The 144,179-nt window shown below is 45.0% G+C and overlaps 1 protein-coding gene, 1 long non-coding RNA gene and 1 other non-coding gene across 4 annotated transcripts; 2 read left to right on the plus strand and 1 right to left on the minus strand.

Moving 5' to 3' along the window:
- The first annotated feature begins 9,432 nt into the window (after nucleotides 1-9,432).
- Mreg (melanoregulin) lies at nucleotides 9,433-71,890 on the plus strand. Of its 2 annotated transcripts, none has more exons than XM_028870028.2 (5): nucleotides 9,433-9,698; nucleotides 31,840-31,999; nucleotides 67,844-67,934; nucleotides 69,265-69,428; nucleotides 71,535-71,890. In XM_028870028.2, the coding sequence occupies exons 1-5, from the start codon at nucleotides 9,604-9,606 to the stop codon at nucleotides 71,667-71,669; spliced, it is 645 nt and encodes a 214-aa protein (XP_028725861.1). In that variant the 5' UTR covers nucleotides 9,433-9,603; the 3' UTR covers nucleotides 71,670-71,890. The 2 variants fall into 2 exon arrangements, with proteins under 2 accessions (XP_028725861.1, XP_037066194.1); XM_037210299.1 differs by lacking the exon at nucleotides 9,433-9,698 and adding an exon at nucleotides 9,806-9,823.
- Nucleotides 45,578-46,763, minus strand: LOC119088904. The gene is made up of 2 exons (XR_005092660.1): nucleotides 46,553-46,763; nucleotides 45,578-46,249 (listed from the first exon to the last, which is right to left on the minus strand). It is a non-coding gene; the product is annotated as an uncharacterized LOC119088904 (long non-coding RNA).
- A 62,925-nt stretch (nucleotides 71,891-134,815) lies between the features above and the next one.
- On the plus strand, nucleotides 134,816-134,922 carry LOC114693639. Its single transcript, XR_003734581.1, has one exon. It is a non-coding gene; the product is annotated as a U6 spliceosomal RNA (small nuclear RNA).
- Nucleotides 134,923-144,179: the final 9,257 nt, after the last annotated feature.

Consider the following 144,179-nt stretch of genomic DNA (forward strand, 5'->3'; position numbering starts at 1 on the left):
TTACTCCTCTCGTGAGAAAGGGTAGTCCAGGTTGGCTTTGAACTCGTGACTTTTGTGCCTCAGTGTCCAGAGTGTCAGGATTACAGGCATGTCCCGCTATGCCTTGTCAGAAGATATCCTGATTAGACTGGAAATGAGCCCAGGGACAGGGCTCATGGTGGGAAAAGCCTATGGGGAGGCTCAGCATCAGAAAGAAGAGGGGAGCTTAGAGGTGCGATAATGACCTTCACACAATGAAAGCAGCACTCCGCTCTGACCCAGTCCGACATTTAGAGTGATTGACATCTTTCCCTGAGTCCCGGCACACAGCATACCCTGTCCTCATGGGCAACAGCCACCTTCCTGTGGCCCAGCTTCACTGGCTGTGCCCAGGGGAGCCCCCTCCCATCCTGCCTCCCTTCGCATCCCCTTCTGGCTCTTGGCCTGGTCCTGCCTGTGCTGCTCACACCGTCACTAGGGAGTCTCAGGCACCTTCTTAGACCTGCCCTCTGCAGAGTCCCATGCAGCTCGGTGACACTTCACGGTGGGATGTGTTTTGAGAAGAGCTCCCTGGGCAGTTTTTCTCGGTGACATCACAAAGTCTAATGGGTGCCGTACTGCTAGGGAATATTAGGTACCGTCAACAATGTCATTAGGTAGCACTCAGTGTAGTTCTCTTTCTTTCTTTCCTTCTTTTCTGAGACAGGGTTTCTCCGTGTAACAGCCCTGGCTGTCCTGGAACTCTTTTTGTAGACCAGGCTGGCCTTGAACTCACAGAGATCTGCCTGCCTTTGCCTCCCAAGTGCTGGAACTAAAGGTGTGCGCCACCACCACACCTGGCTCCAATCATGAATTTTATGTAGTTAAAATCCCTCACCAGCGCATTTAATGAAAAGATGGATCTTTTCTGTGTAATTGTGTCTACTATGCTGTCAAGAGAAATTTATTAAATAAAGTGGAATAAATGCATTTAGGAAATCTCAATTTTAATCATTTGTTGGAATTCTTTTATATAATTTAAGAAATAGCCGGTCGGTGGTGGCGCATGCCTTTAATCCCAGCACTTGGGAGGCAGAGGCAGGCGGATCTCTGTAAGTTCGAGGCCAGCCTGGGCTACAGAGCGAGATCCAGGAAAGGCGCAAAACTACACAGAGAAACCCTGTCTTGAAAAACGGAAAAAAATATATATAGAGAGAGAGCTCCTGGCTCAATATGTGTGTGTGTGTGTGTGTGTGTGTGTGTGTGTGTGTGTGTGTGTTGCCTCTTACTTTCTTTTTCTTTTTTTTTTTTTTTAAGATTTATTTATTATGTATACAGTGTTCTGTATGCATATGTCCTTGTAGGCCGGATGAGGGCACCAGATCTCATTACAGGTGGTTGTGAGCCACCATGTGGTTACTGGGAATTGAACTCAGGACCTCTGGAAGAGCAGTCAGTGCTCTTAACCACTGAGCCATCTTCTCTAGCCTCCCCCTTTTAAATATTTTTATTTATTTACTTGTGTGTACATTTGTCTGTGTGAGGGTGTCGGATCCCCTGGAACAGGAGTTACAGACAGCTGTGAGCTGCCATGTGGGTGCTGGGAATTGAACCCGGGTCCTCAGGAAGAGCAGCCAGTGCTCTTAACCACTGCACCATCTCTCCAGCCCACCTCTTACTTTCATAGCCAAGAGAAGGGAGGGCCTTCTGTTCCATTTAGCTGGGCACTCGCAGGCTGAGCGTTTGGGTGGAGTCCGTTGAAACCTCTCATTTAAATGTTGCCGTGACGTTTTGAAAGAGAGTCCGTGGGGGCGTTGACCGCTGCAGCTTGGCATGTGGTGTAAAAGCCGGTTTGCTCATCCATTTCAGGCCCATCTGTGCAGACTGCGGCTCATTTACAGTGAAAGCCACGAGGTGGCAGCATGGAGACTCATCCGGGATTTAGGCTGGTTGATCTGGTACCTTCTTCATCTGTGTAGAAATTACATGGGAGGGTTGCAGGACCATTTGTGTCTCGGTAGGTGATAAGATAAAGGAACAGGAAGGTAAAACACAATAGACATAAATAAATGTGTTTATCTGCGACCATGAAATTGGTGGAATCTGGGCTTAGGACCTGGTGCAAGGCTTTATGAGGCTCTAATAGCCAATATGAACCTGTCTTGTCCTTGCCTTGTTATAGTTTTATTTATTTTTTCTTTTTTAGCCAGGAACTTGCTATGTTGGCAAGGCTGGCCTTGAACTTACAGAGATCTGTCTATATCTACCTCCCAAATGCTGGGATTTGTTATAGTTCCTGTAGCTTTTATTTTTGTGATTTTGGTGACATCTTGCAACAAGAAGGTGGTAATGAATGTTTATTGGAGTTTAATTGGGAAAAGGCACAGCAGGATAGGTAGTTCTAGGCTTATCCTTAAACTTTAGTTGGGTTTAATATCACAAAACCTTGGAGAATATGGAATGCTTGGTATTGGGTCTGGGGAGGGGGGGTGTCATCGAAATCTGTTGATCATTTCCCCCGCTCAGGGAGCATTAGCAGTGCTTGTTGTGGTAGGGTGGCTTGATGGTAAGTGTAGACATATGGGTATAGTTAGAATGGGAATGTGTTGGACGTAGAGGTACGGACAGCTGGGGGAATAGACTTGCACATGGAAAAGATGGCTGAGGTAGGAAGACCATACCTAGGAATCAAAGGTTGAGCACAGACATCTGAGTTTCATAATTTTCCAATTTTTGTTCTGGGTTCATTTTTTTTTATGAGTATCAAAAGCCTACTTTTCATCTTTAGATATATTCCATAAGCTATTGGGTTCAGAACCAACCTTAAAATGTTGGCAATAGATACTTGCTCAGCTGAAAATTTTCAGGTGGTCATAGTTTGCTGCGTAAGGGGATGCGACGCATACTTGGTTTCCCTTTTGTGAAAAGCTTCGGCAGGCCAGGTTGTTGGCTTTGGGACCTGACAGAACCATGGCCTTGCCGTTCCTTGTGAGGTCAGCTTTTTCTCTCCACTGCTGATGGCAGCATCTGTGATCCCAGAGAGTCACAGTTCACCTAGTGTATCAGCATCTACGGGGGGGGGGGGGGTACAGGGGTCGATTTAACCGTGACTAAAGGAGAGTTCACATAGAGTACAGATGCCTAAGCAGTGCAGTTAGACATGGGAAAGACGGCAGAAGACCTGGGCTGCCTTTCGCCTTCCCGGGGCCAGGCCTCTGGTGCTTACAGCTGATTTTCCTTAGGAAACCATCCCTCTCCTGCTGAGTTCAAGGTCTCACTTTTCCTGTCTCCCAGTTCCTCTTCGCTTGAGCACTGTGCGGGTGTACATGAGATTGGCGCGTGCTCTGAAGCCTGGCTCCCTCCATCTGCACAGTCCATCAGGTCTGTTGCTGGCCAACAAGGGTCTGGCCCAGACCTGGTTGGTGGTTGAGTGGTGGAGAAGGAGTCGCTCTCTGTGTGCTGAGTTAACTAACAGGACACACAAGCAATCCAGGGCTACTGGAGGCATGAGAACGGCGCCAGCTCAGCCCAGGATAAAAGCAGACCAGCCTTTCATCCTCTAGGGCCCGGGTCCAGTTGTGACAGCTATAGACAGCGTTACTTCTGAACTTGTGGGTTCCTTAAGGGACGACATTGCCTTTTGCACTTGTACCAGCCTGAGTGTGGGTGCCACTGGTAATTAGCAGCTCATCTCTACCCAGTGATGGTCACTCAAATTTGGACAAGGCACTAGGTGGAGTTTGCTTTCATGGTAGGTCTGTAAGAATCAAGTTGGCGCGCGCCTTTAATCCCAGCACTCAAGAGGCAGAGGCAGGCTTATCTCTGTGAGTTCAAGGCCAGCCTGGTCTACAGAGTGAGTTACAGCCAGGGCTCCACAGAGGAACCCTGAATAAGACTCTCTTGGTACCATTTATATGTTTTCTCATATTTTATTTTTTTTTTTTTGGTTTTTTGAGACAGGGTTTCTCTGTGTAGCTTTGGAGCCTGTCCTGGAACTCATTCTGTAGCCCAGGCTGGCCTTGAACTCACAGAGATCCACCTGCCTCTGCCTCCTGAGTGCTGGGATTAAAGGCGTGTACCACTAACACCCGGTGGTGCACACCCTTAATCCCCACACTTGGAAGGGGAATCTGTGAGTTCAAGGCCAGCCTGGTCTGCAGAGTGAATTCCAGGACAGCCAGATTTATACAGGGTCTCACAGATATACAGTGAGATCATCTCCAAAACAAAAACAAGTGACTATGAGATTAACTTTTTTAAAAAAATATTCATATTTTTGTGTATGAGTGTTTTTCTGTATGTAAGTACACCATACGTGTACAGGTGCCTCTGGGTACCAGAAAGAGGGTTTGGATCCCCTGGAGTTAGTTATACATGGTTGTGAGCTACCACGTGGGTGCTGGGAATAGAACATAGGTCCTCTGCAAAAGAAGCAAGTTCTTAACTACAGATCCATCTCTCCAGCTCCTATTTATTATTATTATTACTACTATATCATTTTGTTGTTGAGACAGGTTCTCACTATGTAGTTCTGGGTGGTCTAGAACTCTCTACATAGATGGGGCTGGCCCCAAACTTACATAAATCTTCCTATTTCTGTCTTTAGAGTGCTGGGATTAAAGGCACACACCACCAAGCCAGGAGGCAGAGGCAAGTGGATCTCTGAGTTTGAGGCCAGTCTGGTCCACAGAGTGAATTCCAGGTCAGCAGGAACTACACAGAGAAACCCTGTCTCAAACAACAAAGTAATAAAAACAAAACCCCAAAGGCACACACCACCATGTCTGTTTTTAAAAAATTTTTAATTATGTGTATATGTATGCATAGCTGACTGTGGGTGATGTATACTCAAGTGCATTTACCTATAGAAGCCAGTGGCATCGGATTCCCCTGGATTGGAGCCCAGAGGTAGTTTTGAGCAGCCTGATGTGTGCTTGGAATTGAACCCAAATCATTTGCAAAACCAGTGTATGCTGAACCATCTGTCTAGCCCTGGACACTCACACACACACACACACACACACACACACACACACACACACACACACACACACACACACACTGATGTGCAAGTGGAGGTCAGAGGGCTTTTGTACGTCAGTTCACTTCTCCCATGAGTGTCCTGGAGATCAAACTCAGGTTGCCAGGTTTGGCAGCAAGCCCCTTTACCCACTGAGCCCTCTTGTTGGCCTTCACGGGACCACTTGATGTGATTTCTCAGAACCATGCTGGCTGGTCCTCCCCTGTAGATGTAATTCTGAACAGTGTGATTAAATAGGAAACACAGAGCCAAATGCAGAGTTAAAAGCCCAGAGATCTAGCTGCAGTCAAGAGCTAAGACCAAGACCGCCTCCTTAGCCCTCACTGTTGATGTCGTCCTTCCCCTCAGAGAGACCTACTTCCTGTGTGTTGGTATTTTTTATTGACTTTCTGTTCTGCCTTCTCATTGGTTCTAAACCCAACCACATGACCTCCTCGTCACTGCTTGTCTATACAGACCTCCAGGTCTCTATGGTTGGTATTGAGATTAAAGGTGTGCGTCTCCACGCCGGCTATGTCCTTGAACATACAGACTCTGCCTGCCCTGTGATTGGATTAAGGGCGTGTGCTACCACTGCCAGACTTCTGCTAAATGGCTTACTATTAGCTCTGACCCCCCAAGCAACTTTATTTATTAACATACAAATAAAATCACGTTTCAGCACAAATAAAACATCATCATACTCCCCTGTGCCTTAGCATATCTCTCCTGGAGGGGTACAACTCCTAAATAGAGCCATCAAAATTAAACAGAGCTTTCCACGCAAACACTAAAGATATTTGGTGGAATACACTGATGATGTGATGGAGCACTGGCGTTTAAATATTTGGATTTTCTTATTTTCCCTCACGCATGTTCCCTTTTCCCCCTTCTAACTCGCAGTTAGTAAATTTCTAAAGGCTGGGGGAGTGGAAGGGAAGACTCCAAACTATACTAATTGTTTTCAAAACAGACTCAGAGTTTTCCTTGCCACAGAGAAGTCTGAAAATAGAGGCTGGCTTCTTTCCTAGCTCTGCTTTGAAAACAAGCAGCTGACGACTCGGGTGAGTCACCAGTGGCCCCAGGGAACTGCCAACTCCCCCGGCATCAGGTGCCCGGGGGCTCTTGGTAAATGTCAGATGCTACTGTGTGTGTGGCTGGTGATGCTGTCGTCAACTCAGGCAGTGGAGTCGTGCGTGGAGCACCTCTCTGAAAAGGGAATCTCCGTGCTGCCCAGTGAAGGATGTCTGAAAGGGGAAATGGGCTGTTGGATGTGCTCACCGAGCTGAAGGTGGTGGAGAAGGTTCCTGTTGTAGCTCGGGAAATTAAGAGAAGCAGGAAGGGGGACAGCTCCCAGGAAGACCTCTGACAGACACTGAGGTGATGGGCCTTAAAGAGCCAATAACCAGGCAAGCTCTGTGAAGTGGGGAAAGGCGGCGTGGGTTCGAACCCTGGGCCCCACCTGGTGGAGAGAACCAATTCCTGCAAGTTGTCCTCTGAAGCCCACATGTGTTGTCAGGGCACTCATAGTCCCCCACCCCACACACACACCATAAATAGATGCAATAAGTGAACTTTAAAAAGAGAACTTCAAGCAGGGTGGTGGTGGCACACGCCTTTAATCCAGCACTTGGGAGGCAGAGGCAGGCAGATCTCTGTGAGTTCGAGGCCAGCCTGGTCTACAGAGCGAGATCCAGGACAGGCTCCAAAAGCTGCACAGAGAAACCCTGTCTCGAGAAAAAAAAAAAGGGGGGGGGGAGGAACCTCAACTGTTTTATGTATGTCTTAAAAAATTTAACTTAGAAAAAGTAGGCATAAACTGGACATGATTTTTACTAGGGCTGACTGTTAACCTCTTGATCCAATCCATTAAAAAGACGCTGTCCGGTTGTGGGGGGCCAGCCCGAATTCTCCCCCAGGGTACTCTTGAGGAGGGAGAAGTGAGAAATATGTAGACAGAGTAGAGAGGGAAGACACAGAAACACAGGATAGCTCAGGAGGGCCTGGGTCAAAACCCACCAGACCTTCTGTCTCTTCAAAAGGGCTTTTTTGTTTTTCGAGACAGGGTTTCTCTGTGTATCTTTTCGCCTTTCCTGGAACTCACTCTTGTAGCCCAGGCTGGCCTCAAATTGACAGAGATCCACCTGGCTCTGCCTCCTGAGTGCTGGGATTAAAGGCGTGCGCCACCACCGCCCACTAAAGGGCTTTTATAGGAAGGCCAAGGGGTGGAGCAAAGGACCCCCCAGCATAGCCAAGTGTAGCCCATCCCAACCATCTGGGGGTGACAATGCAGGTGGTCAAGCCATCCCCTAATGCAGCCCAGCTGTGGAAAGCAAGCTCAGATCTCTCTAGGAAGCTTTTTTTGTTTGTTTTTCGAGACAGGGTTTCTCTGTGTAGCTTTGCGCCTTTCCTGGAACTCGCTTTGGAGACCAGGCTGGCCTCGAACTCACAGAGATCCGTCTGGCTCTGCCTCCGGATTGCTGGGATTAAAGGCGTGCACCACCACTGCCCGGCACTAGGAAGCTTTTGTGGGCTCCCACAGTCTGTGGGCTGGGCTGGCGCTGGCCTAACATGAGCAAAGCCCTGAGTTTGATCCCTAGCACGGTATAAACCAGTGTGGCAGCAAATACATGTAATCACAGCTCTAAGGAGGCTGAGGTAGGAGGATCAGGAGTTCAAGGTCATCTTCAGCTATATAGGAAGTTTGAAGTCATTCTAGCTACATGAGACCTTTTCAAAACAAAATACTGGGGTCCTGGGGGTGTAAGCTCAAGGGTAGAGCCTGGTGTGACCCCCAAGCACACACACAGCCCTCTGTGGTACTTGTTCTCTCCCTTTCTGCCTTTTTTCCCTCTATAGTATATACTAACTTCATGTTAACCTACTTGGTAAATACTTACTTCCTTTCTCTAATTCTCCCTCTTAAATGTTCACAAGAGTGTGGACTTTTTGCTGGTTTTATTCACTGCTGTGTTCACATGTTCTATAACATGCCTAGCATATAGCTGATAATAAACATTTATCGGAGGCTGGAGAGAGATGGATCAGTGGTTGAAAGCACGGTGGCTGCTCTTCCAAAGGACTGGGGTTCAATTCCCAGCACCCACATGGCAGCTCACAACTGTCTGTAACTCCAATTCCAGGGGATCTGACACCCTCACACAGGCATACCTGCAGGCAAAACACCAATCACTGCTCATAAAATAATAAATTAAAAAAAACATTAATCAAATAAATCAGATTGGCGGAGACTAAAAAAAAAAAAAAAAGCTTGTGTCTTGTATTGGTGGGAATAGGACATTTGTAAGCCAGAGTCTAGATTGGAATTGTTCACTGGAGACCAATTTGTCAAGATTCATCAAAATTAAAGGGGCATCTATCTTATGCAACCACCAAAAATTTATTCACTTGATGTAGATGCACCCAGGTACATGTTCAAGGGTGTGCACTGTGGCCCTGCATCTTAGTAGAAAATGCTGGCATTGGTCTACATGTGCACCATCGGGAGTCTGTTTAAATGACACTCTGGCATGCATAGATTGCATCACATGTCCGGGTTAGGAAGACAGAAAGGTACACACGCCGATGCAGTAGTCTGCACGACGCTGAGTGAAACAAGCCAGCCACAAAAATGGGAAGGGTTGGAAGGAGGGAAGGGAGAGGATTGGTAATTATCATTTCAGAAAATAAAAAAATATTTTAAATGGGTGTGGTAAGTTTCTGTTTGGACCTGAAAAAAAAACGGGGTCAGCAGGGCGTAGTGGCCCACGCCTTTAATCCCATCGCTCTGAGGCAGAGGCAGGAGGATCTCTGTGAGTTCAAGGCCAGCCGGGTCTACAAAGCGAGTTCCAGGGCAGCTCAATAAAGAAACCCTGTCTGGAAAAACCAAAACCCAGAACAAACAACAAACAAAACAAAACAAAACACCCCACCCCCCCAAAAAAAGGAGGAGGGTTTTGGGGGCTGGAGAGTTAGATGGCTTAGCGGTTAAGTGCACTGAGGCTCTTGCAGACGACCTGGATTCTGTTCCCAGCACCTACTTGGTAGCTCACAATAAAACCAGCATCGACTTGGTAACTCACATCTCTATCATAAATATCAACAGTTCTAGAACTCACAAGCGATTGCTTTTTTTTTTTTTTTTTAAATCCTGTTTAAGGGTTGAAAGTTTGAACAAAAAATCTTTTCAAAGCTTGTACTGCGGGGAGACCTTTCACTTCCCCCGCCGTGAAGCCCATTAAAAGGACGGTTGGGTTCGGCCTCGTGCTGCAGACCCCGCGGGGGCCGGGCGGCGGTCACCCACCCCACCCCACCCCACCCCTCCACCCACCCCCCGGGGTTCCGCCGTGCGTCCGGTGCTGTGCGGCTGGAAACGCGCGCTCGCTCCTTAGAGGGCAGCCGCGGGGCGTCGCGGGGACGCATGCGCTCGGGCGACACCCGGGGAATTAAAACCGGAGGAGAGGGAAAGAGCTCCGGCAGAAACGCGCCGCTTCGCGTCCCCCCTCCGGCCGGCCGCGGCGTGATGCGCACGGCCCGGCCCGTGACGCCGCGGCCACCCACGTCCCCGCGCCCCAGCTGCCATCGCGTGCCGGGCTCTGGGACCCCGGCGCCGGGCCTCGCTCCCCATGGGGCTGCGCCGCTGGCTCCGGAGCGCCTGCTGCTGCTGCCCGTGCCGGTGCCTGGAGGAGCCCGCGCGGCCCGAGAAGGAGCCGCTGGTCAGGTGCGTACGGTACCCGGGGGTCCCCTGAACCGGGGACACAGGGGTGAGGTGGGGTGGGGGGGTCCTGTGAGGTCACACCGCGGCGTCATCCGAGCCCCTCCGGCCCCCATCCCAGCGTGTCTCCGGTAAAGACGTTTTTTTTTTTTTTTTTTAAGCTTCAGATCCTTGGGTCTGATTTTTGTGTGGCTCGGAGAACGCAGGTCCCCAGAGGCTGATGGTGCCCTCCGGGGAAACGCCACTGATGATGAGTGCAGGGACAGGGGCTGGGCAGAGAGGTTTCCCAGAGAGAGGTTTTGGGGGTCCCATCGGAGGAGACGGACGCGGGTGGGTTTCCTTGTCACTCAGCAAGAAAGTTTGGCTATCCATGTCAGGACCGAAAGAAGTCGAGCTCAGCGACTGGACATAAGGAGATGTTTGTCATGATAAACACAGCGCGAGTTGTACCGGGGGCTGTGTGTTGTAGTGGAAGCCGTGAAATGTGAGGAAATTTAATGCTCGTTAGCTATGTGCTAAAAGAGAGTTTGTGAAGGAACCCTAGGCACAGATATGCTTGATTTTTTTTTTTTTTTTTTATTTTAGCGACACTTTCATATAGGCAGAAGCATAAGGGGTTGAAGAAAGAGGCACCCAGGAGTAAGACATATCCACATGTGGGTACCGGCAGAGAGGACACGGATTTCTGTTTTTCCTTAAAATGATTTTTCTATCGCGAGTTTGCTGAAATCAAAGTTGCACCAAGTCGTGCCTCAGGGAGCAGAATATTTAGAATGAAATTAGGGCACAGGATGTAGGTTGGAATTCCAGGCTCGGTGAACAAGCTCTGAAAAGCCAGGGCAGCTTTAAGGAATACGCAACGAATACAATAATGCTTGTACAACTCTTTCTGAAGCATGACTTACCGTTCCTTATCCTGTCAAGTCCAGACACTTCCCTTGACTTTGGAGGGTTACATAACCCGTCTGCTCGTATTTTCCAGAGCATTAAGCGCCGCTGTAGGAACAATCCACTCTTAGTCCCTTCAGGCTGGAGGCCAATGGTGACCTTTTGCCTTCTCCCCCTTTCCAAAAGCTGGTTTTCAAGTAGTCTCGTTTGATCACGTGGCTCTTTTTCATCTTCCTCCTGCGATTCAGGAATTTATCATCTTGTTGTTTGGTGAGCACACGGGTATTCAGTGGAACATATCTAGACACACTAGCCACTATATACATATATACATACATACATACATACATACATACACACATATATATACACACACCACACACACACACACACACACACACACACACACACACACACGCACGCACACGCGCGCACACACACACAATATGTAGACCTGTAGACATGGCTGACCTGTAACCGGCAGAGATCCACTTGCCTCCTGAGTGCTGTGATTAAAGGCATGTTCCACCTCTCCGGGCTACCATACGTATGTTTGGTTGTTTTTGCTAATAGCCCTCTCACTTAGATTTTGAGATTACTCTGTGCCGGGAGAAACTGAATTACCTATCTTTAATTTAAAAGGCAATAGGTAACAGTGTAGGATTTTTATCTCAGGACTCCAGGCTCCCGGTTATTATGAAATAACAGCCTTCAGGTTAGTTTCATCCACAGCTTTGGGTATTTCTAGTGTTTTTTTTTTTTTTTCTTCAAGGATTGCTAGACTTCTGGTAACTTTTATTTTGAAATGGAGACCCTCTTCTGTCTTGCTTTATGTCCAGTGGATGAAAGTCCATGAATTTTGTGATGATGATGATGATTTTAGAAGATAAGATTAGCCAGGCATGGTAGAGCAGGCCTGCAGAGGCAGGAGAGTCAGGTAGGTGTTCAAAGCAGCCTCGGCTACAGAAGTTTATACACAAGGACCTACCTAAAAAGAAATGTTTAAAAATTAGGACGATCTAGTCACGTGGAGCAGCATAGCAATGTGTTGATGAATCAATCCAGCTACCTGGGCTGAGTCACATGAGTGGGTGACTGGCCGTGAGTTATGGAGCCGATTTGTGCCCACAGTTTCCCTGTGTCTTTGTTAAGGGCGATGATGATAGCACATACTTCAAAGGATTGCAGGGGAAAAGGGAAGGAGGTCATCCATGCCCAGTGCTTAATAGAGCACCCGACAACATAGTAACTACTCCATAAATTTTAATTATTGTTAATTTTCATTGTTATTCTTATGAGCATGTGAGTGTGAGTGGACTTGTCTCATCTGGTCACGGGTTATCCTGACGCCATTTTGATAGAACCATCTCAGAAGGGCAGCTTATTAATGGGCCGGTGAGGTGGTGGTGATACACATGTGTCTGCAGGTCCTTGAATGTTCTTCTCCACCCTAGTCACGTGAAGATCTGGTTCGGAGTTCATTGTTTTAGTTTATTATTATCATTGCATATTTGTCTGTGTGTGTGTGTGTGATATGCGTGCACATGTGTATGCATGGTGTGTGTGCAAGGGTGTGCATATGTGCAGGTGTATGTGCATGTAGAGGCCTGGGGTTGACGTCGGGTGTCTTCTTGGTTGCTTTGCACCCTGTATATTGAGGCCAAGTCTCTCACCTGAATTCAGACCTGGCTAGCCATTTGCCAGGGAGCCCTGGTCTCTGCCTCCTGAGCTGGAATTACAGGCAGATGGCCATGCCCACCTGGCATATATGTGGGTTCTGGGGATCCAAACTAGTCCTCACATGTTCTCACACTGGCATGACAAGTACTTCACCTGGTGAGTTGTCTCTCCAGCCCCTCGTTTATTTATTTATTTTTGTTTTTTTGAGACAGGCTTTCTCCACGTAGTTTTGGTGCCTGTCCTGGATCTCGCCCTGTAGACCAGGCTGGCCTCGAACTCACAGAGATCCACCTGCCTCTGCCTCCTGAGTGTTGGGATTAAAGGCGTGTGCCACCATGGCCCAGCCTCTATTATATTTTATTAATGTGTGTGTGTGTGTGTGTGTGTGTGTCTGCCTGCCTGTCTGTGTATGTGTATGTATGTTGGCATGCTTGAGCTATGGCTTGTGTGTGGAGGTCAGAGGACAACTTGTGGGAGCCAGTTTTATCTTCTATTTCCTGTGAGTCCTGGAGGTTGAACTCGGGTCAGCAGGCTTGGCAGGAAGCATAGTTACCTGCTGAGCCATCTCCTCAGCCAGCTATTGTACTGTTTAGTTCCAGTGTATTTTTAACTCCTCAAAAGACAAAAACAAACAAACAGAAAAACCCACTCCAGGACTGTTGCACAAAGAAAGCCCGTCTTGAAAAAGAAAAACAACAAGAACAAAACAAAAACACAAAGCTAGCATACTTTCTAGCAGTCACTCTTCCTATTTTTCTCACCACCATTCAGTGGTTACCAAACAACCAGTCATTTATCATTATACATTTGCCCGTTTTGGAGATTTTGTGTGAGTGGGATCATAATTGGCCTTTTGCGTGTAGCTTTCTTTCACTTAGCATGATTTTTTTTTCACGGTTTAATGTGTTGGAGTCTGTATTAACACTCCATTTTTTAAAAAGATTTATTTATTATGTATACAGTATTCTGTCTGCATGTATGCCTGCCCACCAGAAGATCTCATTACAGATGGTTGTGAGCCACCACGTGGACGCTGGGAATTGAACTCAGGACCTCTGGAAGAGCAGCCAGTGTTCTTAACCTCTGAGCTATCTCTCCAGTCCTCCATTCTTTTTTTTATGGCTGCATATTATTTCTTTGTGTGGACTGATCTTATATTATTATTATTATTATTATTTTATTTATTCACCCACTCTGGACATTTGGATGATTTCTACTTTTGCCTTTTGTGAATAATGTGAATAGTGTGTGAATGTTTGTGGGCAGGCTTCTGTGTAGACATGGTTTCAGCTCCCTTGGGTGAAGACGTCAGAGTGGAATTGCTGGGTCACGTGGCCAGTGTGTGTTCGACTTCTGAGGACCTGCTGTTGTTTCTGAAGAGCCCGGCTTGAAGCACTGATGAGGTGAAGTCATGTGGCCAGATGTCTCCCATTATTATCGAGGACTTCAGCTTTTCACGCCATCTTTTCATCTTTCCCCTTCTAACAAACTGGCTTTTCACAGCCGGCTTTGTCCCTTAAACCATCCTTTCCTAGCTCTGAGAACGCTCTCCGTGTTTTATTTTAGTCCCAGCGCCGTAGTGCCTGCCTGGGAAGAGGTACCCTCCGGGGAGGCTACACAGCCACCTGTGTGTGTGGCCTCCTCCAGTCCTTTCTCAAAGCTGCTCCAGGGACTCGGGTTATCGTCAGTCTCAGCTGCCTTGCCAGTTTGAGACCTTGATCCTTCGGCTTTTCTGGAGACTTATGTCTCTGAGGAGGAAGGCTTCTTCTTTCTGTGCCTCCGTGTCTTCTCTCCCCAACTTGTCCCCTTCCTTTCCCTCTAGAAACATCCCGAGATCCCCCTGACTAGGCATTCACCTTGATGACACCATGACCTTTAACTGCCGTTCCCTGACGTCCTCTGTATCCCACACAAACGTCTTTGAAGAGCAGGTGCCTGGACCCCCACTGCCTTCTTGACTACGGTTGCTGAGACTGATACCCAAGTCTGGGTCAGGCCTGGGGTTATGCATTGTAGGGGCTGTGCTAGGTGGTTTGGCTGTGGACAGAGTTTGGAACACACAGCTCTAAAAGCTATGCTCAGCAGGTTAACGTTTTCATGCCGGCGCGAGGGCTGGGATTTGGATCTCCAGAGTCCATGTAAAAAGCTGGGTTGGGTGGTTGTGTCAACCTGTACGTAATCCCAGTGCTTGGAGGGTGGGACAGGAGATTCCCAGAGCGAGCTGGCTAGCCAGACTACTTGAAACTGACTCCAGTGAACAAAAGACCTGCCTCAGCGCAAGAAGAATCTTGACATCAACCTTGGGCCTTCACGTGTGTGCATATGCACACATGCACACACCATGCATGCATACATACACACACACATGCAAAAGAACTAAAAGCTATGCTTTGATGCAGTGGAAGGGCGGTTACCACATGGGACATGCCCATATAGGTACCATCTAGTTGTGGGGCTCCTGGTCTTTTCTGATCCTGAAATCAGACTTCTAGTTAGATGCAGATCGTGTTTTTGAAAGTTGCAGGTGGAAATTGGCTGTTCCTCTCTCACTGTACTGGTTACCCACTGCCCTGCCCGGATGCTCCGATCTGTCCGTTCCCATTGCCTCCTCCCTGGAGTCTAACTCTGCATTCACTGTCTCTGTCTGTAACCAGCTGGTGAGCTGGCTTCCTACCTGCCGCCTTTGCTGACGTCATGGTTGTTAGCAGCAACGCGTTATTTTCTGTCCCCCTCCCCCCCAGCAAGTGTGTGTGTGTGTGTGTGTGTGTAGAATGTATGAGGAGTGTGTGAGCAGAAGCCAGAGGAGGATGTCTGGTACCCCGCTTTTACACAACACACTATTCTAACGAGATGGAGTCTTACAGAATCCAGAGCTAGGCTGGCAGCCAGCAAGCCTCCATGGTCCCTCCGTCTCTGCCCCCTGGATGCGCTGTGGCTACCAGAGTGTGAGCACGGTCATGCCCAGCCTTTTATGTGAATGCTTGGGATTTGAACTCAGGTCCCCATGATTGCGCAGCAGGTGCTTGTACCTGGTGAGCGATCTCTCCGGTTTCCTATTTTCTCTCCTGAGAAACTTTGCTGGGGTTGTAAGGTCCGCTTCAGTTACTCCCTTTTGGAGGAGATGTTGGGACATCTCCCTAAGAGGTTAAGGGTGCCTCTTTATTTTTACCCTTGGGCCTCTTCCTGCCTCCTGCCAGCTGTCACAGTTATAAGGCGTATAATGTAAGTCTGTCGAGACTGGGGGTCTCAGGCCAGCATCTGGAGGCTGAAGGCTTTTCACTTTTGTATCCCCTGTGGTACCCAGTACGGAGAGCCACAATGGAGTAAGAATTGAGTAAAAGTATTTTTGACTATTTATAATTATAGCTATCCATTTATTAATTGCTTGCTATGTGTAAATTTTTAAAATTATTTTAAAAAGATCATGATGACTAATAAAACAGACAGCAACGATTCTGACATGCGCCTTAAGAAAGGATGATAATGTCCCTGTGTCTGCCACTGTTGTGTGTACCCTCAGTTTCATCATCTTTCCTCCTCCAAAGGTGACCTCTAAATGAAATTAGCATCCTTAAACTTTATGTACAAGGTACATATTGCATTCAGGCTCTTGCATAAGTGAGATTTCTTTGCACATATTGTCATTTAATTTGACCAAAGGAGATAGACGTTAGGTATCTGTTCATAAATGAGGAGTCCTGAGCACAGAGAAACTAAATAATAAATTCAGGGTTATAACTAATAGGAGAGACTATTTGAAAAGCAGTTGTGGGGCTGGAAAGGTGGCTGAGCAGTTAAGAGCGTGGCTGCTCTTCTAAGCGGCCCTGGGTTTGAATTCCTAGCACCCACAAGGTGACTCACAGCTATCTGTAACTCCAGTTCTAAGGCTTTGTATGCCCTTTTCTGGCCTCGGAGGGAACCAGCCATGTACACGGTGCACAGACATGCATGTAAAACACCCATGCATATAAAAGAAAATAATTTTTTTTTTCTTCAAAACAGGGTTTCTTTGTGTAACAGTTCTGGATGTCCTGGAACTCACTTTGTAGACCAGGCTGGCCTTGAACTCAAAGAGATCTGCCTATCTGCCTCCCAAGCCCTGGGATTAAAGGCGTGCACCACCAACACCTGGTTTAAATAAAATAAATAAGTCTTAAGGGGAAAGAGAAAACAGCATTGTGATGATGCACGCCTGTAAATGTGTACTTGTACTTGGGAGATGTGGAAGCAGGAGGACCAGAAGTTCAAGGTCTTTGAGATGTGGTGACTATGCCTTTAATCCCAGCACTCCATGGCAGAGGTGTGGGTGGTTCTCTGTGGGTTTGAGGCCAACCTGGTCTACATAGAGTTCCATGTTTGTCAGGGTGACATAGTAAGACTCTCTTTTACACACACACACACACACACACACACACACACACACACACACACGTCAGCCTTGGTTATATAGTGAGTTCAGGACCAGCCTAGAATCTACCAGACCCTGTCCGGAAAAGAAAAAGGATGTGAGTGCATGTCCGTCTGGTTCAAAGCCTGTATTCAGGAGCTGGAATGACGGCTCAGTTGGTCCAGGGCTTGCCTTGCAGGCATGAGGACCTGAGTTTGATCTGCAGCGCCCATGGGGAAAAGTCAGGCATGACAGTGCTTGCAATCCCCAAACCAGGGGGTCCTACTCCCTGAGGAGGTGGAGACAGGCAAGATCCTTGTAGCCTACTAGACTAGCTCTAGGCCAGTGAGAGACTCTGTCTCAAAAAACAAAGTGGCGGCTGGGCGGTGGTGGCGCACGCCTTTAATCCCAGCACTCGGGAGGCAGAGCCAGGCAGATCTCTGTGAGTTCGAGGCCAGCCTGGGCTATCAAGTGAGTTCCAGGAAAGGCACAAAGCTACACAGGGAAACCCTGTCTCAACCCCCCCCCCCCCAAAAAAAAAAAAAAACCCAACCAACCAAACATAAAAAGTGGCATTCCCTGAGGAACAATGCCAGAGGTTGTTCTCTGGCCTCTGCATGCAAGAGGCCACACATCTGTACATGCCCATGCCTTGCATAGAAACTGACATACTTTCTAAAAATAACCTCATATTAATATGTTATAAACATTATTAGATATCATTGCTTTAGCTTCTGCCATTTTGGTCCCTTTCCCCTTCCTTTCCTTGCTAGATTTATGGATACATTCTACCATGCCTGATTCTTTATGTGGATGCTGGGCATCTGAACCCAGGTCCTCACACTTGCCTAGGACTTTAGGAAATGAGCCATCTCCCTAGCCACCCTTCCATTTTAAAAATGTCCTCCATTATTAAAATTTGTCGATTCAGATGTATGGGTACCTTGGCCCTGGTAGTCGAGCTAAGGTGGGAGGTTAGGGTCTCGGCTTTCTTTCGGTAAGCTGTGAGGTTTGGAAGTCATCTCTTTACCTCCTTAGGCAGGCACTGTTAGGCAGAGAGAAGCCCAAGTCTTCTGATACCGTACAGCCTCTTGACACATGACCAGAGGCCTCAGAAAGAGGCCAAGCGCTGGGCGGTGGTGGCACACGCCTTTAATCCCAGCACTTGGGAGGCAGAGGCAGGTGGATCTCTGAGTTCAAGGCCAGCCTGGTCTACAAAGAGAGATCCAGAATAGGCACCAAAACTACACAGAGAAGCCCTGTCTCGAAAAACAAAACAAACAAACAAAAAAGCCAGGATAGAACATGTAGTGTAATGATACATGTAACCTCTCATAAGCATTGCCTTGGTACCTTTTCAGTGAAAAGGGATTCTTCTTTTTTAAAAATAATTTATTTTATTTTATGTGCATTGGTGTTTTGGCTGCATGTATGTCTGTATGAGAGTGTCAGGTGCCCTGGGACTAGAGTTACAGGACAGTTGTGAGCTGCCACGTGGGTGCTGGGAATCGAACCTGGGTCCTCTGGAAGAGCAGCCAGTGCCCTTAACCGCTGAGCCATCTCAACAGCCCCCAGAAAAGGGATTCTTACCCCTCCATTTTTATTACCTGTTAGTAACGGGGAGCATCACCATTATTTTCTGGGTATTCAGAGGCAGAAGAAGCAGAGAGAACCACCAAGCATGCTTGAGTTTTTCTGTAACCCAGACAGGCCTTGAACCTGTGGTACTCCGGCCTCAAGCATCCCGAGTAGCTGGGACTCACAGTCCTGTACCACAGGCCTGACTTAAAATGTTAACTGTTGGTGATCTCAGTTTGCTCTAGACAATTATTTTGCATCCGCAGAAAGGTTGTTTTGGGAAGGGATGGGATTTCTCTGAATGTCCCTCAGGCCATGTAGACAGGAAATAGTTTGAGCCATCCTACTTCAGGATGCTGACAAGGAGGAGTCTCAAGGAAGCATCTCTGACATTTCATCCTCCCTGAACTCGCCCTAATCCTTCCCAGGTTGTCTTTCATGCCCATGGTAGAGTACGCACTGTTGAAAGGGCTTTGTATTTGTTAGTTGAATATTGCCCTAACCTATGCGACACAGCTGTTAGTCACCTTCTATGAAGTTACCGCGACACCAAATGAGTAGATACTGAACCCCTGATCCGGAAGGTTCCACAAGGAAAGTTATGTTCCCATGAGTGAATTCACCAGCTGGTCAACACCTCATCTTCTTTCATGTGTCTGTTGAATGACACCTCACTGTTCATTAACATTGAAACTCATCGGGAACAACTGCCATGTGTCACGTGTGCATGGAGTTTATTTAGCACATGTCTTTTATTATTTTGTTGTGTAGAACTCAAGCTGACTTCAGACTTGCTGTGTAGCTGAGGATGATCTTGAACTTTTGATCCTTTGACTCTTCCAAGCGCTAGGATTTTAGGTTCACACTACCGTACCTAGTTTACTCAGTGCCGGGGATTGAACCAGAGATTTGTGCGTGTAAGACAAGTACCTACCGCTGAGCTACCTCTCCATCCCACACACATGTATTTTCACATTTCAGCGTCGCACTTGGGGGCATCCTAAACAGCCAGATCACCAGTGAAAAGTACAAAAACGAAAAAATATGCCACAATAAAACTTTTTTTTTTTTCATTTTACAGGGTGGACTTAGGTGACCTTTGAGTTGATTTGAGTTATGTGTATTACAAAAAGGACACTTGTTGCCAGCATTTTATCTAAAACAAGAGAAGTAGGGTGCTGCCTACCCAGCCTCGATTGGGAATGTTCACCTGAGCTTTTCCTTGCTCTGCCTTCCCGAGTATGACCTTAAAACTATCCATTTTAGGGTTTAGGTAAATTTTAGTGAGTGGGAAAAACTTCAAATATAAGATAAAGGAGATCAACGAACTAACGTCTACACTTAACATTAGAAGAAACCGAGGCCTAGAGAGCTTCAGTAACTTGCTGAAAGGCGTGCATGGCCGAGGCAGGATTCGCACCCTGTTACATTTTGGTGTCACTGTGAGCACAGAACCCTTCCAGGACGCAGAGGGGTTACATCTCCAGCTGCTCATAAGCTGTGTGCTAGAGATTGTGTGTTGAGTGTGAGACTTCCTTGAATTGTGGTAGCCTGGGGTCCAGAGCCCTGAGCCCCTTTCCCTGTCCTGAGGCTAGAGATGAGGTGCCAGTGTGGAGGAAGGACAAGGGTTGAGTGGGGGGGCGCGTTCATGGCATTTGAAGGGGTCATCTCCTTCTTAGAAGTGCATCGCCTCTTATATGTGTAGAGTCTTTCATTTTACAGGCTGAACTCACATGACCTTTGAGCTGATGGAATCACCCTTCGAAGGGCTTACAGAAAGTTGGCAGGTGTGTTGATGTGGGTGAGAGCTCTCAGCCTGGCGTCCAGATGGCCGGGTTTTCTCCCTGCAGCACACTGTTGGATTTGCAGAGCCAGGCTTCAGCCGATTGTGAAGGGCGGACGCATCTCATCCCTGACTTCCTGTGCTGCAGGTTCTGGTCTGCTCCAGCAGAGAGTGCTTCACGGGAGTCAGTGGGAGACATTCGGGGTTCCACTGCAGGAGAGTGCCTTGATCCATGAATCCCATTTGAGGGCTGACACGTTTACCTTCTTGAGACAGAGCAAAGATGGAAAACATGGGTGTAGACTGAAGTTTCTGTCCTGCCTGGTCCTGCAACTGTTCAGTCCCAAATAAACACACAGAAGCTTCTTACATTAGTTACAAACTGTTTGTCTATGGTTCTGGCTTCTTGCTAGCTTTTTTGGTTGTTGTTCCCCTCCTCCCCCGAGAGAGGGTTTCACTGTGTAGCTTGAGCCTGTCCTGTAGACCAGGCTGGCCTCAAACGCAGAGAGATCCACCTGCCTCTGCCTCCCGAGCGCTGGGATTAAAGGCGTGCGCCACCACCGCCTGGCTGCTAGCTGCCTCTTAGAACTTAACTCAACCTATTCCTATTCATCTATGTTTTGCCACGTGGTCTCGTGGCATTACCTGTTCTCTCTCATCTCTTGCTTCTCCTGGCGGCGGCTTGGAGCATCTCCGTGACTCCATCCTGCTTCATCTCTGTCTTCAGTTTGAATGTACTGCCTGACCTTATTCTGCCTTGCCATTGGCTAAACTGCTTTATTTATCAACCAATGAGAGCAACACATTCACAGCCTGCAGAAAGATATCCCACCACACACACACGGGCTATTCCTGGAGCTCAGAGGTCAATGCGAGTTCTGAGTGTTTCAATAACAAAGGAAAAGGTCCCGTAAACAGTGAACAGCTCTGAGCCCCACTATTTATAGGATGTTTTCCTTTGTTATTGAAACACTCTTAACAATATTAATTCTGCATGGCCTGGTACTTACTATGTAGACTGGGCTTATCCAGAACTCACGGGGATCCTCCTGCCTCTGCCTCCCAAGTGCTGGGATTAGAGGCGTGGTACCATTCTAGTGCAGAGGTGTTTTTGTTTGCATGAATGTCTGTGTGCATCGTGTGCTTGCCTAATGCCCCGGAGGGCCAGAAGAAGACATCAGATCCTCTGGAGCTGGAGTTCCAGGTGGTTCTAAGCCACCACGTGGGCGCAGGGAACTGGACTTGGTCCTCTGAGCAGCAGCAGTCAGTGCTCTTAACTACTGAGCCATCTTTCCAGCTCTCACAAGGATGACTCCTAAAGGTTTTCTTCTCTGGAAACTCACAGCAGCAGCCCTGTTCTCCTTTTGTGACTCGTATCAAAATTAGTCACGTGACCCTGGAAGGTCCCTAGAGATGACATTTCTTTCAGTTAATCAGATGACAGGGGAAGGTCCCTAGAAGGTAGCATTTCTTTTAGTTGCACATCATATGATCTAGGTTTCCTGGAACTTTCTAAATGTCTTGAAGTGATTATATCACTATACCTTTGTGTAAAAAGTAAACTCTGCTGAAAATACTTTATTATAGGGATGTAAGAATATTTTGCTGGGCTAATAAATATCTGAACTGAGGCAGTTATATACTGTATATTCTATTCTTTTTTGCCTTTTGGGAAAAATAGTTTGGTGAGACACTGTACCTAGAGAGTATACCTCCTTCAATATTTGACAATATCCTGAATTATGTTTTATTTTTATTTTTTGAGACAAGGTATATAGCCCTGGCTGTCCCAGAACTCACTATGTAAATCAGGTTGGCCTCGAATTCACAGAGATCCATCTACCTCTCTGCCTCTCAAGTGGTGAACTTCACACATGTATGTGTAAATGCTGTCACAGACAAGACATTTGGTATGAGAGCTGTACAGGGCACGCTCCTGCAACCACCAATCAAGATAAGAGATGGATGTTGCTCCCCTCCTCCCATCCCCACCCCGATCTTATCTAGACTTTCATCAGAGTTATTTCGTTATAGCCTAACCACCTCTCTGTGCGCCTTAAAGACGCAGCCGAGCTTTGCCTTAACTTCACCGGAATGGGGTCAAACCTTGTGCGCTGCCACATGCCTCTCTTTGCTGCACTTTGGAGATTCATTCGTGCTGTTGTGGTGAGCTCGCTTCCTGCTGCATGGCGGCGTGTCCGTCACACTCACCCTCTCTATTAGTGGACTCGGGAGTGGTTTCTAGTTCAATGCTATGATAGCATGTTTCTAAGGTCAGCACAGACCGTAAAATTATTCATCCTCTCCCATGGCCCTCTCCTGGTTCTTTAGATATGCTAAACAATACCCCTAACTCAGTGCCTCTGTGTCTCTTACCCTCTCTGCCTGGAATATTCTTTCTCTGGCTGCCTGCACGGATTAGCTCTCCCTTTATTCAGTTCTCTACTCAGTCATTTTTTTTTTTTTTTAAATCAGACAGCGCTTCTCTGACTGCCATGTCCAGCCCTGCCCGGTCCCCTCTTCCTGAACCTCTCTGTGTATTTCTTCACAGCCCTGTCCTGTCACCTGACAGAAACACACGTGCTTATCATCTGTTCCTCCCACAAGACTCTTAAGCTCGAGCCTCCTCTGTTCAGTCAGCTGAAGAGTGTGAACAGTTTTCTGTGAGCCCATTGACGTAGATGGCAGCCTCGTCTCTCCTGTTTAGAGGCCTGTGAATTGGGGAAACAAATGTTCAACTCAGCAAATATTTATTGAGTATCTGTGGTGTGCCAGGTACCATGGTAGACACTGGCAATAAACCACTGAGCAAAACCATGGCCGGAACCAGGTCCTCATATGTCCTCTAATGGTGCTAAACAAAGGACACAATAGACGGTGAATATAACCAGTGAAGTAGGAATTAAGAGAGAGGGTAGAGCTGAAGCGGGAGGCATGACCACAGACGATTGGTCACAGCAGGCCTCGGGCAGGTCATGTGTAGAGGGAGAGAGGCAGCGAGCGTCCGGAGGAGACTGGGTAGGTAGAGAGAGCAGCCATTGCAGAGGCCTGACTGACATTTTGGGAGACTCAGTCACTCTGGCTGTCGGATTAAGAAGAAGAAGCGGGCTGGAGAGATGGCTCCGCTGTTGAGAAAACCTTGCTGCTTTTGCAGAGGACCTGGGTTTGGGTCCCCGCATCCACAAGGTGGCTCACAACTGTCTGTAACTCCAGTTTCAGGGGGTCGGATGCCCTTTTTCTGGATTCTCTGGGCACCAGATACGCATGTGGTGTAATATATACATACAGTCAAAATTAATACAGTCGTACATGACAAATTAAGAAAGAAAAAAGAATAGACTAGAAAAGCAAACTCCTACAGGAATTCTCCTGGAAGACATAAGAAGCCCTGGTTCAGCGTGTAGTGGGGGAGGTGGGTATTTTTTGAACACAGAACCAGTAGGATTTTCTGATGAGCCGGAGACAGGGGTCGAGGGACTCAGGATAGCTTTGTGTTCTCGGCCTGAGCAACGTGAAGATGGAGCAGCCATCATGGGAGTGGGGAGCCCACCAGCAGCAGGGTCCTTGTTTGGGTCACGTTGAGCTGGTGCTGACTGCCAGACGTCGATCTTTCTATCAGCCGCTGCTGACCCGCGGCCCAGGATCAGAGCAGTGAGGTCCCTGGAACTTCTGGCCAGCAGCCATCCAGTATGTGGGCTTTTGTGGGTCTTTTCAAAACCTTTCTTACACAGGGTCCTTGGTCCTTTACCACCGCGAGGAATCCCGGACTTTGCCTGGAAATGGCTTTCATGCTGACAAGCACTTTGCAAACTTGTCCCCAGGCAGATTTTTTTTTTTTTTTTTTTTTTACTTACACGTATTGAAAGTAGACTCCTGATGGTTTGGGTCTTATGCCCTGAGGTGAGATTAGGGTGAAATTCAAGACCTCCCCTTTGGGAGTGGGAGTTAGCTTCTGCATGGGTTGTAACATCAGAGCATCTTCTCAAATGCCTGAGGTTCATAAAATATTTATTATCAGCAGATGGTGGCCCGGGGCAAAGCGGCCGCACTCACTTTCTTTAGAACCTTTTAGATATGGTTATATGAGGCGGGAAGAGCGGGAAGCTGGGAACCCCCTTCCTTCGTGTGTTCTCCTGAGGCTCCCGGGGCTCCTGGGTCCACTCTGAACTGGGTTCACATACCTGCCCACTTCCTGGTCTGGGGTTCACAAAGGTTCCCAAGCAGCTTTTCCTCATGTTTTTTTTTGCTTTATGCTTTTTAGCCTGGTCTCTCCTGGCTGCTTTCAGAGGAAGGTGGTGGATTGATGTGGTTGCTGGAGTCAAGGGGCCTGCCGATGATCAAGACTGGGGAGTCGGGAACTGGCCAGACATTATAATTCCAGCGCTCCTCAAAGAGCTCACATCTATGGTTCTTTCTGAATAATGCTCATGTGCATGTGAGTGCATGCATGCATGCACATGGGTGGGTGGGTACATGCCGGTGCATTTGGAGATCAAAGGATGTCCTTGGGTGTCATTTTCAGGAGCTGTCCATCTTTCTTTTGAGACAGGGTTCTTTTGCTGACTCAGAACTCACCGGTAGGCCAGGCTGGGATCATACAGGTCCCCTACCGTACACATACCCATGCTGCAAACGGGGGCCTCTTTTCCCACTGAGCTCTCTCTCTCCAGCCCTTTGAGCATTCTTTTAGAAGTCATTGCTAGAATAATCACTTCCTTTAGCGACTTGGAGGCAGGACTCCACCTTCCCTCCGCTTGGAGGGGAGACTTATTAGGACTGAAGAGCATGGCCACAGGGGTCCTGGTGAGGAGACACTGGGGTGGGACAGTTGTGGATCTGCAGAGCTGAACAGGCTTAGAAGGGTGAGGGGGGTGGGTCCCCAACACCCCTGGAGAGGCCCTGTTCTCTCAGGGCAGCACCTGCTGGTTCTCTCCTGCTTTTCATTGTTCTGTTGTCTCCGGAGTAATCAGTGACTTGGCAGAGCTTGAGGCTCTTCAGGGGCTTACTTCAGAACCCCGCCCTGATTTAGGGCAAGCCTAGATGTGGGGAGAACTCAGGAGGGGAGCACCTGTCGGTGGATCATTTCTATGTATGTTAAATTTTAACCTTCCTATTATGTGTCTCTCCAGTTTACACATGAAGTGGCTAGCATTTAACATCGGATGAAGTTGTGTGTGCATGCGTGCATGCGTGTGTGTGTGTGTGTGTGTGTGTGTGTGTGTGTGTGCGCGCGCGCGCTGTGCAATTCAGTTCCTGTGAGATGATTGCTGTGCCTTGGGGCTAGGGGCGTTCAGTTACTGTCATGGGGTAATTGATCCCACTTAGGGGATGATCTCATCATGAAGTGGGTCTGTCTGAGCGAGGCTTCCGTGTTCCTGGAATCCATGTGACTACAAGTCTAGGGGATACTGGAAACTTCTAGGCCAGACTCCAGGGGATCCAGAGCAGGCAGGATGTTGTAAAAGCTGACAGCTGGACTCTCCACCAGTCTGGAAAATACCTTATTTATCTTATCTTCCCGCTTCTGCTCTTGAAGAGGGATGGAGATAGGTTAGGTAAATTCTGTGCTAATCAACTCCTGCATTACCAGTTTCTTCAACAGACACTCCTTCAATGATTAACACATCCCTGTGCAGACTGGGACAAGAGTCTGACCGGGAGTTTTAAGACGAAGGAGGCAAATGAAACCAGGAGGTAGACACACCAAGTTTTGTCCCCTCGCTCTTGGCTACCCATCGGCCAACAGGTCCAAGAGAAGGGTCAGTGCTGCAAGTGCTAGTGAGCAGAGGCAGTCTCTCTCAGGGCTTGCTATGACACAGTTGCTCAGTGAGACCCTGTCAGGGACCCCACTCAGGAAGGGTGGTCAGCCTTTCCTTGGAGAAGTTTAGTTCTTTTTGTTGTTTGTTTGTTTTGGTTTTTCAAGACAGGGTTTCTCTGTGTAGTTTTGGTGCCTATCCTGGATCTTGCTCTGTAGACCAGGCTGGCCTCGAACTCACAGAGATGTGCTTCGCTCTGCCTTCCGAGTGCTAGGACTAAAGACATGGCGTCGCCACTACCCGCAGAGTTAGTCTTATCATCATGGATACTGCCCTAGCCTTCCTGTCCCTAGGTGATGGAGACCTAATACAATGCGTCTGTGCTATCGTGGCTTACAGGTTGCAAGAGCTAGTTAGGTAAAGGGAACCTACTCATATCGCCATCATGCTCCCTGCCGTGATGCTGATGGACTGAGCCTGAAATGGGTAGTAGGCAAGTCCCCAATTAAATGATGTCTTTTGTAAGAGTTGCTGTGGTCATGGTGTCTCCTCACAGCAGTAAAACAGTGACTTAAGACACATACCCCTCCTCCTGTGACAGTGGGTTGTGACATCACTCCTAACCACGCAATTTTCTTATTACTTCTTCAGTCCTCGCTCTACGACCCTTTGATCTGGCCCGTCATAGCTCGTGGGACAAAAGCCTAGCACAGTCTTCAATCTGACGTCAAATCACGTGTCACCGTGTCCCTTGCAGTGTGCGCGCAGGAGAGCTTGAAATGCCCCAGCCTGTGGGCACGCCGTGAAGCCTCCTCCGTGTGCTGCACTTTCTTACTTTGCCCTTGCTCCGTCTTTAGGGGAAAAGGCTGATGATGTTGTCTCCATAGAAACTCCTAAACTTCCTTCTCCTCATGCAATCGGTCACGGCTTCCTTTCTGGTCTTACATCACCTTGTGCCGGGGATTGTACTTACCTTACTGAATTGTGAGGGCAGAGACAGCGTCCTGTTCCCACATACACCAAGTATTCAGGTATCAAAATCGGTGATTTCTGATCCGTAGCCATGAGTGAGGGTTTGAGTGAGTGAATGAGTTCAGTATGCTATTGACGCTTGTGTGCACAGAGCACCAAGGCATCCATTGCCCCTCCCCTCTCATTGGCTCATCATTCTTATTCTCTCTCTTCCCCCCTCCCTCCCTACCCCTCTCTCTTCCTCTTTCTCTCCCCCTCTTTCTTCCCCTCTCATTTTTTGAGGCAGAGTTTCCTCTGTGTAGCCCTGGCTGGCCTGGAACTGGCTCCATAGACCAGGCTGGACTCTCATTCACAGAGATCCGGCTGCCTCTGCCTCCCAAGTGCTGGGATCAAAGGTGTGCCCTGCCTGGCTGTATGGCCCTTCTTAAGAAGAGCTGGCCATGAGGCCCTGTGGGTTTTAGCTGGCCATCCTGGGTTAGAACAGGCGGTTCTGAGAAAGTGTGCCTGAGTGGCGTCTCACTCCTGGCACATTGCTGCATTCCCCATAGCAGCGATCACTCTGTCTAGTCCCAGGCCCTCAATTTCAGTATGCTAGCTAGGGATTTTACCAGCACTGTTCGGAACTCAGTGTCTAGGTCCTGTGCTGGGTCAGGTAGCTGACTGGCCTTTGACTGGCCTTGGCTCCAGTGCTGTCCTTACCTTTAAAAATGAATAGATTTATTTATTAAATGATTTTTAAAAAGATTTATTTTATGTATATGAGTGTACACCCACAGACCAGAAGAGGACATCAGACACCATTACAGATGGTTGTGAGCCACCATGTGGTTGCTGGGAATTGAACTCGTGACTTCTGAAAGAGCAGCCAGTGCTCATAACCGCTGAGCCATCTCTCCAGCCCTGTCTCCCCACCTGTTGCCCTGGTTTTCCTGCGTGGGTCCTGGCTGTCTTTCCCAGGTCTGAGGACTTGATTGACAGCCTGGTCTGCACCCACTCACTCTAGCCCTGGGGGTACCTCCCTTGTTGGACATGCTCTGCTGATTCCCAGTCTGGTGACGGGTTCTTGCTTTCCGTTGTGAGATTTCCTGGGTGCCAACTTCCAAGTGTGTCGTGTGTGTGTGTGTGTGTGTGTGTGTGTGTGTGTGTGTGTGTGTGTGTATGTCTTGGCAGTTCCTCTCAGCCTACCCATCATTTACTCTCATCCCCCGTCCCTTCCCAGGTCCTTCTGTTTTCTGGGTGTCTTATGTACATTTTCACTTGCCTTACCCTCATGTTACACACTCCACGTCTTTGCTATCTCACGGCCACTGGGCATTCTCATTCTGCCTCAAAATAGTATCACTCTTTATCCAGGTAATTAACGCGGAGCTCAGGGTGGCCTTGACGCCTCCCACGCCCTTGCAGCCCTCTCCCACCGCGTTCAGCTTGAGCACCCTACCTACTTCCGCTGTGTGCGGTCGTGGATAGCACACTTTTCACCAGCTCCACACTGACATTCAAACCCTGCTCTCCACCGTCTCTCACTTGAGTTATCTAACGTGTTTACGTATGGATCTGTGCAATTATTCTGGTGCTAGGGATCAAGCCAGGACCTTGCACACCTCAATCCCTTCTTTGTTTTCTCCTCCTCCTTACTCCTCATTTTACACACACACACACACACACACACACACACACAGTATCTCTGTGTGACCCAGGCTGGCCTCAAGCTTGCTCTGCAGCTCAGGCTGCCCTGAGTTTATGATCCTTTGCCTCAGCTTCCCGTGTACTAGGATTGCAGGCCTGTGCCCGTGCCCAGCTCCTGTTGAATCTCCTCCTGACGTCTCTCGAGCGTTCCCCACACTTAACCTGGGAGGATCTTTTTAAGATGTCGATGCTGCGCATGCCTCATTACAATCCTGCCTTTGCTCATGACGAGAAACTCTACCCTAGGAAAGTGTTAGGTGCGTGACCCACGGAGTCCTGTGTCTTTAGCCCTGAGCCGCCTCTCCAGCCTCTGTTGCTGGAGGGCTTCTCTCCAGGTTCCACCAAGCCCCGCAGTCCCACAATCCACGTATAAAATAATCATTCAGATGCTTATATCACTTAAACTGTATGGCCGTGGCAGGCTTCTTGCTAACTGTTCTTATATCTTAAATTACTGGCGTCTTCACATGTTGCTTGTCCTAGCGGTGGCTGCAATGTCTCCCTTCTTCAGGTTTCCCCAATTCTCCTCTCTCTTTGTCCCGCCTATACTTCCTGTCTGGTCACTGGCCATCAGTGTTTTATTTATATAGAGCAATATCCACAGCAAGCCTCCCTCATTTTTCTGACCAGTGTTCCCTTTCTTCCGGGGTAGCCACCGACCAGGTTTTCTCATAGGCCTCCCTTGCCGGTGCCTCTGTTGTTAGCTGCCTCCTTGGAGTTCCAGCGTGACTTCTTCCTTATGCCTGCCCGATGTCCACTGCTGCTAGGGTCTTCTGCTAACCATCATAGGTGTGCTCCTCACGATGCCCCCTTTACAGCACATACCACAGTTTTTAACTATATAGCCTTGTGATCATCCAGCAGAAATTTCCCGTTCTTGGTTCTTGTGAGGACCAGAAGCAGGATCATGCCCATATCCACAGTTTTACTGAGTCCCATGATTAAGGTGTAAATCATATTTCATACATGTTATTAGAGGAAGTGAGTAGCTCCCGTATGGGTGGCCCTGTTTGTAAAGAAAAAAAAATCATGAAACAAAAGTACAAAACAAGTTACCGAACTTTCTCTCTCTCTCTCTCTCTCTCTCTCTCTCTCTCTCTCTCTCTCTCTCTCTCTCTTCTCTCTCTGTGTGTGTGTGTGTGTGTGTGTGTGGTGTTGCATACGTACATGTATGTGGGCATGCAGGTTGTGGGTACGAATGTATATGGAGGCCCAGCATTTATGTCAGCTCATCCTCTGTTACGCTCCCACCTTTTTTGATGAGGCAGAGTCTCTCAGTCAGGCACAGATGTGCCAATATTATGGCTAGTCTTGCTAGCCAGCTTGCTCTAGGGATCTCCTGTCTGCGTCTTCTGAGGCTGGAATTACAGGTGGGCTGCCATTTCCACCCGGCTTTCACCTCGGTTCTGGGGATTCGAACTCTGGTCCTCAGCCTGGTGCAGCAAGTGGTTTTCGTTTTTTGTTTCACTATGTATGGTGACTGGCCTGGAACTTGCCAGGTAGATCAGGCTAGCCTCAAACTCATTGAGATAAACCTTCCTCTGCCTCGGGAGTGCTGGGATTAAAGGTATGCATACTTGTCCTTGGCCCCAGTTAAAAACAAACAAATGTGGATGGGTATTTTTGCCTGCTTGCATGTATTCGACTGGTATCCTTGGAAATCAAAAAGGTTGTTGGGTCTCCTGGAACTGGAGCTACAGATGGTTGTAAGTCACCATGTGGGTGCTTGGAATTGAACCTGGGTCCTCTGGAAGAGCAGCCAGTGCTCTTAACTGCTGAACCTTCTCTCCAAGCAGGAAATGTTTTAATCCACTCGGCCATCATCCAGCCTACAACTGAAATCCTTAGTACTTATCATGCATTGATCATTGAAAAGTATTTAGGTGTGTATATTTGTTGTTTAGTGTTTAAATTTTTTTCTTGAAGCTGGAGCGATGGATCAGTAGTTAGGAGCACTGGCTGCTCTTCCAGAGGACCCGGGTTCAACACCCAGCACCCTCATGGCAGCTCATAACTATCTATAACTCTCGTTCCAGGGGGATCTGTTGCTGTGACACAGACATACACACAGGCAAAACACCGATGCATATAAAATAAACATAAATAAATCATATTTTCTTCTTACTTTATGTTTATGAGTCTTTTGCCTGCATGTATGTCTGTGTACCACAAATGTGCCTAGTACCACAGAGGCCAGAAAAAGCATCAGGTACCCTGGAATGGGAGTTACACATGGTTGTGAGCTGCCATGTGACCTGAACCCTGGGTCCTCTGGAAGAGCAGCCAGTGCTCTTAACTACTGAGGGATTTCTCCAGCCCCAGTCTTGTGTGTGTGTGTGTGTGTGTGTGTGTGTGTGTGTGTGTGTGTGTGTGTGTGAGGAACTGCACCCATGGCCTAGCACATGCTAGGTAAGTGCTCTCCCATTGTGCTATAGTGTCAATCACACTTCAAGTTTATTCTGTGTCTGTGACCTCAAAGCCAGTAAAAGTTCATCTCTTCATGTTGATTTTTGGTTGGGATACCTAGTGTTGAATTTCATACTTAGCTGTAGTAATTGCTTCTTGTCTCTGTATGTGATTATATCCGTTTTCTAATGTTTTTATTATGTATTACTTACCTATTTTATTTTATGTAATCTTGGTTTGGGAGGACAGAGTCTCCTTGTGTAGTCCAGGCTGGCCGAGAATATGTGAGATTATCCTGCTTTGCCTCCCGAGTGCTGGTATCCCAGGCATGGGCCGCCCCACCTGGCTGGTTTATGTTATTTAAAACAGTGCACTTGAACAGGGTCAGAGTTCAACTTGTAGAGCTGATTCACTCCTATGTGTAAATTCTAGGGATTGAACTCTGGACATCACACTTGACACAAGACCTTTATCCGCTGATCCATCTTGTCATCCCATCTTGGCTTTTTTTTTTTTTTTTTTTTTTTTTTGGTTTTTCAAGACAGGGTTTCTCTGTGTAGCTTTGCGCCTTTCCTGGAACTCCCTTGGTCCCTTGGTAGCCCACGCTGGCCTCGAACTCACAGAGATCCACCTGCCTCTGCCTCCCTAGTGCTGGGATTAAAGGCGTGTGCCACCACCGCCCCGGCTCGTCTTGGCTATTTTTAAAGTGATTAACTTCTGGTCAGTGGTCCCAGGACAGCCAAGGCTACACAGAGAAACCCTGTCTGGAAAAACAACAAACAAAAATAAATAAATAAATAAGAAATTAATTAATTAATTTCGTTAATTATATTGTGTTTACGCTTAATTATTAAAAATAATAACTTAGATCCTTTTTGTTATAATTTACGTGTTTTCATTTATATTGTAAAATATACATATGTGATTTATAACATGTTGTACATATATAAGGTATAATATGTAATACATGCATATAACAAAATCTTCATGCTTGCTTTCTTTATTTCACAGTGGTAACAATCCATATTCCTCATTTGGAGCAACTCTAGACAGGGATGATGAGAAGAATTTATGGAGCATGCCTCATGATGTGTCCCACACAGAGGCAGATGACGACAGGATCTTGTACAATCTGATAGTCATTCGTAATCAGCAGACCAAAGACTCGGAGGTAAGCACCTTTTGACATCTCACTGTGGACGGCGGATACTAGGTAGTAAGTAATTGCTGTGAAGGGGCTGGGGCGGGGCTTGGCTTCGTCAGGGGAGTGCTGCTGTGTGGACACGAGGACCCTAGAACTGGTATAAAACAGCTGGGCATGGCAGCACATGCCTGTACTCTCAGTGCTGGGGAGGCCGAGACACAGGAGGATCCCTGGGTCAGCCCGTCTAGCTGAATCAGTGAGCTCCAGGTTCATTGAGAGGTCCTGTCTCTAAAGGTCAGGTGGAAGGCCGGAGAGATGCTCAGGGGTCAAAGTCTTGCTCTGTAAACCTGTTGACCCGAGTTGGGATCCACAGAACCCAGATAAAAGTCAGCTGCACTGTCACATGAGTCTGTAACCATCCTACTATGCCCCTCGTGGGAGATGGCAGGCAGAGGCAGGAGGATTGCCAGAAGCCCACTCGTGTGCCAGCCAGCCTGGAATACACAGCAACGGACAGCAAGAAAGACCTTGTTTCAAACAAGGTAGAAGCAAGGACCGATGCCAGAGGTTGTCCTCCGACCTACAGACACACACACACTTTGGCACATGTGTGAGTGTGTTCATCCATGCCCACACATACAGGGATAACGACCCTGTCTCAAAAACAACCAAAACAAACAAACAAACAAACAAACCAAAAGAAGACCATCTGGGTTGGAAGAATGAAGCATTGACTCCATGGTCAGATGGTCAGGCTGATCTTGAACTCTTGAGCTCAAGAAATCTTTCTGCCTCATCTTCCTTGGTAGTAGGGACTCAGCCTACAGATAAGTTGTGTGAAATGAAAGGCAAATATCTTATCAGTGTGCATTAGTATTTGTTAATTAAGGTTGGTGTTGATAGACTTGCTGGATACCGTGATGGGACTCATTTTTCATGTTTACCGTAACAGTATAAATTACATGTCAGACAATGCTGTGGAAGAACAGTGAGAAGGATGACTTGAAATCTTAAATCATTCATCTCTTCTTCTTATCTTTCCAGCTGTTTAACAAGCCACAGTTAGATAATTCAGATTGAATTGAAGGGTGGTTTGTGTTACTACTAGTTCTGAGTTAGTGGGACCTGAATCAATGGTTGTGTGTGTGTGTGTGTGTGTGTGTGTGTGTGTGTGTTGGTATGCACAGTGCATGCTTGTTTGCACCTTTAAAGATTTTAAACTGTTCGTGTGGATTAGACATCCGTGTGATTTAGAATGCTTTTTACAATAAGCCTTTGTTTTAAAAAATAATTTACTTTTATTTTATGTTCATAAATTTTACAAATTTACCTGCTTGTATGCCTGTGTGGGGTGTCAGAAGCTCTGGAACTGGAGTTACAGACAGGTGTGAGCTGCCATGTGGGTGCTGGGAATTGAACCCGGGTCCTCTGGAAGAGCAGCCAGTGCTCTCAGGTGCTGAGCGGTCTCTCCAGCCCCCCACCCCCGGAAGTCTTGAAACACTCCTAAGGACTAAAGAGTGGCATGGGGAATACTAGAATATAAAAAGGAGGATCTGTGAGTAAGGATAACAAAGAGGATCGTGGTTCCTCCGTTCTTTCAAAAGCAGTATTAGAGTATTGTGTAAAATAATTTCCTAATAATGGGACTGAGGCCGACTCCCGTGCTTGCCGGCTAGCTCGGAGCAGACACCCATAGCAGAAACACACAGCGTGTTTATTAGTGCTCTGCCGTTGTTCAGAGTAAGGAGGGTGACAAGCTCTGAAAGAAAGCACGTGAGTGTGCTGTGGCGCGTTAGTGATAACTGTTTGTTCCTTTTGATTTGTTTTCTGAGACAGGGTCTCCCAGTGTAGCCCAGGCTGACTTGGGATTCACTATGTAGACCAGGCTGGCCTGGGACTCACAGAGATCCACCTGCCTTTGCACCACCCTGCCCAGCTCTTAGGGGTGACTTTAGAAGTGCACGTGTTTGGGTGCGATTCAGTTGCCTTTGGTTAGAGTTGGGATGGAGAAAGGTGGTTCTCCCTGGTTCTGACCGGCTAGAGCTTCCTGCAGCGGCCCTTGGGGGTTGTTTGCAGCTGAGCCGGGCAGCTCTCCTGGGAGGAGCTCTTGTGTGTCTGTCTTCTGTGTGTGTCTCCGCATCTTTTGAAATGACCCCTGAAGAGGCAACAGGGGCCGCGGAACACTCCCCAAGGGCAGCTTCCGCAGCGAGCCAGGTATGGATGGCCGCTGGCCGCTGCCTGGAGGTTTCCATTGTTTCTTATTCTTGCTCAAGAGATGATATCAAGCTTGACTCTCAGAGAGCATTACTAAGAAAGATAACCGGATAAATGACATGAAGATTTGATGGCTATTACTCATGAAATGATTTGAAATACCTGTTCACAGGGCTTCCCTTTATTAGAAAAAAAGTATAAAAGTAATATGATTAGTTAAAAACTGGTTGTATGTTCTTTCAAAAATTGAAATGAAAGCATACAAGTTATTCATTTCTCATAGACTGGACTATATAGATCACATAGTCTTCTGCACCTTTTTTTTTCCCTGCTTAATGTGTTCTGGATACATTTCCATTTTTGTATGCTTACATTTTCTTTTCTTTTCTTTTCTTTTTTTTTTTTTTTTTGGTTTTTCAAGACAGGGTTTCTCTGTGTTGCTTTGCACCTTTCCTGGAACTTGCTTTGGAGACCAGGCTGGCCTCGAACTCATAGAGATCCGCCTGCCTCTGCCTCCCAAGTGCTGGGATTAAAGGCGTGCGCCACCACCGCCCGGCTACATTTTCTTTATTACTTTTGGAGACTTTCTGATATTCTCTTGCATGGATTTTTTTTTTTTTTTTTTTTGAGACAGGGTTTCTCTGTGTAGTTTTGGTGCCTGTCCTGGATCTCGCTCTGTAGACCAGGCTGGCCTCGAATTCACAGAGATCCGACTGGCTCTGCCTCCCGAGTGCTGTGATTAAAGGTGTGCGCCACCACTGCCCAGCTGTTGCTTGGATTTTTGTACTGTTTGTTCAGCCAGTACATGTTGCTGTTGAGGTCAATTCCTTTTTTGCTATTAGAAGCCATGCTGCAGTTGGACATCTAGATAGATGTGTAGGACCTTCCATGTCTTTTTCAGGAGTTGCATTCTTGTGTCACATTTAAAATGGAAACTAGGAGAGCTGGAGAGATGGCTCAGTGTTTAACAACCCTGGCTGCTCTTACAGAGGACTCAGGTTCAATTCCCAGCATCCACATGGCAGCTCACAACTATTTGTAACTATAGTTCCAGGGAACCCGATGCCATCTTCTGTCTTCCATGGGCACCAGGCACCAGCATGGTGCGTGTACATACATGCAGGCAAAACAATCAATACATGTAAAATAAAAAAAAAGCAAAATAAAGAATTTAAATGGAAATTAGGAAGAACACTTGAGGGTACAGAGTGGAGGTTGAAATCTGAGATCTCACCAGGGACTAGGTTGGAAGGAACATCAGTAACTGATGTGGTCCCCCTACCCCCACCCAGTACCCTGAATGGTATTAGTAATGCTGCCTTAATGGGCACAGTTGCTGAGCTCTGGACCACTGTTTGCCACGCAGAGGATGCGGGCCTAAAATGTTGGGACTTCTGCTTTTTAGAGCAAAACTAAAAAAATCTGCATTTTCATTATAAAATAGCCAGATTTTAAAAGAGCTCATACTAGAAAACTTGCCAGCTAAACAAAATGTTAATAGATTACTGATATGTAAGGACTGTAGAGTGGAGTCCACCACTACTGTATTATTACTTTGTCCAGACTGATTTCACCAGGACTTCCCATTGTTTTTTAAGAAGAGATAGAAAGTCCGGCGGTGGTGGTGCACGCCTTTAATCCCAGCACTCAGGAGGCAGAGCCAAGCAGATCTCTGTGAGTTCGAGGCCAGCCTGGGCTATGGAGTGAGTTCCAGGAAGGGTGCAAAGCTACACAGAGAAACCCTGTCTCGAAAAACAAACAAACAAAAAAAGTAAAAAGCTGGCAAACTGGTTATTCTATTCTCATCACTATGTTATTTCCTTTCTCAAAGAGAATAGCTTTGGTACAGATTTAATAAAACAGAGATTTTTTAAGAATAAATTCACTAATAAAATAATGCTAGTAATTTCAAGTGTATTGTTTGGAAGCTCAAACAGTATATTAAGGGAACCGAACAGTGTTTCTCCTCGAGTAACACCAGGACCAAAGACCCGAACATGCATATATAGATTCTGAATAAGAAGAATAATCGAAGAGCGTTCCTAGCCACAGTCCTGCATACCTGAGCGCTGTAGAACTGCTCACAGTTAAGACTGCTTTACTCCAGATGGAAAAGCATGAAGAGAAAAATGCACGATGAAAAAAGCTCGAATTTCACCAGTGTAAAAAAACATGAAAGTAACATCATTGACTGTCACAACAGAATTCACTGTTTTGTGCAAGCCTTCCCATGTGGAAACCAGACTCTGAGCAAAGAACCGACACGTTGAAGCTGCAGTCGTGAAAAATGATTCGTTAATGACGCTGAGAAGTGCTTTATGTTTGACTAAGAAATAGCAAACGTCTCATACTCATGCGTATCATTATCCTTATTTTTGTCATTAAGCTGCTTTTCACGGCATGTGTGCACACTTTAATCTAGATTGAGAGAGCAGCAATCTAGTCCAGCTTGCTACAAGTATTAAAAAAAAACAAAAAAAAGTAAAAAAAAAAAAAAAAAAAAAAAAAAAAAAAAACTGCTTTTTTTTTTTTTTTATTTTTTTTTTTAAAAATTTTTTTTCAATAGTAAGTTTTTTGTCCAAGATAATAATAATGACTATGGTGTCTAGCACTAGTTGTCTCAGCTTTTGTATATTAAGACGCCCATGTGACAACTCAATGAAGTAAGTACCGTTATTGCTCCCATTTTGAGCAGCTTACCCAGGGCCACATACCTGTTAATTTTAAAGTCAGGATTTGAGTCTGGGCTTTATGAGTCCCAAGACATAATAAATGACGTGGGAGGAACACACCTCACCAGTGATTAATTTCAGACTTAGATCAGGTTTCAGAGAGCGTGGACAAAGTCTGCCCACGGCCTGCATATGATTTGTTGAAACCAGTGAGTCTGAAAGATGTTTTCCAGAGTGTTGGTAGAGTACCATGCTTAGGGAGGGGCTGGTGACCACATTTCAGGAAGGTGTTTCTCAGCTTAGGATTTTCCACGGTGACCGACGCTGCTCACCATTTGCCAAGTTCCACCAACAGCTCTCTGAGGACTTAATTCTGCAGTGCTGGGACTAAGTCCAGGATCCTGAACTTGTGAGGCCCGTGTTCTGCCACTGAGCTGTGTCCCCAGTTCAGATTTGATACATTGGGTAAAGAAAATACATGTTAAATGTCAGATCATTCTCATAAACACTTAAGTATTTTTTAAGGCACAATGGATGATATAGTCTGTGCTTACTTTTAAGTAATTCATGATAAAAAATGTATGCAGTTGTTATGACAGGAACCTGCCAACTTGTCACTCAGGCAATATTTACGTATTAACAGGTGCCACACGGTCACCAGATGCTTGCGTGGATGGAGTAATTCTGTAGAAACCGCAACAGGCCAAACCTCAGGGGAACAGCTAACTATCATTAGTATTTTTTTTTTTTTTTAATTACAAAGGCAAAATCATAGTATCAGGACTAGGTTCTGGCACTGTGTTGCCAGATAAAGCACACCGCTCCTGTCGTGTTTAAAATAGTATCTGGCTTTCCTTGGAGCTATTTCTAGTGCTGGATATCATGTCCTTAATCCGAAGAGAAACAGCAGAGTGGACTCGGGTGGGATATTTGCAGGGAGAAAAGAGAGAGGAGGGGCCGAACCGATGTCACACCGGCCGCGTGCAGGATTGTTGAAGCACCTGGAGACTTGGATGCTTGAGCTGGGCTCTGAGTTACCGCCCCAGCGGGTCTCGGGGAGTTGGGCAAGCCTCCCCCTTTCAGGGCCACCTGATTGCCCCCAAATGGGTGCGCCTTGGCTGGTGTTGGACATAGGACTGCAAGTTCACACCAACCAAGAAGGAGTAAAATAACATGGGAAGTTGAAGCGGTTCTCCAGATAACTTCTTCCAAATGCCTTTTGTTTGGAGATCCAAAGAATTGAGTCATGGAATGTGTCTTTTTGTTTGTTTGTTTGTTTGTTTGAAGTACTGAGAATCAACGTAGGACCTTGTCGACCTTTCAGCCGACCTGAGCAGATCTTGTCTGCTGGCCCTGGGATCTGAGGACTTTGAAAGAATGGGGCGGACTACAGTCTAATGCTGTAGACAACCTTACTGCAGTTTCTGTGGACTTTTATACACGAATGCAACAAAGAAAGCAATGATCCAAGGCAGGTTGTTTAAGAGTTCAGAAAAAACATGTAAATAAATGCCGGTAAGCACATATTAAATATTGACAGAGTAGCCCTTTTCCAGAACGTTCTCAGGACAAATCAATGTAAACACAGTTGCCTGGCACATACTATAATAGACTCTGTCTGGGGAAGCAGGAAAGCAAGGCAGAAGGCCGTATCCAGATTCAGGGCACACTGAACAGATTGGATTCTATAGCTGTGTTTTGACATCTAACAAGAATAAACATGTCTTATAAATGGAATGTAAATGTTTAACACAGGAGGCAGGAAAACGCATCTAAGAACAGTCCAGTGAACAGAAATGCACCTGAGGTAAAAAGGCCCTCTGCCTTGTCTCCTGGAGTCTCTCTCACGGTTCCTCAAGGCATTGTTCACCATGCCTCAGTCTTTTGTCCATGTCCCGACAGGCCTTGTGCAAGTAAGTGCTCAAAGATAAGACTGAGCCGAGTCCTCAGTCCCCAATACTTTGCTAGTAAGCATTTGGACTTAGGTTGACTTAGAGGGGGATTCAAGAAGCATAGGATCTGAGGAGCCAGGGGTCGTGCCCTGTTTTCTGCTGTTAGTGTTCATGAAGTACTACTGTGCTGTGTGGTAAGCCGTGTGTGCGTGCGGCATGCTGTCCTGACAAGTACTGAGTTCTTGGAAGCCTAGGGAGGAGGAGTTTGAACAGGTTTGCCCGGGAAGCTTTGAGTCATCTCAGATGCTGGAGGAAATGGGTGGGGTAACTTGGGGTCCCAGCTCAGGTCTGTGTGACCCACAAACCTGTCTGACTAGAATCACTTTTCTGGGCTGGGTGCGGTGGCGCACACCTTCAATCCCAGCACTTGGGAGGCAGAGGCAGGTGGATCTCTGAGTGTGAGGCCAGGGTGGTCTACAGAGTGAGTCACAGGACAGTCAGGGCTACACAGAGAAACCTTGTCTTGAAACAAACAAACAAACAAACAAACAAACACAACAACAAAAATAAGAACCAAAAAACCAAAACCAAACCAAAATAGCAACAACAAAAAAAAACACTCTTCTGGTCTCTCCAATAAGTTTGGGAAAATCTTCTCAGCCACTTTTTGCTTAAAGCCTGAGTAAATGTTGACTTAGTGCCTTCAGAAGACAGTGGAGTCTCTGTGTGTGTGTGTGCTTGTTTCCAGGGACACACCCTATACAGGAGAATCACGGTGACAACTTTGGTGATTGTGGGCTAGGCCGGTGGCATGCCCTTGGGGTTGTGGCATATTTATTCTGGATAGTGCAGTCCACCGAACTGGACCAGATCACATTCTGCTTATCTGCCTTACTAGCCCTTTAAAAGGGGTAGCTGTTTCCAGGGGTCAACATCAACATACCCTACATTTTTTTACTTTGCACGTCTATGTAAGCCGTGCCAGCCCCAGACTTGAGGCCATAAATGCTGGCAAGTGGGATGTGAGCCGGGGGGAGGGGGGGGTGGGATGGGGGGCAGAAACTTCATTAGATGCATTGTAGCGTGCTAACTGTTGAAGATCATGGGCTTTGGAATCACACAGCTTGAGGGTAAGCGATGTATTGTCACCGTGTTCTAATTAGATGACACCTGATTCAACCTTAGGGTGACTACACTATTTGTTTTCCAGTTTGGGTCATAGTCACCAAGTATTAAACTAGAAGGAAAGAGGCTGTTGGATAATATCTAGTAGATGTGGCCAAAAATATAAATCGACACTTTCTTGGACAAGCTGAGACATAGACCACTTTTCTTTTTCTTTCTTTGCTTTATTTTTTTTTTTTAAATTGTGATAAAATATACATAACATAAAACACCTTTAATTATTGTTTTCTTTTTAAATATGTATGTATGTTTGAGTGTATGTAATTTGTTTGAGCGTACCTGTGGAGGCCAAATGACAACCGCAGGTGCTAGTCTTCATGTACTGTCTGTCCACCTTGGCTTTTGATACATGGTCCCCTGCTGGCCTGGAACTAAGTAGACGAGGATCTGCCTGTCCCCACGCACCCAGCACTGGGATTACAAGCATCTGCTGCTTAAAATTCTTTTCTTTCATTTGTTTATCTCTTTTGGGGTGTGGGGGGTGCTGCATGTGCATACTGCATGTGGGGAGGACAGCTTGTAAGAGTTGGTTCTCCTCTTCCTCCGCCTCCTGAGTGCTGATATTACAGGCATGTACAAAATACCCTGATATTTTGTGTTGTTTAAAACAGAACATGGGGGGTGGTGGTGGTGGTGGTGCAGAGATGGCTCAGAGGTTAAGAGCACTGGCAGCTCTTCCAGAGGTCCTGAGTTCAATTCCCAGCAACCACATGGTGGTTCACAACCATCTGTAATGACATTTGGTGTCCTCCTCTGGTGTGTGGCAGAACATTGTATATATAATAAATAAATAAAACATGCCCGGCGGTGGTGGCGCACACCTTTCATCCCAGTACTCGGGAGGCAGAGCCAGGCCTCTGTAAATTCGAGGCCAGCCTGGTCTACAGAGTGAGATCCAGGACAGGCACCAAAACTGCACAGAGAAACCCTGTCTCGAAAAACCAAAATAAATAACACACACACACACACACCAAAAAACAAACAAACAAACAAACAAACAAACAAAAAACCCAACCAAACAAAAAAACCCCCAAAACCCCAGAACACTAGCTGGCAGTAGCAGGTGGATCTCTGTGAGTTCGAGGCAGCCTGGTTTACAGAGCAAGATCCAGGACAGGCACCAGAACTACACAGAGAAACCCTTGTCTTGAAAAAATCAAAACAAAACAAAGCAAAAAACCAAAACCAAACAAACAAACCCACAAAACCCCCCAGAACACTTGTGGAAGTCACAGGACAACTTGTTGGGGCGGGTTTGGGGATTGAACTCAGGTCGTTAGGTTTGGCAGGAAGCAGACATCGACTGAGACATCTCAGCAGTCTGTGCCTGCTTTTGTTTGCGTTGGTTCTGGAGACTGAACTCAGGCCCTTAGGCTTGCCAGGCAGGCAGACATTTTACCACTGTGGTGGTTTGAATGAAAATGGTCCCTGTAGGCTCACAGGGGGTGGCACTATTAGGAGGTGTGGCCTTGTTGGAGGAAGTGTGTCACTAGGGCCTGGACTCTGAGGTCTCAGATGCTCAAGCCAAGTCAACTGAGGCAATCTCTTCCCACATTGCCTGTGGATCCGGATGTAGGACTCTCAGCTACCTCTCCAGCACCATGTCTGTCTGCACGCTGCCATGCTTCCCACCATGATGACAATGGACTAAACCTCTGAACTGTAAGCCAGCCCCGGATTAAATGTTTTCCTTTATAAGAGTTGCCATGGTCATGGTGTCTTAGTTAGCAATAGAAACCCTAACTAAGATACCAACTTATCTGGCTCCCAGCTCATCTTTAAACTTCCTTCAATGTTCTGTTGAGCAGCATTAAGGACATTCTTAGTCTTTGGCAGACATTCCACCGTCTCCAAAAGTTCTTCAACTCTGTCCCCATTCAACAGTGACTAGTAATTCCCTTCTTCCCTCAGCCCCTTTCTAGAAATGCTCCCTATAAATTTGTCTACTTTTAGCACCATAGGCAAGGGGCATCCAAATGATACCTGTTTCACCTGAAAAGATGAAAGAAATGAAAAAAAAATCAGACAATATATTCTGATTGAAAGAAAAATTTTAACGCTATCTTTTTATTTCATGTGCATTGGTGTTTTGCATATGTGTCTGTGTGAAGGAGTCGGATCCCCTGGAACTGGAATTACAGATAGCTGCTATGTGAGTGCTGGGAATTGAACCCAGGTCCCCTGGAAGAGCAGCCAGTGCTCTTAGGGGCTGAGTCACCTCTCCAGCCACAAAAGGAAAAAAAAAATTTAAAAATCAAAAGGTGGTGGCAGATGCTTGTAATCCCGAGTGGGGACAACAGGCTCTAGGCTGGAAGTCCAGCTAGTCTAGTCTAGTATTTCCAGGCCAGCGAGAGACTATGTATCAAAAACCAAGGTGGACAGTGTAAGCATTACAGCTCAGACGGAAAGGTATCCTGGCAGCCGGGAGCCAAGGAATACCGCAAAGTCACCGCATGACAAACCCCACACAAGAGATTTATTGGGAGGGAAAAAACCAGAAGGGTGGTTGCTTCTGCTCGGGAAAGAAACAGCAGCAAACTGAATGGGATTCAGGGCTTATATATAGTTTCTTAGGAGGGTGGTGGAACTTTTCAGGGTGGATATTGGTGGGATTTCATGTCCATAGATTGGACTCCATAGGGTGGGGGCTGGGTCCAGCAGTTAAGGGCAGTTAGAGTATTCTGTGGGTGGAGCCTGGCAGCTAGATGTCCTGGGAGAGGGGGTCGGCCACTTGAAGGGCTTACTGAAGAATAATGCACCTGGGGTTGTAATATTTCACTTAATCTAGTGTCTTCAATCAACATCATCATTCTGTAGCACGTGTAAGGTTTTCCTTCTTCCTGAAGTCTGAGTAAGACTACGTTCTCTGCCGGAGAGAGGAACTGCTGTATCATTTTCCATAACAGTTGTACCCTTTAATATCCCCACCTGGGACGTACAAGACTTCCAGCTTCTCTAAATCCCCGCCAACACTGGATACTTCCTTAATTGTAATGCATTGCACATCTCCCAAGTTGGTCCGTTTTCACGTACATGTAGTGTAGATGCAGTTGACGCTGTGAACTGACCAAACTCACTCAGTATTGGCTTTTGGGATGGAACCCGAGAGGTGGAATTTGTCAGGGCTTCCCTCCATCCACCTTCCCGGGAACGAAATGGAAAGGGCAGCAAACCTCGAGCTTTTTGTACCTGAATTCTGTGTCTTGGGCCATGCATGAGGAGGATGTAATGGCTTGATCCGATTTCCCTTACTGTTCTTTTGTTCTTTATTTTTGTTTTGATTTCTTTATTTCTTTTATTACCTTTATTATTTGGATGGTGTGTGTGTGTGTGTGTGTGTGTGTGTGTGTGTGTGTGTGTGTGTGTGTGTGTATAACAGCTTTCAGGAATTGGTTCTCACCTTCCAGTATGTGAATCCCAGGGATTGAATTCAGGTCACCAGGTTTGTGAGCAAGCCTTTTTACCTTCTGGGCCATTTCAATACCCTTTGTCGTTTTTTTTTTCTTTTGGAAACTGTGTCTTTTTATTAGAGCTCAAGCCGGCCCTGGACCTTTCTGCCTCAGCCTCCCAAGTGCTGGGATTAAAAGGCATGTGCCACCATGCCTGTTCTACTGTTCTGGAGGCCCTGTCCTCCTTGGCTCTGTCTCCTGAACCTGCAGGAAGGTTTGTGGAAGTGGTTAATGTACTCACAAGTACCGACAGCTCTGTGAAATAGGCCGGACTAGCTGGGCAGAGGCTGGCCAACTTCCTCCATACCCAGCGCTTCACATCCTGCAGCAGGTTGCTATGCCTCTGTGTGGTGTAGTATTTGTGATAAGGAAGGCCACTTCTTTATTGGCAGGTATCAAGCAATTTGGTAGTAAGATTTCTCTTTCTTCCCGCACTCCAATTTCCATAAACCAGGTGGGGTTGAGAAGAAACTAAAACTATAAACCTGTCTTTAAAGTCTTATTTTAAAAACAAACAGTCCAGCTTGGTGGTGCATGCCTTTAATCCTAGCAGTTGAGAGGCAGAGGCAGGCAGATCTCTGTGAGTTCCAGGACAGCTAGGACTGTTACACAGAGAAACCCTGTCTTGAAAACCAAACAGCAAAACCCAAAACAAAACAAAAAACTCAACAAACCAACCAACCAACACCAGTTGACCACTTACACATTTGAAACACTGAGGAGTACTATCAAGCTAAGTCTACAGTGACCTTAGCATCAGCTTTGGTTGTCCTGGGAACCACTGAGGGCATCAGGATGCCTGCCTGCCTGCCTGCCTGCCTGCAGTAGGCATGGATACCATGCAAGGCTTCTCACAGCTGTCTTAAGGGATAAACGAACTTTATTTCAAAAGAGCGAATGAGTAAGAGAAACAAAGAGCTTAATGAACGTTTCTTAATATTGTCCAGGGAGAGATGGGCTTCGATCAGTGTCGATTATAGACCAGGGAAGGGATGGAACGGGGCCGTCCGCCCGGGGCAGAGGACTTCAGAAAACCCCAGTGTGTGACTTCTACTTGAAAAGTACCTAAGATATGGTATGTAGGGGAGTTGTGACAATGTGACAGTTGTTTCCATGTCCCAAAGGAGCTGTTGTGTCTGTTTATCAGTTCATCTTGTTAAAAATGCTGGGGATGGTTTGATTTAAAATTAGTGCTCCCGAGTCTCTTCCTCAATTGTGTTTCTTCTTATTTGTATGTTTTTTTGAGATAGGGTCTTACTATATAGCCTTGACTGGTCTGAAACTTGTTATGTAGACCAGGCCTGCCTTTGCCTCCCAAGTTCTGGGATTAAAGGCATGTACCACCATGTCTGGCCATCTTATTTTATTTATTTATTTACTTTTGTTTGTTTGCTTGCTTGTTTTCGAGATGGTTTCTCTGTGTGGCCCTGGCTGTTCTGGAACTCGCTTTGTAGACCAGGGTGGCTTCGAACTCAGAGATCCACCTGCCACTGCCTCCTGAGTGCTGGGATTAAAGGCGTGGGCCACCACTGCCGGCTACCTTATTTTATTTTCACTTTCATTGTTTTGTTCTGCTTAACAGCAAAGTATTATGCTCTGTGTCAAAGCATCTGGGCTGCAATGTACAGGTGTTGGACCAGATGTCCTGGGGACTGGTAAAATAACTTTGTGTGCAAGCTTGAGGACCTGAGATCAGAGCCCCAGCTTCCATATTTAAAAGCTGGGTGTGGTGACGTGTGCCTGTGAACTCAGCAGTGAGGAGACAGAGATAGAGCATCCCTAGAGCTCAGTGGCCAGCCTCTACCTGTACGTGTTCACTGATCTCGGGGTTCGTGGACAGGCCATGCCAGCTTGTATGGCGGTGTCAGGGATCTAGACTCAGTACCTCCTGCAGGTGCAGCAAGCTCTTTACCCACTGAGCTATCTTCCCAGGCTGTAATCACATGGCTTTGCAAAGTAAAAATCTGTCCAATGAAAGTTCAGGTTAGTGTATCACATCACAGATAGCCGAACTGGTAGGTGGTATGCAGCTTGACACGCAACGAGGTTGGATTTATGGGTACTTCTGGGAAAGGTAGTTTTGCTTGATTGCTGGATGGATAGGTATGAATAGATGCCGCTACACAGTGGAGGAGACCTTTGTATTCCTTTGGCTTTATTGTTTTCTTACTGTTTGGACACATTGCAGGCATGTTACTTTGTATTCATAGACTTTAATATTTAAGTACAACTCTAAGCCATTTTGCTTTGTTTCACTGTAGGTGCTCTGGAGAAGGGCAGGAGAAGAGGGAGGGTGTGTGTTTAGGAGTGGCCAGAGCAGGCTTTGTGGAATCCCTCCAAAGTGGACGAGTTTGAGAGCGCGTGAAGCCGTCAGCCACCGTTGTCTTTGCAGTGTGACATCAGTCTCCAGAAGCCGGTCATTTACTCTTTCCCACACCATCCAGAGCTTCATTGTTGCCTTTTTCCCACTCTGCCCTTGTGAACATTCCTGCCCCGACTCCTGCCCTTTGTTGGTCTCAGTCCTATCAGAATCAATAAAATTGGCTCTTGGAACACTTGAGAGCCCTGGGTACTGACGCACCGGGACCTCCTGATGTCAGTTTGACTTAGGAGGGGATCACGGGATCACGGGAGGGTTCTGAAGAGCACTCCACAAGAGCTGCATGACTTGTTTGCCGGCTTCCATTCCACCTGTGTGGGGACTAGGGGTGTGGAGGGGGTGGAGACCTGCTCCTCAGCCTTCAGATCCCGGGGTGCTGGGGAAGAGAGCATCTGGGTGCCGGGTCGTTTTGTTTTCAGCCGGGTTGTGAGCTGTGTGCCTCTCTGTGGTTGTGCCGTTTAAGAAGCAGGCTGTGTAGGTGCAGTCTGGAGAAATAATTGTCAAGTTTAATTAGAGATCAGGTGAGGGAGGAAAAGTCACACCCTACCTCTTTTTTTCCCCCCACTAGTTTATTGTCATTATTGTTATCAAAGCACTTGGGGCAATTTTCTGTAGACCTGAGTTAAGATGACTTAGTTCCTTCCTCCCTAAACAGTGTGTTTTGTTGTCGTCGTTGGCTGCCAGCGTGCCGGAAGTGTGCATTGGGGCCACAGGGTGCTAGTACTGCCTGTGCAGGGTCTGAGAACCGGGAGATCTACCACTGTTGATGGTTACCTAGACCCACGTACCTGGCCAGCCATCCCGGAGGGCTGAGGTGGAGACATCCTTTTTTATAGCCGCTGCATTGCATCTTCCTTGTGGTTCAGCTTCATTTTTCACCCTGGTTTTTTTTTTTTTTTTTTTTTCTGGATAGCTTCCGTTGAGCATACCAATGGAGAAAATGGAAATAGGTGTAAAAGATATGGCTACAAGTCTGTTGCATTGTGGTTTGTGGCTGAATCTAGCCATCCCTTGGGGGGCGTGGCCCTCTTCGCTATTTGGTCTCTTCCCCAGTAATCACGTAAACTTTGGGGGCCCTGGGGAGCTCTAGGAATGTGGGGGTAGCAGCAGCTCCCAGAAAAGACGACTGGGGACTACCGGACTGGGTAGGGGGTCCAGTGTTTCAATCCAGGCCGAGCGGTCTGCAAAACTAAATAGAAAAATAAACGTCACGGCCCAGGGCTCTGCTTCCCCAGGCGGAAGTTTGGAAGGACTGGGTTATATGTAGGGATTGTAGCAGACTCTTTGAAGCAGGAATGTTCTACCCTGCTTTATGTGTGGATGAAAAAGGAGTGTCCTTCGTATGCACAACCGTTCCCGTTAAAGAATTCTCTAGTCAGACATCCTGCAGGGTGTTGATCACGTTATCCTCTGTGCTCTCTTTGGTTAGCTCATTACAAAGCGTGGTTCTCCCAGCAAGTACTACAACCCTGATTTTTTATTTTTTATTTTTTTCTTCTCAGCTTTCCACCCATTTGAATGTCCATTTTCTCTGTGTAGGCTCAGCTCAACTGGGAGTTTAAATAAAGCAGATATTAGGAATAATTCAACTGAGGTGTGTGTGTGTGTGAAATGTATTTAACCTGCTCAGCAATTTTTTTTTAACCTAAGCATTCATTTAAACATTTTTTTCCATTTATTTATTTACTGGGTGGTGGAGGGGCCTCATGTGTGAGCACCATGGCGCACGTGTGGAGGTCAGAGGACAATTGCCAGATCGGTTCTCTTTTCCTACCGTGTGGGTGCAGTGGATTAAACTCAGGTTGTGACCCTTGGCAGCAAGTAAGCGCGTTTAACCACTGGAGCATCTCACCAGCCCCAGAGCATTCATCTTTAAAAGTGTAGACATCTTTGTTAACTGATTTTGTTATTTGATAATCTCATACATGTAGACACGTCTATAATATGTTCTGTTTGCTTTTCCCCTGCACCCTCCCTTTTCCCAGTCCGTGACTTAATGGTTTTGTTTTGGGACCCACAGTTTAATCGGGGCCGTTTGTGTGACCATTGGGTCGGAGCTATCTATTGAGACCTGGTGGGATCCTCGGTGCTTACATAATCGGAGGCAATGAATCTGCCTGACTCTGATGCTACCAGATAGTTGAGCGGTGAGTGCCAAGGTCCTCCGGGTCTCCTCTATCCGTATCTGACTGTTGAGGAGCCCATCCTCATGTATACCCTGGGCAGGTCTCCAAAGCTGCGGAGTTTGTGGTTGTGATAGCTAGGCCTTGCCTGCCCTAGAGATGTTGTCTTACGGCCCCTCTTGTTACTTTTCAGCCCTTACGTTCTTTCTGCCCCTCGTTTCCGCAGTGTTCCCCCAGCCTGAGAGAGAGAGGGTGGTATGCATGACTCAGGTAGGGCTGGCTGAATTGTTTTATCTAATTATTCTTTGTCAATTAAAAACCCGGGAGTCAGATATTGGGGTAAGAACCTGGAAGATCAGAGAAGTGGCAGTGAAGCGATCTGTCTGTCTGTCTGTCTGTCTCTCAATCCCAAAGGGCCTAGACTCTCTCCAAGCCCTGCCCTGCTACTTCTTGTGTCTATCTGTCCTGAGTCCTCCCAAACCTCTATGGCTAATTTTGATCACCTAGCTCTGCCCTTTGATTCAAAGCAAACTTTATTATTGGCAGTCTTCGGAGTGTCAGAATTCGACCAAAATATCCCACAACATAGGGCTGCCTCTTTGCAGAGGGGAAACTGAACTCCTCCGTACTCATGTGCAATGTGAAGGGCCCGATCTGCTCAGTGCTTTCTTGCTAGGCTTCCAGACGCACCGTGGCTACAGTTGCCATGGCGTAGGGACTTCCTTGGATTAAAGTTCACCACCTTCTGAACCCTGCCAGAAACTTGGGGTCCAGGATTCCCTGGGATGGAGACAAAGTCCCGAGGCTGGAGGCCACGGCACCGAGCACAGACACTTCGCATCTGACAGGCTCCGAGGTGACCAGGGAAGACTGTGGACAGCTCCGGGATGCCCAGAATGCCTTTCCCATCTGATAGGCAATGCGGGGAATTTGAGAACCGGTGCCGTCCCTCCCTGGGCAGATCCCTGCTTGGTGCCGAAACACAGTCCTTTATCCCACTCACTCCACCTGCTTCTCTGCCCTAGTTTCTAAAGGGTAATTCGTGTATCTTCTGTTTCTGCTGCTTCCCCGCTCCTTTTGACTCCTGTAGCTGCGAGGCTACATAAAACCACCAGGAAAGGAGAGGGGCAGGACCCTCCCCCCCCTGCTCAGTTCATCCGTCCTTTCCTTTATTCCCCTTTGGTCCAGGATATTTTCACCTTTGTCTGTCCCCGTCTTTATGTGACCTTCTCATCTGTCACATGGTGAAAACCTGGCCACTCAGAGAGCATCGGATTCCCTGAGGTGGGGGCTGGGGGCTGGACTCAGGTCCCTGGAAAGAGCGGGAAGCACTCACTCTTTCTTACCTGCCCCGCTGTCTCGCCAGTCCCATATGCTGCTGCTCACTTCAACGGTCGGCATCTCTTACCTGTTCAAAGTGATGTTTTGGCTGTCTGGAAACTAGTAGGCGTGCCTACTGAAGCGTCTCAGAGCGACACTTTTCCCCGTGGACCCCTCCTTCCAGGCGTGGGTGTCCGTTCGCACTGTTGCTTTGGCAGCCAGTTGTAGACGCTGACGCTATGCTTGCGGCCCGATAGTCCACATCCCCTGCCTCATTCTGTTTTCTGTCGCCGAACAGAATATCTGAGGTTTGGTAATGAGATAATTTTGGCTCATGGCTTGGGGACGGAGGGGAGCCTGAGAGCGTGGCAGTGATGGGAGCCTTGAGCCGCTCCGACTCACAGCGCATAGCCGAATGGCCAGTGGGCTGTTTTAGGAGAAACAGCACACGAGGGACTCGCTCACTGTGTACGAACCCTCTCCGAGGTAACGGGCTGTAGTGGTTTTGGACGAAGTGTCCTCCACAGTCTCGGGTATCTGAACACTCGATTCCCCTTTGGTGCTGTTTGGGGAGGTTTAGGTGGTCCAGCCTTGCTGGAGGGAGGACATCACCGGGGGACGTTTTGAGAGTATATGGCTATAGCTTTTTCCTTACTTCCGTTTCACCCTCTTTCCGCTTTGAACTCGCTGCCAAGGGTATGACCTCTCAGCTTCATGCTCCTCCCACCGTACCTCCCCACCGTGATGGACTCTTGTCCCTCTGGAACCATAAGCTCTGCCTTATGTGCGCTGCCTTGGTCATGGCATCCTCTCCCAGTAACGGAAAGATAACGAATACACGGATGCAGCCCTTTGAGATCTCTGTTAATCCTTTCCCGAGAGTGGAGCTCATATGACATGACCACTTCTCGAAGGTCCCGGCACATCCAGAGCTATTACATTAGCGATTACATTTCAACGCAGCTTTCGGTGGAACAAACCCTTAGCATGGGCAACGAGCTTCTTACAGAGTGCTTTCGCTGATATCCGGAGCTTTACAACCTGAGTATTTTTTTGACTGTATAATGAATAAATAGAAGGCACAGAGGTTCTGTGGTAGTGAAGAATGGGAATCGGCTCAGATCCACAGCCCACGCCCTGTGCAGCGCTGTTCTGCATTGAAGGCTGTGAGGCTTTAGTAAGAAGCTTTTGCCCTGGAGGCCTGGTTTTAAAGGGGAAAGCTCACACTTCACAGATGGATTTGCGACACTTTGATTTCAGTGGACATGTTAGCTCACTGTGGCTGCTGTACAAAGTTCCAAGAACTGGGTGGTTGTTTTTTTTCTCTTTGTAGCCCTGGCTGTCCTGGAATGAGCTCTGTAGACCAGGCTGGCCTTGAACTCACAGAGATCCACCTGCCTCTGCCTCCTGAGTGCACCACCCACTCCCCCCAGCCGAACTGGGTGGTTTTAATGACAGAAATGTCTTCTTCCAGTGTTCTGTAGGCCCCAAGTCTGAGGTCAAAGGCTGTTTTCCTTCTGAGGGCTCCGAAAGAGCATCTGTTCCAGGATCCTCTCCTAGACAGACATGTTGCACGTCATCCCATCCCGTGTCTTCACATCACCTCTGTGTGCTGCTGATCTGTGTCTCTGCTTCCTTTTCTTACGTGGATATGGTTTCCTTGGAAGAGGACCCTCCCGTATGACCACGTTCCTGTTTAATTACTTCTGCAAAGACATTGTCTTCTAATAAGGCTACATTGTAGGATACTGGGAGTTGAAATGTCAACATGAATGTTGAGGGGACACAATTCAACCCATGATGGTAAGCATGCCAGTAAAACATGGCTCTGTCTCCTGGAAGGCAGACAGACACAGCAGTAAACGCAGGGTCTGTTTTTGGGGATCTTATATCCTGCTGAGCGGAGACCCATACATACATAGTGAATGGGTAAGTATGGTGTCAGATCGTGACAGTCACTTTGAAGGCAAGACATGTAAGGGGTAGAGAGTGACTCCGGGCTGGGGAGTGGACCTGAATGAGGGGAGGGAGCTTCATGCAGGGCCTTCCTGGCTGAGGGAACAGCCTGTCCAGCGGCTCCAAGGTCCTGGGATGAGAGTGCTAGGAAGAGAAGACAGGCTTTGTGTGGCTACAGCAGAGGAGCAAGGAAAATCAAGACAGCCAGGGGGAGGATTTTTGAACTTTGTCCTCTGCAAGTCTTTATCCTTTTCTCCCTCATTCTGGATGCACTGGGCCTGGGACCCTCACATTCCTTGGGAGTCATGAGAACGCTTAGGCTCATCCGTCCCTGCATGTGACTCAAGTCTCTTAGCCACCCCATGGGCAGAAGTACTGTCCGCCCTTTGTTTCCCTGGGTCCTGGACTGTGTTTTCTAGGATGTTTCTGCAATCCGCAGCTTTGGGAAACGGAGGTAGGGCCTGCCTCTGACTCCCAAGGAATGTGGTCACCCGCCAGTGCTTTGGCATATGTTTGTGTTTTTTTAGACTTTTTTTTTTTTTCTGGTATTATCTCTGCAGCTTTTTACCCCACAATGAAACCTACCATGGAATTGATAAAATGACAACGTTGGGCAGCTCCCTAGAGACCATTGTGGAAACTGTCCCACAGGGTTCCAAAAACACTGCTGTTGAGCCACTGAACGCCCCTTTAGAATTCCGATCTTATAGCTGCAAAGGATACTATCTTAAACTCCTAGGGAAGATAGATTGTGTTTTAGGGAAAAAAATAACTTACCAATTATAATATGCTAGTACAAATTTAGCATGTTACATGACTTGGTTTTGAAGTGCAATTTGGGGGCATATATATTTTTTTTTAATTAAAAATTATTTTTTTGTGCTGGGTGGTTGTGGCACATGCCTTTAATCCCAGCACTGGGAAGGCAGGTGGAGCTCTGTGAGTTCAAGGCCAGCCTGGTCTACAGAGCCAGGACAGGCTCTAAACCTACACAGAGAAACTCTGTCTAGGAAAACCAAACCATTTTTTTTGTCTTTTTTTAATTAAGAAATGTTCCATCAATTTTACAGATTCCCCCTCTCCTCCCTCCTCCTGCCCCCCAGCCTTCCCCCCAAACCCCCCACCCATTCCCACGTCCTCCAAGGCAAGGTCTCCCATGGGGAGTCAGCAGAGACTAGTACATTCAGTTGAGGCAGAAAAACCCTAATTTTTATTGTAAAAGCCAGAGGTGGTGGATGACTTCCAAGGAAACAACATCTTCCAGACAAAACAGGACTGACGCAGAGATGAACTCACAGAGATTATGACAGCCTGTACAAGACCTGCGCAGCTTCCAGCCGGACCCCAAATCCTAGTATCGAGAAGGGGAAGTAATGAAAGTAATGAAGCCGCCTCCCTAACCAGGGAGCTGTGGAAGGGAAAGTCTGTTTTCTCTAGTGGAGCGTCTCTGGGAATATCAACCACACTCAGGACAAGGCCCCATTCCTGGGAGTGGTTGGCCAACACAAAATGGCTTTTTTTTTTTTGAGACTTGGTTTATGTAGCTGTCCTGGATCTCACGCTGTAGACCAGGTTAACCTCGAACTCACAGAGATCCATCTTCCTCTGCTTCCTGAGTGCTGGGGTTAAAGATGTGTGACACCCCCCCCCCCCCCCCCGTCTCTGTGTGCGTGCGCACACATGTGCTTTATTGTTTTGCTTTGATAATTTTTTTCTCTTACTGATTTTCTTTTTCGTTTTTGTTTTTTGATTGTTAGTCTGTTTTCAATTTTGTTTGGTTGTTGTTGTTGCTTCCCAAGAAAGAGGGAGAGAAGAAGAGAGAAGATGAAGTTGGGTGGGGAGGGTGGTGTGGGGGTTGGGGGAAGGAAAAGAATATAATCAAAATACATTGTATGAAAACATTTAAAAGTCAATAATCTTTATAATCTTTAAATTCCAACTATATTAAAATGCACTTTATCTTAGAATACTGTGATACCACCCTTGTCCCTCACAAATTCTGGTATCTTCAACCCATAGGAATTGTCTTAAGGGCTTTGAGTTAATGAGAACCGGCCATGTTGATAAGGAGGAAAGAGGCAAAGGTCTCCTGAACAAGTCGAGGCTGTGTTTCTAGAATTAACAGGCCGCTTCCTAATTGGGCTTGATAAGGAGACCACGCCTGTCTGTGTGTGCGCCAGGAACCACTTGGTAATGATCAACAGATGTTTTAGTCGGAGAATTTCCAGGCGGAACCAGGACTGTTGCTGCTTACGTGGTTATTTTACCTCGGGGCTCCCAGTATTGCATCAGGCTTTGTAAGTGGAAGCCCTAAATACCCGTGGTCATATGCAAATACCACACTATTTTATCAAAGGGACTTGAGCATCTTCAGATTCTGACATCCGTCAACACACACACACACACACACACACACACACACACACACACACACACACAGATTTAAGTGTATCTCCCAGTATACGTTACATTCCCCTGCCTCATAGTATAATATAAGTGCTATGTAAGTAGTCTCCCACAGCCCACCCATACATTTAAACATGGCTGAGGTCTTTGAAGTGGCCTTTATCATGGTACATTCTTCTTTTTTCTTATGTACCCTTTTATTTTATTTTAAATTTATCTATCTATCTATCTATCTATCTATCTATCTATCTATCTATCTATCTATCTATCTCTATTTATTTATGTCTTTTTCCCCCCAGAGCTGAGGACCGAACCCAGGGCTTTGCGCTTGCTAGGCAAGCACTCTACCACTGAGCTAAATCCCCAACCCCTTATTTATTTTTAAAGATTTATTTTCTGTGCATTGGTGTCTTGCCTGCACGTGTGTCTGTGTGAGGGTGTCGGACCCCCTGGAAATGGAGTTACAGACAGCTGTGAGCTGCCATGTGAGAGCTGGGAATTGAACCTCCGGTCCTCAGGAAGAGCAGCAGCCAGTGCTCTTAACTGCTGAGCCGTCTCTCCAGCCCCCCAAGGTAACTGTGTGAAGTGGCCATTTCTACCTTGCTGGAAACAAGAAGTCTTCCTTGCCTGCCCGTGAGCAGGAACTTAGCCTTACTGTCCCTGGCCTTTGGTGACAGCAGCGGATTGCCATTTTTCTGTGCAGTAATTGGAATCCCAGAACTCTTGAGTTGGTTCCAAGTAGTTGCTTAGGAATACTCGTGACTCGTGGTAAACATTGCTTCCCCGAGCAGCATTGTGAGCTCTATCACATTGAGTTGTAACCCTGAAACCCCGTGAGGCCTGAGACCCCCACCTATTAGACAAAATGAGCTAGCTCTGTACTGCGTAGCCATCCCTTTCCAAGGCTTTGATAGCATGCCTGGGCAGTGGTAAAAGCTGTGAGCCAGCCTTGGCTTAATCTGATTAAAAACCAGATAAGGAATTAGGTCAGAGGCCTTGGACCACAATGCAGTCTGTTTCCAGAGGAGATACGGGCTAAAAATAAACAGGGGGAGTGGGCACAGCACCGCTCAGCATTCACCTTTGACCTTTCGTAGGCGGAAGCAGATGAGCACTGCAACAGGCCGTGGGACTGAGTGAGCGGCTAGGGCGGCATGTGTCGTTCCAAAGCAGTAACCCAAGGGTGATGTCTGTCACCTGAGCCTCTGAGTGGCATGGATACAATCTGCTCTAAAGTTTTTCTTTATTAATCTTCGTGACCTCATTTTGGGTGGACCTTGGGACCTGGTGGCATAGTGGCATGCTAGGTAGGCCTGACGGCCTTCAGGGCTGAGTTATGTGTGCTGTGTGACTTTTCCTGGGGAGGTGTAAATACGTGCGCCTTTATTCACCCTGGATAGAGAGGGCCCCGATGGACCAATGAAGGGAATCTGTCCAAGTCCGGGATGTTGGACTGATGGTTTGATTGGGGTTAATTACGGGAGATGGGTGACTCAGGCAGGCACACCACTAGGAAGTCACGCCCCAGTCCCCTGACATAGTCACAGAGTCTAGTGAGGCTCAGGAGCCTGTCCCCTCCCTTCAGGAGGAATGGTCACAGGCCTGATGTCACGGAGGTCATCATAGGTACTCAGCTGCAAGGTGGAGGTAGTGATCATACCCAGCCTGGGGGAAATAGCTGTGTTACCCCACGTTTTCCTTTTTGTTCGTAAATTATTTATTTATTTATTGGTTGATTGGTGTGTGTGTGTGTGTGTGTGTGTGTGTGTGTATGTGTGTGTATGTGTATACATGCCATGGCTTGTACCTGCATGGAAATCAGAGGACAGCTTCTACGAGTTGATTCTGTCCTACCAAGTACATTTTAGGGATTGAACTCATATCATCAGGCTCAGTGGCAAATACTCTTACCTGCTCAACTGTCTCTCTCAAGGAGATCTGGAAGATCAGTAGGGAGGACCCAAGTGTTACTGAACCAGGTTCATTTTGCCTGGCCCATAGCATGTCAGTCACTGGAATAATGAGAGTTTCATTTGTTTGACTTTTTTTTTTCTGATAGGTTCATACAGTTAGTCTCAGTGCCTGGAACTCACTGTGTAGACCAGGCTGACCCCATACATAGAAGCAATCATGCTGTCTCTTCCTTTTTAGTGTTGGGATTATAGGTATTCACCTATAATGTCTGGATTAAGATGATGAGTGAGTCTCTCTCTCTCTCTCTCTCTCTCTCTCTCTCTCTCTCTCTCTCTCTCTCTCCCTCTCTCCTTGTTTGTTTGTTTTTCTAGACAAGGTTTCTCTGTGTAGTTCTGGTTGTCCTGTAATACACTCTGTAGACCAGACTGGCCTCAAACTCAGAGATTGCAGTCTGCAAGCCTCTGCCTCCCAGGTGCTGGGATTAAAGGTGTACGCTGCCACTACCCATCGAAATGATGAGTTCTTCAAAATAGGAAGTTTATTCATGAGGAAGCCATGCGTGGGGTCAGGAGAGCAGGCCTCAACTATTCCTATTCAAGGTTTAGGAGTATTTACGGTTAACAAATCTGGGTGGTCTGGTGTGTGGGAAAGGGTGACTAGAGGTAAGGAAATTTGAAAAAAAAAAAAAAAAGGCATTCTGTATATGCATAATCAAATTTCATGGCTCTTCCCATTCAGACAATGTTGACATTAGCATGCTTTGGGTGTGGAATTTTGGTCCTCTGACTTTGACAGGTCACCTATCAGATACTCGTAAAAGGCCGAATGAAGGGTCAGTGATATCAACCATTTTGAGCCACTCACAAGTGCCTAAAAAACAAACGCAGGCCTCATGACCCTATGGATGGAGAGGTGTTAACTGTAGCGTAGCGCGTGAGAACGTATCTCTTAGCTGCACACCTTCCATAATGGTGGTGAAACCGAACATCTGGAAGCAAGCAAAGCCAGAGGGCGCGTCCCCTCAGCGCGGCAGGTGAAGTTCCAGCATCAGAAGCTGCTTCTGTCACCGAAGGAGAGGGTCTGGTGAGGACAGTGAAGCCTTCATCAGAATTTGACCTACTCAGCTGCAAAGGCTCTTTTCTCCGTCAGCTCTGGTTACCAGCAACTAGACCCTCCTTTCTTAGAGTGTCCCACAGTAATGGCACCCTCTGGTTGAGGCCCTAAAGCCAAATGTGAGAGCTGTTGGGGAGACAGGTCCTGGAGCCCCCCACAGGCCTAAGTGCCAGGCCTCTGGACACTGATCTCACATGGACTGAATGAATTCCTTGGCACTCTGTCCTCAGAGGTTCATCTGGGCTGATACGTATCCTTTGGTGTACTGGGTGTCTCTGTTCTGTCACTGGAGCCTGTCCCATCTGGGGCGAGGCAGAGGCAGATGGCTTTGAGTGGACCAGCTGTCTAGGAACAATGAAATAGAATCCGACCCTTCCCGTGTGCACACCGTGTCTGATGGACGGAGAAAGCAGGCTTTCAGAGCGCTGACAGACAGTGCCCCTTCTGCTCCGGTGGCCTTGACACTGTCTAGCCCGGGGATGTCTAGAGGAAACTCTGAGCTCCCTTTGCATAATTGACTGTCTGACACTCTCCTTCCGTGCCAAGTCTCTCCAGTCTGTCCCTCGGACCAGGTGGCGTGAGGTCTGGTCGCATTGGTCTTCTTTCTGCTGCTGGATAGTAATGGGCAGCTAGAGAATAGAGGAGGGCTGCCCCTCTTTTTTTATTTATTTACTTTCATCTATCTATCTATCTATCTATCTATCTATCTATCTATCTATCTGTGGTTTTTTGAGACAGGGTTTCTCTGTGTAACAGCTTTGAACTCACTTTGTAGACCAGGCTGGCTGGCCCCGAACTCACAGAGATCCACCTGCCATTGCCTCTCATGTGCTGGGATTAAAGGAGTGCCCACCATGCTTGGCATTCCATTCCTCCTCCTCCTCTTCCTCTTCTTCTTCATTTATTTAACTTTATGTGTATTGTTACAAAGTGTCAGACCCCCTGGAACTGGAACTACAGACAGTCGTGAGCTGCCATGTGGGCGCTAGGAATTGAACCCACGCTCTTTATGGAAGAGCAGCCAGTGCTCTTAACTGCAGAGCCATCTCTCCAGCCCCTATTATTATTATTATTATTATTATTATTATTATTATTATTATTAATTCTTCTCAAATATATTACATCCTGGCCAGTTTTCCTTCCCTCTCCTCCCTCTGTTTCCCCCCTCCTCCCCCAGGTTCCCACCCCCCAGAATAGAGGAAGGCCACACTTCTGCTTTCTATACTTAGGTGACCAGACCAGAGATCAGTTTTGGGAAGTTTCACGTTATATCTCTTTGAATTCTCATTCCCACACCTCGTGGGTGATGGAGGAACAATATTACAGGCTAAGCTTGGGTCTGGTTGAGTGAAAACTCTTTGAGAACTATGGGATCTGGGAAGCGGATAGTTTCGAACTCAATTAAGTTGAGGTTTCCTACTTCATCAACTGAGTGTTTGCCTCAGAGTCTCACCTGACAGGTTCCTGCTATACATCCTCTTGGGTTTCTTATGAACGTGATGAACGCAGAGGGGCGTCTCAGGGCCTGTCACCCAGTTGTTTTTGATAGTTTTAGTGCTGAAAGAGATAGAACTGCAAAGTAGCCTTCAAATCTCAAACGCCTCATCAGGCACAGAGTGGAAGGGATCATGGATTTTCTGGTTTTATTTCATCTTCATTGAATTCATTGCTTCTCAAATATATGTGAGACAAAATACTTTATTATATAAATCTGCTTTGTTCAAAATAGGAAAGGATTATACAGTATTATTATTATTGTTATTATTGTTTTTCAAGACAGAGTTTCTCTGTGTAGCTTTTGGAGCCTATCCTGGAACTCGCTCTGTAGACCAGGCTGGCCTCGAACTCACAGAGATTCTCCTGGCTCTGCCTCCTGAGGGCCGGGATTAAAGGCGTGCGCCACCGCCACCACCGCCCAGCCAAATTATTTTTCTTTACATTTATTTATTGCACACGTGTGTGCACACACCCTCGTGCTACCAGTGCCCGTGTGGAGGAAGTCAGAGGCCAGTTTGTGAGAGTCGACTCTCTCCCTCCACCATGTGAGCCCTGGGAATGAAACTCAGTTTGTTCGGTTTCACAGCATGAGCCCCCTACCCACCGAGTCATCCACCTGGCCCCTGAGTAGCTTTTTCTTATGGGATGTGGCACTGAGTTCTAGATTTGAAAGGCGCTCCATCACCTACAAAACCTGGCTTCCTCATGCGTCTTACGTGCCGCTGAAGTCAGCAAACCCATTATCGGATGCACCGTGTACGAAGGACTACGTAGGGTACCGATGAACCCGGGTTCTGGTGTCCAAGGAGCCTGTACTCTGGTAGTGAAGGACACCCCACACACACCAATGTGGCAGTGTAGAGACCTACATATGGCACTGTTCGTAAAGACTGAGGGAGTTCTAGAGAAGAAGCCATCACTTCCAGTGAAGTGGGAAGAGGTGGTGGCATTGATAAGTAGGATTTAGATGCAGAGTAGTGGTTCTCAACCTTCCTAATGCTGCGAGCCTTTCTGGTTTTGTCCGCCATGTGGTGGGGACCCCCCACCCCCAACCATAAGGTTATTTTTGTTGCTACTTCATAACCGTCATTTTGCTACTGTTACGGATTGTAAACATAACAGCTTACATAAACATATAAGCATCTTATGTTTTCTGATGGTCTTAGGCAGTCCCCGGGAAAGCGTCGTTTGACCCAGGCTGAGAAACACTGATGTAGAGGCGAGCGAACGATCATTCTTGGTCAAAGACACCGCAGCAGTAGAGGACAGTGTGTGTGTGTGTCTCAGCTCTGTAATCTCAACATGGAAGCAGGAGGATTGCTGCTAGTTTCAGGACCGCCTGGGCTACATAGTAAGAGCATGTCAAAAACAGAACAAAGAGTGTGTGTGGGGAATCCTGCAATCGTGTGGATGAACATAGAGGTCATTGTTTTATGATCTGAATGGGATAAGCCAGACACAAAAGGACAGATACTGCCTGAGTCACCTCTGTATGGATTTTAAAGTGGCATATTTGTACAAACAAATGGTATCAAAGGTTAGAGTAGTGAGTGACCAGGGGAATTGCTGGTTAGAGAATACAGTGTTAATTTTTTTTTAAATTTTATTTTTATGTGTAAGTGTTCTGTCAGCATGCATGTTTGCACACCATATCTATACCTGGTGCCCACAGAGGTCAGAAGAGATCGTCAGATCACTTGGAACTGGAGCCGTTCATATGCATGTTAGGATCCGAACCGGGGTCCTCTTTAAGAACCAAAAAAGCGTTTTTAACTGCTAAGTGAACTCTCCAGCCCTGGAGAACACAGTGCTTTGATTTTGCACTGGAGAAATGATCTGTCTTAGTTAGGTTTTCTATTGCTGGGAAGAGACACCATCCATGATCATGGCAACTCTTGTAAAAGAAAACATTTAATTGGGGCTGGCTTGCAGTTCAGAGGTTCAGTCCACTGTCATCAGTTCAGGTGGGGAAGCCTGGCAGTACACAGGCAGACATGGTGCTGGAGAGGTGGCTGAGAGTCCTACATCTTGGTCCACTGGCAGCAGGAAGAGAGAGTGCCATAGGTCCTGGCTTGAACATCTGAGACCTCAAAGCCCGCCCCACAGTGTCATACTTCTTTCAACAAGGCCACACCTACTCCAAGGCCACACCTCCAATAACACTCCCAGTGAGCCTGCGGGGGTCGTTTTCATCCAAACCACCACATGATCTAATGAACTTAAATCAGTGTTCATGTTCACAGCCAGCTTTTGGCCCTCAAAGCTGGAAGGTAGTGGCACAAGATTCTATTTTTTCCTTCTCTTACATGTTGCTGCTTGAGCCTTCATATTAATCAGTTCTAATCTGATTTGGCCAACAACTGAGGAGGAGAACAAAAAAAAAAAAAATTAGCTGTGAACATCTCCAGGTGTTCATTTCAGTCACAAATTTTCAATTTGGCGTGGTTCCCAGATGTTGCACAGAATTAATTCCACATTATTCTTTTTGTCAGATCTTTGCCAGTTCACCCATTCTTAATATTTAAGGCTACCCCAGCACACTGACCACAGCGTACTGTTTAGGAAATTATGGGAAAATCAACACAAGTTAAGAAAAATGTTTGGTGCTTAGTGGAACGAAATTCTCCTGTGAAGGTTATTTAGCTGATCTTGAATTCTTATTTTCAAGTTGCTTCAAGCTTAAAAAGTAAGTCATTACAATTTAACAGTTATGAAGTACATCAAGAACTTCTTCCTTTCTAACATGAAGGAGTAGGTCTTTTCAGTTATGAAAGGATGTAGTTGGAGAAGATTTTGTATGCTATCATTCCTCATTTCCCCCACTTGGCTCTGTTGTTTGGAGTCCTGTGTTAAGGGGTATTCAGTCTCCTCTTCTCGCTCATTTTATTAAATCCAAATTTCAGTTAAGTTCTGCTCAGGCTTCTACTGGTTTTAGAGTTTTTTTTTTTTTTTTTTTTTAAAACTTTTAGGTATTTTATGTTAAAAAAGATAATAATCTCCAGGCAGTGGTGGTGCACACCTTTAATGCCAGCCCTTGGGAAGCAGAGCCAGGCGGATCTCTGTGAGTTCGAGGCCAGCCTGGGCTACAGAGGGAGATCCAGGACACGCACCAAAACTACACAGAGAAACCCTATCTCGAACCCCCCCAAAAAAGATAATAATCATATGTGTGAATAAATGGATGTGTGAAAGTTTTATCCCATTAACCTTTTTTTTTAAACATTTATTTATTTGTTATGTATACAGTGTTCTATCTGCATGTATGCCTGCATGCCAGAAGAGGGCACCAGATCTCATTACAGGTGGTTGTGATCCATTATGTGGTTGCTGGGAATTGAACTGAGAACTCTGGAAGAGCAGCCAGCACTCTTAACCTCTGAGCCATCTCTCCAGCCCGATCCCATTAATCTTATGTGCAGGCTATTTACAGTAGGGGAGCCTGGGGTCCTAGTGTGTGTCACCATTCAGCTGCCGAGGGTCGTGAGTAGATCGTAGGTAGGTAAAAAGTTAGTCCCTAGTGGCCTTCGTCTTCGGTAGAGGGTGTACAGGTGACAGCCTCTAATGTTACTGTCCTGGTACAGGGACCCAGGTCTCTGATTCTTGATCCTTGGCGGTCGCCGGCTACAGCTCAGCCTGGGGTTTGAAACTCTTGGCTCTGAAAATATGGCAGCTCTCAGGAACCTTTGTGACCGGGGCCTACAGGTTGTCACCTCTGGCTCTTCTAGTCTTTCTTTATACCCTCCCTCTCTGTGCCAAGGTTTATTTATTTTTATGTATATGGGTGTTTTCCCTGCATAGATGTGTACCACACGTGTGCAGTGCCTTCAAAGGCCAGAAGAGGGCACCAGATCCCCTGGAATAGGAATTACCGATGTTAGCTGCCGTGTGGGATCCGAGAACCAAGAGAACCAAACCCAGGTCCTCTGCAAGAAGAGCAAGTGCTCTTTACCACTGAGCCCTCTCCTCAACCCTGATTGGCTCTCTCTTACTGACTCTCTTCTTCCTCTTGGCTTCGTTCTGTCTTGAGTACTCTGGACTTTTCTCTCAGATGCTCCTTCAGTAGTCAGTAGCCACTGCCGGGACTTGGGTACCCATGGCAACAAACAGGAGTGCGGACTGACCTTGGGTAGTCAGGGTCATTCAAGCACAGCATCCCTTGTCACTGAGGATGGAACCCTGGAGGGCCGGTGAGACCTCTGTTGGAATCAGCAGGGTTCAGGCCTGGACACACCGCTTCCTGCGCGCTTCACAGGTGGCTCCTCTAAGCTCCCTGTCCCCACTGCTGCTTCTGCAGGCCACTTGTGGCCTGAGAGATTCCTGGCGTTTGGGTCTAGTCCCTGCTTGGCACTGGGTGGTATGGGATCTTTACCTGTTAAGCTGGAATCAAGCCACCCCCAGCAGGTGCTGCTGCCTGAGATAGGGCACTAGTTTGGTTGTGAAGATGCCAGCCAGTGTTCACCACCAACCACAGATGTTCATCTTGGAGCAATCACAGTCATTTACATTTATTTTATATTAATTTTATATTTTAATTAACTTTATATTTAGGACCAATCCCAGTCTTGTGTGAATTGTAGTAGCCTCTCCACCAGGGGAACTGTAAAATAATGAATAATGGACAATAGGATAAGGAAAGTCTGGCACCTGGATGATCCAAGGACTTTCTCTTCCTGCTGTTCATTTATTAGTTATTTTTCTGTTGCTAAATATCAACACTGAATTTTATATGACTTCCTGTAATTTTAGCACCTCTAACACTGCAAAATAAAGAATGGAAAGAATCTTGTCCAGGCATCAGCACTGGACTGAGACAAATTAGTGGACCTTTAATCACAAGTTAATGAAGCCATCTAGTGGTTTGTGTGCAAAAGTTAAGGTTCTGGGTTCTCGTGAAGCAACTGCTTGGTTATGTGAACTCCTAATGAAGTGTGAGTAAAATTCTGATCACTTTGCATTGAGTCCAGAACACAGGATCAGTCTTGGTAGAGAGGAAACACTGTGCTAATACTTTACTCATAGCCTTTTATAAGTTTAGGGTTTTTTTTTGTTTTTTGTTTTTCTTTGAGACAGGGTTTCTCTGTGTAGCTTTGCGCCTTTCCTGGAACTCACTTGGTAGCCCAGGCTGGCCTCGAACTCACAGAGATCCGCCTGCCTCTGCCTCCCGAATGCTGGGATTAAAGGTGTGCACCACCACCGCCCGGCATAAGTTTAGTTTTTAATTATGTGTGTGCACATATGCATAAGTGCAGTACCTGTGGGGACCAGAAGAGGGCATTGTATCCCTGGAGCTGGAGTTAGGTGTGGTTGTGAGTTACCCAGCCAGTGTGTGCTTTCTTAATCATGGAGCCATCTCTGCAGCACCTGTGTATGGTCTTAGAACAAAACAAACAAACAAACAAACAAACAAGCAAAACCCAGAACTCAAGGCAGCTTACATGAAAGCACAGTGAGAGAGCAAAACTAATCCTGAGAACAGAAGAGGGAATGATAGTGAGGAGGTAATAAAAAGCAGTCCCAAATGATGGCCGTTCTAAGATCTTCCTAAAGCCTATGTGTTTTCCACAAGAAGACACAGAAACTTCAGAGGAATGTGGAAACTGATCAGTCATAAAATTCTGTGTCCAGAAAGAGGAAACAGTCTTTGGGAAAAATAAATTGCCTTTTGATGCTAAGAGCGTAGAAAACTTTCTTCTGGCTATTACCACAAGTGGGCTATTGTGCAATATAATGTATATATATAATGTTCTCCATCCACACAGTGCACAACAGAAATATTTCTGAATGTTTGGGGCTTATTTCTTTTCCAAAGATTTATTTTTCATTATTTTTAACTTTGAGTGTGTATCTGTTGGCATGTGTACATGCATGTAGGTACCCATCGAGGCAGAGGCATCGGGCCCCCCTGAAATGGGGGTTACAGGCCATTGTGAGCCAAACTCAGGTCCTGTGTAAGAGCAGTGGGCGCTCTCAGCTGCTGAGCCGTCTCTGCCGCCCCTCAGTGTTAGAGCTGCACTGACTTGAAGGAGGAAGTGTGCTCACCTCCATTTGAAGGCCCTGGAAACAACTGAGCCTCACAGTAAGCCGTTGTGGCGTAGGCAGTGAACAGCCATATTGTAGATGAGGCTCAGGCAGTGAGGCGGGCTGTCAGTGGGGCTGGATCCAAACCTGGACAGACAGTCTGGCTCAGCTGCGTATGCTGTACCGAGTGGACACTTGAGTACTGTAAGGTCTCTCCCACCAAAAAGGCCATTGCTCGAGTTTTTCCTTTACAATTTATCCAGTTGAGGGGCAGGGGTTGGCTAGGTATGCTTTTATGTGATGCTAAGATGAAGCCAGGATTGTGTATTAATTTTTTTTAAAATTAAAAAAATGAATCCGCCTTTAATCCCAGCACTCGGGAGGCAGAGGCAGGCGGATCTCTGTGAGTTCAAGGCCAGCCTGGGCTACAGAGTGAGTTCCAGGAAAGGCACAAAGCTACACAGAGAAACCCTGTCTCAAACAACCAAAAAAAAAAAAAAAGGTTGGGGATTTAGCTCAGTGGTAGATCACTTGCCTAGCAAGCGCAAGGTCCTTGGTCCTCAGCTCTGGGGGGGGGGGGGATTAAAAATTTAAAAAATGGGAAAAGACCTTCATCAACCCCACATCTGACAGAGGACTGATCTCCAAAGTATATAAAGAACTCAAGAAACTGGACATCAAAATACTGAACAATCCAATTAAAAAATGGGCTAAAGTGCTAAACAGAGAATTCTCAAAAGAAGAATCTCAAATGGCTAAAAGACATTTAAGGAAATGCTCAACATCCTTAGTCATCAGAGAAATGCAAATCAAAATGACTCCGAGATACCATCTTACACCTGTCAGAATGGCTATGATCAAAATCACTAATGACGGGCTGGAGAGATGGCTCAGAGGTTAAGAGCACTGCTTGCTCTTCCAAAGGTCCTGAGTTCAATTCCCAGCAACCACATGGTGGATCACAACCATTTGTAATGAGATCTGGTGCCCTCTTCTGGCCTGCAGGGATACGTGCAGACAGAACACTGTATACATAATAAATAAATAAATCTAAAAAAAAAACCACTAACGACAGTCAATGTTGGAGAGGATGTGGAGCAAAGGGGACACTTCTCCACTGTTGGTGGGAATGCAAACTTGTACAACCACTGTGGAAATCAGTATGGCGGTTTCTCAGAAAATTGGGAATTGAACTACCTCAAGACCCAGGCATACCACTCTTGGGCATATACCCAAGGAATGCTCAATCATACCACAAGGACACATGCTCAACTATGTTCATAGCAGCACTATTTGTAATAGCCAGAACCTGGAAACAACCTAGATACCCCTCAACTAAAGAACGAATAAAGAAAATGTGGTACATATACACAATGGAGTAATATTCAGCAGAGAAAAACAATGACAGCATGAAATTTGCAGGCAAATGGATGGAACTAGAAAAAATCATCCTGAGTGAGGTAACCCAAACCCAGAAGGACAAACATGGTATATACTCACTCACAAGTGGATTCTAGATATAAAGCAAAGGACAATCAGACTGCAACCCACAGAACCAGAGAGGCTATATGGCAGGGGGGACCTAGGATGACTGTGGCTATTAATAAGTTTTGGTTTTACTCAATCACTGGGCAAGTTTCAGTGGAACATTTCACTATTAGGATAAGAATTTATACTGTATCAAGCTGATAATAGAAAATAAAATAAAATAAAAGAATTTTTTTATCTCACTTACACAACTTAAGTAAAACATAGCTCTCTGAACAGATGAAGATAGGTCTCATATGTATCCCAGAATCTAATCAATATTTATATGTATAATTCGTCTATCATTTGGCTTAAAAGGGCTTATTGGGAAATGTTATCATTTATATTATTTTCTACAGAGAAAATATTTTACTGTCTAAAATAAAAAAATAAAGTCAAGTAACACACACAAAATTATTTTAGGTGTGTGGGTGTTTTGTGTGCAGTATGTTGTACATCATGTGCATGCAGTGCCCCCAGAGGCCAGAAGAGGGCGTCAGAGTCCCTTGGAACTGGAGTTGCCGATGGATGGTTGGGAGCCACAAACCTGGGTCCTCTGGAAGAGCGGTGGCCGTCTCCTAACTGCCGAGCCTTCCCTCCGGCTCTAAATGATTGAGTTAGCTTCGCTCCCTTCGAAGGCCGCAGACTTTGTCTTTGGCCCTGGGCATCACACACACGTGCACACGCCTTTTTAAAAAAGGAGCAGGAAACCCACAACTTCCCGACCTTAAAGAGGGGAGCGGGAACCCGTCTCGTGGCGCGGCAGGTCCTCAGCCGCAATCTGAAATGCAGTCATAACAAAGCCCACTGCCCCTCGTCAGCTTTCCTTTTTCAAAGGGGCGTCTTTTGAATCCTGCGAGTGGCAGCCACATTTATTTCTCTTAACAAGGCATGCCCGTTGAAAGGCCGGTTGCAAGGCAGGTGTGTTTTGAAAGCAATTTAGTAGGGAACGAGTGGTATCGTCGGAAGATTTTCAGTTACAGGAGTCAAAATATTAAATAGCTTGTGTCTTAAATTGGACATTTAAAACGATGCTCTCTAAAGCCGTGAGCGGGGACAGTTGTGCTTTTTCGAAGAGAGGAAAAGGTAAAGTGATCGTTCTTTACAGATACGTCTCCTTAAAAGCAAATTCCCCCGACACCTTCAGAGATGGCTTAGGGCAGTAAAGACCTAAGATTCAGCTTCTGTGTTAGGAGCTGCATGATGCCGGTACCACCCGAAGGCTGGTGCTTTAGAACTTTGCAGAACGGAAACCTTTTCGTGGCTCCCTGCGTACCTGAACAATTTACCCTCCCAAGAGAGCGATGCTAAGATGTGGTGTGGGAAGCAGGGCTAGGAATCAGGGTGCTTGGGGGTCCTAGATCTGTTATAATTTGTTATCATTCTAATAATAAGTTGAGATGTGGATTCCTAACAATTTTTTTTTCCGTGAACTTTAGAGTAAAACTTAGGTACAAACACTACATCTAATGTCTATTACCTGGCATATATTAGATTGATCACATAAACTACTTGAGCCTTAGTTTCTTCATCTGTAAATTGCCCCAAATACACGGATTTTATTAGGTCTTCATTTTAGGCAGCTGTTGACCTTTCTTTTATTTTGCATACGTCTGTAGTGCATGTGTATGTTTCTGCCAGTGTGAGTAGTATCCCTCAGACACTCTTTACCTTATTCATAGAGACAGGGCATCTCAGTTGAAGTCAGAGCTCACCAATTTGGCTAGTCTTGCTATCCAGCTGGCTTCAATGACAACCCCTCCCCCCATATTTCTGTCTCTGAGTACCCACTGGGCATTGGGTGCTGAGGATCTGAGCTCTAGTCCTCACACTTGTGTGTCAAACACTTTCCCCGCTGAGACAACCTTGTCCTGGTATTTTACACCTTAAGTCCTGACAGTAGTCTTGTGTGGAAACTTTACTATTGCATACTCCATTTTGCAGGCAAGGTCAGTGCAGTGGAGAAAATTGGTACATATTTAGAAACGCTGTCACCTAGAAGGGGACATATTCTTCAGCGGTGGTAGCTGATAACATTGTTTCTTGCCAGCTCCATCTCGTCTATACCTCCTTTTCTTTTCCGATTGTGTTTAAGATTAGTGAGGTGGAGAACAACACATTTAAGCAACATAGAGTTCAGAAATGAGATAGAGGTTTCAGGCCAGCGGGTGTCAGTAAAAGCGAGTTGTTTTTCTCTCTTTCCAGGAATGGCAGCGACTCAACTATGATATCTACAGCCTGCGGCAGATTCGCCGAGAAGTGAGAAACAGATGGAGGCGAATCTTAGAAGACTTGGGTGAGTCTTGGGAACTGGTAAAAATAACTAGTCACGGGCACCGCTTTTCCCTCTTTCCACCGAGGCTTTTGTAGAAAGATGGTCAGCACTGGCTATTAAACTGCCTTACACCGATTTGTTCTTCAGGCTTGCTTCTGTGTTCTCAAGACTAAACCTTGATATTTCTGTTGTCACCAGCTCGTGTTGCTCCATGTGTCCCCACGTATGAGGGAGCACAGAGTAGTGAAGTCACAGGGGTGTTCCTATTTACTGTTTTGTCATCATTTAGCGATTGAGTTGGATGAGGGGTGACCGAGCAAGTAGCAAGAGCTTTCTGGATGTGGCAAGTTGGAAGAAATATGGTTTGTAAGAGACATCGAGACACAGCAGATAATTCTAAAAGAAGCAAAAGGAAGAAAAGTTACAAGGTTGGGAAAGTACACTGGGCATTATGGTAGACGTTGAACGGTGGCCTTTCTTAATTCTACCAGGGTTGAGTAAATGTAGCCCACATCCTAAAATGAGCTTGCTTTAGTGTTCAGAAATAAATGATTACCTTTAAAGTTCTTGATGATTCTGCTTTGAAATAACATGACCCCTGGCACTCAGGATTTTCAAAGGTGGGGTACCAGGTTGCTAGCCCTTGCTGTCTCAGTTGGGGAATAGTGAGGTAAAGCGGGTGCTCTTTAACTTACTCAATATTGCTGTGGGTGAACAGTCTCCTTTTTGAAGTGTACATCAGCCTGAGCAGGTTTCCTTCTCTGAGTCTTTCCTATCTTTAAGGAAATAATTTTTACCAGTTAACCAGACTACGATGAGGAAATCAGGGCTTCGAGATGTAGCAACGTGCAGGTGACCACTGTTCAGGCTGGGGAGAGCTGTAGGGATTCTAGGACAGGGCAGCGGACAATTGTAGTGAGCAGTCGGGGGATCGGTATGACTTCCCTCAGTAGAGGGAAAAGGTAACAAAGAAAACAACCAGGAGAAACATGAAAATAGTTTTTTATTGTTGTTGTTGTTTGGTTTTGTTTTTTCCGAGATAGCCCTGGATGTCTTGGATCTCGCTCTGTAGACCAGCTGGCCTTAAACTCAGAGATCCGCCTGCCTCTGCCTCCTGAGTGCTGGGATTAAAGGCGTGCGCCATCATTGCCCTGAGAAAATAGTTTTAAGTAAAGAGCCTCCCACTCTCGCAGAGGTGGGAAGCAGCACTCGAGTAGTGCCTCTGACTTAGTTTTTATTGTACAGAATCCACATGTGGATCCCTTCGTAATAATCACAGCGATAGATAGTATCCCGGGATGAGCACTTCCTAGTGACGACTTCACAGAAGGACTCTGTGTTTCTACCTTAGGTTTTCAAAGGGAAGCAGACTCTTTGCTGTCAGTGACCAAACTCAGCACCATGAGTGACTCTAAAAACACGAGAAAAGCCCGAGAGATGCTGTTGAAACTGGCCGAAGAGACTTCCATCTTCCCAGCCAGCTGGGAGCTCTCCGAGAGGTATCTCTTGGTCGTGGTAAGTGGATGCTGTTCCTCACCTGCCCTGTTTTGCTTTCCTTCCCCCTTTTCTGTTATTTCCCCCTGCATCCCAACCTCGCCAGCTCCACCAGGACAGAGTGGCAAATGGTGCTGCCACTGTGTGCACCTGTGGCTGGTGGTTCCAAGGGAAACCCGGAGAGCTTTGAAGAGAAGGATCCTGCCTAAAGCTGTTTTTAGCTGAAGTTTTCTCCAGTCCTGCTCAGGCCCGCAGCCGCTCAGACCCAAGTAAACACACAGAGACTTATATTACTTATAAACTGAGTGGCCGTGGCAGGCTTCTTGCTATCTAGTTCTTTTTTTTTTTTTTTTGGTTTTTTGAGACAGGGTTTTTCTGTGTAGCTTTGCGCCTTTTCCTGGACTCACTTGGTAGCCCAGGCTGGCCTCGAACTCACAGAGATCCGCCTGCCTCTGCCTCCCGAGTGCTGGGATTAAAGGCGTGCGCCACCACCGCCCGGCGCTATCTAGTTCTTATATCTTAAATTAACCCATTTCTACTAATAAGTTGCCACGTGGCTTGTGCCTTATCGGTACTTTACATCTCGCTTCTCATGGCAGTGGCAGCCAGCAGCAGCCCCTGACTGACTCAGCCTTCTGCCTCTCAGCATTCTCCTCTCTTGTCCCACCTATACTGTACTTCCTGCCTGGCTACTGGCCAATCAGCATTTTATTTATCAATCAGAGCAACACATTCGCAGCATACGGAACGACATCCCACAGCAGCTGTTGAAGCTCAGGTTGTTTTTCAGATGATTTCTGCTGTGTGGTTAAAGTTTTCTACATCAGGTCAAAGAGTCAAAGTATCTCTACAGCCCAAGATCAGAGAGATTGGCAGAGGGCTGCTGGGGGAGAGTTTAGCCGGTGATAGGCTTGCTGTGTAAATACAAAGAGCTGAGTTTGATCCTGACATGGTGGCCCGCTTGTAACCCCAGGGCTGGGACACAGAGAAACAGGCCGATGCCTTAGGCTTGTGGACCTGCCAGCCTAGCTCAGGAAGGTGTGCCACAGCTCCCAGAGAGAGGCTCCCAGTGAGAGACGGTGTTTCAAAAAATAACAAAACAAAGGTGGGGTGGTTCTTGAGGAGCAACGCCAAAGGTTGACCTCTGACTTTTGCATGCCGAGTGCACACCAGCCCATCTGTAGACGGAATTCTAAACAGTCTTATTAAATAAGAAACACAGAGCCAAATACAGGGGTAATAGCCGAAGAGATCAGAGAAATAGTAAAGAGCCACGACTACCTTATCTTACCACCTCACCGCCCCAGAGAGAGCTTCTTCCTGTCTGACTTGTGTTTTTATTGCCTTTCTGTTCTGCCTTCTCATTGGCTCTAAGTCCAGCCACATGACATCCTCTTCACTACCTGTCTATACAGACCTCCACGTCTCTATGGTTGGTACTAGGATTAAAGGCGCGTGTCACCACGCTTGGCTGTTCCCTAGTGTGTCCTTGACCGCACAGACACTCTGCCTGTGATCCATGTGATCGGATTAGGGGCGTGTGCCACCATCGCCTGACTCTGTTTATGGCTATGTGACCTCTGATCTCCAGGCAAACTTTTTTTTATTAACATACAAATAAAATCACATTTCAGCACAATTAAAATATCACCACACCCACCTGAACACCTGCACACACCCACACCTCCCTGCACATACACATGTGCTCACACACACAAATTATTGGTGGAAACATCTCTTGGGTAATGTACATAAAGGGGTAAGGTAAGCCTCTGAGTCTTGAGATTTTTAATGAGTGTTTTACTTGTTTGGTATCATTTCAAAGGCAGTCTTTATTTTTATTAAATTTTCTCGTCCGTATAGCTCGCTTTCCAACTTGGTAAGTAAGCTTCTTTCTTTCTTTCTTTTTTTTTAAAGATTTATTTATTTATTATGTATACAGCATGTATGACTGCAGGCCAGAAGAGGGCGCCAGATCTCATTACAGATGGCTGTGAGCCACCATATGGTTGCTGGGAATTGAACTCAGGACCTCTGGAAGAACAGCCAGGGCTCTTAACCTCTGAGCCATTTCTCCAGCCAAGTAAGCTTCTTTCTTTTTCTTTTGTCTTTTTTTTCTGACTGCAGGACCGTCTCATTGCTCTTGATGCTGCCGAAGAGTTCTTTAAAATTGCTAGCCGAACTTACCCCAAGAAGCCTGGGGTCCCTTGCCTGGTCGATGGCCAGAAAAAACTGCACTACTTTCCATTTCCAAGTCCCTGAAGGATGGCCTGGAAGAGGAACAGAGTTCTTTCACCATGACATAGTAATTTTTACCAAAGTTGGACCACTGCCTGCGGTGGCAGATGAGCCAGGAGACGGCTTTCTACACTCAAACACGATTCTGAATCCTACAAAGCGTAATGTCTTCCTCAGGACCTTAGCCTAAGAAGACTTTGGTTACATTAAAACACCTGGCAACTGCACTGAGAAACGAAGTTAAAGAGTGGGCCGGTGGATAATGTTCTTTTCTTTTCCTTTTTCTGTTTTTTTCTTTTCTTTTTTTTTTTTTTTTTTTTTTTTTTTTTTGCTTTTGAGACAGGGTTTCTCTGTGTAGCTTTGTGCCTTTTGTGGATCTCGCTCTGTAGGCCAGGCTGGCCTCGAACTCACAGAGATCCGCCTGCCTCTGCCTCCCGAGTGCTGGGATTAGAGGTGGATAGTTTTTCAAGGATAGTCAGATTCCAAGAACTCATCGCCTCCTTTGTTATAGAAGCTACAGTCATTCATCCTGTGGGGGGCTGGTGCTAATCCACAAAATAGCAGGACTAATAGAGAAACATGTAACTGAGCCTTTTATTACTTCGCCAGTTTTGAAAGTAATCATTATTAAATGTAATACTAGACAGAATGCCCCAAATTTCATGAAATTCTAGGCCTTGTGTGGCCTCTCTTTGATTTGGAAACACCTGTACAGCTCAGACACTGTTTGGTGGCATCCTTTTGAGCAACAGGCATGGTTGCTTAGAAGCATAGGCCAACCAGACAATAGAAATGTGTATTGACACGTGACTGTCTTCATTTGTCACACAGGCATCCTAAACCCTCAGCATTAACCCCCAGCCTTGATGTTACCCAATGACCTCATTTTTTTACGTGTTGCCCATTTCTAGTCCAAAAGCCCTTGGCGTTTTATGAATAGCGTCTGTAGACTGGAATGTTTGGCCTCCACTTCCTGTCTTGAACCTGGTTCCTGCTTATCAGCTGAGGGTGGTACCTGCTGAGGGACCTTGGGGTGCACATTTGTAGATACACAGGCTGTGACATATTGACAGGTCACCTCTGGGTCTTCCATCAGTCTGAACGTGATTTTCAAAATGGAGCTTGCCAAGGGTTCGTGGTTTGTTTTGTTGAAAAGCCTTTAAAGACCTATAGGATTTATCAGTAGAGAACTGAGAACAATAGGAATATTTTTATTTTTTAATGATTTTGCACTTCTAACTTCAGGTTGAAAACTAAGTCTGTTCAGGAGGTTATGACTTGAAAAATTTCATATCCTGGGAAGGATTTCTGGTTTGTGTACTCTGTTTAAAATATTTACTAGGAAATACATGTCCTCTGTTCATTGATGCATTGTAGACCAATTTAACAGATTCGTTCCCAGAGAAATCTTCCTAGTTTATTAAGTAAGCTAAAAGTTTTATTTTTTTAATATTTAGTGCTTAATCTCTGCCTCATGTTGTTTGAGATTGGCCCCTTGGAAATTTTCACTCACTTCTGTGGGCTTTTAGAAAATAAGCAATAAAATAAACAAAAGAAATCTGGGAACATTGTATTGTTTTAATATCTGTACTCAGAATTTGTTTCGTCTTTTGTCTTTTTTTGATGTCAAAATAGATGAGTTTGACTGTGTCTGTGGATTGTAAACTATTACCATACTTCTTATTTTTGGTAATGAACACGTAAAGATAAAATTATCTCTGTGGTAATTAAAATACATAAAATTACTCAGGAATGTTTCTCCAGGGAATTAAAAGACTTCTACGTGTGCTTCTGAGTTGAACGTGTGTTATATTTCTGGCGAATGAGAAGGGCTTCTGGTGTTCCTTCTATGGTCCCATAAGTTAAAGGGCAAAGACGCTGAGAGACAGATGTGTTTAAGGACCTCTTTCCCCGCTGAATCAGGGAGTGGATCTGTGCTGAGTAGACACTGCAGTGTATGAGAGGCTCGGACTGACTCAAGTGGACACTTCAGAAATCAGTGTTCTCATCAGGACCAGGGTCCGCAGATGTGTTGGGAGGCCACAGGGCTCTCCTACTTCAATCATCATCCCCTTGTGGACCACTTTAGCACTTCTCAAAGATTCATCTGTGTGTGCTGGGTGGTTTTAAGTGGTAGATGGGAACACATTTTTATATTAAAATTATTTATTATACCGGGCATCAGGGAAAAATCCCTGTAACTAGTAAGTCAAATACTCAAGTTCATATTTCATTGGTGGTATTGGACAGGACAGTGAAGTATTGTATTTTCTGTTTTTGTTTGTTTTGTTTGTTTTTGGGGGACATGGTTCTCTGTGTAGCCTTGGCTGTCCTGGAACTCCCTGTGTAGACCAGGCTGGCTTTGAACTCACAGAGATCTGCCTGCCTCTGCCTCCCGAGCGCTGGGATCAAAGGTGTGCGCTACCACTGCCCGGCTGAATTTGGTTACTTTTCAAGCTCATAAACTATTGACCAAAAGACAGGGTGAACCTCCCACAAAGGATGTATGATGCTATTGCTGTTCATTCTGGTAGTAATTCCCTGTGATGGTTTATATGGAAGAAAGAGAATATCCACACACACTCAAAGGACCATGAGCTCCAAGGTCAGGGTTACCTTGATCTTGGGGATTAATGAGTAGCTGTCACCTCCTTTTTCAGATGGGAATATCTGAGAGGTGGCACATGGATTCTCCCCTGGGACTTACTAACACTGAATTCATAATCTACTTCCTTGGCATCTCCCCACACCCAGAATAAATAATTGGGCTGAACATACTTGTGTCTTCACTGGTAGATGAAGAATTATCTTAATGAGAAAGACACATAGAAAATCCTGAAAATTCCCCATCCACTGGCCAAGACTGGAAACTAAAATTACTATTCTACCCTAGGGAGATGGCAGACATTACTCTTTAAAGGTCTATTTATCTTATTAAAAAAATGTGTGTGGGTGTTTTGCCTGTATGCACGTAAGTGCACTCATCATATGTACGCCTGGTTCCCGAGGAAGGCTGAAGAGGGCACCAGATCCTCCAAACTTGGAGTTAGACTGTTGTGAGAGCCACGTGGCTGCTGGGAACTGAACCCTGGTCCTCTGCATAAGCACCGTTGCTCCTTAACCACTGAGCCATCTTTCCAGCCCCAGCAGACTTACTCATGAAAGTCCTCACCGAAGTCCATAGCTTAATCAGATGTTTTGAGTTTTTCACCTAACATGTTTTTCGTTCCAGGACCCCATCTAAGCCACCAGATAGCATTTAGTTTGGTTGTCGTGAATCAGGAGACTCCACTTGGTCATGACTGTAGCTGGAGGTTTTCCTGTGTCTCGCCTGCCCATATTCAGGATAAATCTTTCTCACCCGCCAGTCCCACAGCTGCTCGGACCCAAATAAACACACAGGCTTATATTTTTCTATAACTGTTTGGCCGTTAGCTCAGGCTTGTTACTGACTAGTTAGTATTTACACTTAAATTAACCCATAATTCTTGTCTATGTTTAGCTATGTGGCTTGGTACTTTTTTTCAGTTCTGCCTTGTTATCTTGCTTCCTCTGTGTCTGACTCTCGACTCAGCTCTTTCTCTTCCCAGAATTCTCCTTGTCTGCTTGCCCCACCTATACTTCCTGCCTGGCTACTGGTCAATAAGCATTTTATTTATCAACACACATTCACAGCATACAGAACGACATTCCCATCACATGACAGTTTCTTAGACTCTCCTTGCTTTCAATTTTCTACAACAATTTTGTAAAATACTGGTTAAGAATATGGATGACAGGGCTGGAGAGATGGCTCAGATTTTAAGGGCACTGGCTGTTCTTCCAGAGGTCCTGAGTTCAATTCCCAGCAACCACATGGTGGCTCATGACCATCTATAATAAGATCTAGTGCCCTCTTCTGGTGGCCAGGCACACTGCAGACAGCACTGTATACGTAATTAAAAAAAAAAAATGCTGGTTGCTATAGCAGAGGACCTGACTGCAATTCTTAGGACCCATGTTGGGTGGTTCACACACACCTATAACCTATAATTCCAGCTGCAAAGAACACACACACACACACACACACACACACACACACGTGCTCGCGCTGCGGGGTTCTGTGATTCTGTGGTCACCCGTGCTCACATATGTCCATATCTACACATGCACAATGAAAAGTTTTATTTTTTATTTTATTTTAAGTACACATGTACACAGTGTTCTACCTGCACACCATAAGAGGGCACCATATCTCATTATAGCTGGTTTGTGAGCCATCATGTCGTTGCTGGGAATTGAACTCAGGACCTCTGGAAGAGCAGCCAGTGCTCTTAACCTCTGAGCCATCTCTCCAGCCCTGAGTTCTGAGTTCTATAGTAAAGCAGGCTGAGCAAGTCCTGATGAGCAAGCCTGTAAGCAGCACATTGCCTCTGCATCAGCTCCTGCCTCCGGGATCCCGTCCTGCCTGAGTTCCTGTCCTAACTTCCTTTGATGATGAGCAGTACTGTGGAAGTGTAAGCTGGATAAACCCTTTCCTCTCCAACTTGCTTTTTGACCATGGTGTTTCACCACAGAAATCGATATCCTGCCTCCCAGGGGCCATCCTACATCTACCAACTACTTCACTAATGCGGGGGTAGTAAGGGTTAGCCAAACTCCAGAGCTTTCCATTCAATCAGCGGAGGCCTTTGCTGTGTCTAATCTCAATAAAGTGTCCCCCTCCCAGAACCCTGTTTTCCCTATCTCTCCACATATTTATTTGCTAATAAACATCTTCCATGTCAGTCAGTCTCCATTTCAGAATCTCTTCTCCAGGGAATCCAGTCAGTTATGACAATATTACCAACATGGTTGAATGAAAAAAAAAAAAAAAATAAAAAGGAAGGACATGGCTGCTTTTAAGTATGGTAGAGGAGAAAGTTTATTGTAGATAAAAGGGAGAGCATAGCCAGAGGCAGAGACGTCTGGGAGAGTTCAGAGTGGACATAATCCTGAGCCATGGGAGGGGGAGGGGAAGGGGGAGGAGAGAGGGAAGTCGGGTCAGCAGCCAAGAGGACAAAAGGTAAAAAAGGGGTGGGTAACCAAAACATCAGGATTATGTGGGGAAGAGACTACAGGAAGGGCACCCCAGCCCCTAGGCTGGAGAGTTCAGGTTAGCAGGAATGCTGGTCATACCTAGTAACAGGTAGGGACTGAGGGATGCTGGGAGCACCTGGTGGCCAGGTCTGCTTTGGTATGTTAAATAGACACCTTAGCCATTTGTCCCCAGGGTTCGAAACTTAACAATGGTACTTGTCTTATTCAGTGCTGGGTTGCTATGAAGACACACCATGGCCTCAGCAACTCTTACAAAGGAAAACATTTAATTGGGGCTGGTTTACAGTTTCAGAGGTTTAGTTCATTATCTTGGCAGGAAGTGTGGTGGCATACAGGCAGACATGGTGCTGGGGGGGAGGTGAGAGTTCTACATCCGGATCCTCAGGCAGCAGGAAGAGAGAGACACTGGGCCTGGCTTGAGCATCTGAAACCCCAAAGTCCACCCCCAGTGACACACTTCCTTCCACAAGGCCACACCCCTGATCCCCATCAAGTCTCACCAATTCCTAATGAGCAAGCATTCAAATCTGAGTCTATGGGGGCCACTCCTATTCAAGCCACACCTTCACTTGCAGATATCACATTCACGTGACTCTACATTTGCTTTAGTGTAAGGATCCCAGCTTTACTAAAATGCATCTATTGAAATACATAGTATTTCACTGAATCAGGTTTTGAAATTCTTGTATTAGGATATGTATTAGGGCTCTCTAGAGGAACAATTGAGCCTATCTATCTATCTGTCTGTCTGCCTGCCTGCCTGCCTGCCTGCCTGTCTAATGGGGATTTATTAGGTTGGCTTACATGATATGGTCTCAGTAATTTAAGAATGGCTGTCTTTACATTAGAGGGGCTGAGAACCCAGTAGCTGCTTGGTCCACAAGGCTTGACCTCAGCAGTCCCAATTTGGCCCTGAAGGCTGGGTGGATTTCGGGAGAGTAATTGGTCTTCAGTCCTTGTCAGAAGGCCGGAGAAGCTGGGTTCTTGTCCTAGTTAGGGTTACTGTTGTTGTGACAAAACACTGTGACCAAAAGCAACTTGAGGAGGACAGGGTTTATTGGGTTTACATTTTCACATCACTGTTCATCACCGAAGGAAGTCAGGACAGGAACTCCAACAGGGTAGGAGCCTGGAGGCAGGAGCTGATGCAGAGGCCATGGAGGAGTGCTGTGGGTTTTTTTTTTTCCCCCTTTCTTTTTTCCGAGACAGTTTTTCTTATAGAATGCAAGACCCACAGTGGGCTGGGCCTTTCACCAATCATTCATTAAGAAAATGTCCTACAGGCTTGCCTACAGCCTGATCTTACAGGGACATTTTCTTAGTTAAGGTTCCCTCCTTTCAGATGACTTTAGCTTGTGTCAAAATAAAAGTACTCTGGACAGTTCTGATGTCAGTGAAGACTGGCAGCAGCAGCAGCAGCAGCACAGTAGATGAACTTAGCAGCAAGATGTTAATAAGAAGAAGAACTTGCTGACACATGAAAGCAAACAGGCAAAACAACAAAACCCTTTCCCCTTGGATTCTGTTCTGTCTAGGCTGACACTGGAAGGCACTGCCCACATTCAAGGTGGGTCTTCCCACTTCATTTAATATAATTCAGAAAATCCTTCCCAGGTGTGCCCAGAGGCTTGTCTCTTAGTTGAGTCCAGATCTACGTAAGTTGATAACTAAGGTTCATGGTTATGAATACTATTTTAACCTTTTTCGTTGAGATTCTTCTTCTTCTTCTTCTTCTTCTCTTCTCTTCCTCTTCTTCTCCTCCTCCTCCTCCTCCTCCTCCTCTCCTTCTCCTTCTCCTCCCCCCTCTTCCTCCTTTTCTTCCCCCTCCTCCTTTTCCTCCTCCTCTTCCTCTGCTATAGTGAAACGGTCTTCACAATGAACATCCTTTCTTTAGTTGAGAAATAAACAGTTCTGGTTGTCCTGGAACTTGCTCTATAGACCAGGCTGGCCTCGAATATCCCAGAGATCCACCTGCCTCTGCCTCTCGAGTGCTGAGATTTAAGACATGCGCCACCACTTCCCGGCAAGACATTATCTTTTTAAAGGCAGTCATTTTGGGAAGTTCTGCATTGGCAGCAGCAGAAACTTATTGATCTGTTTAGTGATCACAAATGGATCACGACATAAACTTGGCTTACTTCCCACTGGATTAATGTGTTCATTTACTTCCTTAGATCACTTTCCATTAGTGATGTCATGAGGAAGTGACTGAATTTGAATACACTGCCTGGAAAGGAGTATAATATCGTACTCTGCAAATGACTTCCTTGTACAGAATGAAAGTGGCCAGATGTTGTTTTTTCTCTGTATAATGTTCCAATGGAAGTCACTAACTTCCAGGGTACCCCTTTATCTTCTGTTTGACACATTGCAAATGGATACTTGGATTCCCAGTTTTCAGATTACTTAATGTACGGTTTTGGATCACTGGCTTATGAAGAACTGAGTCTTGGCTCGTGTCTCATTCTTTGATTGCATTGTAGTTAAATGGGGTTGACTTGCTATCATTCCTATTCTGTATTCTAAGTATTTGTTAAGATTGAATTTAGAGGGAACATGATTGTAAATACAGAATAAAGTTATGACATTTAAAACAGATCAAGAAAGCACAGATCTATATAGTTCATCACTTTTCACAATAATTTTTTTGTTCTAAAAGTTACTCATTTTGTTTTATGTGTGTGCGCGTGCCTGAGTGTATTTATGTACACTCCATGCATGTGTAAGCCCAAGAACATCAGAAGAGGATAATGGATCATGTGGAACCGGAGTTACTGATGGTTGTGAGCCACCATGTGGGTGCCGGGAACCGGGTTCTCTGCAAGAGCAGTCAGTGCCCTTAACCACTGAGCCATCTCTCTCTAACCCAGTTTAACACTTAAACAAACAAACAAACAAACAAATTGCAGTCCTTAGGGAGCAGTTTACTTTAAAAAACCCTCCACAATTAGTTCAAAGGAATGTGTGTATATGTAACTGAACTTGATCCTGTATCTTGGTGATGCGTGGTTAGCATTTGAAGTAATCTAATCAAGAATCTACTTTCAAAAGATAGTTGTTGAACCATTTCAAGTTATCCTTATCAGGATGCTCAGTCCTGAGTGGACATCCTCATCAACGTTCCCCGCCATGGCTCAGGAGACAGAGCAGTAGGAGAGGCAGACAGATTGTAAGAGCTGGAGGTTGGGGGAGAGTGCTGTGATGTTCTGTCTTCTGGACTTGTCGTGGCTCTTGCTGTGGTTATTTGCATGAGATCATGCTAGCCGAAGCTCTGGCATAGGTTGGGGAGGTGCTCTCCAGGTCCCACCCCTTACTGAGGAGCTTTTGACATGCTGGGGGGCGGGGGAGAAGAATCTTTCTTTTGTGAGAATGTGGTTGCTGGTAGGTTTGTCATGCTCTGGTCAATGACCTCATAACCAAGCACTTATGGGGCGGCACTAATTGAACATGATGGGTTATAAAAAGAAAAAATTATGAAATTGGGAGAGGATTGTGTTGGGTACCCTGGCTAGTTTTATGTAATTTGTCACAAGCTAAAGTCATTTGGGAAGAGGGAAACTCAATTCAGAAAATGCCCCCCACCCCCACCCCACCCCCAGGTTGGCCTGTGTGATATTTTCTTGATTGATGATTGATGTGGGTGGTGCCACTCTTGGGCTGGTGGTCCTGGGTGCTTTAAGGAGGCATGCAGAACAAGCCAGGAAGCAGCATTCCACCATGGCCCCTGCATCAATCAATTCCTGCCTCCAGTTGCCAGCTTGAGTTCTTGCCCTGACATCCCTGGATGGTGGATTACAAGCTGTCAGATGAAATAAATCCCAAGTCACTTTTGGTCATGGTATTTGTTATAGCAGTAGAAACCCTAACTAAGGTTGGTGGAAGGGATACAGAGAGTTGGAGGGGAGAAATGAAATCATATTTCATTATATACATGTATAAATTATTATTATTTTTTTTTGTGGTGGTGGGGGGAAAGTCTATGTAGCCCTGGCTTTCCTGGAACTGGCTGTATAGATCAGGTGGCTCCCAAACTCAGAGATCTGCCTGCCTTTGCCTTTCAATATTGGGATTAAAGACATGTGCTGCCATGCCTTGTAGATGTAACGGTCTTATTAAATAAGAAACACAGAGCCAAATGCAGAGTTAAAAGCCCAAGAGGTCAGAGCAGTAGCTAAGAGCTGATACTAAAAACCCTTTCTTACCCTTCACTGCCGATGCCGTCCTTCCCCTCAGAAAGAGACCTACTTCCTGTGTATCTGTCTTTTTATTGACTTTCTGTTCTGCCTTCTCATTGCTTGTAAACCCAACCACATGACCTCCTCGTCACTGCCTGTCTATACAGACCTCCAGGTCTCTATGGTTGGTATTGAGATTAAAGGCATGTGTCTCTATGCTGGCTGCATCCTTGAACACAAAGCGATCTGTCTGTCATGTGATTGGGATTAAGAGCGCGTGCTACCACTGCCAGACTTCTGTTATGGCTTGCTATTAGCTCTGACTCCCAGGTAACTTTATTAACATACAAATAAATCACATTTCAGCACAAATAAAATATCACCATAACGCCTGGCTATGAAATTCTTAATATAGAAAAACTATTTATACCTCCAAATTCATTAGTTGTATCAAGTATGTTAGGGTTACTTTCAAGTTTTAGGATGAGTAGAGGTTAGTATAGTGGTTAGTTCAAGGGACTGGTCTCCATCCTTCCCTGGAGAAGTTGTTAAGAATGTGTGAGACCCTGCAGTGCTCAGTCTCAAGGCCTATTTGTTTCACCGCCAACCTCACAGACCTGTCGCTGTGTCCTCAGATCTTGTTATCAGAATATGGTCTGCCTAGGAATGAACAACTCAAGTTTAAACTTGTGATGTTGTGGGCCCAAGAGCAGAATGGAAAACTTCCCTCAGATTGCAGGCAGCAAATATGTCATATCTAACTAGTAAGTGCTTTATGTGTAGAAGAATTGGGGTTAAGGCTTTCTTCATTTCAACATACCATCTGGCTTTAAGAATATAGAGGAAATACACAGGACTCACTTCCCCACTAGATGCAGAGGATCATGGGTGTTTATTAAAGACCCAAGTGGCCGGGCGGTGATGGTGGTGCACGCCTTTGATCCCAGCACTCAGGAGGCAGAAGCAGGCAGTGAGTTTGAGGCCAGCCTGATCTACAGAGTGAGTTCCAGGACAGCCAGGACTATAGTTACAAAGAGAAACCCTCTCTTGAAAGATCAAACAACAAAAAACAAAAGAACAACAACAAAAAAAAAAAAAAAAAAAACAAAAAACAAAAAAACAAAAAAAAACCCCAACAATAAAAAAGAAAACCTAAGCTTTGCTGAAAGGTCACATTGGCTTACATTTAAAAAATTATGCAATATTCAGTTTTTAGCTGTGTGTGTGTGTGTGTGTGTGTGTGTGTGTGTGTGTGTGTGTGTGTGAATGCCAGAGGTTGTTGTTGGGTTGTCTTCTTAAATTCATCTCCATCTTATTTATTTATTTTTTTTGAGACAACCTTTCTCAGAACCCAGCGCTTGCAGATTTGACTAGACAGACTGGCCAGCAAGTCAGGCTCAGCCCTTAAGAATCCTGACTGCTCTTCCAGAGGACCCGACGGGGTTCTATTCCCAGCACCCACATGGCAGCTCACAGCTGCCTGTAACTCCAGGATCCAACACCCTTGCACAGACATACATACAGGCAAAACACTTATTAAATAAAAATAAATTTAAAAAAGTCTTCCCACGTCTCCTCTCCATCACTAGGTGTACCAGCACACCGCTGCACCTGTCTCTCATGGGGGTGCTGGGGATCCACTTGAAACTTGGAAATCACCTTGTCAAGTTGGTGCAGCAAGCCTTTTATCCAAGTAGACCATCTCTCCAGCCCCTTAGTATTTGGGACAGGTTCTCAGCATGTAGCTCCAGCTCACTTTAAGCTTGCTATGGAATTCAACATGTCTTTGCATTCTTCATCCTCCTGCCTCAGTCTCCTGAATGCTGGGTGCATGCTATAATGCCTGGTTCAAAAAATATTAGAAGACAAAACAAAACCAAACCAGCAACTCTAACACTAGAAACTGTATTGCAAGCATTTATAGCAATTTGGGAGGTTTCATTCTTTCTTTATGGGCGGATTTGAAATCTGTATATATTGTTTTATATCCTAACTGCAAAATTTTGGTTGGGGGCTATGAACTCAAATACTCTTAGGAGCTTATGAATAGGGATGGTAGATTCAAAGGAAATTAATTTTCCTTGTCCTGATGGGAACTGTAGACGAATTGCTAAATGGTCTTATTAATAAAAAACCTGGAGCCAGATATTGGGGTAAAAACCTGAGGGATCAGAGGAATAGGAAAAAACCACAGCCAACCTCACCTTACCAATGCCTCAGTCTCCAAAGAGACCTACTTCCTGTATACCCATCCTATATGCCTTTCTGTTCTGTCATCTGCGTTTCCTCTCTCCGTCCAGCTACGTCACTTGCTCTGCCTGCCCAGCTCTGTCACTTCCTGTTTGCCTGTCCAGACCTCCAGACCTTTATGGTTAACTAGTGTTGGAATTTAAGGTGTGGGCCACCATGCCTGGCTCTGTTCCCAGTGTGGCCTTGAACTCACAGAGAGCCAGACAGATCCCTGCCTCCTGAGTGATGGGATTAAAGGCATGTGCTATCATTGCCTGACCTATGTTACTATAGTGGCTGGCTTTTTCCTCTGATCCTCAGATAAACTTTATTGGGGGACACAGATAAAACATCACCCCAGAGAACAGTGTTGTCATGTAGCAAACGTTTTATTTGGTCAGCTCTTCTGGTCACCACGTCCCCGTTCCCCCGCGGTTACCCTCCCAAAACTCTTTCTATCGTAATACCTCCATCCCACCATCCCCGCTTGAGTAGGATCCAATGCAATCTCTGTGCCAGTTTTTCTGTTTTGAAATGTTCACCACTGGGGCTGAAGAGATGGCTCAGCCGTTAAAAGCACCTATTAACCTTGCGAAGGATTCGAGTCTGGTTCTTTGCATCCACACTGTGCGGTTCACAACTGCCTGTAATCCCAGCTCCAGGAGATCCAACATTCTCTTCTTGCCTTCGTGACCACCACCACTACCCACACCCACCCCTGCACGTACGCACGTAATTAAAAACAACAAAAGAAAGAATTTTAAAGTGTTGATCAATAAACTAAAAATGGAAAATAAAGACATCAGGATCTGGGGAGATGGCTCAGCAGTGAAGAGCACTGGCTGCTCTTCCAGAGGAGCTGAGTTCAATGCCCAGCAACCACATGGTAGCTCACAACCATGGGATCTGATGTCCTCTTCTGGCATGCAGGCATACATGTAGACAGAGCACTCACATTAAAAAAACAAACAAACAAACAAACAAAATACAGACCAAAGATCTATATATGAAACAATAGGTTAGTGCAATTTCACAGGCTCTAGAGATTTGTTCCTAAGTGGAATCTGAGAACATCATTTTTACAAAGTGGTATATTTAATTGGGTTGGCATAGAAAACTTGATTATCTCTCGTCTATTTCTGGACATTGAGAGGTTGTTTCTAATTTTCTCTTGTCGTAAGCATCTTCACACACATTGCTTTGTGCTGTTAATGGAGTTACAGAGTCAGAGGGCAGAGACATTTAAATCATTCTTCACATAGATGGTAATTAGTCTCGCAAAGACTTACATGTGCTATCACCTAGCAGTGATGTATAAGGATATCATTTCCCACCTTTTTATTACTGGAAACTTAGAAAATAGAGAACAGTTAAAAAAAAAAAAAGATAGTTTCTTGTTGATTTAATATGCGTTTCTGTTTATTAGTTGGGCTGAGCATTTCCCCATACGCTTATTACTACTTTTTTATTCTTCTGTCATTTTTCTTTGTTTCCTTTATTTCTTGTCCACGGGCAAAACCCTTAGCTTGAAATTCTAACAATGCCAATCTAGGCAGCAACCAGGTATAAATAAACATCAGCACCTGCTCCCTGTTTGCAACATCTGCTTTATGGGGCCTTTGTTTTCGCTCTTTCCCTCACTGTTTCACACAGCAGCATTTGTAACACAGGCAAAAGGAACCCGAGGACAGCTTTCACTAGCCTTGGATGGTGGTTGCGTCTCTCTAACTCAGGTTGTGACAACATTCTAAAGGACGAATGCTAGAGTACATAGAATAACAAATGCATTAGACTGTTCGAGTTTTACATTTACATTTTATGATTAGTTACTGAGTTTTCACTTAGGAATTACCTTCAGTTTAAAAATCTGTATCTGAATGGTGTGGAGTTTGAGATTCCACAGTCAGGATTCTAGAGCCCAGCTGGATCTTACACAACGTAAATTATTTCTCTCATGGCTGGGGCAAGTGTCCCGCAAGAGCAATTTAAAGAAGCGTGGCTTTGGTTTAGTCCCTCTGGTGGGGAAGCTTGGCGGCAGGAGTGTGGGGTGGCTGGCCGCTGGTCATGTCACCTCTGCAGCAGGAAGGTGTGTGTGTGTGTGTGTGTGTGTGTGTGTGAGAGAGAGAGAGAGAGAGAGAGAGAGGGGAGGGGAACGCTGGTGCTCGGCTCACTGTTTATTCTTTTTCCTTTATATTCAGTCTGAGATACAAGCCCATGGGACCCTGCAACTCACACTTACCTTACCTCTTCAGGCATGCCCACAGTAGTTCTTCTAGGTATTTCTTCCAGTCAGTTGACAACGGGGATTAATGACCACACATGTCGTGTATCCCCACCTACTTATTTTGCTAACATGGGCCCGGTCCAGAGGTTACTTCTCCAAACCCAAAGAGTTAATAAACAACTGTAGCATATTTTTATTACTTAGGACTTTCAGCTCTAGTTTCTTTTCTCTTCATCACGCTCTCTTCTGAGGCCAGAGCAAGTCTTTGCCACATTTTATAATTTGATCCCGATATGTCATACGTCAAATAATGAATAAGTATATTTCTGCTGCATTTGTGTCAGAAATACGTTACAGGAAAACAGCCGTGGCCTCTGAGCAAACCAGGATCCCCAGTGAGTTTAAAGGTGGAAGTGTGGAAATCCACAGTGAGTTGTGATGGAGCTGGAGAAATTCTGTTTGGTGGGTGCTCTTGAAACTTCGGACGTCCTCCAAGCTGCCTTGTCTGGATAAATTTAGTTTAACACATAAAGACAAGGTCGAAAGATGCCGAAATTGAGCGCCGACATATTGCCACAGACATGGCCAGCTCCTCTGAGCATTCTGTTGATCTCCATCAAAGGCCAGAGGCCAAGGATGCAGAGAAGGGTGCAGCAGACGGCTGAGAGCACAGTCTCTAACCTGCATCTGGGGCTCTCAGGGCAGTAGTGGTGAATAAACTTGGGGAATTTGCATAACCTTTCGTGACCAATTTCTTCAGCTGTAAGGAGGAGGAAGATAGTCTGAAGGGGGTATTGCAGGAAATATATAGTATGTGGGACATGTATATGTATCTATGTATATGACGCAGTGATTGTATTGTTTGACACACACACACACACACACACACACACACACACACACACACACACGAAGGATGTAATAGATTAAGAATGATAACACACCAATTTGCCAAGTGGAAGAGTTGGGATGATTCTTATTCATTTTTATGTTTTCTGATAAACCATAATATTTCAACTATGAAGGATAGCTTCTGGTTTTTTAGTTTGGATTTAGATGATAGACTACTTTCATAATCCAGGGAAGTGTGAATGTTTTTTTTAATTTTTTTTTTTTATTTTTTTAAGATTTAGTTATGTCCATTGGTGTTTTGCCCGTGTGGATATCTGTGTGAGGGTGTTGGATCCTCTGGAACTGGAGTTACAGACAGTTGTGAGCTGCCATGTGGGTACTGGGAATTGAACCCTGGTCCTCTGGAATAGCAGCCAGTGTTCTTAACTGCTGAGCCATCTCTCCAGCCCCTGGGGAAGTTAGTTTTAAATGTTGGGTATGGGATTCAGGTAGCTCTAGGTTGCTGGTGATACTCAGTGAATGAAAATGTGAATAAATTAATAATTATAGAGAAAATCTCAACACACAGTGCTTTAGGAACATGTCATAGGCAAGCCTGAAAGGATAGAGTGTTAGAGGGATGTACGTGGACACTCCTTGAGAATTTTACTGGTATTGTTACCAGGTGAGCCATCCTTAGGAGGTGCCAGAGAGGTCTACAGTCTCCCAGAAGAGTAGCAAAGATTATTTCTGTTTTTTTTTTTTAAAATAACTTTATTTAGCTGGGCATGATGGTACTTGCCTTTGATCCAGCATTCTGCAGGCAGAGGCAGGAGGATCTCTGTGAGTTTGAGGCCATCTTGGTTTACATAGTGAGCTCCAAGACAGCCAAAGTTATATATATATATATGCCTTGTCTCAAACAAACAAACAAACACCACCACCCCCCAAACTCGCCCCAGTCCTTAGTGTGTGTGTGTGTGTGTGTGTGGTGTCTACATGCTATGGCATACCTATGGGAGAGAATCTGTGGGAATCCTGTCTGGTCCTTCTGCCATGTGAATCCTGGGAATTGAATCAGGTCATCAGGCTTGGTGGTAGGCACTTTTACCGCTGAATTCTCTCCCTGGCCCAAAGGGCATTTCTTAAAGGATCTGAGAGAATACCCACTGAGAGATGGTTCTCTCGGCCAAAAATCGAGCATGGGAGTGCAGCGTCTTTGTGGGTGCACAAGACGCGGGAAGCTTGTCTTCTCATGGGAAGGCACTGCTGAGCGGTCTGGTGTGTGTGTGTAGCCTTTTGTGTTGGTTAAGCTGTGCCTCTTCCTACACCACAGTCTTGTGTATCCTTTGCCCAGTATCTCTCTGTCGATTGTCACCTAAAGAAGTCAGGTTCAGAAGTCGGACCCTGGGGGGTCCTAGGACTCTTCAGAAAAGGAGGAGGTGCCGGGTGTGGCCCGAGGAGAGCAAGGAGGTGGAAATGAGGCACAGAAGGGGATCAGATGAGCAGAACCCAGAAAGAGGTGGCTGTGGGGGTGGGGTGGGTTCTGGAAGGCCTAGTAACTGGGTGCCTAGTCTTCCATAGTATGAGTTCCTTTCAAAAGACAACTATGAAGCCGGGTGGTGGTGGCGCACGCCTTTAATCCCAGCACTCGGGAGGCAGAGGCAGGCGGATCTTTGTGAGTTCAAGGCCAGCCTGGTCTAAAGAGTGAGTTCCAGGAAAGGCGCAAAACTACACAGAGAAACCCTGTCTCGAAAAACCAAACCAAACCAAACCAAACCAAAAAAAACAATTACGCCTTATCAATATTATTTGAACATTATCATTGCAAATAATATTTCATTTCCCCCTTTCCCCAAGTCATTGGTAAGATCAGGGGTACATCTCAGTACATTGTACGAGGCCCTAGGTTCACTTCGAAGTACCACAAAAAGTTAAAAATTTTTTTTCTCTAAAAATCATTGGCATGCACTCCGTTTGTAGCTTTAGGGAGTAGTTAAATAGTTCTTAGTTTAAATAGCTCTCTTCAGGGTTCACTATTCACCAGAGAGTTAAGAGTATGGGGAAAGGTTGAAAGCAAATCCAGAATTATTATCTTAAAATGGACATCTTCTAAATTTTATTATGTTAAGAAATCATTAAAAAGCAAACAAACCCACAGAGCGCCTCCAGGGACGCTTAGCACACGGCATCATCCTTAGGCGAGGCTGGGGCTGCATGCATGCACCAAGGCTGTGTGGAGCAAGGTCTCTCCGGAGCAATCCGTGTCCTTATCTGCGAACATCTGTAGAAGCAGCGGCATGAGGGCCGAAGTGAACACGCATGGGAATCTCAGGCGGTTGACAAATGAAACTGATTTGCATTTTACAACAAGCAACAGATCCTCCTTGCGCACGGAAGAGCTGTGCAGAATTCCGGTTGACCACTAGGTGTCGCTGTTGACTCATTCTGGTGTCTGTCAAGGCCAACCTTCCTCGTTAAACCAACCGAAGGACGTATTTCTTTTCCCCCTTCCTTCCTTTCCTTCCCTTCTTTCCCCTTCCATTCATTCCCCTTCGTTTTCTTTATTCTTCTATTTATTCTTCTATTTATTTATTTATAATTTTCTTTTTAATTTATTTTTTAATATAGAATGAATTTTTATTTTTGGAATTATAATTACATCTTTCCCCTATTCCTTTTCTTCCACCCAATGCCCGCCCCCCATGAACTCTTCTAGCTTTCTCTCAAATTTGTGGCTTATTTTAAAAAATTATTGTTATGCATATGTAGATATTTGTTGCATATGTGTTTATTTCTGAATATGTAAATACAAACAGCTAAGTCTGTATAATGTTACTAGTACACATATAATAACATAAATATATATTACACAATTCATATATATACATATATTATATATATCTCATATATACATGTACTAGTAATGCATATATTTGTATGCATATGTAGATATTTATTGCATATGTGTTTATTTCTGAATATGTAAATACAAACAGCTAAGTCTGTATAATGTTACTAGTACACATATAATAGCATAAATATATATTACACATTTCATATATATACATATATTATATATATCTCATATATACATGTACTAGTAATGTTATACATTATATATGTATATATAACATATCATCCACACATACTATATATACATATATATGATAAATATTTAGAATGTAGGTAGAGAGATAAAGTTAGTTTAGTAAAGTAGTGATTGAAGGTTCCTCTCAAAGATCCATGACCTCACTCATCTGGGTAGTTGGCTAGCTTTCCAGTACCAGGCAAGACTTCCTACTTGCTGAACAGGCCTTAAGTCCAATTAAAGAGCTTCTGTTTACAGTCAAGATATGCTAACCACCGCTGGACCCTTAGGGTCATAGTGCTAGGCTGGTCACTGTTGTGGTTCACAGGCATGGTAGCTGGGTAGGACTGTTGGTGGATTTCCTCCTTTGGAACCTTGAGTACCATGAAAACCAGTCCTGTGGAGGAGGCATTCAGGTCAGCTCCAGTTCAGGGGCCTCTGGGCCCTGTGTCTGAAGCACATGGTATTGTTCCCAGCAATAGGGACTTACCTTCTACCTCTGGGGAGCAACCAAGGACAACAGCAATCGACTACCATGTTTTGGGAATCTCTTGAAAGGCCCTGACCAGCCTCAAAAGGGAGCGTCTCATGCCTGGTGTTGGGGTTTTTGTTATGTAGTCCATAGCTCTTGGGAGAGACATTGTTAGCCCAGATGGGAAACTTTCATTTAAACTATATATGTATATACAGACTGACATGTATGATATATAATTTCAAGTAGATAGATAATAATATAATTCCTTATGACTTTTTCCGATGGCCTTACTGTTGTTATTATAATTTACTTATTCTTGAGAATCTCATACATTTACACAATGAAATATGATAATATTCACTACTTACTTCCCTCCTTCAACTCCTTGCCCTCCATACCCCACCCCCTCCTGTGGTGACATTGTGTTCCCCAAAATGTTGTGCACCCTAATAAACTTATCTGGGGTCAGAGAACAGAACAGCCACTAGATATAGAGGCCAGAAAATGGTGGCACTCACACCTTTAATCCTATCAACTTGGGAGGCAGAGATCCATCCAGATGTCTGTGAGTTTAAAGCCACACCGGAAACAGCCAGGCATGGTAACTCATGCCTTTAATCCCAAGAAGTGAGCCTTTAATCCCAGGAAGTGAAGACAGAAAGCAGAAAGGTATATAAGGCGTGAGGACCAGGAACTAGAGCTGGTTAAGCTTTTAGGCTTTTGAGCAACAGTTCAGCTGAGATTCATTCTGGATGAGGACTCAAAGGCTTCCAGTCTGAGGAAACAGGATCAGCTGAGGAACTGGCAAGGTGAGGTTAGCTGTGGCTTGTTCTGCTTCTCTGATCTACCAGCATTCGCCCCAATACCCAGCTCCGGGTTTGTTTTTATTAATAAGACCTTTTAAGATTCGTGCTATACCCTCCCAAGGACAACTTTTCTAAAAGCTTGAGTTAATTAATATACATATTTCTATTTTTCTCGATTGACTTAGTTTAAAATTTTTGTGATAAATTTCTAAGGTTATCTCTTTCTGGGGAACATTTGTCAACTGACAGCAGGTAGAAATAAAATAGAAGGTTGGGGAGGTTTTCCTGAAGGTGAATGGGTCAGAAGTTTATTATTGTGAACACTTCTGGATCTCTTAATAAGTTTCTGCTCATGAAAAAAAATTCAAGCTACTCTGGGCTTGTTTGTCTAGTTCTTTTCTTTTTTTTTAAAGATTTATTTCATTTTACCTGTGTGTATGTGTATGTGCACATGTGTTCACAGAATTCAGAAGAGGGCATCAGATCTCCAGCAGCTGGAGTTACAGATGTTGTGAGATGCCAGATGAGGGTTCTGGGAACTGAACTCAGGTCCTCTGGAAGAGTAGCAAGTGCTCTCAGCTGCTGAGACATCTGTCAGACCTTGTTTGTTTGGTTCTGTGGCACACTCAGTTTCTGGTGGGATGTTTTTGTTGTCATTTTGCTTTTCAAGACAATGCTGGGCCCACCCAACCTGTCAAACAGTTGTGAATAGGGGTATGAGGATTGAGAAATAATAGATAGTAATAACAGAGATGTAGATATAAAAGAAAAAAAGACAGAGACAGAAGATAGCTTTGGGAGGGCTCTGAGTCAATATCACAGCAGCCCTGAATTTATTTCTCAGGGCCTTTTTAAATCCAAAGCAAGGCGAGGGGGGGGGGGAGAATTCCCCCTCTCAAGGACATCATGGTTCAAGATACAAACAAGTGTAAACACCTCTTTAATTCTCAAGACACCTGGTAACCACACCTTTGGCCAACGGTCCTGCTATGGGATAATGCTTTTGTGCCCTGGTTTAAGAAAACACTAATTGCCCAGTAGCCAGGCAGGAAGTATAAGCAGGTAAAACAGACAAGGAGAATTCTGGGAAGAGGAAGGCTGAGTCAGGAGATGCTAGCCTGCTGTCCAGGCTGCAACATGCAATGGCACACAGGTAAAGCCATGGAAAACATGTCAACATATAGATTAACAGAAATGGGCTGAGTTTAAGTGTAAGAGCTAGTCAGTAGTAAGCCTGAGCTAATGGCCATGCAGTCTTAATTAATATAAGCTTCTGTGTGTTTACTTGGGTCTGAGAGGCTGTAGACTGGGTAGGACACAGAAAAACTTCTGACTACAACATCCTGTTATCCAGCTATGATGAGTAAAAAACAAAGGACTCTCTGACCTTGAGTCAAGATGGAAGCCACAAGCTGGAGTCACTGTGGGCTCCCACAAGACAAGGTTTCTCTGTGTAGTCCTGGCTGTCCTGGAACTCAGAGACCCGCTTGATCTGTCTCCTGAGTGCTGGGATTAAAGAGGTTCTCCATCACCGCAAAGCTTAATCTCACATTTTTAATCATTCCCCCCCCCCCTGTTTTTAGAACCTCATTCTGTAGATCTGGAACTTGTTATGCAACCCAAATTGGTCTTGAACTTGAGGTAATCCTCCTGTCTCTGCCTCCCCATTGCTAGGGTTACAGAACCAGTCACCATACTTAGCTGTTTTTTTTTTCCTTTTTTTTTTTTGGTGTGTGTGTGTGTTTTGTTGCTGTTGTTGTTGTTTTGTGGTTTTTGTTCTGTTTTGTGTGTGTTCATGTGCTTGGGGTTAGCTCTTTGAGACAAGATCTCTCTATGTAGCCTTGGCTGTCCTTGAACTTGTTATATAGACCAGGCTGGCCTCGAACTCACAGAGATCCATTTGCTTTTGTCTCCTGAACACTGGGATTAAAGGTGTGCGCCACCACACCTGGCCTCTGCAAACTTTTAACATAGAAGTTAAGGAATAGTCAAGTGAACTGTATACTCACACTCATGGTTTCAGAAGTACCAGTTTTCCCGCAGTTATTTGTACTTGCTGCTTCTCTAAAGTTTCCCATCTCTGTTTCATAGGTAATAAACTTGAGGATCTGAGATTCGGCAGCTGCCTGGTTCACACAGTCAGTTACATGGTCTGATTTAAATGTTTCTTTCCAAATATGTTTTTATGGCCTCACCCTTTGTCAGCTCGATTTCTGCTAGATCTGTGCGTATAGCGGGAAAGCTGTATCCTTTTGAAGACTAGCCCTATCTTTACATTTCAAAAGCTTTTGAAAAATACCTGCAGGGATCTGCTAGAAAGTAAACAAGCTGTAAAATTTAGCGGTGGCCGGGTTTATGATAGCTGTGTGCACTGTACATGTATATACATCCAGACGGCTTATTCTGCGAAGGAGTTCAAAACTGCAGGAACCTATGTGAGATCACTTGGAAGCTATAAGCTGTCACACAGAGATGTTGTAAATGACAGAGGTGCTACAAGGTGCTGTCTCGAGTGTGCCTCCAACCTGGTAATCCTCCAGGAAGGATTTCCACAGAGGGGCTGACAGTGTATCTCAATGATAGAGTATTTGCTCGGCAGGTGTGAAGCCCTGGTTTTGAATTCCCCTGGACATTTTACTCTGTTTACAGAACCTAAAATATTTTTGATTCAAAACCACACCGATCTTCTTCTCTGTTGTTTGCTGCTGTCTATCTTTCAAACTGACTGCTACTCCTGGCTCATTAAATCCCTCCTGTCACAGCTGCTCACATCCCTACTACCTAGGCCATGGGAAGCCATCAGAGGTCAGTCCCCCTCCTTATAGGGGACAGCCTGAGATGGCATTTTAGAAAACTTGTCAGATGCCTTTAGCTCTTCATTATTGTTATTGTTATTATTTTAAATTAAAAAATGATTTACTTATTTGTATTTATTTATTTATTTTGTGGATTCTTGTTATGGTGGTGATATTTTATTTGTGCTTTAATAAATTAAGTTTGCCTGGATATCAGAGGAAATAGCAAGCTATTTTAAGTAAACAAAGAAGTCAGGTATCGGTAGCACATGCCCTTAATCCTATCACTTAGCAGGCAGGATCAAGGCCACACTAGGAAACAGAGCCAAGCGTGGTGACACACGCCTTTAATCCCAGTACCAACCATAGAGACCTGGAGGTCTGTACAGACAGACAGAGAGTGACAGAGCTGCATAGGAAGAGGAAGTGAGGTAGTTGCAATAAGAGAGCCAATGAGATGGCAGAACAGCAAGGTATATAAGCCTGGGTAGACAGGAAGTAACACGCATTTGGAAGCTGCACAGTTGGTGAGGTAAGGTTGGCTGGTGGCTTTCCCTATTTCCCTGATCTCTCTAAGGCTTTTACCCCTATATTTGGCTCCATGTTTTTTTTTATTTAATAAGACCATTTAGAAATTCGTCTACATGTAATGTCTATGTGAGGGTGTTAGATCCCTTGGAACTGGAGTTACAGACAGTTGTGAGCTACTATGTAGGTGCTGGGAATTGAACCCGGGTCCTCTGGAAGAGCAGCCAGTGCTCTTAACTACTTGAGCCATCTCTCCAGTCCCTCATTATTGCTATTATTTTAAACCAAGCACTGAAGGGTACAAGCCAGTTAGGATGGACTTGTTTCAGAGCCCCAGTGATCTGTTGATAGATGGCAGAGGGGATTTTTCTTTCTAGAGGTGCTATGGGTTGCTTGGAAACAAAAAACTGCAAAATAAAATAAAATAAAATAAATTGGAGATCCTCTGGTAGTTTGAATAAGAATGGCCCCCTTAGGCTCATGTATTTGAATAGTCATCAAGGAGTAGCACTCTTTGAGAAGGATGATGAGATGTGGCCTTGTTGGAGGAAGTGTATTGTTGGGCGTAAGTCTTGAGGTTTCAAAAGCCCATGCCAGGCCAATCTGTCCCTCCCTGCCTCCCTCTCTCCTTCCCTCCCTCCCTCCCTGCCTGCCTGCCTCTCCCTCCTCCTCTCCTCCTCCCTCCCTGCCCTCCCTCCCTCCCTCCCTCCTCCCTCCCTGTCCCTGCTTGAGGATCAGGATGTAGCTCTCAGCTACTTCCCCAGCACCACACCTGCCTGTCACTGGGCTGCCTTGGTCATGGTGCCTCTTCACAGCAATAGAACAGTGACTCAGACAGAGCTTTTGCTGTCTTTTAGTCTTTAGAATTCCCTGACCTTCCCCAAACAGCTGTGACTCAGAGACTGGTCTGTCTTGGCTCTGTGGCAGAGTGCTTAGAACATTCATCATATTGCATTGAAATATGTTATAATCCTGTGTTTCTATCCCCCCAACAAGAGGACCTCCTTGAGGGAAGTCCCAGATCCTTGTTACCCCGAGTCTCTATGTTCTGAGTTTTCCATAGTGCCTGAGTGGGGTTTTTCTTTCTTTCTCCTTACTCCCCTTTTTGAGACAGGGTTTCTTTGTGTAGCCCTAGCTGTCCTGGAACTCACTTCATAGACCAGGCTGGTCTTGAACTCAGAGATCCACCTGCTTCTGCCTCCTGAGATTGAAGGTGTGCACCACTATGCCCAGCTGTAGGGAGTTTTTCAACTCCAGCTTCACATCAAAATGTCCTTGGAGTCACGTAGTCTCCTGCTAGGCACTTGGAGTCAGACCCTTGGGACACGGTGACCCAGCATGATGCAGGGACGGCAGCTGTAGGTCCTCACTCCTTAGGACATCCTTGTGAAGACTCTACCCCCATACCCTAATCATCTATTGCCTGATGCTCACTTAGTGGACATGTGCATAACCTTTCCCAAGGATGGGCCAAAGTAATTCATTCTCCAGTGCTCTGTGTTCTGCTGTGGGATGTTTTTTCTGTATGCTGTGAATATGTGGTGCTCCCACTGGATAATAAATAAAGCTGCATCGGCCTGTGGCAAGGCAGGATGGAGCCAGTCAGGAAATCCAAGAGAGATAGAGATAGAAGAAGACGGAGTCGGGGGAGACGCTGTGAGCTGCCGCCAGGAGAAACAAGATGAGAGAGAACAGGTAATGCCAGGAAGCCACGTGGTAAGACATAGATTAATAGGAGTGGGTTGAGTTAAGTTGTAAGAGCCATAGGCCATACAGTTTGTAATTAATATAAGCCTCTGAGTGATTGTTTTATAAGTGGCTGCAGGACACAGGTGGGAGAGATTTGTCCGGAGAAACTTCTGGCTACAGTATTCTTCTATAAAAGTCAAAATGTTTGAAGAATATACAGCTGAATTGACAGCTTCTTTGAGTCATGACTTGGGAAAAGTGACTCAAGGACTCAGGCATTTGCCCTTGGAAAACCATCCAAGGTTTGGACAGAGAACCACGCCCAGAAGAATGTCTCATTCATGCATACTATTTGCAGACAAAGCTGAACAAATTTATAATCACCTCTTTGGAATTTTGTGCAAAGGGCACCCCAAAATGTTGAAATCAAAATAAGATCCAAGAGACTGAAGAGATGGCTCAGTGGCTAAGAGTGAATACCCCTCCTGCAGATGATCTGGATTTGGTTTCCAGAACCCATATCTGTCAGCTCATAACTTCCTGTAGCTCAAGCTCCAGGAAGTCAGACACCTTCTTCTGGACCCCATGGGCATCTGCACTCATGTGACAAACCCATGCACAGACACATATATACATATAATTAAAAAATTAATAAAAATAAATGTTTTTCTTAAAAAAGACACTGAATGGGAAATTACTTGCACTATATTCTATAATATATATTTAAGTGTTGTAATGTTACTGATAGTATGTTTGTTTTCTATGCTATTATTACTGTGTTCATTTAGTAAATAGGATATTTCTTGGGTCTACTGGCATGTCATAATCTTGTTTCTCACAGGATTATAATCAGAGAAGGTGTTCAGAACTTACAATGCCACTCTGGTCTCCTCTGTAGGCTACTTCTGTAACCAATCTGAAAAGACAGAAAGGTCTATGAACTTTCATTAAAAATAAATGCTCCCAGCACAGGTGGTTGAATAAAAGAATAAAGTATTAATTTCTAATGACAAGAATAGAAGAGGCATCAAAGTACCACAGAGAGAAACACAGGTGTGTGGTAAAGTGGGATGCGTGGGCTGCTTTGCACGGGGTGGGGGGGCATCTCAGAGAGGGTATGTGAGACCTGAAGGATGAGCTGCCTGTAAAGAGAACTTGTTACATCTGAGGGAACGGGAAGGACAGAGCACTTAGCAAACTGAGGTACAAAAGGGAGGAAAATACTGTCTTCTATGGTCGTAATGGGTCACAAGCTATGTGCCCAAGGCTGTTAGGGGTGGAAGGTTGGGGTAGAGACACCACAGAGGCCTGAGGAAGTTTTTTTACAGAGACCTCATCTCAGGTAAAGCTGGATTCTTGATCCAGCTGCCGAAAAGAATTTCAGAGTGAGCCAGTGTGAAGTGGAGTTGGAGATTATTAAAAGGGATTTTCAAGATCATGATGGGGAAACCTAAGGAGACAACCAAAACCGAACTAGTGGGAACTATGAAATTTAGATCAATGGCTGTGGAACCTGCGTGGGACTGGACTAGGCCCTCTGCATAGCGAGACAGTTGTGTAGCTTGATCTGCTTAAGGGACCCCCTGGATCAGAATCCAACCCTGGTGCACGAGCAGGCTTTTTGGAACCCACTACTGATGATGGGACACCTTGCACAGCCTTGAGGGCAGGAGGAGGGGCTTGGACTCTACTAAATGTGCCTCTACCTTCTTTTAGGAGGGAATGTGGGGTGGGCTGGAAGGGGGAGGCTGAAGGGATGGGAGGAGGGAAGAAGGGGATCTTTGATTGGTCTGTAAAATGAATAAAAAAGTTTCTTAATAAAAAAAGGAAAAAAAAAAAAGGGATTTTCAACATGGGTTTAAGTGGTGGAGCTAATAGAGAAAGAGGTACCCAGGGAGAGAACAAGATCTACCCAAACATGGGTATGGGCTCTTCAGAGAGAACTACATTTCATTGTCTTGTCTTTTCAATAGCCATTAGGGAGATGCTGATGAGTTCTGAAGTTACAATCCTCCAAGGGTGAAGAAATTTCAATGGGATCAGAAGGTAAGTCCTGATTTGTGCAGACAGGATTATAGTTAATAAGGTGAAACTCCACATCACAGAGATGGGAAGGCTTAGGCATCTTTACTGTACCTAGAAGTTAATCTGCTTTGGGAGAGTTTTACAAAGGGAAAAGAACAAGACCACTCTTGAAGGTCACGCAGGCTTAGGCTCTACGTGTGCTTCATTGACATCTTAATATTCTTATTCAGAAATATCTTTGTATGAAAGGAATAATGTCTTTATGTAGATAATCTTCAGAGCAAATGTTAATTGTGCTGGAATTCTTGACTCTTGACTTGACCGGTTAGAGATTTCAGCCAGAGTCTGGAGTGAGGTATACTGTTTCTCTCCCATATCCCTAGAAGTTTTCTGTCTTTCTATCCTGCTTCAAGGCCATGGTAAGTGTTGATGTGTTATCTCCTCTCAGTGGGCCTTTGATGGGTTCCAGGGACGACCAGAGCTGGTTTTCATGCTAAGGCAAAAACCTTCAATTTACAGATGGGACATGTAAGAAAGGAAATAAGTCAGGGGAGTGCTTTAGACCAGGGTGAGGCGAATGAAAATTAGAATTAGTAGGACAAAGTGTGATGGGGCCATGAGACTGGAGTAGGGTTTTATTTTTATTTTGTCAAGGTCTTACTATTCAGTCCAGGTTGGACTTGAATTTGTGATCCTCTTGCCTCAGTCTCTCCCTAGCGCCAAGATTTCACGCTTGTACCACTACACCAGCTGAAACCGCATACATTTTGATGGAACACTAGGAAGTCCCTTCCTAACAAAGAACTCATTTTGTCAAGAAGCAGATGGAGAACCTCAGGAGGATTTTTGATAATAGATTTATTTTGGTATAACTGAGCAATTACACATTCAACTTTTTAGTACGTCTATAGAGTTGTATACAACTGCCAATTTTATAATTAATTACTCTAAAAGAAGTTATTTCATTCTTCCAAAAGAAATCCTTTAGTAGGATCCTCCATCTTCATTCTTTGTATCTGTCCTCTTCCCTACTCCAAAGCCCAAGCAAACACTAATGTGGTTTCTATCTCTACTAGAGATGTCTGTTTCCTGGTCATTGTAACGTGTGGACTCACATCATAACTCAAATTTCATCCACATTGTAGCATGCTGTTTCATTTGTTTGTGTTGAAGAACTCCACAGCATTGTATGGCTACACATTCTAATTTGCCCATCCATCACCTGATAGCTGGATTTATCTTAGTCTAGTAAGGTTGCCATTACAAATATGCCTTAGCCGGCATGGCTTAACAAGGAACAAATATCTGCTTCTCATAGTTCTGGAGCTACAAGTTCGAGTCCAGGTTCAGTCCTGAATCAGTTTCCGGTGAGGGCTGTCTTGCAAAGAACCATCTTCATGACATGATATAGGTGAATTGAGAGTCAGTCTCTCTCTCTCTCTCTCTCTCTCTCTCTCTCTCTCTCTCTCTCTCTCTCTCTTCTCGTCTCTCTCCCTGTCTCTGTCTCTGTCTATGTGTATGTGTGTCTGTCTCTGTCTTTGTCTCTCATCTTCTTATAAGGACACTCATTCCATCCAAAAGAGCCCTGTCTGTCTTCATGAGTGTCAAAGGTTTCCCTCCAAATAGGGAATACATTAGTGACTTTTTGTTGCTGTAATAAAACACCATGCCCCAAAAGGAGTTATGGAAGAAATAAATTTAATTTGTTTTAGAGTTACAGAGAGAGAATCCACGATGTCGTGAGTGGAGGAGGCATGTCTTCAGGCAGCTGGATCAAGAACCTGAGAAATCACCTCTTCAACCACAAACCGGAAACTGAGATAGTAAACAGGAAGTGAGGCTGGGCCATAAACCAAGCCCCCTCCCTCTTAGTGATGTAATTCCTCTAGCGAGGTTCTGCCTTCAAAAGGTTCCACAACCTCATCAAACAGCACCAGCAACTGATGACCGAGAGTTCAGACACATGAGCCTAGAGGGAACATTTTCCATTCAAGCCTCTGCAGGGATTAGAGCTTTAACCTCTGAGTTTTTGCAAGTCACAAACATTTCGTTCTGTAGCCGTGTTCTTTCTGTGTTTGATAATTAACAACACCGCTATTATGAACATTTGTGTCATAGTGTTGTCAGCTTGACAAAATCTAGAATTAGTGGGCATTCTGAATGAGATCATATGCCCGCCAAGGGCTCATATATTTGCACGCTTGGTCCCCAGTTGATGAGCTGTCAGTTAGGATTGGGAGGTGTGTCCTTGTTGGAGGAAGTGTGCCACTGGGAGTGAGTGGGCTTCGAGGTTTCAAAAGCCTACACCAGGTCCAGCGTCTCTCTCAGCTTCCTGTGGATCAGGGTGTAAAGCTCTCAGCGACTGCTCTAGCACCCCGTACCTGTCTGCTCCCCACCCGCTGATCACCCTCTGAAACTGTAAGCAAGCTCCCAGTGAAATGCTTTCTTTGTAAGAGTTGCCTTGGTCATGGTGTCTCTTCACAGCCATAGAATAGTAACAAAGATTCTGGGAGATGGCCTCTGGGTGTGCTGTGGAGTGTTATCTTGATTTTGTTAATTGAAGTGGGAAGACCTGCTCACTGTGGCTGGTACCGTTCCTTGGCTGGGATTCTGGAGCATAAAAATGGAGACAGGGCAGAGCAGCAACATGTATCCATCACTCTCTGCCTCCTGGTTGTGGACGGGACATGATGAGTTACTCCAAGCTTTTGCTACTTCGACTTCCCTGATGATCTGATGATCCCAGATGCCTGGTCTGTGATCCAGAATTTTTTTTTTCTCAAGTTGCTTTTTTCAAGAGAGGAAACTAAGACAATTTGTGTATATGTTTTTGTGTGGATATTCAAGGGTTTTGTTTGAATATTTGGAATTTGCAGTGTTTAAAGGCTACATGGAGGATCCAAGTTGCTGCCCATGGATTCATATTTTTTTTTCTTCTAACAGCCAGCCATCTTCTGACCCTTGTCCCCGTGTTGAGATCCTGTGGAGGTTCGAATGAGATGTCCAATATATTCTCAGGCATCCGAATACTTGGTCCCGAGTTGGTGATACTGTTTGGGTATGTTCAGAAGGTGTGGCCCTGTTGGAGGAAGTATGCTAGTGAGGATAGGCTTTGGGCTTTCAAAAGCCATGTACCATTTCCAGGGAGCTTCTTCTGCTTCTTCTTGGTGGTTTGAGATGTGAGCCCTCAGATCTCAGTTTCCAGCTCCCGTCACCATGTCTACCTACTGCCACACTTCCCCACAGTGATGGTGATGGGCTCTCATCTCTCTGGAACCATGAGCCCCAATAAAATATTCCTTCTATAAATTGCCTTTGGTCACAGTGTTTTATCACAGCAGTAGAAAGGTAACTAATACGGGCCTGCTGGATATTTCCCTTGGAACCGTCGCGTGTGACTTGGCTCACACTGTTCTCAGGGGACTCATGGGAGATCTTCTGAAGGGAGGGACAAGCCCAACATGCATCATTAGCGATAACATCTGTGGAGAGAAAGTTGAGTCAGCTCTGGAGCCCTGGCCTGAATACCTGCTTTCCTCTTTATAACTCAGGCAAATTGCTTACGCTTTCTGGCCTTCCTCTGTTCAAAAACGGTGAATCCCAGTAATATTTATCTCCATAGGCTATTAGGAGTAATTAAAATCATGCTCATCCGTCTCCTGGAAGAGTCACTTCTCAGAGACTGGTATTTATATTAGAGATTGAATATATCTTATATGAAATGCTTAGGACCAGAGGTGTTACAGATTTCTTATTTTTCCTTTGAATTTTTAGAATATTTGCACATATCAAATATAAACATTAGATTTATTTGTTTTGTTACATATTATACAGAGTTTGAAGGTAGTTTATACTTTTTTCTTTTTCCCTTCCTTCCTTCCTTCCTTCCTTCCTTCCTTCCTTCCTTCCTTCCTTCCTTCCTTTCTTCTCCAGTCCCAGGGGATCCAACAGCCTCTTTTGGCATCCTTGGGTACCAGGCAAGCACATGGCACACAGATATTTATGCAGGTGAAACACCTATGCACATAAAATAAATTTAAAACTGATGTATCCTCATTTTATATGTATGAATGTTTTTCCTGCATGTATGTTAGTGTATTGTGTGTATGTGTGCCTGGGACCCAAGGAGGCCAGAAGAGGGTGCCAGGTCCTCCAGAACTGGAGCTACTAACAGTTGTAAGCCACCACGTGAGAGCTAGAAACTGAACCCACGCTCTCCGAAAAAACAGCAAATCTCTTACCCTCTGAGGCATCTTTCCAGCCCCCACATTTTTTTTTTTTTGAGAGAAGGTCTTGCTAGGTAATGCAAATTGGCCAAGAATTTTATAGTTAGCCGAGGCTAGCTTCAAACTTGAAGATCATTCTTCCTCTCATTCTTATGGGGTTTATTTTGGGTTATGAATGGTTAATCCCTATTTATAAGCATCCAGATCTGCTTTCTGTTTATTTCTTCTTCAATAACACATGAATACTCACATGTACCTCACAGGTTATAAAAATGAAATAAGACAAGTATAAAGGACTCAACAGTAAATATATTACCTGTAAGTGGTAGCATCCTTCATTTGTTAAAATATATCTCATTTTTGTTAAGGTATATTTCATTTTGTTTTGTCTTTGAGACCAAGTATTCTGCCTAGGTTGGACCGAACTTGTGAACTCAGGTGGTTCTCTCACCTTAGCCTCTGAAGCAGCTGGCACTGCCAGTGACCCACACCTGACTAAACACTTGTCTCTTGGAGCACCTACTGTTTGTTTCTGTTCTAGTCATGAAAATAAAATAGTCTCTGGCCTTACTGAATCTCTATCATTACTGTAGATCTAGTTTGTATTACTTTGGTTGTGAGCCTAGCCTTTAATGTCTGAGCCATCTCTCCAGCCCTGACTTGTGTTACCTTTAAGAAAGGAATCCGGTGTTGTTTAAGAATAGACATTGAGGGGCTGGAGAGGTGGCTCAGAGGTTAAGAGCACCAGCTGCTCTCCCAGAGGACCTGGGTTCAATTCCCAGCACCCACACGGCAGCTCACAACTGTAACTCCAGTTCCAGGGGATCTGACACCCTCACACAGACATACACGCAGGTGAAACACCAATGCACATAAAGTAGAAATAAATAAATTATATTAAAAAAAAGAATGGACACTGACATATTTTTGTTTTACCTGGAAAAGCAGGCTCACAATATTAGCTTCGTTTCTGTTTCTCCACAGGAGCAGACAGTCATCTCTAAGGACCGTTAGGATCGGAGCCTGCCGACATTCCCTCAGCCCCAGGCCTTCCCCCTTTCCACAGCCTTGCTATGTTGTTTTCCCACCGTCCTCAGCTCAGTCCAGGCTGCCTGCTCACAGACTTCAGTGATGGATTCTGCTCTGGGCAGCGTTTTTTGAGCAGAATTGCCTACATAATCAGAAATTATTATCGATGTTCTCAACTGTTTACTAATGTGGCAGTGAGGATGATTTGTGCTTTAATGCTTTTTTCAAAGCCCATTTACTTTGCAAAAGTAGTTCTAAACCGACTCCTGAGTAGAAGATGCTCATGGCAGCCCGGAGGATGACCCGTCAGAAGATGGCAGCAGAGACTCATGGATACACTTCTTTATTTGAGAGTCTGGAGCGGTTACAAAAGGCTTTTCAACTTGCACAGTGCTTCAAAACTGAAATTATCCACCCCCTCTTCATATAAACATTGCAGACAGGTATACAACCATCTCTGTACGTTGAGCAGACCAGGAATTCTCTGCCTTTCCACACAAGGCATGTTTTAAGGAATCAGTCTGTTACCGTGAACAAGATTGCTTGTGGATAGGGTCGTATATCCATCCCTTCACAAATGTCAACCCATTGTTGCTGATGGACCCATGATTAGATTGAGGCTGATTAACAGGAAGGTAAGATGGTTCCTCCCTTACTGGGGTGATTTTCAGCATACTTTTTGGTGTGTGTACAGTTTATAAAGTGAGTTTAATATCCTTGCCTTCGCTTCTCTTGCTAGCTCGGCAAGGGTTACTGGAATAGAGTCTTCTTGTACAGATAGAAATGAAGGCCCTCGCTACTGTCCCTGTGGTTTCTGTGCAGGGGCTTTTTGAAAATACTGTTTATGCTGTATGTCACTCTGCGCCCTGGGTGGATTTTCTGGACAGTTTGACAGGCAAGAAAATTTGCAGGTACTTAGAAATTCATGACATAGTGTATTTTCTGGCTTCAGCTCTCATATAATCCAAAGAGAGGTTTCAAAGAGAGCAGGAGTATGTGGGTCTGTTCCAGTAAATAGAGGCAGCGCCCAGGCTGGACTGGTTCTGTAAGTTTCAGGGCAGTGTGTGTGTGTGTGTGTGTGTGTGTGTGTGTGTGTGTGTGTGTGAGAGAGAGAGAGAGAGAGAGAGAGAGAGAGAGAGAGAGAGAGAGAGAGAGAAAGAGAGAGAGAGAGAGAGAACAGAGCACTTTCCCAAATTATTGGCCCTTCAAGATGGTGACAGCAGCGGATTATATCAAGTCTCATTTTCGGAGGAGAGAGCCACAAGCGACAGCATAGGTTTAATGCCGTGGACGTCAGCTTTTGCTCCCTCGACCCCCTTTCTCTGCTCATGCGTGTAGAGGGCAACAAGAGAGGGAGGGCGAGGGGAAGGTTTTCTCAAAATTCTGTTTTTGTTGTGTAAACTCGGGAGTGGCAGAGCTTCCTAACCTCAGAGTTATCGGCATCGCAGGCCTTGATCATGCGATGTGTTCAGCGGCATCATCCACGTTCGCTGCATTCTAGACGCCACCACGGTTGTGACCATCGAAAATATCTTTAGACACTGTCGAATGTGCTCGTGGGACAGGCTCTCTCTGCTCGATGGCCTCTGCTCTAAGGTTTAGCGCACTTCCAAGGGTAGCTTTAGTGGCTTAGTGTTCAAATACGAAGGCCTGCATCCAGTAAGGGCGGAATTTCAAAACACCCCAGGAGTCAGATCCGCGGGGTTTAAGGCGCAGCCTGGGTTCGTTCTGCACATGCTCAGTTTGTCCTGGTTGCCTCGCGCCGCTATACTTTCTACAGTGTTCTTTGAGCTCTGAAAATGTCTCCTTTAATGTCGGGCTTAGAAAACCCCTTGACTGCAGAAGGAGACACCAAAAGCCTTCCAGTGACAGGCGGGGAGAGGGCTGTTTGGATTACTAATTTGCTTTCACTTCTTAGCCTGTTTTTTTCCTTCACAGGGCTGTTCCTCTGTAGACCTTGAGTATGAATAATTCCGCGTAGCCTGAGGGGAGAAGCAGGAGGCCGCCTTGTACGGTTGTTTGTACTGTAATGAAATAGAAAGTTTAAAAGCTTAGCGAAGGCTGAGCGCTTGGAAAGGGAGGGAGGTCCAGCATGCACTTTAAAAATTACTCAGAAAGCATGACAGACTCTTGGAGGCGGGGAGAGAGGTTGCCCACTTCACTTCAGGAAGTCACCCCCAGGCTGAACAGCCCCCAGATACCGAGCCCGAGTGCAGAGAATCCCAACCAATTAAATGCTCATGGAGATACTTTCTTAACTCTATTTTTGTTTGAGTTATCAACTGGAAGGCCAGAGTAAGCACCAGGATTGTCTAGGAACTTGCTAGCCAGCCGTTTGAGGGGGTCTCAGGGCTCCCATTTTGTACTCGACTGAGGATAGTTATTCAAACTAGGTGACAAAGACGTTCGGGTTCCTAGAGTTGAGTTCACTTGTGGGTCTTTAGTTGTAACTAGTTGAAGGCCGGATATCACCTTCTTGACAATTGCCCTGAAAATGAACAGGTTTTTAAAGGGCTGCACAGTCACAGCGAATTACAACTACTCACTGATGTGGAGGTGATCCTTTCAAAGTTGTGCCAGCAAATGGAAAAATGTGTTTCAAGCCATGAAAGAGACGGGGAGAAAGCCTAGAGTTAGTCAATAGGAACCATCTGCATGAATGGAAATGTTGGTTGATAACACACAGATTTAGTCAAATAATAAAAGCAATCCAGAGTGGGAGAAACGTTTCTGCTCTCCAGTCTTTCCTCTTGCTAAAACAAACAAACAAACAAACAAACAAACAAACAAACAAACACTAGTGGCTGGAGAGATGGCTTAGTGGTTCAAAGCTTTTGTTTTCGCAGAGGACCTGGGTTTGAGACCCAGCACCCAACGGTGGTTCACAGTCATCTGTAACTCCAGTTCTAGGGGATCTGACCCCCTCTTCTGACCACAGAGGGCATCAGACATGCAAGTGGTACACAGGCATACACTCAGGCAAAACACCCACACACATGAAAATGAAAAGGATTTAAAAATTAGCTGGTTGGGGGTGGTGCATGTCTTCAACCCAGCACTCGGGAGGCAGAGACAGGCAGATCTGTGAGTTCAAGGCCAGCCTGGTCTACAGAGCGAGTTCCAGGACAGGCAGGACTACACACAGAAACACTGTCAAAAAAAAAAAAAAAAAAAAAAAAAAAAAAAAAAAAAAAAAAAAAAAAAAAAAAAAAAAGAAAAGAAAAGAATTGAAAATTATTTTATTTATTTATCATTTATTTATATGTACATGTATCTGTGCATATGTGTGGACACTAGAAAAGAACACCAATTGTCTTCCTTTATTACCATCGACCGTTCCTTGAGATAGGTAGGGTGTCTTCCTGAACCCAGCCAGGGCTTGCGTTTTCTCAGCCGGACTAGAAGCCCTCAAGTTCCAGTGATCCTTTCGTCTCTGCCTTCCCTTCAGTACTGGGGTTGTAAGTATTTTCAGGATTCCTGACTTGTGGCATGGGTGCTGGTATCCAAACTCTGGTCCTCAAGGTTTCATAGCAAATGTTCTGAGCCATCTCTCTAGATCACCCCTCCCTCCATTTCTTGAGGGGATTTTTTATTTTTATTTTTATTTTATTTATTTATCTATTTATTTATTTGCTTTTGGAATTAAAGCCCCCTTTCTCTCTTGACTGGTATCCACCCCGAGAAGTTGCTAAGAAATCAGAGTATTCTCCTCCCACCCCCTGCCCCTTCCCCCTGTTAGAAGGAGCTGGCTGCTGGGGAATTGCAGTAAGTGTAAATGAATAATGACAGGAATGAGAAAATGCAAGAATAGAGTCAGAAGGGAGGTGCTGAGATAGACTCTGTGGATTCCTCAGTGAAGAAAGGAGAAGACACTTTCTGCTGTCTTCAGGAGTTTTCAGTGCTAAAGAATAACTTTAAAGGGGCTGGAGAGATGGCTCAGTGGTTAAGAGCACTGGTTGCTCTTGGAAAGGACCTGGGTTTGGTCCCTAGCACCAGTGTGGCATCTCACATCCACCTCTCACTTCACTTCCAGGGGATCCACTGTCCTCTTCTGGTCTCCGAGGGCACTAGGCATGCACATACATACAAACAGGCAAAACACTCACAACATAAAATAAGTAAATATAAAAGATTTTTTTTTTTTTTTGGTTTTTCAAGACAGGGTTCCTCTGTGTAGTTTTGGTGCCTGTCCTGAATCTCGCTCTGTAGACCACCAGACTGGCCTCGAACTCACAGAGATCTGCCTGGCTCTGCCTCCCGAGTGCTGGGATTAAAGGCGTGCACCACCACTACCCAGCCTAAAAGAATTTTAAAAGGAATAACTTAAAAGATACAACATAATCACCACCAGTCTCAGGTGTAAAGGAAACATGTTAGTGGTTTTATTTGTCATCAGTTAATAAGGGAACCATGAGATATTACAATGGCCTCACAGGAGAATTCAAACAACCAGCCCATAATTTTGCAATATGTTTACAAATGGGTGTAAAATTGGCTTGCTCCGTAAGTGGGAGGGGCGGTTAGAAATCAATTGTATTTGCAGAGGACAAGATTAATTTTTGTGCCTGTAGACCAGTCATGCATTACTATTGGGGCAGGAGAGTATGGTAGTCAGTAAGGTCCTGAGGACCTTGTGTAAACATTGCAAAACCAGCATGAGGAAAAGACATAGGAGAAAGATCTTTACCAAAGAAGAAGGCTGGATAGTTCACAACCCCATCCTTCAAGAAGCTGGCTGGAACTGGCTGGAGCCACCGGTGGAAGCACATAGTATATGTCTGAAGATAACCCATGCCCCCTTATAACATTAAAACACACACTATACTGCTGGACAGAGGGCATGGGTGAAAAATCTACACTACCTGCAGGGCAGAGGACATGTGTGAAAATCTACATACACTGCAGGGCAGAGGGCATGTGTGAAAGTCTACATACACTGCAGGGGCAGTGTGTCTCCTCCATGTCAGAGGCATGTGTGAAAATCTACATACACTGCAGGGCAGAGGGCATGTGTGAAAGTCTACACTCCACTGCAGGGCAGAGGACATGTGTGAATCTACAACAAAAATCTACACTATACAAATGAGCAATTAAGTCCAGGAAATGTGGCATGTAGGCTCTATCCTTGGTACAGTGTTGCTGTTTGAGTTTCTTAACCTTGTCTTGCTTTGGCTCACTTCTCCTTTCCTATTACACAGTCCTTCCTTCTGCTACTATACATATACCTTTGGCCAATGTTTTGTTCCAGGACTCAAGAACCTGGAACCCCTCCAGAGGTGCCAACCAATCTCCCATATCTACTGAAATCATTAGCAGTTATCAGTTTGCAACCTAAGAGTTGCAAAATAGCTCAGCCAAGGAAAGACACAGAGGCCTCACAGGATCACCTGGAAGCCTGTACTTAGATGATGCCCTGCTTTCCATTGAAGAGGGCCTTCTAATCTTTTTGGCCCATTTGAGCATTTTACAGTTTCTTTTTTAAAAAAAAAAATGCTTCTATGTGTTTGATTGTCTAATGGTAACACTTTATTTTGGACAATAGTCAAAGCTTGTAGGAAAAGAAAATGATCTGCAATTTCCTTTCCAAGCAGATTCAATAAACAGTGATCCAAAAGCTGAAGGTAGCATTTAGATGTGGGGAGGGAAGAGAAGGAGGCAACTGCGAGGCACATCTCTGAGGCAATAGTTATGGCTAAATCGCACCTTATTTAATCTCTGCTTCACCTTCAGCTATAATGTGTGGGTCTACGGAAACCTTTAGAGGTTACAATTCAGCATTTGCTCAAGGGCAAAAGCACATCATTCCCCCCTCCCCAATTATTTTGAGTTCTCAGTGGAGCTACTTCCTTGCTAGGTATTAGGGCAGGAAGCAGGGCTGTCCGTAGTCGTCGGTGTAATCTGGAAAATGGGAAACACTTTAGGTAAATGGAAGAAGGAGAAGGCAGGAGAGGAAGGGCTCAGAAGCCCACAGACAGGGCACACTTTCTTTCCTTTTGTTAACATGGTGAGAGGCCGGGCGGTGGTGGCGCACGCCTTTGATCCCAGCACTCCAAAGGCAGAGCCAGGTGGATCTCTGTGAGTTCCAGGACAGCAGGGTTACACAGAGAGACCCTGTCTCAATAAAACCTAAAAATTATCATCATCATCATCAAAAACAACAGACAAAAATGGTTAATTTGGAAGGCTCTAATGTAGGCAGATCGAATTTGTTAGTAACTTGGTATAAACGGGTCATATTCTAGAGGGAAAAATTTGAGCTTAACTAATGAGAACCATTGACTAATTTCTTTTATTTTAATTAAAACATTTTAAAATTCATTTTACATAGCAATCACAGATCCCCCTCTCATCCCTCCCCCCGGCCCCCCCCCCCCCCCCCGCCCTGTTTCACCTCTCCCTACAGACCTGACCCATCCCCTCATTGACTAATTTCTAACTAGGCATTTTCCACTGAAATGATCTAATAAGGCCAATCTCGTCTTAGCCAATTGCATATTTTCTTTGCTCTGCTTCTGAGTTTACCCTATCAAAATGTTCCCCTAGTACCTTCTTGGTAGAGTACCAGACACCTGCTATCTGGAACTGTGACATATTGCTATTTGTTTAGATGAACCATTAAAAATGTTAATGTGGTTAAGTTTTTATTTTAATGTTTTCATTGGAGTGTTCTCATTCAGGTGGGAGAAAAATATCCAAAATTCAGTTTTGATTTTTTTTTTGGGGGGGGGGCGGGTAATGTGTTTGTTTATAACTAGGAGAGACACAGGGTTTTTGAAAGATGGAGATATACAGACCCTGCATGCTACAATACTGACGTGCCTGGTGAGATGTGCTCAACTGGTGTAATGGTGGCATGACAGTTATGGAGGTAACCAACCTCATTCTAATTGGATATGAGACCTATTCCACAGGAAAAATTGCATCCTTCGTACCACAAGGCCATGACTGGGAAGATCATAGGCACTAGGAGGAAACCAATTACAGCTAGATTAAATGGTTATATTGTCAAACTGTCTTCTAAGTATTTATGTTTATTCCCATAGGTTTGTGTTGTTTTTAATTTTGGTCTTTTTGCAGTGGGTAGCAGATAATACAGAAATTCATAACTGGCCAAAGAGTCAAGAGAGCGCTCAACTGTGGATGAATGATCTGTAGGCACCCCTCCCATTCAAGGCTCAGGGAACATTACGGAAGAGAAGGAGGAAAGAATGTAGGCACTGGCAGAGATGGAAGGCATGTCATAGATGTTGCACTGAACGTGACATAGCCATTGGACACGTCAACTCACACCAGCTGTGGTTACTTGTACAAGATCTGAAGAAGATCAAGTCAGTCAAAATTCCAGCATGAAGTCTCTCAGTGAAGCTGATGGTTTCTGAGGAAGGGACAGCCACTCTGCCCAGTCTCCAGTTGGTGCCTCTCCCTCCACCCCCAATGCACATGTGGTCAACACTAATTAGACTAGGGAGTTATTAATAATAACAACAAAGTAAGAAGACATAAAATTGGGAGGGAGACAGAGTAGGGGGCATTAGGAGGAGTTGGGAAGAAGTAATGGCAGATAGATATGATAAAAATACATTGGGCAAATGCATGAAATTTTCAACTAGGAAAAGCAAAGAGAGGGAGACATACATATTTAGCAAGAAAATTATGTACTTGAGGAGGCTTACTGTTTTATTTTTATTTGTGTGCATGTGTGTGTGTAAAGTATATGCACATGAGAGTGTGTAAAACTGTGTGTGTGTGTGTACGTACCTGTGTGTACTATACCTGTCTGCGGAGGCCAGAGGAGCATGTTGAGTGTCCCACTTGGTCAATCTCTTTGAGACAGGTTCTCTCACTGGATCTGGAGCTATGTTGGTAGCCAGCAAGTGCCAGGATCCTCCCATCTCTGCCTCAGTTCTGAGATTACAGGCATGTGAGCAATACCAATTTTTTACGCGGATTCTGGGGATGTGAATTCAGATTTTTCTGTAGTAAGTACTCTTCTTACGCACTAAGCCAACTCTCCAGCCTGGCATTTCTAAGTCATGATGCCATGGATACAAAATTAGCTTCTAGGTTTGAAGTTGAAAACTGATCTTTGAGAAGTTACTTTTTTTTTTTTTTTTTTAGTGTAGCACCAGCAATTGTTTTGAATTACACAACTCTAATTTCTCTCTCATCTCTTCCTCCCTTCAGTAGGCAAACAGAGGTTTCTGTTGTCTCTATGCACTTTAATTTTTGAAAATCCATTATAAATAATAGTAATAGGTTTTAACACCACAGAATGGAACAATTTGGCGTAAAGGAAAGTGAGAAAGAAGTCACAGACTTTAAAACTCTTAAGACTTAATGTGCTGCCAAATTACGTCTGTGCATTGGAGATAGCTTAGAAGCCAGGCGTGATGTGTGATTGCGACCAATTTTCATAATTTTACCTCTAATTCAAAATACCTAGTGTTTTTGATTGGTTTAGGATCTTCTTACTGTTAATTCAGTGTGTGTGTGTGTGGGGGGGAATGAAACCGGAGACTTGGTCTCTTTTCTAAGCAAACAGAGTGACAAAACTATGTCTGAAGCTTGAGAGCATTTGAGAATTTGGATTTTTGTTTTCTTGTGGGAGTAGTTAGCAAAATAATAAAGTTAAGTCAATGGAGAATTGCTTCTTCTTTCATTGTGTTTCTATCAAGCCCAATATCTCAGTTCAGAATGACTAATTTAAAAAAATGTTGTTGAATTAATGGAACATAACACTCCAAATTCTCAGAGGAATTAAATAAACGACTCAGCGAGAGCCCCTGGCAGATAGTGATGTCTAGTTTAGATCTCCCAAGCTACTAAGAGAGTGATTACTGAATCAGGGGAGAAGAGCAGAGTTTGACACATGGAGTGATTTATAAGTCCCTGGTCCGTGGGAAAAATCAGGTGAAAATCAATTCAAGTTTTCCTTGTTCTCTTTCAGACTGCACAAGGACTCCGAAATGTCACCATTTGGGGTATGTAAAGATAGGAATTCACACGGCATGCTCTGCAGCCTCTCTCCTCTGGTAGGTGAGTCCACAGTGCATGAGCAAGATTGAGTAGAGCAAATGAAGCTGTCTCTTTTTCTTGATGGATGCTGGAGTTAGGAGAGAGTGGATTACTCAGTGCCTCTCAACATTCTAACCCTGGCTCCCAGAGAACGTGTCAGTTAGGGTTTCTGAGGCGTATTGTTCAGCCTTACCACGCCGACAGAAAGGCTGGGAAGAAAAGCCAGAGAGGAAAACAGATCCAGAGAAGAATCCCAGTTCCTCAGTGGACAGCCGTTCACAGGCTACCTGGCAATGGCCTCAGCTGTCTTATGGTCTTCAAGTCCTCTGCTGCTTGTAAAAGTGATTAAAAGACAAAAGCGTTCTCCCGTGAGGTGGAAACATCAATGTCTGCTTGAACTGATACAACTGTAAGGCCGGAATATCCCTGGATGGCTGCTATTCTTATTATAAGAAATTTATCTCCTCTTGACAATAGTGTCTGATGTCAAATTGCCTTTCCAGGGACAGTAGTTAGTGACAAGGACCAGTGGTCCCTGCCTGCAGTCCCTGAATGCCTACCCTTGGCTGTGTTCTGTGTGCTTCCTTTGCGGCGAGGGGAGCCCAGTTTTTGGAGTTCCCTTCCTTGCCTGGGGCCTGAGGATGACTGTAATGAGGATTCCAGGTCAGAGGGCTCCCGAAGGAGAGGAGCTGGACATCCTCAGGGGAAGAAATGGAAGTGCTACAGTTGCTGAGCTGCCAGGAGCTTGCTGTCCAGGGTCAGGAAGAGTGAGGTTGATTAATCCTGATTTAATGTTACCCACCTCAAGATGCCTTTTCCTGCCGGTGCATAGGGACAAAGCAGGCATGGCTGATGAAGGTCCTTGTTTACATTCTAAGACCCAGGCCTGTAGGACAGGAAAACATTTCAGGGAGCAGTGAGAGTGTCCCTTAAGACATCACCTAAGTATAATTAATGACCATGGTGTGACCTAAGAGGTGTGGATGTAAGTTAATGAGGCTGGCTCTTGGGTGTGGATTAAGTAATTTGTGCCTTCTTTATTGTAACACCTCATTTAGAATTCTGAAAACAGTGAAAACGCAAACCAGTGCGAGGCCAGAGAAAACCTTTCTTCATCGGCAGCTGGAACATTCAGCTCAGAGCTGTGTTACCCTGACTCTCAAATCTTACAGCAGTTGCGTACAGCTGGGTGAAAGGCACTCAAAGTGTAGCCAAGGCTTAAAAAAAAATGAATCAAAATTATTTTTTAACTATGGTAATAGGACGAAAATCCTGAAATATGATCATAGCAGACAAATACAAGTCACTCTAAAATATGTCTCTTTAGCAGAAGGATTATTTTGAGCTATGTCTTGGGAAATTGAAGACACAAGAGATATTTGGAAAACAGACAGGAAGTTTTTATATAAGGGAAATTTATATCTATAATAAAATCTCCAGGTACATTTCACAGTGTATGGGTATGAATATGTCTATAGATCAGTTCTAAAGGAAAGAATTGGTCAAAGAGTATGCACATTTTAATTTTTTATGAATACCGACAAAGAAGTGTTTCTAAGTAACCCTGGGGGGCTCCTTTTTGTTTATTCTCTTAGACTTTATTATTGGGTTAATAAATCAAATTGATAAAAGAAATGAGTAAGAAATCCAAGGGGGCCTGGAGAGATGGCTCAGCTGTTTAAGGCTCCCAACCAAAACCACCAAGAAAACAACGTTTTTGTTATATACTATGCACAGGTTTCTTAAAGAGAAAACGTTGAAGGACATGGCTAGATGATTGAGTCTTGTGAACATTTTTTTTTTTTTTTTTTTTTTTTCGAGACAGGTTTCTCTGTGTAGCTTTGCGCCTTTCCTGGAACTCACTTGGTAGCCAGGCTGGCCTCGAACTCACAGAGATCCGCCTGCCTCTGCCTTCCAAGTGCTGGGATTAAAGGCGTGGGCCATCACCGCCCGGCTGAGTCTTGTGAATATTTTTAGTTAAAGAAAGAAGAAAAGTCTTGGGGCTTTTTGGGGAGGTGTTTCCTGTCCGTACAGCAGCAACCATCATGTCGGGCTTCTGTTTATTTTTCTCCTGTTAGCCTTTTACTCTGGGGAGTTTCAGCTAAGAGCTATGGCGAATGAATAGTAAGGAAGTTATTTTTCTTCTCATACACTTGCACAGGGGTGGGTGGGCTTCAACGTTAGCACATAAAAATGTAGAGGTCAGGGGATGTTTGGAGAACACAGATGTCTGCCACGCAGGTTAAGAGCTTGGTGATAAGAGCTGTCTGGTGGAAGAAGACATCTTTACAAGTGGAAATTTCCTTCATAAATCCGAATTTACTTTATGAAAGGAGAGATTTAGCATCTATTTTTAGGCAGATATGGAGAAGTAGAGAACCTTTTCTGTTCCTCAGATGTTTTTGGCTCAAAATAATCCACATGCCAAAATAGCATATTTGGAGGTTCCGTGTTCTTCACCCTTAACAGCAGCAACATCCCGACAGTGTTTTTCTCTCACATTTCTGCCAATACAGTTAGCCCAGGTTTTCAGATGGAGCTAAAGCTTCCTTCCATTCTCCTCCCATCCGTTGGAAGTGAAGCCTTTTGTAAGAACAACCACCAGCTTCAAAACTGAGCTGTTGTTACCTGGACCACAAAGCTCTAAATCCTCATGTTTCCCAAAGCAGGGGGATCTTCAGGCTGTCGAGAACGAGAGCCACTGAACCTACTTGGTATAAATGGTTCGAATTCAATTTTGTATCCAATTTTAATTTGATCGTGCGGGTGCCCATGGTGGCTAGTCTTGATTATCACCTTGATTGGGCTCAGCAGTGGCTAGGGGGTCAGTAAAGGACACATTTGGCGGTGTCTGCGAGAGACTTTCCAGGAAAGGTTGACACGTGGAAGGACAATTAAGCTGGAAAGACTCACCCTGTGTGTCTGTCAGCACCATTGTGTCTGCTGGGGAGCTAGGGCAGTGTTCCTGTTTGCGGCATGTACAACGCCCCCTACAGGCTCACAAGCTGATGCTTGCTCCCTAGCCGCTGATAGTATTTGAAGAGATCAGAGGTCGTGAAAACTTTGGGAGAAGGTGGTCACTGTGCCTTTTAAGTTTATCACTGACTCTAGGTCCCTATGTTACTCTCTGTCTCCTGTCTGCCCCGAGGATAGAAGCACCTCCATCACCCCTGGCCCCCCAAGCCCTGATGTTCCACACAAGCACACTGTACCACCTAACCATGGACTGAATCATCTGCAACTGTGAGCAGAAATAAGTCCTTCCTCCTTCAGCTCCAGAAGCTGCCAGGCATTTGGGTCACAGCTGCCTAAAAGCTAACTATAAAATAATGTCCTGGTCCCATTGCTAAGAATAAGAGGATTTTGTTTTCTTCTAGGCATCTCAAATTGTTTATTAATTAAGAGGAAACCAAGAGAACTACAAGTTAGTAAGGTGCTTTGAAATATTTGTAGATCAAAAGGCATCTGGATCCCCTCCCCTCCCCATCTCACAGACACCAGCATGCTTGCCTGAGGACCAGATATAGTCAGGACATCACAAAACCAGGAATAAACAGCATGATTGAAGCTGCCCTTTTTGCTGATCAGACTCAGGGGCGTGAAGAGCAGATTGCAACAGAACGATGGGAAAGATGTAGTTTGTTTTTCAGGAATTCGTGACAGGAGAGGAGAAGAGATTAACACAAAGGACAAACACATAGTGAATCCATGGTGAGAGGCTGGGCTCCCTCCCAGGCATGTCTGGCAAAGTGGGAGACATGCTAACAAAGACAGGAGCTGAGACCTTGCCATTCCCAGTGAGACAGCTCAGAGGGAGGAGGGAAGAGGAGTCAAAGAAACCCATACAATAGACAGAGAACAAACCACAGAGAAGATCCAGGCCTGACCCCAGATCAACCGCTAGGGTCATGATCTCTACATGTCTGGGGTCTCCCTGTTCATAAACTGGGAGTATATGGGCTACTTTAACAACTTTGTACGTCACCTGAGGGTTGTGTGTGTGAAAGTGCCCCACAAAGGGCCTAGAGCAGTTGCTTCTAGTAAATAAGAGGGACTTTGAATCCAGAGGCTGAGGCGTTGAGGTACAAGAATATGTTTGATCTCCGAAGCTGGGGGACATAGGATGCAGTAGTAAGAGAGAGTAGAGCCGGGAGATGTGGAGGGCTAGGCAACACTTGCAAATAGCCTTTAAAATAAGACACATCCATGGCATAAAGGGATGTTTGAGTAGCAACTCCTAAGCAGCTAACTTGTTGACTTGTAGTCAAGCAGGTCCATATATATATATGTACAGGAATGCGGTTGGTTCTTATTTGATAGACACTAGGGATGTCTTTGGAAATCTACTGGCAGGGCCCAACTGTAAACACCGAGGCATGTTGGACAGACAACATCCGATGGGTAAATCCTCTTTCAGGAAAGAATGCAAACCTGCACTCTTGGTTCACTTTCTATTTGTGCTAGCATCTTTGGAGACATTTCCAAGGCACAGAAGCCCGCATGGTATTACGCGTGGAAGCTGTGAAGGGCGGGATGTGGAATAGCAGAACACTTTGAGTAGCTGCAGGATGTTTGAAATTCTTTCCTGAAGGTCTGGACTCGACAATGCAATCTGTCTTATCTCAAAAGAGTTGCTTTCATTCCACGTCAGGAGGTGCAGAGAGAAGCCAGAGGCAGATATATAAGCATTAGGAGATGCTTTCTCAGGGAGAGGAGGTGGTTCTTCCCTTTATCCACCCCTCCTATCTCCTCAGAACATCAGTTCTCTCCTTTGGTTGTCTCTCACTAGATGCGTTTTCCAAGAGACTCAGTCATTTGATACTGAAGGATCGTTAAGAGTCTCATGAGAGAATCCCCAAAAGTATCAATGATGGGAGTTTTCCTAATTGTGGATTACTGTTCCTACAATGGATATCACAACAACTCACACGGCTTGTACTCTTTCTATTTTATATTGATAGGGAAGAGGAACAGAGGTGACATGTGATCGAACCTTTGCCATATTTACAGGTTTAGGCTGGAAAACACATTACTCTCACAGTGAGAATTTAATACATTTTCAACTTGTAGGAACTCTCCCCAAAAGAAAAATACCATCAGGGTTTACAGCCATCCTTTAGTATTTGTGAAGGATGGAGGGCCACTATTAGGATTCTGCCACTCCTCCAGCTGTATGCCCACACATGCGCTGTTCAGTAGCAAGGTGTCTTATGTCTTACGTCATCCATGCGCTGTGTGATTACGTAATGTGTGGCGTGGTCATGCAGTCTGCGCATGTGTGGCGTAGCTCCGTAAGCCCACATGTGCATGTGCAGGAGAATCCTTAAAAAGCCGGTCACAGACTCCCCCCATCTCTTCTGCTCTCCCCTCCCCTCCTCCCCCTCTTCTCCCCACGTGTTTCTTCCACGCTCTCTTCTCCCCCCACCAAATAAAGCTCTGATACTGGGTTCTGTCTTGCCTCTTGACCTTTCCTTACAGAGTAAAAGCGCCGTATTTAAAACCAATAACCGCCATGGACCCCACACATGTAAATGTTGGGTCCTTCATACAACGTTGAAGTATTTGTCTATATCCTATGTATATCCTTTACTCTAGTTTAGATTTAAAAATTATTTTTATTTATTTATGTGCATTTGTTTGTTCAGGTGCGCATGGGTACCTACCGAGGCCAGAAGAAGGCGTCAGTGTCCCTGAAGCCAGAGTAAGAGGTGGCTGTGAGCCACCTAACACGGGTGCTGGGAACTGAACTCAGGTCATCTGCAGGGGAACTCTGAACAGCTGAGACATCTCTCCAGCCTTTTCAGTGTAATTTAAAGCATCTCCACTTTATTTATAATTCCTGGTGCAATGTATACGCCATGGAAATAGTTATTATACTGAATTGTTTGGGGGGAGAAACGATCAGGAAGAAGCCTGCGTATGTTCAGTACAAGCACAGGGTTTTTCCCAAAATATTTTTGATTCACAGTTGGTTGAGTCATTGGATGTTTACAGGGGTCTGCCTGGTATTCATATCTGTCTTTCAGATGGCCACAGCTTTAAACCAGCTGAAAATTTGAGAAGGCAACCTTCGGCCCGTTACCTTAAAAAAATGTTATGGCCGTTGACTGAGTGTAATGAAGGCCAGCTGCAGTGGTTTCTCATCACTAGTTCTAGCAGGGGAAATGGAGCTATAAACCAAGGCCTCTCTGGAGGCACGGAGGGAAGAAACCGTCTGGGTCCTCACTTGACACCTGGACCTCACTGTGGTGCTAAGTGAAACTCAACCACTCAGGTGGCCAAAAGAAGCAGATGTTTCGCACAGCTAAGTGTAAAGCGTTGCGGAAATGACTTTATAGGCCTTTGGCCGAGATGCTCACATTTGAATGTCATACACAGGAAGTCATCAGGTAGTGGAATAATATAAACAGACCTTACCTCATGAAGTGATTTATTTGGCCATGGTGGCAGCAGCAACAGCCCTAGCACAAAGGAACATAAGGACTTCATTTTTTTATTTTTTATTTGAGAGATTTTCCACCTGGTAAGGGCTGCCTGTAATGAAAAAGCGGGGGCATTGCTTCCTTAATTATAGCAGGAATTCATCATCAGAGGGACGGTGTTGACTTGTGTCAGCAATAATTCCCAAGGCACTTGTCAGCACTGTGATTTCTTCGGCCTCTCTGCTAATCTGCGAAAGAAGAAGGGGTCATTGTTGGTGGCCAGTCACTATGTGGGGAGACTGAGGCACAGCAGACCAGTCAACAAGGATGCTCAGTCACAAAGCCAGTGGCTGAAAAGTGCGAAAGTAATGGCAGTTAAGTCTTCTAAGACGGAAGCTCTTTCTACTCAGCCTTTTAATACAGCCGACGGGGAATGAGGTGATTTTAGATGATCAATACAGGAAGACACAGCAGTTTTAGTATTCAGGTTTTGTTTCAGTCAAACTTTTCTTTTCTTTCTTTCTTTTTTTCTTTTTTCCCCTGAGACAGGGTTTCCCTTTGTAGTTTTGGTATCTGTCCTGAATCTTGCTCTGTAGACCAGGCTGGCCTCGAACTCACAGAGATCCGCCTGCCTCTGCCTCCCAGTGCTGGGATTAAAGGCGTGCGCCACCACCGCCCTGTTTTAGTCAAACTTAAAAGGGGCTAGGTCTAATAGCACAGTGACTAACTCAGCTTGATTCAGATTAAACTCAAGTCCTAGAGTCATCCTACCTAGCTTCCAGTTCTCACTGCACCCACCACTGCTGTGTGATTATGCCCTCGCTGATCTATGCCTCAGTTTCCTAATCTGTGATATGGGGATGATGGGAGTCTTACCTCATTGGGGCAGGTATGGAGATTCAGTGAGGCGGCATTTGGAAAGTACTCAGAGGAGAGCCTGCCTGGTGCATTGTAAGAGTAAGTTTGTGAGGGAGATAAAATAGCGTATTAATCCTGTTCTTTTGTGGGTATATTCAGGAAGGTATATATAAAATGAGCATTTATTTAAAAAAATGAATGAGAATGATTTTGTTGTGAAATTGGTAACTAATGACGTGGTAGAAGTCCAATATGGAGGGAACTGCTGATAGACTGCTCAATGCCGACTCTTCTGAAGAAAAAGGAGTGGGAGCCGTTAGTCAGTAAGATGTCTTGTATCCATCTCACCTCTTTTAAACAGAAAGTTGTCTTTTCAGTTCTTTAAGCCCAGAGCGTAGGTATGAACACTCCCTTTAACAAGAGGTACAGGCACAGTCAGCTTGCCCAACCCCAGGACCAGAAAGCCACCTTGGTTTCTCGCTCTGTTTACTTCAGCCAGGGTGTCGGAGCAGAATGATAGAAACCAGCTCTGACCAAGGGTGTTGGGGTTAAGGGATTTGGGGAAATCTGGGACAAGGTGGGGAATGATCAATTCAAAAACCAGACACCATGACCATAAAAAGGAGACAGGCAGAGAAATGCTTTAGAGTGATTCATCCTGTTCAGACACCAGACAGTTACCTCAGTGAGATGGAGAGGAACAAGGTTTGCTGATAGGGTCATCGCTATCCATCAAATGGCAGGGGGAAATGAATACGCCGTTTGAAGGACTTCTTCTTGGAGGGACATTTCATTATACTCTGCTCCTCACTGGATTGCAGTCTTTGTTCTGGTAAAAACAAAACAAAACAAAACAACAAAACAAAACAAAGCAACAACAAAAAAATGAAACAAAACATAAAATCATGTAGGGATAGAATCCTGGTGTCTATCTGAGTTCATGCTACCTGTTCCCTAATGAGCTGTTTCACTCACTCCATATAAACCTGTGTTCTGGCCACAGTCTGTCCTGAAGTCACTAATAAACACAGAGGCTGAGAATCATGGGACAGGGTTAGTGGAGTAATGTGGCCTCTTCCTTGACAACTTGGGGGGGCCATAGGCCCTGGGCTAGAGGCTGCATGAGCCCCAGGTCCCTTGTTATTCTGGGCCAGTAGGAAGCTTTAAGCTCTCGTGTGGCTGCTTTAGATAGCCTAGACTAAGGAGTGGTCTGAGAACTGGTTTGACTCACATTGCCTGTCTCCTATAATTCCTCTTTTAGCTACTCTGTGGTTACCAGAGTCTATAAGTCAGTAGAAAGGGATTCTGGTCAACCTAAGCAAAATTTCAATTTGGTGAAATATTTAGTAGTAGCTGAGACAACTGAAGAAATAACCAAGGCATCCTTGTCTTAGAAGGGCGAAAAAGTCTAGGCAATTTCAGAAGTCTACAGCAAGAACATCTGTCATTTAGACTATTTACTATCTCTACTTGCTCTAAACTCTGGACAGAAACTAATTCATCACCTTGGAATGATGGCGTGAGACAGTTGCCATTATTATCTTGTGGGTAGAAGAGTTAACCAAATCAAATTCCCCTGACATATGACAATGTGACCTCTGGAAACTGCTTAACTGTTACTATGGAAGCCAGTCATGATGATATTGTCAACCCTGGTGCTAGGCAACACTGCTTATGATGAGGTTGACCCCCGACTGCAAATTATTTCTAGGCTAGGAGCACAGGAATCTATGTTAGGAAGTTACATTTTGGGATTTTTTAACTCTTGCAACTGGCATACCTTTATTATGGGGACCTGAAAGCTATGCTTATGGACTTGTTGCAAGGATTACTACTAGCTAGCTCATTGGGAAGAGTAGAAGGCCTGAGATTATTACACCACAAGAATTCTCAGATGACGTAGATTTGAACTCTTTAAACTTGAATCCTACTGTGTTGACCATGGCAAGGACTCCTGAGTGGGAGAATACCCGATAAGCTTCTAAATAAACTGATGCCCAAGATAGAATCTGTTGCTGTCTTGTGGATTGGATAGGGATTTGAACCTGAGTGACCACTGATGAGTACTGGATATTGCTTTTAACCGAGACTGGGTGAAGAAACCTGCAGTAACTCATGGTCAAGTGGATGACAAATGATAGAGCTGTGTTCAATCTTGGCAAGGTGCCTCTTAAACGATTCACCACAGGGCATTAGCTTCCTGGAGGAATTTGCCCTAGTTATTTTAACTCATGGGTCTCTCAGCTCAAGCTAAAAATTTCTGGGGCCTAAAACAAAAACAAACAAAAAAACAATGAACGTCACTGTTGCTGAGGTCTGACAGGGCTTCAAGACAGATGACGAATGGACAAAACCTCTCGATGCATTTTCTGTTTTGACGGCTGTTGTTATTATCGGACGTATATCACTAACGGGAACCACCAGGTGGTCAGATCTCACAGATGCCCCTGCCAGATGTTAACACCTTCATTCATTCATTTAACCACCTCCCGCCACCACCCATGTAACAGCATTTTGAGGCCTTGGCAATGAAATGACTTGGCAGTACGTCACGTGATGTCGGTCAGTAAAGGTGGCCCTGGGTTCAACTAGGAATTGAAATCTTCAGTGGCTGAAGATGCAGGGGAACAATTAGAGACAGCTGGAGGAACCCCGGGCCTCTCAGAGGGCAAAAACTTGGGAGAAGCAAAACTTTGCTGGGCCATAGAAACAGATGCGTTCGTCACGAAGCAGGCGCTGGTCCCCACTAGGCAGGCATGGAGTAGGTGAAATTTGGCACAGGAGACAGAGCCGGGTAACGGAACAGGCTGGAGGTGGGGAGGATTGAGAATCGGATCTTGAGCCCCAGGTGGGATTGGTTGGAGAGAGACGAAGCTGAATTTGCTGGATCAGGGGTATTTGCTGAGGACTTCAGGAGAAAAACACATCGCTCTGAAAAATATCTCTGGGATCAACTGGATAGATAGTTACAGCTTTGGGACTTCCGGGATGGCCGTGCTGTTCAAGTTCCGCTAGTTCCGCTACTCGGGCTGGGGCCTGAGCAGAGCGTCTAACACTGAGTACATTTGAATCTGCCTCTTCCTCATACACTAGCTCTTCATTTTGTTAGATATTCTCGATGGGTTTTTCTTCCTGATCACCTTAGACTTGGAACTCTTTTTTCCTTTACTCTCAATTCCAAATATCCAGAAGTATCACTGGTTGCCTGGCTAGCTAATGAGAAATAACTTCACAGAACACCAACACCAGGTATTGATGGAGATGTTCACCTGTTTCAGATAATATATTTTGTTTTGTTTTGGTTTTTCCCAAGACAGGGTTTTTCTGTGTATCCCTGGCTGTCCTGGAACTTGCTCTATAGATCAAGCTCAAACTCACAAAGATCTGCCTGCCTCTGTCTTCCAAGTGCTGGGGTTAAAGGTGTGCACCACCACCATTGCCCAGCTAGTAGCCTCCTTCTGAAAATGAAGTTTTCTGTGGGATCTTTAGGCAGTAGGGACGAAATGGCCAGTACTTTAGAATCCACAGTTTTTGGCCTTTCCTGTCTGCTAAAGATTCCTATTTTGTTCATTAGAGTGTGGGCTCTCCTGCATCAGCAAAGAAACCGAGGCTGGGGATGAGCGGGAGAGGAACTTTCAACACAGGACTGGGTTGAGCTCCACCATGGGGAACCATGGCAGACCAGGCGCTGGGTGGGGGTGGATGAGCCACACAGACTGGACATCATGGAAAGTCTGTGGTTTGTCTGTGAGTGTAGGAGGGAGAGTGAGCGCTCAGGAAGCAGCTGTCATCTGTGTGAAGGATATTGAGTTTGGCAGAAATTGGCAGTAACTGATTTTTAAAAGATAACTTGGTGTGTATTAAACATGCACTCTACCCTTGGGCTTTTCCTTTAGAGACTGGGTATAGATTTGAATTACTTCTGATTATATGTATTTTTTTTTTTTTGATGGGCAGCTGTTTCTTTGAATGTGATTTCACATTGAGACTTGACCATAAGGTGTCTAGCCATCACAGAGAAGAAGTAAAATACAGAATAGGTAATGGGAAATTACTCGTGAAGCCAGAATGGGTATCCTGGAGTCCCACTGATATACCTGTGTCTCCTAAGATGCTGGCTCTGACCTTTGGGACACTGAAGTGGCATTTGAGATGACTTTCTGGATACACAGCATCTGGTGTCTTCCAATTCTGGAAGTCACGCACCTCTAGCTTTGCTTCATTTTTAGTCGCAGATACTGACTATGGAGAAAGTACACTCTTTCAGGTCTCACACTGAGTTGCTACATTTTGGAAAAGGTGCCAGTGGCCTAGAGCCCCGCCCTACTCTGGGCCATGGGGTGTGGTTTTTGTGAATGGGACCCAGTGTGGTTCTGGTGAGTCTGGGTAACATGACCCAGTCTCTGCCTTGCCTCGGAGTGAATGTCTACTTACACACTACAAGCAGCCTCTGGAAGAGTCTGCTCTAATTACCCAATATTTTCCCCTTGTCTCCAGACATGACTTCTCATAAATCCCTCTGCAGTAACCAGCTGGAACTGGGTTTGAGGGTTGAAACCAGCTTGTTCATTGGGGTTCTGGAAATCTTGCAAACAAGGAATCATTTGAAATGACTGGGGTAGCCTTGGGCTCGGCAGGCAGCCATGTAGAAGACGCTGTGCACGGAGCAGACACTTGTTCCGCAGAGGTGAGAGGAAGAAGAGAGTCCCAGGCTTGAAGCCCCCTTTGGGATACACACATCTGGTGTCTGGGATGTTGTGGCATCCCTTCCAACAGCTGGATGAAATTCATGTTTCCATGCTTCCTGGAGCAAAGTTGGAATGGCCTCTCGCTGGGTATTTCCATGGCTGGTCCGAGAAGCCTAGTTTTATCTTCTAATACAGAAATCTTAATAATAATAATAATAATAATAATAATAATAATAATAACAGCAAAAAGCCTCAGTATTGATTTTCTTTAAATCATAAAAGCTACACATGATATTTTGTCACATTTATAAAATTAAGAAGCACATGAATTTAACTGCATCTAGCTTTCGATGTAACCTACCGCCTACCTCCCCATGCCTGTTAAATTAGTGTGTGCCTTTCAGGATGTTTTCCATGAGATCCTAATCTTCTGTTTTATTGGAAAGATGCAAAGCACAGGTGCTACTGTTTTAGATATGGGGAGACAAGCAGGGCTTGAGTGATTGGGGCTGGTTAAGTCCTGGTGAGATACCTGAGCCAAAGTTTATCCCTTGCTTTGAGCTGATGATTTTTCCAGCAAAACTCCTGTCTCCTGGGCTAGGTCTATGCATATGTATTGTTTTGAATGCAGTTTTAATAGCTCAGGCCTATGATGATTTATATGCCTTTACAACAGGTAGTGATAGACTCATGGGTTATGTCTGGGGCCCACTGCAAAGCCCTAGCCAAAAGGCTCAACTCCCCAGCCATGTCCTCATTTAGAGTGCTTAGAGTTACTGAAAACTGGATGACCTGCATGCAGAGTGATAAGAAAAGGCAAATCTGGTAGAAGTCCTTGACAAGGCAACATCTCTTTTCTGCTATAGGAATTCCCAGGACTTCTGGAGGGAATGTCCCAGCTTTCCTGTTGGATGCTAAGGGAGGTAGGGCTATAACTGGCTGGGAGGTTGGGACTTGTCAGTTAAAGGCCCCTTTTCTGGAAACTTTGGGAGGCCAGGGCAATGCTGTGTTTATGACAAGCATGGTACCTGCGTAGTGTCCATCAGAGAAGAGGGTCTTTCTTCCCCTCTTTAGCTCTCCCTCATGAACAACCACCCTTTTACCACACACTCACTAATGACTGGCAACACACATTCAGCCGACAACCATTATGACCTGCCTTGTGCTAGTGTTAATAAAAACTCGAGAGTCAGAAATTGGGACAAAAACCTGATAAACCCAAGGGACAGCAGATGGGGAGATTGGCTGACCCTACTCTTCACGTTTTCCTGATCCAAAAGTACTGGAAGTCTGCCTCATCCCCTCCTTCTCTCTTCCTGTCCCTCTCTACCCGACTTCCTCAGTCCTCCAACAACTCTATGGCTAATGCTGGTCAGCTGAGAGCCGACTCCATCCTTGATTCAAGGTGGTTTTATTGGCACTGCCGAGGGGCAGTTCGAACAGTTCTTCCGTGACATCTTCCCTCATAAAACTTAAGAGTCTTCACAGAAGAAACACAGCCTTTAACTGGGGGAAAACAGGTAAGGAGATTTCATAGTATGTGTGTTTGTTTTTCAAGATAAGGTTTCTCTGTGTAGCCCTGGCTGTCTTGAAATGATCTCTGTAGACCAGACTGGCCTCGAACTCAGCGTCTGCCGGCCTCTGCCTCCCAAAAGGCATGTGCCACCACACACAACTGCTTTTATTCAATGGTGATAAATGTTATGACTTGGAGATAGGATAAAAAAAATGAGCATGGGCAAGAGTGAGGAGTGTCATTTCTAATAAAATTGTTCTGGTCATTTTTTGATTTCTGCTCTTAGATAGCACGTGATATTTAATATGAGAAAGAACATCGGATTGAAGTCAAAACCAATTTGGTGATGTCTTAGTTTGCTTCTCTGAACATGCATTGCAGGGGAGGGTAGGAGAGAGACAGAAAAGGGAGACACTCGTACTGCTGGCGTGAGACTCCCCTCCCTCATTATCTGATATTTTGGATGCAAGGCAAGAGCAAGTTCAGATCCCAATGCTGAACCAGTCCTGATTGCTATAAGTGCAGCCACCCAAGGACTAAAGGGAAGAGGGTGGTTGAATCCTCTCAGATCTGCTCCTCGGTTTCCTCTTCTGGCTGCTCCAGATTTCAGGCAGTTTCCCCACACAGTTTTACAAGGGAAGAACTCGACCAAGAATGTTGCAAATATTTGAGCGTCCCGAAGACAACGGATTCCAGGGCTTGATCACTTTTTTTTTTTACTGCCTCCCTTGCCCCTCGTTGGGGGTTGGTTTGTCTTTTGATTGCTTAATATTTGTCTCCCTTCTACTTCTCAAAGCTCTGTGTTAGTAGGACTAGGAAGAAGGTAGCTGTTGGTTAAGAGAGCCATAAAGATATTGAACCTTTTCTGCAAAGAGGGGGAGAAGGACTTGTGAAAGCTAGAGAGTTGAGGACCCTGGGAGAGCATGGCCCTGGAATCAACTAAGCAGGGCTCATGGGCAATCACTGAGCCTGCATGGGTCTCCTGCATTTATGTTATTGTTGTTAGCTTGGTGTTTCTGTGGGACTCCTAACAGTGGGAGTGTGTGTGGGGGGTGTCTCTGACTCCTTTGCCTGCTCTTCGGACTCTTTTCCCCCTACTGGGTTGCCTCACCCAGCCTTGATGTGGGAGTTTATGCCTGGTATTACGTTTCTTCTTGTGCCATGTTGGGTTGATGTCACTGGGGGGAGGGGCTGCTCTTTTCCAGGGGAGACATGGGGGGGCAGGAGTGGATCTGGGGAGAGGAGAGGTGTGGAGGGAGAACTGGGAGGAGTGGAGGGAAGGGGAGGGGCCATCAGGATGTAGTATAAGAGAATAATAATAATAATAATAATAATAATAATAATAATAATACAGAAAGACAGTGAACCAGTCTCACTGTTTAACCAGTTCAGGATCCTGATTGCCGGGATCCTTTTGTATTGTTTTACTGTGGTCATTTTTTGATTTCTGCTCTTAGACAGCACATGATACTGTAATGAGTGTGATACACACATTACAAACGTATGAGTTCTGGGGACTTGAACTCAGGTCCTCATACTTGTGTGATGAACATTTTTCCCACTTAGCCATCTTCCCAGCCCTCTTTTTAAAAACAAAAGGAGGTGAGAAGAGGAAACATGTGAGTGAGGAGAATTCCCATAACAAGGAAATATGATAGCTAACTGAATGTCTGATATTATTACAGAATTTCCTTCAACTTTTGGGGAGGGGGTCTGTTATTGTGTGTGTGGTGTGATTGTATCTTAACAACATAGTTTTTGTCGACCATAAATGCATCCTGAAATATTTATGTATGAAATTATATCGATGACATGTCATGTCTAGGATTTGCTTTATAATAATCATAAATAAATAAAAAATAAGTAAATTAAAATTATCAAAAATAAAACTTGTCATAATCCTATGATAATGAAATTTCATGATGGTTACCTTGCAGGTCAATATATTATTTGTATGTTTTTGAACATATTGGTATATTTTTCTTAAAAATTTAAAGGGTTAAATCTCCAATACACTGAGATCTGATGTATTTTATTTTCTGTGAATTCCTTTAAAATGTATGCATACTTTTATTGGTTTGGTTTCTGTAGGTATCTCTTTATTCTAATTATTTATTAAAAAACATTTACTTAGTATCCCCAAGTGTAGGCTTAAAATGAACAAAATTTACAAATCACCAAAGTGTAGATGAGAAACCATACTAAGTTAGTTAGGAAAAAATTAATTTAATAGAGTCATTTTATAAGCCTGAAGACATTGGCATTTTAAATGAAATGCCTAATTAGGAACCACAAACAGTCCCCAACAATAAGCAATCAGAACTTCTTTTAAAGTCCCAAGCCTTTGCAGGAGAAACTGCTGCTGTGTAGCATTATATAGGTCCACATGGAGAACGTCTTAAAAACATCTGGAGTCCAAGTACATCTGCCACAGGTGAGCAAACAAAGCCTCCATAAAGCCATGGAACAGATAAAACAAGCTGATTGACCAGAGGGGCACTTCTGTGAATAGCCCATTAGAAAGAATGATAGACAGTGCTTCTCCAGTAGAGGAAGCCACATAGAAGCACAATTCGGCATCAGCCGAAACCATTCCCTTGCTTTTGGTGTGGAATCCTCTTTCCTGATTCAGACAGACAGCAAATATTTAACAAGGCAGGAAGAGGGGCAGGTGCAGTATTTGAGCAAGTGGTAGGCAATGACTCCTTACACTCTTCTGAGTCACCAGTGGGACTTTGGATGAGTGACTTCAGAGACAGTCAGTGCCTTTGGTCTTTATAAAAAGGAAGAGGCACTCTAAGAGGGGATCTATTCCTGGCTACTGGGTCCCAGAGTTCTGACCAAACACACACATGCAGGCACGCACGCACGCTGGCACACACACACACACACACACACACACACAGCAGAGCTGATAGTGGGAAACCTTAGCCATTAGCCAAAGTGAAACAGGAGGACACTGAAAAGGGTCCTGCAGCCACATCCATGAGGTGTTGATTTGGGGCAGGGGGGCGAGGGGGGGGGCGTCTCCTAACTTCCAAGTGGCTTTCAACCAAGGCTATTGGAAATATGGCCTCATACTATCAGCACAAGAACTGCCCAGAACTGTGCCTAGATAGAGACCTCATAAGACAGAATGTTGTGTGTGGTTTTTGTTGTTATTTGATAGTTCTGGAGACTGAACCCAGAGCTTAGCACATGCTAGGCAAGCCCTCTACGACTGTTCCTCACGCCCAGTAGGAATCTGCATTGCCAAGAAGCTCCCTATTTGGTATTTGTTCACACTGAAACTTGATAACCATTGTATTAGGCCAAGACTGAACAGAGAATGTTATGACCCATCTTAAAATATCAAAGGGCAGAATCAAAGGCTTATTAATGTCGCTTATGTAATGCTGTGGTTTGAATGAAAATGGCCCCCCCATAGGCCACTGGGGAGTGGCACTATTAGGAGATGTGATCTTGTTGGAACAGGTGTGCCTTTGTTGGAGGAAATGTGTCGCTGGGGGTGGGCTTTGTGGTCTCAGATGCTCAAGCCAGGCCCAGTGTCTCACTCTCTTTCTGCTGCCTACCTATCTGGATGTAGAATTCTCAGATACCTCTTCAGCATCATGTCTGCCTGTGTGCTGCCATGCTTTCTGACATGACGATAATGTACTAAACCCCAATTAAATGTTTCCTTATAAGAGTTGCTGTGGTCATGGTGTCTCTTCACAGCAGTAGAAACCCTAAGACATGGAACATACGTGTGAAATCATTTCCTAATCCCATTGATACCTACAAAAGCTAGTGTGAGGGGACAGAATGGTTGAGAGATATTCAGGGTTAGGGATTCTACCCTTGGTCTCTGCTTAGCTTTCTACTTTTTGAGTCATCTAAATTAAGTCTTGATATATATATATCATATATATATATATATCATATATCATATATATACACATATATATCAAGATCTATCTATCGTCTGTCTATCTATCTATCTATCTATCTATCTATCTATCTATCTATCTATCATCTATCTGTCTGTCTGTCTATCATCTATCTATCTCTCTCTCTCTCTCTCTCTATCATTTATCTATCTACCATCTGTCTATCTAAGCTTTAGCTTCATGGAGTCAAAGACAAGGTGAGGATTTAAACAAATTTTTTGGGTGGAACATTAACATTTAGACATACTGTATATTAAAGACAGCTTTTGAACCAAAATTGAGGCTAAATTATTATTACCCATTTTCCTAACATTACTCTTTACATAGCCACGCTGTGTGTCTAAGCCATTTGGATGAGTGACCTCAGAGGCAGTCAGTGTCTGTGATCTTTATATGCACCTATGGCTGGTAGGCCCTGGTACTGTACTACTTGAATAGACCAAACACAATAGCGTTTATGTTTGTGGTTTGTTGTTGTTGAATGAATTGTGCTTTATATTTTGCAGATACCACCCATTCTCATGATTATGTTAGATTAAAGTGGATCCACCCCATGTTGGTTCTGATAATTCCAATTGGAAGCTAGCATTCAGATTAAAACATTTTTGCGTGTAGGTGTAATGTGTGATGTGTGTGGGCCTCTGTGCCAGGACATGCCTGTGAAGGTCAGAGGACAAGTTTGTCATGTGGGTTCTGGGTATGGAACTCAGGTTATCAGGCTTCTGTGCCAAATGCCTTTCCCCACCGCGTTCTTGTCACCAAGGTCTGAACCTCTTCTTTCTGTTTTCTTGTTGATTTCACTCTTTAAAATCCTACTTCTTTTTTTTTTCTTTCTTTTGAGACAGGGTCTCATGAATCAGCCCTGACTGGCTTGTAGAACAGGCTGCCTTAGAATTCCCAGAGATCCACCTAACCTCTGCCTCCTGAGTGCTGGGATTAAAGGCATCAGCACACTTAGAATCCTAGCTCGTGTTCTTTTTGTTTGTTTTGTTTATCGAGATAAGATTTCTCTGTGTAGCTTTGACTGTCCTAGAACTTTCTCTGTAGACCAGGCTGGCCTCGAACTCATAGAGGTCTGCCTGTCTCTGTCTCCTGAGTGTGGGGATTAAAGGTGTGCGCCACCACCGCCTGACTTAGAATCCTAGTTCTTACCAACAGCGGCAGAGTTGCTCACTTGTTTATCCCACACCACATGAAAAGTACAATCACAGAACAGCAAGTCTACAACTACCAGCACTCTGATGGATTTAAGCCATTTTGGGTAATTTTTTTTACTTTTATTGATTCTTTGTGGATTTCACATCATACATTCCGAGCCCACTTATCTCCCCGTCTCCTCACATCTGTCTTCTGCCCTTGCAACCTCCCTCCCAACCCAAACCAAATTTAAAAGAAAAAAACAAAAACCAAACAAAACAAGGAAACAAAACAAAAACAAAGAAGAGAAAGAAGAAGGAGAAGAGGAGGAGGAGGAGGAGGGAAGAGGAGGAGGAGGAGGAGGAGGAGGAAGAAGAAGAAGAAGAAGAAGAAGAAGAAGAAGAATCTTGCTACCATTGAGATATACAGTTTACCCTTTACTTTGTTATATCTTTGCTTCCAAGTGTTCATTGTCACAAATCATTGGTCTGGCTCAAGGCCTCTGGTTTCTGCTACACCACCAATAATTGGGTCTCACTGGGGCTCCTCTCGGATGTCCTGTTGTCCTGTGTCGTGGAGATCCTGCTGTTTTGGTTCTGTAGTTTGTCCCCTTCACATGCTCCAACAGTTCATAGATTTGGTGGATGTTGGAGTGGGCCAACTCATAGCCCTGGTTCTGGGTCTGGGTGGTAGCTGGATTGGTCAGCTTGCTAGTTTGTATAATTTTGGTTTGTAATTCTTTCTGCCCCTTAGGCCTGTATAGCTAATACAGGAATGTTTTGGTAAAGGTTTAATCATTATTACTCCAAATACAAACATAAATGACAACCACACCGAAGTAGACAAGAATTTGCTGGGTAGCGTTTTCAGAGTTCCGTGATGTATACTCCCTGCTGCGGCCCTTTTCAAGGCACCACTGGACCTCACGCCATGCAGCTAAGACAGAAGAGACACACGTGGGCTCATGAGGGCCAGGGCTGGGCAGCTCTGCACACTGGGGGTGGGCCTGTTTTGAAGCCACTTGAAAGGGTTTGGGACTGTTTGGCCGTGCCGCCCGCCATCTGGAAACACAGTTAGGTTCGTTTGTTTCCTTTCTCTTTAAAGTTTTAGGGGTTACTTTGTGAATTTATGTTTTTCATAATTATGCAAATCATGTACGTGGTTTCAAATCAAACCTGCGGTATTCAACAAAGCCCAATTTCCATCCCTATTATTGTCACCCTATACTGTCCCCTCCCCATAGGTTTTTAATTTATGGAAGAAGGTTTTAAAATTTTTTTTTTAAACATTATGGAAACTTTCATTGCCTTTCTTTTTCCTTTTCTCTTAAATTATTATTATTGTTATTGTTATTGTTATCGTTATTTGTGTGTGTGTGTGTGCACATGCTCTGACACTTTCTGATGGTCAGAGGACAGCTTGGTGGAGCTGGTTCTCTACTTCCCCCTTTACGTGGGTTCTGAGGCCTCAGCTCAGGCTGCCAATCTTCTACCATCTTTACCCACTGAGCCATCTTGCTTCTCCTTTGCTTTTTGAAACAGGGTCTCATGTAGCCCAGGCTGGCTTTAAACTTGCTGTATAGTTGGTGTTGGTTTGAAACTTCAGTCCGCCTGTCTCTACCTCCTCAAGTGCTAGGATAGACAGGTAAGGAAGTATCTTTTTTTTTTTTTTTTTTTTTTAAGATTTATTTATTTATTACGTATACAGAAGATGGCGCCAGATCTCATTATAGATGGTTGTGAGCCACCATGTGGTTGCTGGGAATTGAACTCAGGACCTCTGGAAGAGCAGTCAGTGCTCTTAACCTCTGAGCCATCTCTCCAGCCCGTAAGTAAGTATCTTAATGTCACTCTGCTTTGCTGTCTTCCTGCCTCCCTCCCTCCTTTTCTTCTTCTCCTGTTTAGATTTATCTATTTCTATGTACATTGGTGTTTTACCTGCATGTGAGGGTGTCAGGCCCCCTGGAACTGGAGTTACAGACAGTCTTGAGCTGCCATGTGGGTGCTGGGAATTGAACCCGGGTCCTCTGAAAGAGCAGCAGCGCTCTTAACCCCTGAGCCATCCCTTCAGTTCCCTTTCTCTGATTTCTTATAACGTGTGTATATGTGAGGGCTTGGGATGTAGCTCAGTGGTAGAGTCTACCCAGCATGCATGAGGCCCTGGGTTTAATCCCTAATGACCACCCCCCCCCACCATCTAAATGAACTAAGCACATTTTCTACAAATTGCTTTTCTTTTAATAATAAATCCTGGAGATCATTTCACAGTGGTATTTAGGATACACACATACACACACACACACACACACACACACACTATACACACACACACACACACACACACACACATATATATATATAAACTGAATATGACTCCAATTTTTAGACAAACCATAGATTACTTAATTGATTTACTTTGGTGGACATTTATTTGTACTAACAATCTTAACTCATTTTTTTTTTTTTGTTGTTGACAGAAAGGACATTCAGTAATTAAAAATCCAGATAATGTAAACAGTATACAGTGATAATAGCCTTCTCACCTCTTTCTCCCAGATGGCTAATTTCTACCTGCAGGAGCAGTCTGGCGTTTTTGTGTGTGTCTAGGATGCAGACACTCCAACCACTGTTTGCAAGGCTGGAACTGTGTGTGTGTGTGTGTGTGTGTGTGTGTGTGTGTACCTGTGTACTGGGGGGCACTTCTAAAGTAAATACGAAGTAGAGCTTGCAAATGTTTCAATCAAGTTCAGTCAAATCACATGAGATTTTTAACTTCTAGACTGCAGCTGGTTTTTCTATCCTGTGCATACGTATTTCCTTTTTAGCCTCCAAGTCAGAATTATTAGTTACTAAGGCCTTATTTGCTAAATTACATTTGTCTGGATTGAAATCAGTTAGTAGCAATTTAGAGGAGTAATGACTTCCAACATTACCCCCCTCACCATCAAATGATGAACTTCCTCTAATGTGTTTCCATGTGAACAAGATGGCGGCATGCTGAGAGTCGCGTTGACAATTGACATTAACCAACACGAATAGTTTCTTGTTTAATTGACTTCTCTGACTCATGTATTCATCTGTACACCCAACAGACAGCTATTGAACACCATGTATTAGTGCAAAGGGCCCTAGGAATTAGCCTTCCTTGGGAAAATACTATGTTGGGACTGGGGGATGGCAGCCTAGAGTGAACATGGCATGTCCCAAAGGAACTAGACCCTGGCAATGGAAGACTATTTCCCAGTCCTGGTAATGTGGGCCCCTGGATAAATCTACATATGCCCTTTCCTGACTTTTGTTTAGTGTTTTTTATAAGTTACAAGGAGACAGGTTGAGAATTTCTCTCTGCCCAATTTTGACTAAACCTGAGGATAAATTGGTTTTCCTATAAATTTCTATAGATTCATATATATCACATTATCATTTTCTCTTAATGCAGGCAAGTGTTATACCTAGGGGCCAGGCCTATGGTTAGGGGCTCTGGTGACAGGTGACGTATAGCAGACTTGCTAGGTGCTCAGAAAACAGTTGAGACAAAAAGACACTTTTGGTGTTTGTCAGATATTATGGTGCAGTGAAGGATACTGACATTGTCAAAAAGATAAAGACACATGAATGCCGTATATTTAAATAGGTATAATTGCCTAGCAGAAGTACAACACACTGAGAAATAATGCTCTAGAGCAGTGGTTCTCAACCTTCCTAAAGCTGTGACCCTTTAATATAGTTTCTCATATTGTGGTGACCCTGCACCCTCCCCCCGCCCCCCAGCTACAAAACTGTTTTCATTTCTACTTCATAATTGTGATTTTGCTACTGTTATGAATCATAATGTAAATACCTGTGTTTTCTGATGGACTTAGTTAACCTCTGTGAAAGGGTCATTCGATCCCAAGGGGCGTGACTCACAGGTTGAGAACCACCTAGATTATACTGATGGGCCAAAAGAGGGTGGATCTTTTTGTTGTCACCGTCTATGTGATGTAGGACCTGGTGAAGTCCAGGGACCAGCATAGTCCAGGCAGAGGGCTCAGCATGTGCTAAGATCCTGAGGTGAGAGAATCATTGGCATATCAGGCACTCAAAGGAAGTGTCTCTGTAGATCAATATACCTCCGGGGAGGAAAACTGGACTCGGTGCGGGGTCAGCCAGAGAAGGGGCTGGGGTCAGATGTAAGACTTAAGATAGGACACATTGGGCCTGGAGAGATGGCTCAGTGGCTAAGAGCACTAGCTGTACTTCCAGAGGTCCTGAGTTCAATTCCCAGTACCCACATGGTGGCTCACAACCATCTGTAATGAGATCTGGCGCCCTCTTCTGGCTTGTAGATATATATACAAGCAGAACAGGTGTATATATAACAAATAAATAAACCTTGAAATAAAAAAAAAGATAGGACACATTGTGCTCGCTTCAGCAGCACGTATACTAAAATTGGAATGATACAGAGAAGATGAGCATGGCCCCTGCGCAAGGATGACATGCAAATTTGTGAAGCATTCTGGGCCTTTGCTGTTAATAAATAGTTTATGTACCTGTGGGGTGAGGGGTAAGATAGGATGCATTGTGTGGGTTTCATTTTCAGAGCACAGGGATACCTCTGAGAGATTTTCATTTTCTGATTTGCATTTCAAGACGATTCGACTGCTGTGTGGGGGAAAGTAGAGAGAGTAAGACTGGAGGAGAGGCACAAGGAGGTCCCTTGTATGTCCCCAGCTGATGTGGTGGTGCGGTGCTGTGAACTAGGGTGGGAGGAAAGGTTTAAGATGGCTAGAGAGATTTGGGTCTTGATAATCGATTGAAAATGAAGTCAAAGAGATGCGTGGAGAAGTGAGGGGCTGGGGAGACGGCTCAGGTGGTAAGAAAGCATGTTGTGCAAGCGTGCAGACCTGAGCGCACATCCTTAGCAGTCACGGGAAAGCCAGGCACTGCACATGCCTGTAACCCCAGCGTGGGGGAAGGGGAGACAAGTGGACCCCAGGAGCCTGATGGACAGTCAGCCGATCCAAAATTGTGGGCTTTAGGTTCAGCGAGAAACTCTTGTCTTAAAGAAGCAAATAGATGTTACGAAAAGGCACCCGAAGATACCCCTCACACACACGGGCATTCACTACACACACATGCAGATACATAAACACATACACACCACCACACACACACACACACACACAACAACAACAACAACAACAACAACAAAACCAACCAAAACCCCAAAATACTCAATACCAACAAATGATGTCTATAGAGAAATGAGTACCAGTGTGAGTCAAAAATGACATCTACGAAGATGGGAAAGGCTAGAGGAACTGATCTGGCTGGCATATCAGTAATTCACTTTTATATTGCATGAGTCAAGCTAAGAGAGTATGGCCATTCTTGGGAAAGAATTTTTCTTGTACCCGGGTTCTAGTTCCCATGTAACTAGCTGCTTACAGATGTCGTCAACCAACTGTTATCTACCAGTTAGTTTTTCTGTCAACTTGATACAAGCTTGGGTCATTTGGGAAGAGGGAACCTCAACTGAGAAAATGGCCTCTATCAAATTGGACTGTAGGCAAGTTGGTGGAGCATTTCCTGGATTAATGATTAATGTGGGAGGCCCAGCCCAATGTAGGCAATATTATCTCTGGGAAGGTGGTCTTGGGTTGTATAAAAAAGCAAGCTGAGTGAGCCAAGGATAGCCAGTAAGCAACATTCTTCTGGGATCAGCACTTTGTTCCTGTCTTCAGATTCCTGCCTTGAGTTCCTGTCCTGACTTCCCTCAGTGATGGACTATTACCTGGAAGTATGAGATAAAAACTCTTTCCTCCCTAAGTAGATTCTGGTTAGTGTTTTATCACAGCAACAGAGAAGCAACCTAAGAAAATTACCTCTCATTCTTGCCTTTCACAAGTGATCTTACATTGTGGGGATCTCAGAGTGTATATGAAAAACAAAACCAAACAAAAAACATGTTACTAGTTAAAACAGCTCTGGATAGATAAACCATTGGTTTAATTAGTTGTTGCTAATTACATTAGAGCAGTCATCTGGAGGTCTCCTTTGAAGAAAATGCCCCCATACCTTTTTTTCTCCATTATTGCCAAGGGGTAGGGTATTTTCTTCTTCAAAGATCATCTATTTGCTCTAAAAATCTTCAGCGCTTACTCTTCCTTGGCATGTTGTCTCAGGATGTTTATAGTGTAAAACACACTTAATTGGATGAGGACAATTACTATATGTAAATTATAGGTAGATAGATCACTTACTAGTATGTTTAATTATCTTAATGTTGTTGATCCAAAGAGATGGATCTTCAGGATACAAGGTCTTCAGAATATAAGGTATTGATTTATGTGATCTTTGTCTGCCAGTTGCTTTAAGGGGTATAAGGATATAAATATAATTCTCTAAGTCATACAGATGGGTAAAAATAGTTGTTTTAAGAGACATAAAAAGAATATGTAAAATATTAAAATTCAAAACAAAGACTGAACTCCTGGTGGTATTTTGGTTATTTAATTGTTCTCCACATGGCCCTCAGAATGGTATTTTCTGACCAGCAGAAAATTATTTTCTCAGGAATTTTTCTTCATTGACTTCATCTTGCCAGCAGGATTCTTTCATCATTTATATGTTCTTGTCTGTATGGCTATCAGCTACGAAGAAGCGTGAGCTCCTTAGTCTAAGGCCTCAGGAGCAGTGGTCGGAGCCCTGGCCTCAGCATGCAGAGTCAACTGCCTGGAGGCCAACTCTTTGATAATAAATCGCCTTTGGATTCCCTTCCTAGGTGGCTTGGGCAGTCTAAAGAAAAATGCCACCATCTTCTACTCAGGGGCCAATATGAAGGACTCCTCTTGTGTTGAAAGTTGTGGGAACTTTCAGGCCCAGCTTCCCTTGAAGCTAGGTCGTAGGTAGGCACATGTGAGTCCCTGTCCCTTCTGCTGTAGTGACCAGCAAGGTAGCTAGTGGGTAGCCAATCCCATTTTTCTTTGAAGCTTCATTTAGAATTATTTGGAGGTGGCCACATCATGCCCTGCAGAGATCAGAAGAGGCACCAGGTCCCTTGGCGTTACAGATGATGATGTACTGCAGTGTGTGTGCTGGGAATTGAATCTGGTTCCTCTTGAAGAACAGCCAGTGCTCTTGACCACTAAGCCATCTATCCAGACTCCAACCTCCTGCAACTTTTTGAATGAGAAGTGTGTTCTTGGAAGGTTCACTGGGACCAGGAGCCATGGGGTGTTACAAAGGTGAGGATGACTGAGCTCTCAGTCTATTCCATGCTCTGTTTGGTTTTATAAACTCACAGGACCCCAGATCTGAACAGAGGTATATCCCATTGCAAAGCGACAGCAATGGTGTCTGTGAAAGATATGATGTGAAATGGTTAATAAGGATATAGGAGTCTTGGCTTATCTAAAATATGTATCACAATGGTAGGGGCTGGGAAAGGAAGCATGGAACCTATTGAGGTTTTACATTCATGTTGCTGCTTTTAAATCCCATAGACAGTTATCTCTGGCATCCTGGAATGTCCAGGACTCAGTCTAGACTGGCGATGAGAGGGTCTGTTCTCTCCTAGACAGTCTTCCTCCCTTTTATTCTCACCAAAGAAGGGACTTGTTTTACAGCTCTGAGACCTCTGTGGAGTATTCAGCTTCATGAATTAGATGAGAGAGAGAGAGAGAGAGAGAGAGAGAGAGAGAGAGAGAGAGAGAGAGAGAGAGAGAGAGAACAACTGACCATTTCAGGTGAAGAACTGGGGACGTGTCTGAGTGTTTCTGGCACAGATGGGGAGGAAGTCCTGCTGCGTCACAACCCAGGACATTGATTACACATCCCCAGAATTACACAAATGTGGCAGCTCAACCAGGGAAAGGCAACCCTAGAGCATCTTAAGATTCCTGGGTTATGTGATTACGGATCTAGAAGGTACCATAGCCCACAGAATGATAGATCAAAAATTATAAGCAGTGTTCTTAAGCATCTAAGTAGCATATTAGACTATCATGAACTGTCATGAACACTGACAATTCAGCCCTTAAAATTAAGCATATAGCTTAATTTAAGAGAGAGTTCGGGGCCGGGCGGTGGTGGCGCACGCCTTTAATCCCAGCACTTAGGAGGCAGAGGCAGGCAGATCTCTGTGAGTTCGAGGCCAGCCTGGTCTACAGAGTGAGATCCAGGAAAGGCGCAAAGCTACACAGAGAAACCCTGTCTCAAAAAAAAACAAAAACAAAAACAAAAAAACAAAAAAAACCCCAAAAAACAAAAAACCCAAAAAAGAGAGAGTTTGGGTTTTCAGCGGGTTTTCAGCGGGTTTTCAGCGTTTACCTGGGAACCCTACTCCTCAGTGAAAGAAGACATTAAAACTAATCATGCAAAGTTTCTCTCTCACATCTCTTTCAACAAGAAGCTCAAACTGCCCTTTCTAATGTGACTCCATGGGTCCCCCTCAGGTCTGGGTAGGGAAGGAGAGAGGATAATTTGGTTGTTCTGTTGCAAAGGTGAACTGAGCATGTTCACCACAGCAGTCCCTTGCTGCATCTGAAAGAATCTTCCAGGCATCAAGGTTAATTTTTAATATCCTTATGCTTTCTTATAGCGCTGACGCCAGAGATCTTTTGTTTCTTTTTTTTTAATACCATCATCTATTTAGAAGTAATTTTGCCTTATAGCCAAGGGTAATCTCATCTCTGAGCAATGCTTCTATTTATATATGTCGTCTTTGAGCCTATCTATATCTTGAATAAATCCCCAATGTAGGAAGCAGGATATAAAATTGAATACCATCATGTAATATATCCACAGGGACTTGTTTAGCGTTTTCTTATCCAGTTACCCGTAGCTACAGGGAAAGATTTTTTTCAAAATTCAATACAAATTGTGTTAGCTTGTTTTTCTTCTTGACGCCCTTAAGTCTTCTTTGATCACAGTAGATTTTAGAGGAAAGAAAAAAAAATTCCTTTAGATCTCTCAGTGTCAAGGGGCACCCTAATACTTATTCCACATCCCTTCCACAGAGCTGTTAATTGTATGGAAGGATGGAGACTCTTCAGAGTAAGCCTCCTGAGACCTCAGTAAAGCCCTTGGCTCTGCTCAGCGTTGCAAGATCTTGGGCATTAGCCAAAAGGATTTAATTATTGAAGGATTTTATTATGAGGTTGTTTTTATCTGAAAAACAATTCTGTTTGTCATGTCACCTATCAAGTAACAATGAATCACCAGGTATTTAATTATTGAGAGACTGTTATGTTCTGTACACTTCAACCTCTTCTGAACAGCAACATCTGTCAGAAGCCTGGCCTTTACTGGGTTCGATGAAGTGCAGTCATTCTATAAGGAGCCAGGGACTCTCGAATCTGAAGGCAGGGCTGAAAATAGCACCCTCATGGTTCATCGGTCTGTGGAATTCCCAAATCTCACCGTGGGCATTAAAATGCAGTTAATATGAAAGAATATGAGCTCTAACTTATTTTAATTTCCCTAAAGAAATCTTGGAACAGAAGGAGTTATAGTCTTTATGCCATTTAGCATGAGAAGGCTGAAAGCATGGGAAGTGTTAGTATTGAATCGGCTGAGGAGTGAGACTCCTTGTATGGAGCACACCTAGAAAGGTGAGCCCCTTTGTGACGTCGTCCCTGGTGTCACAGTCTGACGGGAGCCATTCGGTTCACTTGGCTAAGACTCTGTTGACCACACAGATGTGCAAATGCAGTTTGTCTTCACAAGGACAGAGGAGCCACAGTATGTCAGGATCTGCCAAAATCTGCAGAAATTTAGTACCTATTCTAGAGTACCCTTTGATTTTTAAAGAATTATCATAAGGAGAGAATTTCAATACATAAGACAGAAATAGACGGAAGGATGTCCTACGCTTTCATACTCCCTGTCAAATGCACTGCTCAGCTATGAAATACCCATAGTTCATCCCCCTCCCCCCACCTCAGTTTGTAGGTTTCCTACTGATCTAAGTGTTCAAAGCTTTGCCCTGAGCCTGCTTGTGTTTAAGGTGTGTAACAGAAAGGATGTCTCCAGCTAACAGCTATGTCTTTGCAGGGAATTTCTGAGCTGGAGTACCAGGGTAGAAGAGGAACATTGTTTCTCTCTTGGGCCTTTCTCTGATTGTAGTTCATTCATTCTCTACTTCCCTTTGGCTTCACCCATTGCAAGTCTACAGTGCTTCTCATCCAGTGGTCAGCACAGCTGGGACCAAATGGTCAGTCTTCTCTAAAACAGCTTAGCCAAATGAGGACGTGTAAACAAAGGGAATTCAAGCAGGAATTTGCTGTTCATCGTCATTCTGATCAAGCATGGAGACCATGGTATAGGAAAGTATATGAAACTGCAAACTTACATTATCTAAGATCAAGAGTTGTATTAACAATCTTTGTTCTGGGAAGATAAAACAATCTTCAAGGGCTTCGTAAAGGACAATTTTTGTGTCTTCACTTGGGAAACTGCCCAACTCTTTAGAGAGAAGACACAAGATACTTAGACAACAGGGGGATGCATTTGTCCTTGTCACTGAGTACATCGTTTTAAAGTGTGTGTTTGTGGCTTCTGCTCCTTGAAGAGAATACTGAAGCCTTAACTGCCAAAGTGATGATGTTTGAAGATGAGCTATTTAGGATAAATTCGTGGTAGAGATTAGTTAAGGACTGGGGGGGGGGGGGCGGCATCATGATGAGGTGGAGAGTGGGGAGGGCAAGTTCATGTACATGAGAAAGGTCCTGTGAGAACACAGTGAGACAGCCATCAGCAAGCCAGGAAGAGGGCCTTCTATGGCTGATGCGGTGGATCAGAACTTGTGTAAGCATGGATGACTTGCATTTGATCTCCAGAACCCATGGTGGGAGGAGAGAGCTGACTTTCAAAAGTTGTTCTCCCATCTACACACACACACACACACACACACACACACACACACACACACACACACACACACACTATACACATACAACAATCGGTAAAATAAATTTTAAAACGTATTTAATTTTTTATACAATATATTTTGATTATATTCTTTCCCTTGCCCCAACTTCTCCCAGATCCTCCCTATCTTCCCTTCTCAAGCAACTTTTATGTTTTTCTCTTTCTCAAAAAAAAAAAAACCCAAGAAAAATAAAGAAACAACCCCCTAGTTCCCAAAAACAAAAATCAAAACAAACAAAAAAAAAGGAAAAAAATTAAAAAAAAAATAAAGGAAAATCAATAAGATAACATTAATACCAAACCAAAACAAAGTGTTTAAAAAGTGCAGAGTCTATTGGTGTTGGCCAGCTTCTCCTAGACATGGGGCTTGCCCTGGAGTGTGGTTGATAGACCCCAGTGACACTCTGGAGAAAACTGATTCTTCCTTTCTCAGGAAGTATCAGCTACAAATAGCTTCTTGGTCATGGGTGGGACCTGTGTCCGCTTTGCCTTCACAGTTTAAACCTGTGTAGGTCATATGTATGTTGTTACAGTCTCTGTGAGTTCAGACGTGTATCAGTCCTATTGTGTCTGGAAGACAAAGTCTTGGTGTCACTTACCACCTCTAGTTCTTATAATCCCTTCACTTCCTCTTCCGCATAGATTTCTGGACCTTGAGGGGAGGGATTTGATCTCATTTATGACCGAGTCCTCTAAACTTTCACTCTCTGTATTTTGTCCAGTTGTGGGTCTTTATGTTACTTACCATCTACTGCAAGAAGAAGCTTCTCTGGTGAGGACTGAATGATGCACTGATTTATGGGTATAGCAACATGTCCTTAGGAGTAATTTTATTGCTATATTCCTTTGCCAGAATAATACGGTTTTCTCCTGGGCCCATGACCTGTCTAGTCTGAGGTTCTTGGCCACTTTAGCAAAAGTATGGATTCCATCTCATGAAGTGGTCCAATCAAAAAGTGGTTGTTACCCCCATAGCATGTGTACCAATGCTGGATCAATTTTTGTTTTTTTTAAACCATCCAATCTATGATATTTTGCTAATGAAACTCAGCTAATATGTCTGAAACAAGCTAATGTGTATAAAAATGTTTGTAAAAACATTTTTATTTAGTTAGTGTGACTTGTTCCTCTAGGATCTGATCAACCATAGACAAATTATTAACTTGTTAAAATCTAGAGCTTTAGGCAGCAAAGTTAGAGACCAGACAAATAAAGGATGAATTTGTTGGAAAATTCACCAAGAGACAAATATCTCATGAAATCAACCCTGGGCAGCAGGGTCATATCTTCTGACTTCATTTTTCTGTCCTCTTTCTTCCCTCCTTCTTTCTTTCTAACCTACTCTCCTTTCCTTCTCCCCTCTCCCCACATTTGTAACCACAACAGAAACTGAGGGACCTGGTCGTAGAATTAAAACACATGAGGAACCAGGAGTACAAATCCAAATGTCTCACTGTTCACCTTACTTCCCTGCTGGAAGCTTTTCAGTCTGAGACTTTCAGAGGACAGAGAGAGCAGCGAGAGCTGAATCAACCAGGAAATGTATTTGAAATCTTTTTATTTTAAAGATGGATGCGAATTCCATTCTCTACTGTTAAACATTGCTGTGTTTCCTTCTCAAATTTTTCCATAAAACTGAACTCTAGTTATTTGTGTTTTCCCATAAATTCTGCCAGACACATGTATGGGTAGACATACAGCTGAGAAAGAGAAGCTTCCGTAGTGAGATCTGGACTCTGTAGCACGGTACATAAAGGCTGGACTCTAAATTGTCTTTTCTTCTCCCTCCCTCCCTCCCTCCCTCCTTCCCCTCCCTCCCTCCCTCCCTCCCTCCCTCCCTCCCTCCCTCCTTTTCTTCCTCCCTCCTTTCCTTCCTTCTTTCCTGCTTTTCTTCTTCTTTTTCTTTCTCCCTCCCTCCTCATTCTTATTTCTCTGTCTCTGTCTCTCCCTCTTTTTCGCTCTCCTGCCCCCGCATACTCTACCATTCAAATTTGCTGGAGTTTTCCACAGTTTCTCTTATACCCAAGCCTTTACATGTACTGTTCTCTTGGCCTGGGGTGTGTCTTTATGGCACCCACTCCATCTCTGTCGTCCTAAAAGGCGCTTGCCTGTCCTCTAATACCCAACACACTTGTCTTCCTGGAATACCTTCTTGAATTTTCTAAGGTTATTCTATTTCCTTCTGCTAGAATGTAAACTAGATATTCAGTGCCGTTCAGTCTTCTAAGGCAAACTTTTCCTCTAATAGTGAGGCATGTTGGATGCATTCCCCAGTCTGCTTACAGTAGGAAGTTCAAGGCTCGTGTGTGTGTGTGTGTGTGTGTGTGTGTGTGTGTGTAGTGCCTGTGTGTGTATGTTGCTGTGTGTGTTTCCAACAAGGAATTTGCGTATCAAGCTGTCAGCATGGGACACGTCACACAGCTGGGCACACAGGTGCACTACTATAATCTCAGGGAAGCGGAAACAGGAGGATTCCTCAGAGCTTATTGGCCAGTTAACCTAGCCAAATTAAATTGATGAGCCTGGGGTTCAGCGAACTACTCTGTCTCAAAAACAATCGAAAACCCCAAAACAAACAAAAACAAAACAAAACAAAACCAACCAAGGTGGAAAGTGATTGAAGAAGGCACTTCATGTTGACTTCTGTCCTCTGCACACACACCCACATGTATACAAACACACACACACATACACACACACACACACACACACACACACACACACACACGAACAACCTAAAATTAAATATTTGATATTTTAGATTCCTGGTCAGTGCCATGGGCCAGCCACTCCCAGGTAATTCATACCTCAGCTGCCCCCACGCTGTGGTATTCCTAGGCCTTTCTTCTCT

This window comes from Peromyscus leucopus, chromosome 13 (genome assembly GCF_004664715.2).
Source record: "Peromyscus leucopus breed LL Stock chromosome 13, UCI_PerLeu_2.1, whole genome shotgun sequence".
Taxonomy (NCBI): domain Eukaryota; kingdom Metazoa; phylum Chordata; class Mammalia; order Rodentia; family Cricetidae; genus Peromyscus; species Peromyscus leucopus.

What these genes read in the sequence shown, in the direction of transcription:
- Mreg (XM_028870028.2), top strand. Translation starts at nt 9,604, where the DNA reads ATGGGGCTGCGCCGCTGGCTCCGGAGCGCCTGCTGCTGCTGCCCGTGC. An exon ending in GAGAAGGAGCCGCTGGTCAG is followed by an intron (nt 9,699 to 31,839) that starts GTGCGTACGGTA and finishes TTTATTTCACAG; the next exon opens with TGGTAACAATCCATATTCCT. An exon ending in AGCAGACCAAAGACTCGGAG is followed by an intron (nt 32,000 to 67,843) that starts GTAAGCACCTTT and finishes CTCTCTTTCCAG; the next exon opens with GAATGGCAGCGACTCAACTA.